Source organism: Euprymna scolopes, chromosome 1 (assembly GCF_053919585.1).
Source record: "Euprymna scolopes isolate OS-2025 chromosome 1, ASM5391958v1, whole genome shotgun sequence".
Taxonomy (NCBI): domain Eukaryota; kingdom Metazoa; phylum Mollusca; class Cephalopoda; order Sepiida; family Sepiolidae; genus Euprymna; species Euprymna scolopes.
The window spans coordinates 108,809,306-108,953,484 of NC_136482.1; positions in this window are offsets into that span (position 1 = coordinate 108,809,306).

Here is a 144,179-nt window from a genome sequence, read left to right on the forward strand (position 1 = left end):
ACGTCCTATCAGAACTGCGCAGATGGTCTCAGCAGAGTGCTACGTAGGTGGATGAATCTACTCAAAGTCGTAAAAAAATCGGTGCTTGAAGGTTGCGTAATGGTAGGAAGACGACTGGACGAGGACCAGATAGCTAACATCCACATCAAAGGTAAAATCCGGGTGTAAAGCGGACCTTATAATTCGCCAGGTCGGTTAAACCGCACATATCCAAAGAGATTGCTAAGTTAGTTGCGAAAGCCTGTGAAACCTGTCGATCGATAAATCCGATACCTGTTCACAGAGAAAATGGGAAACTCGTTGAGTGAAAATGGAATTGTAGAGCGATTCCATACGACCGTTAAGACAATCGCGGATAGAAATAATTGTAAAATATTAGAGGCGGTCTACTGGCACAACGTTATTTCGAAATATGATGTTTCATGTTCCACTGCGCAGAATGACGCACAATATCGATAGCATGTCGAATAAAGGACGTTGAGTCTAAACCGCTACGTGAACCAGAGGTGACTAGAGAAAGTATTAAAAAGAAGACGCCGTTTGAATTAAAGCTGACGACGCAGGTGCACGACAAAAATACAAAACAGTTTACATTAGTGAAATGATCAGCTAGCAGTCTGTGAAAATTGATGCGGTATCTCGTCACATTAAAGACTTCCGACCAGCAATACAGACGTAATTATCATCGAATAACAAAGCCATTCTGAGGATAGTGAATGTGTTGCATTAGTTTTTCTACAAGGAAACGGGTACAGATTTTCATGCTACCCACCTCAGCATGATGTGACACAAGGTCGGGGAAGTGGGAATGTTAAGCAAGCTGCCCTAAACAAGAGCCACTCTTGTGTAGAAAAATTGCCTGGGCATCCCCTTCGGCATTCTCCGATTTGAACACTATTTCTTTTTAATGCATTTGTTATGGCGGAATATTAAATAATTTTTATCTTTTTGTAAACAGATGTCAGAAATTATGCCTAAGCCTAAAAAAAGGAGGTCTGTCAGTAATTGGAACACCTATCAAATAAAGAACATAACATAAGAATTAAGTGGTTATGGTTCCTTCTAATGTACATCTCACATATAAATGAAGCGAATGATGAGGAAGCTGGCGAGCCTACAATTAACGACGTTGCTTGTCCACTTGGATTCCATGTCTGAGAGAATCAAAGTTAAATTGATGCTGTATACATACCGACAAAATGAAAACAGCCGATTGCCTTCTCTTTCATTTGAATTAGTTATTCAGAAATTTAGTACTTTCTCTGGTACCAGTCGATATTAGTAACTCTGCTAGCGCGTGGTATCAGAGTATATAATTTTTCTTATATTTCTAATTTGGCAATTTAATTAGATTGCCTTTGAATTTACATTTATTTCTAGTTGTGTTTATTTTATTAAATATATATCGTGTTTTTGAGGTGACATGATAAGGTGCTAACGGTTAAAGAGAGAATTCGAGCAGAAATTTTGGAAACAACCTGATTCCCGGGCGGAGCATACTTTCAATCGATATAAATCGACGGGACTTACATCTAAGGTATGATATATATATATATATATATATATATATATATATATATATATATATATACATATATATATATATATATATATATATATATAGTAAGTTATAAAATGTATATGGCGATTAAGCTACACTGAATATTTCGCGTTTCATCCACTCCAGGACTCTTCAGGCTTTGTAGCTTAATCGCCATACACATTTTATAACTTACTAACTAGCTCTACCTACGTCTTGAGCACTTTGGAAGTAAATACTTAAAGTTTACGCATAAATCTATACTTTCGTATATTAATTTTATGTGAGTAAATTAAGTAGTTATATATATATATATGTGTGTGTGTGTGTGTGTGTGTGTGTGTGTGTGTATTATATAAAATATGATTACACACGTAAACATTTCTTTATCCGACGTATCAGCGTTGCTGAATCTCGAGATTTCAGAAAAGAAATACATGACCTTATATACAACCTCTGACACAATTCTCGCTAGTGTCTCGCCTTTGGTGTGTGTGTGTGTGTGTGTGTGTGTGTGTGTGTGTGTTTATATAATTGATTTTTGTTTAAGATTTGATAACGTCTTAAATAAAATGCTACATAAATAGCACTGTGAAAATCATATATATATATATATATATATATATATATATATATATAAGAAGCATATGTTTCAACGTACGCCAGATATATATGAATTTTAATGAATTACTTTGCATCAAGATTCACTTCGTTCTTCACGGGAACAATGGTGGAATTAAGCCATCGCTACAAACGTAAATACTCAAATGGCGACCTCCGTGTTTTCAATATATTGTATTTCTTTGAGTGCTTTATTCTAGAAATTCATATAAGTAATTGTATATAGCGACATCTTAACATCTTTCGACTTTGTTGCATCTAAAAACAGATATGAACGGCATCTATAAAGTTAGTCTTCTACGAGCCCCTAACGTCATGTAAATATATAAGGAATATGCAACTGACAAGTTCGTGTATGCGGAGCGAGAATCAAATCCATTTAATCTATTTTTTGCTTAAGGTATATTATTTAAATGCTAGTCGGCTGCACGTTAGTTTGCATAGACTCTTTCAGTGTTTCTCTTTCGGTTTCTCTAACTTTACATGTAAATATATATATATATATATATATATATATATATATATATATATATATATATATATATATATATATATATGGGGGTGTACGTATCTGTGTAAGGTTTTAATGGATTAAATTTTCAGATAAAATAGAATATTTAGTGCATAGAGAATGTGTTATTTAAAGGTAACTGGTTCTGCCTTGTTATATCAGCTGAAGTTCGCTTTGACATAATTCTTTAAACATTTTGTCTATTCCAAAGCATTAAACCTGTCCTTAGCGGGATGAGTACAACATTAAATATTATTTCCATCCTTCAGGACAGGGAGTTTACTACTAGTCGCATAAGAGCTCCTATCGGGGAAATTTGACAGGTTTGTTCTGGACCATATTTGTCTTTTTCCGGTGTAACCTCTTGAGGGAGAAGGGGTTGTTTATTCTTCTCGGATGAACAGGCGTCAGGTCTAACCTTACGTCAGTGAGAAGCGAGAAACTAAAGATTCTGTAAAGATTCTTATCGATTTAGTTTTTCGGTTTCTACCTAATAACAACCTTCTGTGGTTATCCAATGTTGAAATAACACACATATTACAAGTTTTATTTATTAGTATAGGGTAAGTTTCTATTATTACCCATAGCAGAGTTGTGGGTCCTAACTCTGCCCATAATTAACCAATGTGTAACTCATTTTATTCTTATGTATTGAGTTACTGATGTAAAAGTCAAAACTATTCAAGGATAAAAGTTAATGGAGTTTGAGTTTTGAGCTGAATAATAGAATAGGAGAACTAAAAGTATTTACTTACTGAAGAGGAAAACTCACCACATTGTTATTATTGAATTTGAAAATGGGAAACAATTACGCGATCTGTTACTTTGAAGCAAACTGTGTTTATGTAAGTTCTTTTAAGTTTTAAATAAGTTGATTTAAAATGTTTTACGAACGCGGAAATATACATTTATAGATTAAAAAAAACCTTTTTTCCACTTTTCTATGCGAATAGAAGTAGCTCGGACGTAAAAACTTAGGACTCGAGAGGAACATAATCCGGTTTCGATTCTAGCTGATGGCACTCAATTCCTGTTTTTTTTTTACTTTAAATATCACTAATATATACTAGGTACAATATAATGATCGATAAACAACTAAATATATAATATGAAATACGAACTTAGCATAAATTATAATATGATATTTAAGCATATTTTACAATTAGGCAACGTCATGCTGCCTTTTAATTACTACATGATAGAAATACTTGCTGAATAATTAAATTGAAGTTATATAGAAAAGTGTACAACATGCAAATCCTCTTAACGAATATTGGCGTAGATGATCCTCAAAGACTGAATGTGTTTTAGATATCATTCAATAAGGAGTGAAAGAGTACTAGCATCTGCATTTTCAAGATATTTCAGTAATACTTTATCTTAGGATGTAACTCTACAGGAAAAGAACAGTGTCGAATCGGGATGTTTTCCGAACGGAAAAATAATACAAGCATGCGTGTAGCAATATTAACTACATCCAGTGAAATTGTAGCACATGTATATTTATACGTTTCGCATAGTAACTTGTATTAAGTAAATATGATCAACAATGGACGATTGACAAAAGAAATCAGATATTACTAAAAAAAAACGCAAAAATGAATATTAAAATAATAAAATAATAAAAAATCTGAATGGACAATGTTATATGATAAAATCGTTTAAAATATGTTTTTAACAACACTGATTAAAATGTGTCAATTTAAATATACACAATATAAGGATATCTTTTTTTTAATAATTTACAGTAAATGCATATCATTAATAATTAGCACATATTAAAAAGGCATAGAAATAAGAGGATGAATGGGTATTTCTCAAAAAATCCAATGCAAGTTTGATCGGCTTTGATTAGTCTTCGTTATTAAATGAGTTATTGGTAATTTGCCGGTGAGATATTTCACACGCAATAGATAAAGATAATTTCAAATAATCTATCATGAAAAGAAGCATTTTATATACAAAACAATTTGCGAATAAACATGTGTTAACTCGATGAAAGGAATACTTATGATATCTGAAAAAAAAACATGCAATTTTCATAAACGATTCGTCATATAATGACTGTTAATAACAAGACAAGATGAAAGGCGGCTTATTCCATTTTCGTGCGGTGGTATTTATAGCATACCGTTGAGATATTCAGTGAAATCAGGTGTATTTTTTCTAGCAATTTTGTTCTTAAAACATTCGGGTAAATGGCATTGTTATGGTAATTTGAAATGGTAACAATTTGGAGAATTCATTTTTATTGAATAATATTTTACAAAGATTACAGAAAAAATTACAAAAAAAATACATCATCTGTTTTTTAACCTATGAGAGACAATTTGAAAATTGGAGTCAATTTCTGAGATATTTTTACTTGATTTGCTTTTACACACACACGCGCGCACACGCACACATATATATGCATACATATGGATATATAAGTGTTTATCATTAAATATATGTATATATATATATGTGTGTGAGAACATATGACTCATGTATATATATATATATATATATATATATATATACATATATATATACTAGCAAAAGTACCCTGGTTGACTGGGTTCAAAAACAGCCTACAGAAAATGGACTCTGATTTATGAAAGTATGATAGGTTATGAAAAGGAAGGGTTGTAAAGAGATAGCTTCGAATTTGGGGGTATCAAAACCAAAGCAAAATATGATGAAAGTAAAAATAAAATAGATAAACCCCATAATTTATTATACCATACCTGTTCACACTGAAACACTTATCACAATATTCTGTGGATCTATATTAAAAAACCTTGTTAAACTTTGTGACATATTTCCATTCTATGGAAGTAAGGTGCGAACGAACATCCCATAATTTTATTATAACAGATTTCTTCAAACTGAAACATAATTATCAAAGTATACTTACGCAGATAGATATTAAAAGTCTTTATTAAAGTTTGTGCCTATTTTCATTCTATGGAGAGCAGGCGCGAACGCAGACCCCGCAATTTTATTAAAGTTAAAACATACTTATCAAAGTATTATTATGTACATCTATACCAAAAACACTTGTAAAAGTTTTTTTTTTTTTAATTTTTTTTTTTATTTCCATACTTTGTGGATCAGGGTCGAACGAAGACCACACAATTTTAATGAACAACCGCTCTGCCAGATCAAACATACCCATTTCTGTGTCTCGATACATCTTCTATCATTATATATAATCAGTTTTTTTTTAAATAGTCAACCATATAGGAGCCTATTCGTGACTAGACACACACACAGACATTCAGCTTTATATTATATATATATATATATATATATATATATATATATATATATATATATATATATATATACACACACATTAACACACACCCACCCACCCACAGACACACACATCTACATATATATGCAGAGGCGTTCGGGTTTCACTCCCAAGAGAATATTCAATCAAAATGAAGTGATATATATATATATATATATATATATATATATATATATATATACGAGGGGCGTGCAATAAGTAATACCCCTGACCCACATCTAGCTGTCTGATCCAGCTGAAATTTTGAATGTGCAATGATTTATATCTGTCCGGGTTATGTGGTAAATTACAGCTCTGAACTACTTGTAGTTTCTGTATTACAGGTGTTTCAATTGAGACAGGTGTGAAATGGAGCCTGTTGAATGTGGAGCAGTGATCCGGTTTTTGTATTTGAAGGGACGCACACTACAGGAGACTTTTGATGAAATGAAAGAAACTTATGGTTATAATGCCCCATCATATGACCTTGTAAAACACTGGTATCGTGAATTCAAACATAACCGGAAATCTGTGAAAACAGCTCCTAGACCTGGTCGTCCCGCTTCAGCCATTGATGAGGCTTCTGTCCGTCAAGTTGAGGCTGCCGTTTTGGAAGATCGGCGCATTACTATTCGCCAAATAGGCCGAGATGTAAAAATTAGTGCAGGGTCTGTGGAAACTATCATTCATGACCTTTTGTATATGCATAAGGTCTCTGCCAGATGGATTCCCAGTTTGCTCACACCATTCCAGAAGCTAGAACGCGTCGAGTGCTCGAGGATCAGTTTGGAGATGTGCCAAGAAGATGAGTCAAAGTTTTTCAAAAGACTGATTACACAGTATGAAATCTGGGTTCATCACTATGAAACCAAATCCCAGTCAATGCAGTGGAAACACTTGGACTCACCACCTCCAAAGAAGGCCAGGGTGCAGCCCTCCGATGGCAAGATCATGCTCACAGTCTTCTGGGACCAGGACGGAGTAGTGATGGCAGATTTCCTGGCAAAGGGTACCACAATTACAGGTACATATTATACATAACTTTTGAGGAAATTAAGGGAAGCTATCAAAATCAAGAGGCGGGGCAACATCAGCAAAGGTACCCTCCTCCTGCAGGACAACGTTCCGGTCCACAACTCGCATGTCGCCAGATCAGAAGTACGGGCGTGTGGTTATGAAATCCTTCTCCAGCCTTCATACTCTTCTGGCCCTGCACTCTCTGACTTTCGCCTCTTCCCAGCCTTGAAGTTGTTTTTGAAAGGAAAGCGTTTCCCAGATGATGCAGTCTTGATTTATGAAGTCACGTCGTGGTTGGAGAACCAATCTGGGGTGTTCTACAAAAACGGTCTCCAGAGCTGCATCAAACGATGGAAGAAATGCATAACTCTGGGTGGTTCCTATGTAGAGAAAGACTAATAACTCTATGCTATGGGAAGTGGGTCAGGGCTATTACTTATTGCACGCCTCTCGTGTATATATATATATATATATATATATATATATATTAAGTAACCCCCTCTTCTTACCCCTAGATATCTCCCTCCCCTCCATGTATCCCTATGTCCTTCGCCACACCAGAGATGAACTTCCCAGACCCCCACAGCCACCTAATTTTCTTGAACTCCAAAACTAAAACACTCCCGACCTACCAAGAACCCCCCTCCCACCTTTCCCCTTTTCCCTTATTCTTTTTCCGCTTTTCTCGCACCCCTCCGCTGACATCATTCACCCTTTCATTCCACCATAAACAAACATTTCTGTAAAAGTCAGAGGAGGCTACATGCCGGCCAAAAAACGGTCGCGTAGCTGAAACAATAATGTAACTAAACAAAAAAATACCGTAATAAAAAATAAAACGCATATTTGCTCTAGAACAGTATTAAGCACTTTCTTCAGGTTTTTATTAAATACCATTTCTACTAAACTATATATATATATATATATTTCTACTAAACTATGTATATATATATATATATATGTATGTATGTATGTATGTATGTATATCGTTTTTAAGATGAGAATTGGTTATTCGTATTATTATTCATCGGAGTACTGTTCTCATCTTGAGTGTGATTTTCACACCATGTAACGTCCGATCTTCACGTGTATCTTGTCGAACCCGGGAATGTTTCTGTCGACCTCATGAATTTGTACGGAATTTCAAGCGGAACCTCTTATATACTTTACTGGGTAGAAGTCCTTAGTAATTCGCAAATGTAATTCTGGTAAAAATCTTAGGAGTGTTAAACCTAGTTTTATTTCTAGTTGTAAATATCACTATTTTTGGACTAATTATTTCTATATATTAATGTATATCTATCTCTTTATGGATATTAATGTTTTCCTTATTATGAGGAATTAGTGCTAACCAAATGCCTCAATTTTGCCACAAACATAAAGCGGATTCCATACTTAGATATGAGCGTTCCAATAGAGAAGGCGGCTTTGAATCAACTCAAAGCATAAGGATATGAACTTAAGTGGAAAGTGAGACAAGCACTAGAATTCAAAGCCTCCAAAACCGAACCTCTCAAAGGTAGAAGTATTAGCTATCAAGTCCCTGCGCGGTGACAATGATATCATAATTCTACCAGCAGACAAAGGCAATGCTACAGTGGTAATGGATAGAGCAGAATATTCAAAGAAATTAGCAGATTTAATAGAATCTGGTTGCTACTCTAAAGTGAAAAAGAATCCGACTCTGAAAATGAAAAGGAAGCTGTCACAGATCCTCAGTAAGAACAAGAACCTTATACCACCTGCAAAATACAGACAGCTAGTACAACATTATAGCAATCTACCACCTCTATACGGCCTTCCTAAGATTACAATGACGGTATTCCGTTAAGTTTATGTCATCTGTATACCGAAAGCCAACTTTCATTGGACAGTATCTAAACTTCAACTCTCACTATCAATGTAATGAAAAGAAATGAATCCTCCCTTGCCTACAACACCGGGCAAAAGCAATATGTAGTAAAATCAGTGCATATCAATATGAGATGGACAGTTTTAGAGAAACGCTCCACCGAAACAACTATCTAGAGAGCATGATATCAGCTCCAAGAAATCTGGACCAAACACAAAAGGACACCACTTAGAAACTCACAACAGTTTGTATACCATATATACAGGGCTTGTATAGACATCTTCAACGAATATGTAATCCACGTGACATTAGAACAGTATTCAGGAGTGATGCAACTGTTGTAAAAGTCATATTCTTCTAAAGTTTGAAGTTCCATGTTGTTCGGTTTGAAGACCCACAAAAGTCCACAAGTGAAGTCTCAGCCGCTTCTACGATAACAGGTTTAATATGACGCTGCAGCCCGGATGTTGCAGTAAGTTGACAATCACTTTTTAAAAAATCATTGAAAATAAATTGCAACAAAATGTACATTACATGAAATAAATCAAAGGTAATGTTTTGATTCAATTTAAATTAAATTTTTATAACTTACTTTGTCAAATTTATAAAAGTGCACTTTGAAGATAAATAAATTTCAAATTGAATCTTGTAGGTTTATTTTTAAAACCTATAAAAACATATTGTTTAACAATTTTCATGCCTTGGATAAAATGTTTTTCTAACTTGTATCTTATCTTTTTAAGATTATGCTTTAAAACTCTCCTCTCTATTTCAGTTTGTATTTGTCTTCACACCACAACTCATTTTTGCAACCACCTCTTTGTATTATTACAGGTCTGAATATTCTCTCTGTTTCAGTTTGTATTTCTCCTCACACCAGAACTCATTTTTGCAACCCCCTCTTTGTATTGTTACAGGTCTGAATATTCTCTCTGTTTCAGTTTGTATTTCTCCTCACACGACAACTCATTTTCTGCAAGCTTCTCTTTGCAATACAGGTCTGAATAATGAGAAAATCCTAATTTTTTTAAACAAAAACTTTAAAATAATTTTTTAGATTAATTTTTTAAAACTTCTTTCAGAATAGAAAATCCTCAAAATTTAATAAGAAACACATTTCATATAGGTTTCATCAACAAATATTAAGTACATAACGAGAAAAATACAGATGAACATTTAAAAACGAGTATATAACTGGTTACGGCCAATAGTAGTCTTCGCCAGCGAAAGTCTTTGTTATTGTTATTCTATTATTATTATTATTATTATTATTATTATTGTTGTTGTTGTTGTTATTATTATTGTTGTGGTTATTATTATTTAAAACATTTTGTGTCCTGCTCTTTCACGCGAGGACAAATTCCAATTAAATAATATATATGTAAAGGGACTAGTTGTTAAAACTACAAAAGAAAAAGATATTCGAGTAAAATATATCAAAATGTTATGACTAAAAATAGTGCTGCATTAAGAATTGATTAAATAATGTGAAATCTAATTATGTAAAAATTCTTAATGCTGCAAAATTAAAAGCTATAAATTTATGATATTTTTACTAGTAAACTTTTCCTTTTTCTTTTCCAGTTTTAACAACTAGTTATTTTACTTTTCTAAGTTTAATCTTTATGATATTACTTTTTATACTCGAATTTTTCTACGTAATCCATGATTTTACCAGGCTTCGCTTTGTAATAATATTTCTTGTGTTCAAAACCATCTTATATTACCGGCAGGTATTTGTACCATTCACTGATGGTTGCGTAAGCATGAAACACTAGTGCATGTAGGTCTAAATTAATATTTATTATATAAATATATATTTACACATAATGATATAAAAAACGTATATACAGTGTATGCAGGCCCAAGTAATTACTTATTATATCAATAAATATGTATATATAATAAAAAAGTTTCTCACTCCCTTTCTTTATATATATATATATATATATATATATATATATATATATATATATATATATATATATAATGAGTTAAGGGCATGATACATTCACTGCCTGATATAAAAATTAGTGATTGAGTTTGCACTACAAAACAAATACTGCCAAGAATTATAAATGTCAACTAAATTAAAGAAATAAAGAAGATCAACATCATGTATTTTGGAATATAGTTTTTTGTTATTTATTCACTATATATCTCTGTAGTTGCATTGAGCTTCTTAAATAAGGATTGCGTATATTATAAGAAAATATATTCTTACAGAAATATATATATGTATTTCTGCATATATATATATATATATATATATATATATTGCCGGTAGGAATTTTTACCCTACACCGATGGTTGCATAAGCATTAAACACTAGTGTATGCAAGTCTTAATTAATAATTATTATTTAATTATCATTCAACCACGGTAGTGGTTGAATATATGCTTAAGTCCGAAATTGAATTAATCGAGACACATTCAACCCCCCACCACTAATTCCGTTCGCAACCAAATTTCAAAGAGGTTATATAGTTGGATAGAACACCGCATTAGCTACATTTTGAAACATAAATTCGAAAATTGGTTCAGTAGAAAAAAAGTTACAACAAAATATGTGGGTTCACAAACAGGAGAGTAAGTACATAAGTGACTAACGCTTTTTTTTATTTTGCATAACTTTTTTTTTGTATATAAATATTTTTTAAAAACCGAACTTTTTTTAATAACTATTTTTTTAAAATCTCCTTATGATTTTATAGCAAAAAAATGGTGAATTTATCGATTAAAATTAAAAACCGATGAAAATCGAACTATTAATATCGTATTAATTCGCCAGTTCCAAGTTATTATTATAACTACTACTCTTAGAACTGCTGCTGCTGCTGTGAGATCGTGTCTTGTCCATATTATCATCAGCAGCAGTGAACCTGCTTGTCTAGTTTCGGAAGTAAATAAGTCGAATAATACTTAAAACTTAAAAGACTAAAAGAAGAAAATAATAGTGAAAGTGGCAGAGACAATCAGAAGCCAGAAAAAAAATGGATAAAATAAAAGGTTTAGTTTGTATTTTATTTTATTAGAAGAAATGAAAGAAAAAACAACACAACTTTATTTAAACTTACTAGGAAATACTGAAAAATAGTTTAAAGATTTTTAAAGGTAAATTTAAAAAAAGGATAAAAGCAGACTTCACTTAAAATTTCGATGACAATGAAACTTGGATAACATAAAAGGTTTAGTTTTTTATTTTATTTTATTAGAAGAAATGAAAGAAAAAACAACACAACTTTATTTAAACTGACTCGGAAATACTGAAAATAGTTTAAAGATTGTTGAATTTTTATTTTATTATTCATTTATCTCATTCGTTCAGGGAATGAAAGAGAAATATTTTTTTAGAAAAACAGACAACATTGTCGATTATTCCTGTATTTTTCTTTGCGTGTATTTATATATATAATATTAACAACGAACTTGGAATAATAATGATAATAAATATATATTTATTTACAAAAAAAAAGAAAAAAATCGTCTGAAGGAGATTTTTTTTAAAGGTAAATTAAAAAAAAGGATAAAAACAGACGTCACTTTAAATGTCGATGACAATGGATATTGAGTTAAATCCAGGGCCTGAGAATAGTAATAATGGAAGTAATTAGGAGGTGGGTAATCAATTAAATGAAGATAGAAATGAAAAAAAATGAACTTCAAAATAATACAAGAAAAAGAAAATGGAAAATGAAAAAACAAAAAATGCAAAAAGACAAATAAAATTTAAAGAACTAAATAAAGAAGAATATTTAAAAAGAAAACGAGAATATAAAAAAAATATAGAGAAAAAAATAGAGAAGAAATAAATGTTAAAAATCGAGAAAATCAAAAAAATTATAGAAATAAAAATAAAAAAGAATTTAAAATTCGAAATAAAGAAAATCAAAAAAAATTAAGAGAGAAAAATAAAGAAAAATACAATAATAAAAATAAAGATTATCAAAGAAATTTTAGATTAAAAAATAAGAATAATGTCTTTTTTAGAAAGAAAAAGAAAATTTATCAAACTAATTATAAAAATAAACACAAATTAATGGAAGAACCAAAAATGAAAAATATGATAAGAAAAGTTTGATAAAAATTTATAAGAAGAAAATTTATTCTTGGAGAAACAAACTAAACAAATTTTCTAGCTTTTTTCATAAAAAAGCTATTGTCATTCATAAATTAACAAAATCCTATTTATTTTACAATAATAAAATGACAAATAATATAAGAAATTATAGAAAAAATTATAAAATTGGATTGAATAAAATAACTGGAATGTATTCTAATGCTTTGGGAATTAGAAAATTGATGCTCAAAAATATAAAAAATACTGCAAACACTGTTTATAATTTTGTCAAAAAAGTTGATAAAAAAGGACTATTATCTACTTATTGGGGAGAAGAATTTTATCATGCATTCAATAATGAACATTATTTGTTTCCAAGAAATTCAGTTGAATATGTGCCAATAAGAGTTTTGGCAAAGCATAATTATGAATCTCTTGATTGTCAAACTGAAGATTGTGAGTGCAAAAAGTCAGAAATTTCTGAACCAAATATGCCAAATAATAACAATGAACATATTATTGTAGAAGAAAATGAAAATAAAGTGAATGATGAAGAAAATGAAGAAGATGAAGAAATAAAACTTGAATTGGTTCGACCTTGTGATTTTAGTAATGGCTGTCCCTATGAAAAAAACACGACTCATTGAAACTAGAAAAATACATCAAATTATTAAACAAATTTCACCGGATTTGACATTTTTGGAAATTCGCAAAATTATTAAAAAAATGGAAGATTGTTCTGGCATACATAATGACAATTTATATTGCATTGGTCAATCGGATTGCACTAATAGACTTGAACTCCTTAGAAGAATGGCACCACATACTCCAAGACTCAGAACTTTAGTCATTCATGAGTATAGATAAAGAGCTGTTTGCATTTGGCTGGATCTCTATGATAGTTGTCTCTTAGAAGGAAATTGGCCAATGTTTGAAAAATTATTAGACTCTGAATTTTATAATCTTAAAACTTCAAAATTAATAGAAAGATTGCAACAAAGAGAGAATCAAGAACATCATTCAGAAAATAATGTTGTGAATAAATTTGTCATATTAATTAAAAATTTTTACAAAGACATGAAAAAAATGAAAATTAATTCATGTGACATTTGCAAACAAAGAGAATATGATGAATTTTTGAAAGTTTGGACTGACTGGGAAAAAGAAGTTAATGAAATAATTAAAGAAAATTATATATTACCATGCAAAACTTGCAATAATTGTAGAGGGTTTTTGAAGAAAAATAAAATCCCTACATTAGCATCAATTAATGGATTAGGAGTGGATGAAATTCCAGAAGTGTTGGAAAAATTGAACATTTATGAAGAAATCTTAATTCAAAGAGCGAAATGTTTTATTAATGTGATAAAACTTGTTCCTCAAAGATACAAAGTACCAAGTTCAGATATGGTTTCTGCTATTAAAGGAATTGCAACTCATTTGCCAATTCCAATGGAAAATACAATCAACCATGTGATGAACACTTTACCATCAAAAGAAGAAAATTCTTTACAAATTATAGTTAATTAAATTCCTACAGCTCAAAAGAAAATTTGGAAATCATTGGTCAAATTGGATAATGTGTTTGATGCACTGGATTGGCTCAAAGCAAACAATCCATTCTATAAAAACATTGAAATTGACAGAACATCAGATCTCAATAATGTTGTTTTATGCACGGGGCAAGGTAGTTCAACTAAATTTGATGATTGCATTTTGAGTCATTTATCAAAAAAAGATGCTGATACATATTATGAACATCATACTGTTCAAAAAATGTATCCGACTTTACCAAATGAAAAAGACATTGAAATTTATAAAATGAAAAAAGTTGAAGGAAATTTGTTGAAAGATGATAAACCAAATTTGGATTACATGTGCTTTCCTAAAATCTTGTGCAAAGGAAGATTTGGCATGAATTACAACAGGCCATATGGAAAAGTGCCAAATTATATGTACACTAGAAACAGATTAAGGCACTGTGATCCAAGATTTAGGAAAAATATTCAGTATTTATTTCATTCTGTTGACAAAGCTGACAAAAGAGCATTGGATTCGGGAATTTTTGCGATTATGAAATCTCTCAAATGCAATCAAATGACATTGGCTCAATTTAATCAACAGGTTCATAATAATGATAAAAGATTAGAAGGCAATCTTTCAATGATGATGGCCAATGTGAGAGGATCCAAACAATTTTGGAACAGAAAAGCATCCGATTTGCACACAATGGGTGAAAAATTTGGCCCTTCTACCTTCTTTATCACTTTATCATGTGCTGAATATTTTTGGCCAGATTTAAGGGAATTTTTGGAAAAATTGAACAGTGGTGTAAGTAATGTTGAAACTATGAGAACAAGTACATTGTGCGTGAATGATGTTGTTGCAGTCAGTGAACATTTTTATCACAGATTGCAAGCTGTAATGAATAAAGTAATTTTGGCAAAAGACAATCCAGTTTTGGAAAAAGTTACACATTATTTTTGGAGGATTGATTATAAACAAAGAGGAGCTCCCCATGTTCACATGAAAATATGGGTGGAAGGAGCACCTATATATACTGAAGATCCTCTATCATTTAATGATATTAAAAGATTTATCAATCAACACATAACTTGCAGAATGCCTTGTTCAGTTTCTAGTCCAACACTTCACAACTTGGGTAAAAGATTTCAAGTTCATTCTTGTAGAAAAACATGCTGGAGGATATATGGAAAAGACAAAAATATTATGAAAAAGTGTCAATTTGGATTTCCTAAATCGGAAGGAAACTTTAATTTTTTTACTGTTGGTGAATGTATAAAATCAAGAAAAACTGGAAAAGGAATTAAAAAAAGTTGTATCAATTAGAGAGAAGTGTGGATGAAAAACTTGTAAATGACTATAATCCTTTATTGTTATTAATTTGGCAATCAAATATTGATGTACAATATATTGGAGAAGATAGCATGATATTGACAAGATATGTGACAAGTTATCAAACTAAAGCTGAAAAGAATGAAGCTGAAGGTGTTTGGGATAATTTGGATGAAAAGGGATCAAAATATGGAAGATTCAAATCAGCAAGACTTTAACTAATTGGTAAAAAAAACATTGGAGCTTATGAATGTGCTGATAGATTATTGGGTCACCACTTATTTGGTGCATCTGATCAAGTCATTTGGATTGGAGCTGATATTCCTAGCAAAAGAGGACATAGATTGAAGTCAAAAGAATATTTAGAAAAACTTCCTGAATCGTCTACAAACATATTTCATAAAAATATGGTAGAAAACTATTATCCAAATCGACCATCATCTTTGGAAAAAGTTTCTTTGTATGAAGTTGCAAGCAATTATGAAAAAATATCTGTTAAACCTTCTGACAATGAAGAAGCTAAGAAAATGAAAATGATAAATGACAAAGGTTACTTTAAGCAAGTCAAGGAAAAAGTCGTCAAGGCCCCATATGTTCCTTTAAATAAAGAAACCAAAGAAAGATATTTTCACAATTTGCTTATGCTTTTCAAACCTTGGAGAAAGGAAGAAGATGATTTATTAAATGGTTTCACAACATATGAAGAAGCTTTTAAATATTTTTCTTCTGAATTACCTGAAATGATTAACTATGAAAATATAAAGAAAACAGTCATACAATCTATAGAGTTGGCAAAGCAATTAGAAATTAAAGTTGAAAAAGAAGGCTCTGAAGAAATACAAAAAATAATTATTGATGAAGAGCAAGAATTTGATAATAATGATTTAATAGTTAATGATTTTGTTGAGAAAAAAGTCACAGAAGAATCAGTAGCTGAAAAAGAAGCTCAACTGAATTCTGATCAAAAAAGAATTCATGATAATGTTATTAGTATAATTAAAAAACAAGAACTTCATTGCAATAAAAAAAAACCTATTCCTAGATGCAGTTGTGAAGACTGTAAACAACTACTCAAATTCATTTCTGGTGTTGGTGGAACAGGAAAATGCTTTTTGATTGACACCATTTCTGACAAAATTACTTTAATGGTTAATGTCAAAGATACCATGCCAGTTATAATTTGTGGACCAACTGGTATGAGTGCTTTTCAAATAAAAGGCAACACATTGCATAGCACTCTCATGATCAGTGTTCAACATGGAAAATTTCCTGTTTACAAAGAATTGAAAAAAGATGATGTCAAATTTTTGAGAAGAATTCTGGAAAATGCTAGAATAATAATAATTGATGAAATTAGCATGGTCAGTCATTTAATACTGGCTTTCATTCACAAAAGATTGGATGAAATCTTTGGGAATTCAAATAAAATGACATATCCATTTGGAAACATGAACATTTTATTGTTTGGAGACTTATTGCAACTGCCACCAGTCAATGAAAAGCCAATTTTTGCAAGAGTTACAGCATTTGATGCCAAAAAAACAGAAATTGGTATTTGTGGACACTCATTATGGAAATATTTTGAATATGATGAGCTCATTATTAATATGAGACAAAAAGATGACAAAGACAATTATAGTGAAATCTTGGGGAGAATTAGAATTGGTTCACCCTCTGACTCAGATATAAGCACTCTTAAACAAAGATGCTTATTTTCTGGTAGAAAAGCAAAAGTTGAAGAAATTGCAGATAAGCTTATTGAATGGTCTTCCAATTCTGAATTGAAATTTGTTTGCATACTTCCTATGAATGAAGCTGTAGATGAATTGAATAATGAAATGCTAAAAATACAGCATTAAAACTATTGAAATTGCAGCTGTTGATTCTGGAATGAGACAAAAGAATGTAAAAAAGAATAAAAAAGTTTCAATTAAAAATAATAAACCAAAGAAAACATCAAAAACAGCTGGATTAGAAACTATTTTGAAAGTTGGTATTGGTGCCCAAGTGATGTTGAAGAGAAACATTGATGTAGAAAAAGGTTATTACAATGGTGTTATTGGTAAAGTAACTGATATTATTAGTAAAGGCACTAATGTTGAATCCATTGTGGTTCAATTTGATCATAAAAATGAATCTTTTACTGTTAAAAAAATTCAAGCTAATTATGAAATTTCACCTGGGATATTTATTACCAGAAATCAATTCCCATTGTCACACTCTTATGCCATTACCATTCACAAATCTCAAGGAATGAGTGTGGATGGCATTATTGCTGATTTGGGAACTCAAGTTTTTGCTGGTGGAATGGCTTATGTGGCTCTTTCAAGAGCTAGAAAATTGTGCAATGTTTATTTGTCTGACTTTGATCCAAGATCATTAATTATGTGTGACAAGTCTGCTTGGGAAGAATACAAAAGATTGAGGACTAGTTCTGGAAGGCCAGAATTGACTCCATTGCCACCTTGTAGAAAACAACCACCGTGTATGGCAAATGCTACTTATATGCCAAAGAAAAGAACCAAGCGATTGCAAATGGGACAAATAGAAGAACCAACTACTAAAGAGAAGAAAACTCAAAATAATTTGACAAATTTGGTTCCTAAAATTCCTTTGATCAATAGAAGCAATGATTGTTTTGTTAATTCAATTGTGCAATCAGTTAATCAGTTGACTGATTTCCATGATTATTTGAATAGCTTGAGCATTGATAATGAATTTTCAAAAGAAATGAAAAATATTCTTTATCATAATAAAAATTCTGTTGCAAATTTGGAAAGAATTATTGGTGGAAGATTCAATGATGGAAATCAACATTGTGCTCATGTATTTGGGAAAGAAATGTATCTTAATTTTGAAAGGGACTTTCAACAAAAATTTATCTTTGCCAAATTTGATACTGCCAGATGCATTAGATTGCATCAACAAAATTGCAACTATTTTACAAATGAAATTTGCAACTGCAACATAAGTCCTGGTTGTGGGAGACAAGTGCAACTTCCAATTGATGGAAAAGAAGAATTGCTATTGCAACCAAAAAATGGTCCTCAGCAATTCAAATTTTTAATTAATCGAATTATGAAAAGTTCTCTTCTGAAAAATTGTGATACATGTTCTCTCAATTCAGAACATGAAGTTACTTCAAGAATTGAATTCCCACCTGAATTCAAATATCTTATTATTCAAATCAATAGATTTTTAATCAATCTAAATATTAATATTGAAGAAAGAATCAATTGTGACGTAATGAACTTCAGTTCAAAGAAGCAGCAAATCTTTGGCAATAATTTTTCTCTGAAAGCTGCTGTCATTCATAGAGGACCAACTGCTAGAGCAGGACATTGCACTGCTTTGATCAAAAATGAAAATGACATTTGGGAAGAAATCAGTGACAATACAATCACAAAAAGACATACAAAATATCCTGCCAAATTGCCTGACATTATACTTTTGTTCATGGAAAAAATGTGAAAAATTCTATGTTTGGACTAAAACAATAGGCTTGAACTTAATTTATACGCTCGGACGCAACGTATACTATTATTATTATTATTATTATTATTATTATTATTATTATTATTATTATTAACCAGTGGTGTCTGAAGGACTTTCCTATAAAGTTTTGGTCCTTACAGACACTTCACGAAGGCCTGTAAATAGGCCCATTGCGATTATTCACTGTAGGTTATTTATTTGAACTGGATATCAATTATACTCTACAACTTTTGCTGCCTGCTTGAGATATGTAGCAGTATATGTAGCCAACAAATAATGTTCAGCCTATCAACCACTGACCTGATTGAATGTGTTGTTGAGCTTAGGTGTGCTAATCAAAGTCCTTTGTAACCTTTACACACAGATACATTATGGTCTGGTGTTTCATACTCTTCACCACATTTCGGGCACGTGGGTAATGATGCCAGATCTAGGATTTTCTTGTGTTTCTCGAGATTACAGTGCCCTGTAAGGATCTGATTTACCAGATCTTTTTATTGTCTGGAGAGACTTAGGATACGTTTACATAGTCAGGTAGATACCCAACCAACGTTATCCTTTGTCTTTTTACAGTCTATCCTTTTGTTCCACGCCTCCTTTAGATGTTTCGTAGACCACTCTCTGATGCTAGAAAGACAGATAGAATACGGGACTTGAGCAAAGGGTTCAGGGCTCTCTATTAGAAGTTCTGATCCCTCCTTTGTCATTTTATCCACTTCCTCATTGAACTGTATCCCTTCATGACCAGGGTCCAGGATAGATATGCGGTTTTCTTTTCCTAGATGGTTTAGATTTTCAATGCAGCACAGTACGGTTTGGGATCTTACCGTACTATTCTCCAATGTTTTAATAGCTGCCTGGCTATCTGAAAGGATAGCAATTTCCTGTTGCTGAACCTCTTCCATGATCAGAACCTCAGATTCAAAAGCCTTAAACATGCGCTATCTCTCCTTCTTCTTCGGTTTTTGTCATGATGTTTACCGAATGTTAGAGCTGACTTGTCAGACTTAGGTCTGAGATCCTGCTCTTCGGTGAAGGCGGTGGTGGTGTTTGGTACCACATCCAATGGTGCCAGCTCATGACTGGTGTTTGGTGTTGTATCCGATGATACCTGCATGGTGAAGACTTCTGCCTGGAAGACCGTCCTCAGTTTACCAAGATAAGATTTTTGACAGGTGAGGTGGTTTGAGTATTCTATATAAACACTCGCACCAATCCTATCATTCATTTTAGATCCATCAGTATAGCATTTGATTACGTTGCTTTCCAGCTATTTTTCGTAATCTCTTGCGCCTGTTCTGTCATAAACCATACATGTGAAATGCTTTTCAAATGATCTGGTTTAGTCATAAGGTCACCCGGCACATGCAAGAGTGGTAGTTCCTTCCTAGCCTCATTACACAAATCCATGTGACTCTTTGTTTTTCCAGTAGTCCCAACAGATCTTGACCACCACAGACCCATGAGATCTATTCTATAGGATCCCCGTATCGCTTCTGCCTTCAGGAATTCTTTAATCGGAGGGATATTCAACAGCATCTCCAATGCTCCAATAGGTATGCTCGGATATGCTGAAGAAGTCATTAAACAAGCAAGTCTTTGTACCTTCTGGAGTTTCTTCCTCAAGTACAGTTCTTCTGTCCCGCGGATCCAGGAAACACATGCATACGACAAAATGGGACATACCATAGCAATGTATATCCACCTCATTACATGCGAGTTAACTGCCCAGGTTTTTCCCACAATTTGTTTGCATTGCATAAGGGCTGCAGTCGCCTTGGAGGAAATCTTTTCTATGTGGCTTTTCCTGGTTAACTTACTGTCCAGGATTACGCCTAACAGGCTTGCCTCCTGCGAAAGTTTCAATTCCTGTCCACTCAGAAAAAGGTCACCATGTTGGCAATTCCTTTTATATGTAAACAAGACCATTTCTGTTTTACCGCTACTGAATTCTAATTCATTTCGATTAGACCATTTATTAGGAATATTTAATGCCATTTTGGCAATGCATCTGACCAATGATGCTTTTGAACCCGCGACCAGCACTGCGGTGTCATCAGCAGCAGCATGGGCATAAATATTCCTATTTTTAATCTCCTTTAAAAGAGGATTCAGCATACAGTTCCATAGTAAAGGTGATAAAATCCCACTTTGGGGGTTTCATTTAACTACTTCCTTTTTAACAGTTGCCCTCAGTAGTTCTACTTGAACTGTTCTGTGCCTCACCATATACTCAATCGATCGGATGAGTACTGGTGGCACATTGAGTTCTCGTAGTGACTTGAACATACTACTGAAGGGTATGTTGTCAAAAGCTCCAAAAATATCTAAAAAGACACCGAGTGCCATCTTCTTTTTTGTTAGTTTACGCTCTATACAGATCACGAATTCATGAACCGCAGTCTCGGTAGAGACCCTGGCTCGGAACTACTGTGATTGAATGATAAATATTGCATAAATGTGTGTTTGAGAGCTAATTTTTTTTGACAATCATTAATAAATATTATAAATTTATATATTAATACAATAGCAATGCCTGGAAAAATCATGGATTATATGGAAAAATGCGCGCATGAAAAGTAATATTCTTAAGATTTTATTAAACCTGGAAAAGAAAAGGACAAGAAATTTAACCTGGAAAAGTAAAGAACAAGATATTCTAGTAAATTAAAAAATAAGAATTTTTTAGACTTAAAATATTGCAGCTAAAAATAAAATTTGAATATTGATAAATATTTTATTTATTATTTGCATATGTTGTTGTTTATTGTTGAGTTAGAAAGGGTGTCAGTCGCTGGATTGAACTTATTTGTCCCCTATTATTTGCATATATTTATGTAGTGAAAATTGTTTGAATAAAATTAATTCATTAGTTAGTTAGTTAGTAGATGGAATTAATAAGTTTATAATTTACATAAAAATGAATTAAATGATCCTAATTATGATATAATAAAATTATTCATTTTTATGTAAATTATAAAATTATTAATTCCATCTACTAACTAACTAATGAATTAATTTTATTCAAACAATTTTCACTACATTTTCACTATATGCAAATAATAGGGGGCAAATAAGTTCAATCCAGCGACTGACACCCTTTCTAACTCAACAATAAACAACAACATATGCAAATAATAAATAAAATATTTATCAATATTCAAATTTTATTTTTAGCTGCAATATTTTAAGTCTAAAAAAATTCTTATTTTTTACTTTACTAGAATATCTTGTTCTTTAATTTTCCAGGTTAAATTTCTTGTCCTTTACCTTTCCAGGTTTAATAAAATCTTAAGAATATTACTTTTCATGCGCGCATTTTTCCATATAATATATATATATGTACACATAATTAAATAAAATAAAACGTATATATATATATATATATATATATATATATATATATATATATATATTGCCGACGGGAATTATTAGTCTACACTGACGATTGCGTAAGCATGAAACACGAGTGCATAAGGTCTAAACAGTAAATTCTTATGTAAATATATATGTACATATAAATGCATAAAAAAACTGTATATAAACGACTGTAATTGTTACCTACACTGATAATTGCGTAAGCATTAAGCACTAGTATGTGTAGGTCAAAATTAACAATTCTCATACAGATATGTATGTATATATAATAAATATAAAAACTATATATATATATATATCTTATCGGCAGGCATTGTTACCCTACATTGATGATTGCGTAAGGATGAAACACTAGTTCATATATCCATGAACAGAACAGTTAGGCTTGAAACACAATAAAACTTCCGAATCTTCATCGAAAGATCAGTTGGGTTTGGAACACAAGAAGCTCCTCTGGCTGAATGTCTATCGGAAGACCAGTTCTGATTTAAAACAAGAAGCTCCTATGAGTGAATATTCATCGGAAGACCAATCAGAAATTCAAACAGAAGAAACTCCACTCGGCTGAATGCTCACAGGAAGACTAGTCGATGCTTGAAAAAAAAGAAGCTCCTCTAGCTGAAGGTTCATCGGATAACCAGTTGGGGCTTGAAACATAAGAAATTTCTCCGGCTGAATGTTCATAGAAAGACCAGTTGTGGCTTGAAACACTAGAAGCTCCTCCGGCTGAATGTTAATCGGAAGACCAGGAGCAACTCTGGCTGAATATTCATAGGAAGACCAGTCGGAACTTTAAACACAAGAGCTCCTATCGGAAGACCAGCTGGAACTTTAAACACAAGAGAGCTTTCTATCGGAAGACCAGCCAGGGCTTTAAACACAAGAAGCTACTGTTCATCGGAAGACCAGTTGGGGTTAAAAACAAGAAACTCCTAAGGCGGAATATTCATCGCAACACAATTTGGGGCTTGAAACACAAGAAGCTCCTCTGGCTGAATGTTCATCGGAAGACCAGTCGAGGCTTGAAATACAAGAACCTCCTCCGGCTGAATGTTAAACGGAAAGCCAGTTGGGGCTTGAAACACATGAAGCTCCTAATGCTTAATTTTGAGGAATTTGCTATGGTAACCAACAACCAATTACAAGAAAGCGTCTTTAAGAAGAAATCGTATCTATAAAACGTGAATGGTGGCAGTAGCTAGGGTAACAAAAAAAAAACAAAAAAAAACGTCGCTTTGTTTCTTTAAATTTTCTGAGATTTATTTAACATAGTTACTTTATTATAACTTTTGTTTTAATGAGCGGAAATTGATGTTTTTTTTTTTCAAAATATAGCTAAGAAGGTGAACGATGAACTGTAAGAATTGTTTGAAATTAGGCCGCATAATGAGTGAGCGGTGAAGCTTTAAAGCGGTTCTAAATGAGCAAAACTAACAGCTAACTATATATTCAAGCACTACCGTGTTTGAATGATACAAGAAAGTGTTATATGTGTCCTTGTATATAGATCTATTAAAAAAGCAGGAAGGTTATATATGTCCTTGACATTATCCAAACAAAAGATTTAATTCTAATCAAAGGAGAGCACTCGCCTTCTACTGTAGTTTTTTTTTCTATAGATTATTTCCATGTTGGACCATTGTTTAGTTTGGTCCAGTGTTAAACGTTTATTAAATAAAGGCTAATCAAAAATTTCTTCTAATGTAATTATTCATTTCAGGTCCCTGTAAATGAAATATGCAATCAGTCTAGCTATATATATATTTTTCGATTATCTCCCCTGAACCGTGGCTTTTTATAAGGTTGATACATCTTTTTAACCACACACTTATATGTTCAGTACAAATTAGGACGGCTCAATCAGCGTTAGCCGGATCAACATATAACTCATGGGGCTTATCTCCAAAACAATTTTTCTTCTTTGGGTGCATCCGTCCCTACCTCACTGTAGACGTTTCATATTACTATTATAGTATCAAAACTTCCTAAACTTTAAATAGCCTTGCGCCTCCCACTTCCCATCAACAAGACCCCTCTAGGCTTGAATCAGTTATTATCGAGAATCACCCCTGATATACTTAGACCAAATTTTATACCTCCTTTTCTAAAGCTTTTAATTGTACTTTAGTAACTTCTTTTGCATATTTCCATCTCTACCGCATCGAAGACGTTTTGACATTTCCTTGGATGCTCCCTTTCCTACAGCATCGGGGACGTTCCAACATTTCTTCACACTAGACATCTTAAACGATACTTCTTCGCTGAATATCTCTGTCTCTCCCTTAGGGGAGACGTTTCGTATGTCTTACTGGATTTCTTCAACAATACTGTCTCTACTTTACAGCGGACGCTTCGTATTTCTTAATACGGAATTTGTCAACAGTACTGTCTTAACCTTAAAGGAGATGCTTTGTATTGCGTCATAAGGGATTTCTGCAACAATACCTCTCTACTTTTCAGGAGACGTTCCGTATTGTTTCATACTGGATTTCGTCAACGATACTTCTTCTCTGAATATGTCTGTACAGAACGCACACCAACAATTTATAGCATCGACGGCCTCTGAAGTTTTCACACTCACAAGCCTCGCATTTTCCAGCAACGAACACCTTTTCAAACCTGACATAATGAATATGCAGAGTCCCCCAAGACCTTGCCTATTATAGGAAACATCACCTTTTTGATCTGTTAATCAACCCTTTCAACCTTCCTAGATAATTACATTGCACGCCTGCCGATGTCGTAATAACCACAACTCCTTCTCCAAAGGGTTTAATACTCGAGCGTTTTCCATATCCTTAAGTACTAGCTAAATACTGCCTAGCCCCATCGAACTCGTTGATTCTTTTCTGATATTGGCTGATCAAAATCGCACAGGTCCCAACTCACTCACTAAGATCAGTGACTGGTTTGTACTTCGTGATTATCACTTAACTAGTTTACCACGATTTTAATTCTCAGTGCTTCTGTCATTTCGTTCAAGTTCTATTAGGTACTAGCATTATTAGGTCAATCACCGTCATGATATGGACTTTTTTTTTGATGTGTCACCATTTCGTTCTAAGATTAAACAGTCACCTATAATTCCCCACATTGTCTTATTAATAACAATCTAAAGTGTCAAAACTTTGCTCCAAAATATACATCTATTTACAACTTTTCACCCAACGGCAAGCAGAATGTATGCTATACTATAATGACAGCTGGGGTTTCCAACAACGTGGCTCTGTTAGGGCTTTCGCTTTACCCCAAGCCATACAGTATCCAACGTCATATCAGCTTCTGCTGATCTTTTTTACTGCCCTTAGATTTCTCGTGCGTATAACATCTCACAGGTGGTCTACTAACACTTACCTACTGGCGATACACCGAATACCAGAATGATCGGCAGCGAGTACATTCAGAATTTGATTAGCCCCCAATCACCATCGCCAGCCGTACGATCGAACCGGAGCTTTGCTCGAACATACCTATATCGGCTAATGAAAGTGGACGCCCAAACTCAAAACTCTCAACTCACCGACCACTGTTCAGTTCGTATGCCCTATTGTTAGAATGTAACTCCATCTATTTACTCAGAGTTCTAATTTATCAAGAACTCCCAAAATTTCTCATTAAAGAAATATTAAATATTGGGGAACCGGTTAATCCCAGATCGTAATTAATTCTACATTAAAAATCGTCAAAAACTCGAAAACCGGAGCTCCAACACAGCAGCATTTGCTATAATTCACAATTTTAGATCCCGAGCAATACCGAATAATAATTCTGGATACTGATCGCCGCCCTGTTTAATTGGCACGGTCAAAGAGATTCTGACCCGTGCGAGTTACTTGGTGCACGCGGGTGATTCCTTTTCCTCTTTCAATATCAGCTAACCGCATTTGGCACTTTTTCCCTTCTATTTTTCTACTTTATAAGCGTACACATTAATTTGTTAAACAATATTACATCAAACGCCCATCGATATAGGCGGTTTAATTTTCGAATAATCGGCTAATTGATGTATTTTTTGTTTCTTCAATTAGCTGGCTTTTCGCTTCGATTTACATTTGTTATCGTGTAAACCCATTCGTAACAAAGCATCAAATTAAACGCCCATCGATACTGGCGGTTTCTTTTCCGAATAATCGGCTAATTGATGTATTTCTTTTTCTATCTTTTATTAACAAGCCCTTTTTGCTTTTGGATTTTTATCGTAATAAATTATTTGTTACACAACATAAAATCAAACTCCCATCGATGCTGGCGGTGTTTTTTCGCTAAGTGTCAGTTTAATTGCTTTTAAATTGATTTGTGATAGAACAAGTAGTATAAAATCGATTTTTCATTTTTATTTTTTTATTTCCAATTTTATTCATAGAAATATTAGTTTTAATTTCGCTAAAATTTTCAGTTTATCGCCAAGAGCGGAACCACAGAAAAATTCGTCTATAATATATATATATATATATATATATATATATATATATATATATATATATATATATATATATATATATATACTAGCAAAAGTACCCGTTGTTGACTGGGTTCAAAAACAGCCTGCAGAAAATGGACTCTGATTTATGAAAGTATGATAGGTTATGAAAAACGAAGGGTTGTAAAGAGATAGCTTCGAATTTGCGGGTATCAAAACCAAAGCAAAATATGATGAAAGTAAAAATAAAATAGATAAACTCCATAATTTATTATACCATAACTGTTCACATTGAAACGCTTATCACAATATTCTGTGGATCTACATTAAAAAACCTTGTTAAACTTTGTGACATATTTCCATTCTATGGAGGTCAGGTGCGAACGAACACCCCATTTTATTATACTATATTACTTCAAACTGAAACATAATTATCAAAGTATACTTACGCAGATAGATATGAAAAGTCTTTATTAAAGTTTGTGCCTATTTCCATTCCCTGGAGGTTAGGCGACAACGCAGACCCAACAATTTTATTATACCATCCAGATTTAAGTTAAAACATACTTATCAAAGTATTCTTATGTACATCTGTATCAAAAACACTTGTAAACGTTCTTTTTTATTTTTAATTTGTTCATTTCCATACTTTGTGGACGAGGTGCGAACGTTGACCCCACAATTTTAATGAATCACCTTCTGCCAGATCAAACATACCCATTCCTGTGTCTCGATACATCTTCTATCATTATATGCAATCAGTTTTTTTTTTTAATAGTAAACCATATCGGAGCCTATTCGTTACCAGACACACACGGTATTTATTTGCTCCCCCACCGAGCAAATAAGGCACAAGGCCGATTTTTAATGTGAGGAGTGAAGGGGAAATGGGGACCAACTCCCCTGGGAGTAGGGGAGCTTGATAGTGACAATTGGTATGAAGGGTTGACCAAGGTCTTATATGTGGCGTTTCCCCCACATATGGTCTTTGCTTGCAGTATCTGCCGGAATTGATACTACACTTTGAGATATTAAATCCTTTATTCATGTTAAAAATACATTGAAAATCAACAATGAACAAAAAACTTAGGCACATGGCCAACTCAAAAGGGGGGGGGGTGTCGTTGGTCATCCTTGTCACTCCAGAACTAAACAAAATCAAAAGTTTCTCCCAGCTAGTATCTTTCGCCATAATACCACATTCACCCTTTCATACTAGGGGACATCCGACTTAACTCCCAATTTTTAAAACATTTTTTTATTGACGCGTAAAAACAAAAAAAGATAACAATAAAAATGGTATAATAATTCATTCGTGTCGAGGGCGGGGGGAAAGGGGGGATTAGTAGGACCCTCCCAACCCCGTCTAGTTGATAGACTGCCCGTTCCACTAGGTTTGTAAAAAGAACCTGGCTTCTGCGGGTCAGTCTCTAAGTGAGAATGCCCTCTAGATGGAGGTGAATGGAAAAAAGAAAATGTTGTGGGTAAGGAATGGGGGTTAGTTTGTATTCCTTTCTCTCCAAGATGAGTGAAATTTAGAGGAGGGGGTGAAAACAAAAATTGCAAGAAAGAGGGGTGGGAATCTTGGAGGCTTCCTAATCAGGGAGGGATGGAACACACACACTCAGCTAGCTGAGAGGCTATTTGTTAAATTTTACTTTACGGAACTGCGCGTTCTACACCTAGGCGGGGAACATGTATTCAAATTTGGCTCCTCTTCGTACACACAGACTTGCTACATGTATCCATCTTCTATCAAATGCTGCGCGATGCAGCCTTCTTCTATCACATCTGATCTTCACCCGTAGTTAGTGTTTAAAGAATCAGATCCTGATCAGAAAAAGACAACACTCCCCGGCAACCTTGCAGACGCGACGTCCAAATCACCATTCTCGCCACGGCCAGGATTGTAACATAGACCAATTGTCTTTCCCGGTCCCACGGTGGCCTCACATTGTCCACGACATTGGATACAGTAATTGGGCGAGGATGCTCAGGATCGATACGAGCCGTCACCTCACTGACATATGACCAGTACCTGCTGGGTTTGCAGCAATCGAAGAAAGCATGATCAGTCGTTTCTACGGCCGTTGTCCCACAACGGGGACAATCAGTCGACTCCAAAAACCTAGAACTGGATTGTACGTTGTTGAGTGGAAGTGCATTTCGGGCCAGTCGCCAGGTAAGAGAGAACTCCTAATGATTCAGATGACTCGAACCTAGCGCCCAGCTCCACGCGGAGCGGATCTCACTCTGCTGCCAACCCAAACGCGCGCATAGCGGGTCGTCAGCAGCCCCCTTCACTAGATCCCTGTGGAGTTCCCTACGGGTAGCAGTCACAAGGTCTCTGGACCTTGTTAGTCGTTTTAGCGCGGCTCGGCACTCTTTCATGTAGGCAGATTCTCCCCGCAGCCTGCGACGGCTCTCGATAGAAGGGTCAAGAACAAGGTCGGGGAAGGCGGCAGTAACCACGGGGTGCCACGGTTGGTCATCTTGCATATAGTGGCTCAGGAAGGCCAGCCTCTCAGCGTCTCGATGAACCTTCGTCCGGCATTCCCAAGCCTCCCTCACACGGACGTTGAATACAGACCTGTCTGCTCACCCAGTGTCTTCTTCTGTCCCAAAGAAGTGAGGACAAGAGTTCGACAAGAGCTGTTAGGTGTTGTGCAGGCAGGGGAAGTATGGCCAGTCGGTAAAGGATGAGAGGAAAGACGTAAGTGGCGCACGCCTCAGCTCTACCCTTTAAGGAAAGTTTCCTAGGAAGCCACGAATTGACTGCAGCCTCCACCTTTGACCGTACCTCCAGCCAATTTTTCTCAAGCTGGAGACCCGGTCCGAACCACACGCCGAGGATCCGAACCGGGCCATCTGTCCAGCTGAAGGGCGCCGGGAGGTTGGCGTTGCCACTCCATGCGCCCAACCGCCGTTCTACCGACTTGCTGCGGTTTTTCTGGGTCCCTGTAATGCAATTTTCGGCCGTCTTAGTTGGTTGGGTTACAGTAAGACAGTAATAAGACACCACAACCGGCACTACACTATCTGCATCATTAAAATGATTATGAAGTAATAGATCAAATAATGTATCGTTATATTCGCAAGGAAAGCGATAAAACAATATTTTAATGGTTAGTTGGCCTTTTGGCTAAGATCAAAGTTCCTAACATATTACTGATTTTGGATGTTTAAATATTGACAAAATAATGCGTGTATGTAAGAATATACAACAATACAAGAATACAACTGTACATTACAGAATATAAATTTATTAGACGCTGTTTATAAAATAATTAAGTAAATAATTAAGACTTAAATGTATTAATGCGATTAGCAGTTCACTATAGATACGGTGTTTTCAAAGTTTATGTTGTATCATAGAATTTTAAAAAAACACGTTAGGTTTGGAGGATAATATAGTTAAGAGAGATCCGAAACATTTCACATTTTAGTTGTAAAAATCTACAATTTTGCAATCTCATAATTTTGCATATTAAGACATTTTTGGTTATGCCAACAGTCAAAAATCTGTGATGCTGGGATAATTCGGCAGAATACATCAACGGAGATAAAGATATAAAATATCTTATTTCTATATGCTGTGCTTTTATGTTTTGGTGCGTTTTTTTTAAACACTATCGATCCTATTCGAGTTGAATTCCATAATATGCAAAAACATCAACAAGAGCCGTTGAATTGCATAAATATTAAACGCTCATTAATAAATTTCGTAACAACATTTACAGCTGAAAAAGAGAGAAACGTTGCAGAAATACGAAGAAGAATTTGATAAATGGATAGATTTAGATGCTTTAGGCGAATAAACGTTTTTAAGATCGTTTAGAAATTTCAAATGCGGAAATGTCATCTTATTAAAGAGCAAGTTGCATTAGATTGCGATTTAAGTTGGGAGCAGCTCTTTTGAAGATAAACATTAAAGCAAACTAACGAACGCCACCTAAGGGTTTGCAACAATCTTAGAAGTTCTAATAATTGTGGAACCATCTTAATCTTTCTTAGAGGTTAATCATGGTGCTACATATGTAGATGTATTTTCTGGAAATCACGTATCTCGGTAGTCTTATATAGAAGGAACTTTGTCTCTATGTGTGTAAGTTCTATTCTTTATAGACTCCACAACGTGGTGGGTGGATTTTTATGAAAGTTCACAAAAATGTACTGTATGTATATGGCAGGGTTCTTAAATAGTTTTTTTTTATCGGAATGTTTTCGATAAGTATCGATAATCGAAAACATCAGATGTAAAAAGAGACAGGCGATTTTGACACAAGTTACAACCTTGTATATTCCAACATCACAGGTGGATTTGAGAAGTTTTATTATTAGACAAGAAGAAACGCCCGGCACATAAAATCACCAATATGTTCTTTTATATGACTGGGGTGCGTTCAGAATGAATGTTTCTCTGACAGTGAAACTTGACGTTTTTATTTTAAACATAAACTCAAACCATTACAACGACATAAGCAGAAAGGCCAGGCATACCACATTTACAGTAAGTTATTTGATATGACAGCGGCGCATTCGAAATGAATTATTCTGTTTGGACCACAATTGAAATATTATACTTAAGGTTTTGCATTTTAAACAATAATTCTAGCAGTTATATATATAAAATAATTTTATATAATAAACAGTAGCCTCTCTACAGTGCAATGTAGACTACAATATATTTTGAACTAATACATCGCAGGGTTGCATGTAAAAGTTACTAGAGCAGATATCAATTAATTTGATTTAAAATAGGTGTTTGCACGAGTCTCGATGACAATAAAAATAAGATAACAATAAAAAGTTCTTTGATACACTTTTAATCCGGGTAACGTCGAATCTGTCTGCAAGTATGTTAGAACTAATTATAAGGTCCTTATGTTAGTTTTAAAGTAATCTTAGAATTTACAGTCGGTTTCATATTTTAACAAATAAATATGTGAACAAATTAGATAAAAATATGCAGACATAAATTTTCTGCTGTATATAACAAAAAAATATGCCAAGCAGAAAAATAGTGCCCCCAAAAACACACGCATATATATATATATATATATATATATATATATATATATATATATATATATATATATATATGCGTGTATATGTGTGAGTCACCGTAAAATAAAAATATTACTCCTTGAGGAAGGACAAATAACGTTTTTAATGATTTAGTCCTCTAGTACAACAACTACTTACATATAATAAAAAATTGAGAACAAAATAAGTCTATACCCTTATAGCTTCTTGTGAAAATTCAACATAGGCGCTTTGTTGGCATGTTTTCAGCACCCCCACACCCAAACATATATATATATATATATATATATATATATATATATATATATATATATATATATATAGATATATATATACTAGCAAAAGTACGCGTCATTGACTGAGTTCAAAAAAAGCCTACAAAAAATAGACTCTAATTTATGAAAGTATGATAGGTTATGAATGAAAAGGAAGGGTTGTAAAGAGAAAATGACTGCAGAAATTCCCCTAGACATGAAAATAACGATAACACAAGGACAGGCTCGCAACGTCTCAACCCCTCTCCCACAGAAGAGACGTTGCGAGCCTGTCCTTCTTTTATCATTATTTTCATGGCAGGTGCTCGTCTGAACTCCAATCTCTGGTCCCCCCTCGCCAATCTTTCACGAAAAACACCCGTCTAGCTGAATCCACTGTGAAAAATTTCCCCCACTCTATATCTGTGCCTAAATCAAAACGCGGATGTCATGAGCAAAGCTTCTTTCTTAGAACTGCACGCCTGTGGAACTCGGTTCCGTCTGCCTGCTTCCCTCCGGACTACAACTTGTATGTCTTCAAGTCTAATGTTAACAAATTCCTAATGAACTGCCCCCTTAAGTAAACACTTCATAAAATCTCCTCACTAACGTGATGTACTTGCAATAACCCTTATCCCTGAGTGGCTTCCGGGCCTTGATAAGTGGTGATTACTGTGTAAAAAAAAAAAAAAAAAAGATAGCTTCGAATTTGGGGGTATCAAAACCGAAGACAAATATGATGAAAGTAAAAATATAATAGATAAACTCCATAATTTATTATACTATACCTGTTCACACTGAAACACTTATCACAATATTCTGTTGATCTATATTAAAAAAACTTTGTTAAACTTTGTGACATATTTTCATTCTATGGAGGTCAGGTGCGAACGAGCACATCATTTTATTATACCATATTTCTTCAAACTGAAAAATAATTATCAAAGTATGTTATTATACCATCCAGATTAAAGTTAAAACATACTCATCAAGTATTCTCATGTACATCTATCAAAAAAACTTGTAAACTTTTTTTATTTTTTTATTTTTTTCCATATTTTGTGGACGAGGCGCGAACGCAGACCCCACAATTTTAGTGAATCGCCGTTCTGCCAGATCAAACATACACATTCCTGTGTCTCGATACATCTTCTATCATTATATGTAATCCGTTTTTTTAAAAATAGTAAACAATATAGGAGCCCATTCGTGACCATACATACACACACCCACATTCAGCTTTATATATATATATATATATATATATATATATATATATATATATATATATATATATATATAAATATATATATATATATATATATATATATATATATATATATATATACGAGAGGAAATTGATAATAGAAAAATATATACTGCTGCATATAGATTCATTGATCAATTCCAAATAAGAGAAGTAGGAGTTGATTATGTATATATATGTGTGTGTGTGTGTGTTTGTGTGTGTGTGTGGTGTGTGTGTAAATATATATATATATATATACATGTATACATGTATATATATGTGTATATATGATTCATTGTTGGCGTTTTTTAGCGTTATTAACAACTCTGAAATGCTGTTATTTTTTTCCTGCTACCTTAACTGTTTTTTGTAAAATCTATAAGCTCTTTTTGTTAATCATATATATATATATGAGTCGCCCATTATTTATTTGTGAAACGTATTAATTTATTTTTTATTATTATTAAATATTATTACATGCATAGCAGGTATACCTTCGGAGATGCATGTTTCTAAGTTTAAGTTGTGATCAGCAGAGGTTAGGGTCGAACTAATGAAACAAGCAACCGCAGTCTGATAATATATACTGATTACAGCTTTAAGCTACAATCACGCATGTCCATAAGTATACATTTTATGTACGTAAATAATGCTAAGGGGTCAAAATTGGAGTCAAATTTAAGAAAAATTACCTTTGCAGTCTCTAACAAATTACACATAGTTTTTGATCTGAATATTTATAATTTTACATAAAGTGTATTCAGACATAAAGAAAGCTTCTTAATTGGGTTTTAGCCGAACATTTGGTTGCCAAAGGGTCAAAGTTCAAAAGATTTGACCTTTGTGGTCTCTACCAAATTACACAGCCAATTTTGTGTCTAAACATATGAAATTTTACATAAAGTCTATTCAGACATGAAGCAAGATTTTCATCAGTTTCAGGTGAATTAGGCTGCCAGGAGGTCAAAGTTGGAAGAATTGACTTTTGTAGACTCTACCAAACTCCTCCGCTAATTTTGGGCGTAAACACTAAAAATCTAGATGTAGGTTTCTTTGACATAAGTCAAACTTATATATGTATATATATATATATATATATATATATATATAAGCTTCTTATCAACCATATATATATATATATATATGTACATATATATATATGTACATATATATATGTACATATATATATATATATATATATATATATATATATGTGTGTGTACATATAACGTTATGAACGGTACATAGGGCTCAAGCAAAGCCGAACTGAAGTGCTAGTATATGAATAAATATTTTTTATAAAGCGAATAGCTGGATTCCGGAAAATAAGAATTAACAGAGCGTAGACAATCAAAAGGGACGGAATTTGGATGATCGGATATTGGAAAGGAGTAATTACAGTATTTGTAAAATGTGTAAAATTGATCCCGATGCATTAGTAGCGGTGCTAGGACTGAGTATTTAGAGAGAAAATTAATGAATTCTTCCACTAAAGATGTTGCGATTATGATGTTGTTGCTTGTCGTATGCAATGTCTTATTTATTGTCACGACTGATGTTGTCTAACATTGTGTTCGAAAGCTACATAAGATAGTGGCTATTAGCCCACATGTATTGGATTTTCATGTGACATCTTTTATTGCAAACCTACGATACATATGTCCAGGGGAATTTCTGCAGTCATTTTCTTCTTCTTCTTCTTCTTCTTCTTCTTATTATTATTATTATTATTATTATTATTATTGTGGTAATAGTAATAGTGGTGGTGGTGGAGGAGAAAAGTTGGGAGGGGATCTTTGACCTCGGTGGGGAACCCTCCTAGAGATGATGTCTCGATAAAACTATCGGTGGTTGTGTAACCTAAAATTCACTAACCCCATTTATGGGAGAATGTCAAATCAAAATATTGAGAATAACGACGTGAATGAAGCTGAAACAACTTGCGGTGGTCTCACGTCCGGTAGGTGTCCTACTGGTCAACAGGGTGGGTCCTGTTTTAATTATACACCTGTTCGAAATTCTGAGGATGTGGCTGGATAGAGGGGAAGTTAGAATTACCAGAGAGGGTCCCAAGACACGAACGGAGTTGGAACAGGAAATGTCAAAAAAACATGGATGGATGAAGAAAAAAATGTAAGTACCGAATCTGGTGGATATATCCAAAAAGTGAAGAGATAATGGAAATCGAGAGGAGGGGGAGGAGGAGCTAGAATTGTCGCGAGTTTGTGTATCCCAGTTAAAAAAAAATTAAAAATAACAACATACTTTCAGTGATTGCAAGAGAAGAGATTGAATGGATGGTTAGGAATGAAATGAATAACGAAAGTAAAATTGATGAAACTAGCTCTGATGAAAGCACCGAGGGGTGGAAGTGCAGGAGGGAAATGTAAGCGATGATGGGAGGCGGACAACTGAGAAGGAACGGAATCCTATGGTTAGGGGAAGTGATGAGAAGGGGTTTGAAGGATCTAAGGCAGATGAGACTATTGACTCTGAGACAATGAGTGAAAGGAGTAGATGTATGGAGAAGTGGTGATGAATTTCTAACTTAGATTTCTGTAGAAAAAGAAGTATTTCACAAGGTAAGAGAGGTTCTTAATAGAGATTCCAAGTATGAAGAGTAGTGATAGGTGGAAGTTGAAAAACGAGGCAAAAATAGTTCCAGGAGTAATTCACAACATCATAAGAAAGAACATATCGATTACGGAACTTAACAGGCTTCTGTAGGCAGCGTCATACGTTATTGCGAATCGTTTTAGCTTAATACAGAAGAAAAAGAGAGAAATGAAGGATAGAAGGCCACACTGGTATAGGCGGATTGAGGAAAGTATTAAACGGGTGCGGAAAGACATTAGTAAAATCGAAGAAATAAGAAAAGGAGTTAAACTAGGACAGAAAGCTAAGCACGAACTTGAAAGGAAATATAGATTACTGGAAAAGGGAACCATGGACGTTCTAACAATGATGAAAGAGAAGGTCCACACTGGTTGTACGAAAATTCTGAACTGTGTTGGAAAATGTGTTGCGTTTCGGTAGAACAACCTTTTCCGGAACAATCAGTCTCAACTGTATAAAGAATTAAATGGTAGTAAATAGAGGGGAAATAACAACACTCCAAATGCAAAAGATGCACTGAAGTTCTGGAGTGGGATTTGGTCTGTCGAAGGGCGATATAATAAGAAAGCCAGCTGGTTGGGAGAGATCAGATAAAGGCTATCATAAATGCAACAGATGAAGAACGTTGAGATAACCATCGATGGCGTTAAGGCTGGCATATGAAAGATGAAAAACTGGAAGGCACCTGGTCCAGATGGAGTTATAGGCTTCTGGTTTAAACAGTTTCCATGCCTTTATCCACCTATACCTGCTGCCCCGCTTAGGGATGTAGAGTCGGAAGATGTCCCTGATTGGCTTGTGAAGGGAAGAACAACACTGATTAGGAAAGATCCTGCAAAAGGAACAGATGCCAATAATTATAGACCAATTACATGTCTGCCATTGATGTGGAAACTGTTGACTGGAATATTTGCGGAGGAAATTTATGAACATTTGGAGAGTAATGATGTTTTTCCTAACGAACAAAATGGGTGTCGGAAAGGCTCGAGAGGTACCAAAGGTAGCAACTACTAATTGATAAAGCATTAATGCAGGACGCGGAGAACTAGAGGAATCTGAGCGTAGCATGGATCGATTACAGAAAGGCTTATGACATGGTTCCTCATTCATGGATACGTGAAACACTATTGATGATGAAGGTTGCTGAGAATGTGGTAGGGCTTTTGGAGACAAGTATGGCTCAATGGAAAACGGTGCTGACAGCAAACAGAGAGATGTGGCAGGGTGGCAATAAACGTGGGATATTTCAAGGAGATTCGTATCCCCTTTTTGTAATGATAATGATGCCACTGAGCATCCTCTTTAAGAGAGAAAAACTGGGGTATTACTTTAGATCTGGGGACGGACGCCTCATCAATCTACTGTTCATGGATGATTTGAAAATATTCGGTAGAAATGAAAAGGAAATGGATAGCCTGGTAGAACTTGTGGAGACATACTCAGAAGACGTTGGTATGGCGTTTGAGATTAGTAAATATGCGGTGCTGGTGATGAAAAGAGGAGTAAAGATTCATTCGAATGGAATAGTTCTGCCAAATGGAGAAATCATGAAAGAAATAGAAGTTACAGGATATAAGTATTTGGGATTGCTGGAGGGTGTAGGCATGATGAACAGCGAAATGAACGAGAGAGTCAGGAAGGAGTATCCTAGAAGAGTGAAACTAATTGCAAAGTCGAAACTGTATGGAGTAAACCTAATGAAAGCAGTGAATGCATGGGCTATCAGTGTTTTGAAATACAGTGCGTGAACTTTAAGAATGATCTGACAAGGATTTGCATTCCATGAATACCAAAACAAGAAAAGTTTTAGCAATGTTTGGTATATTTCACATTCGAAGTAGCGTAGCAAGGTTGTATCAAAAGAGGAAAGATGGTGGGAGAGGATTGAAAAGTGTAAAAGATCGTGTTAGAACCGAGGAGATGTCGTTGAAGGAGCATGTGGTTAGAAGTGGGGAGTGGATGCTTAAGGTTGTGGCCAATGAAGTGGAGGTATGTGAGACCAAGGCTGATTATGTGAAACGTATGGATAGAGAAAGAGCAGAAGAACAGGCTAGGAAGAAAATGCATGGAAGGTTCTTCCAGAATATAGCAGAAGGGACTGATGAAAGATCGTCGCAGTGGCTTAGAGCTAGTTATCTGGCTAAGAGTACTGAAGCTTTTGTTTGTGCAGCACAAGAGCAGGCATTAGGAATACGATTGTTCAAAAAAGGGGTTCTAGGAGAGGAAGTTGCTGCAGAATGCCGGATTTGTGGTAAGACCTCAGAGTCAGTTGTGCACCTTGCAACGAGTGTAGTAGACTGGCCCAGATAGAGTACCGCAAAAAACACGATCGCATGGGACTCCAGATATATTGGGAGGTGCGTAAGAGGGTAGGAGTGAAGTTTGCTGGAAAATGGGTTGCGGAGGTGCCTGATGAAGTGAAAACAAGTGAGGATGGCAAGGTAGAAGTATTGTTGGATAAAAGTGTCATAACGATCAAGCAATTAGTACGTAATCGTTCGGATTTGGTCGTCATTGACAAGGTCTTAAAAAAACTGGCAGATTGTAGACTTCCAGTACCATAGGACAGGAATGTGAGAGAGAAGGAGAATGAAAAGTGGAACAATTATACTCCATTGGCATTGGAGATAAGGCGTTACAACAGAAATAATAATCTCGGTCGTAGTTGGTACACTAGGAGTAGTGTCAAGTCGTCTGGACGGACAATTGAAAAAACTACAAATCCCCGATATTTTAGGCGGCTTTCAGACCTCTGCAACTATAGATACCACGAACATCCTTAGGAAAACCCTTGATCTTTGAAGCTCCTGGTTTGAAGCCGGGATTAAGAGAAATCCTCTGGAAATTAATCCCATCCCTTTCCATAGAGACGTTGATAAACGAAATCAGAATTATTATTATTATTATTATTATTATTATTATTATTATTATTATTATTAATATTATTATTATTATTATTATTATTATTATTATTATTATTATATACATATATATATAAATATATAAATATATATACATATATTATAGATTCATAGATAGATAAATTGAATTGATATTTAAATCTATATGATCCAGTATATACTATTGTCGATATCTTTCCATTTATTCTTATGTCACCAATCGTACATTTTCTTTCGTGTAATTCAGAACAAAGGAAAATAACCACACAAACTCAACCAAACAAGTGCATTTTCTTAATGAAAGAACTGATCAGTAGGATTAATTAAACATGAAAAAAGAACAAGCATTGGGTGTGGTCAGTTTGGAACTGTGGTTCAAACGAGACTCTTCGTTTTATTTTCCGTATTTTTTGTCTAAAACGTACTCTTAATAGTAGAAAAAATAAACTAGTCAAAACAGCTTGATTGTATTGCACAACCGATTGTTAACATTTTTTTCTTTTGGTATTTTTATATCTAAATATTCGCGTGACATCAAAACTTACTGCATTCGTTTTTGATTGCGCTGTAGTATAGCACAAGTTAGTATTGTGCGGGTGTGGCTGTTTTGATCGCTACGATTACCTGTTAGCTGTCTTGTTCCATTTTTTACTGAACTGCATTATGACGATAACACAGTCAAACAAATAACAAACAAAACTCGATATCTAACTGAAAATGAGCCGGATCTTTTCCGACTAGCGAATAGAAGTATATAATCACATGCTTTGTTAGAATTGTCTTATTTGCATAATAATAGCACAGCCAGAACGAAAATGAACATCAATAGATCTTTACCCTATATGTGAGTAAACCGCTTTTCTACCTGGTGAACAGAAGTATGTATAGTGCCAGATATCTTTTTTCGATTTGTCTTAAACTACTTTCTATGTTGACATAACTACAGCAAAACGAATCATAATTAACACGATTAGATTTCTACATAAAATCACACCGGATATGTTTTCATTCTTTTGTTTCATTTTACTTAAGCCACAGTTCTTAAAATCAATGATCCCCTTCTTGAGGCTAACACTTGATCTGTATTCGAATATCCTATTTAAGTTTTCTTTTGCTTCTCAACCACTGAGTTAGAAAAGAAGTTTTAAACATACTTTCCCTCTGTTTTTTTTTTGACCATTTTAATAGTATGGTATGTCTTACTTGTGGTTTCCTCGTCTTACTAGATTCCAAGAAAAGAATTCACATAGTTTCATTGGATATCCGGATTCGTGCTGAATCTTAATGTAACATTACTTGGAGAAGGTGCATTATTCCTCGTGAAAGCCATTGTGCGTTAGCCATATCGTATAGATGTTATTTGGGCCGTGAATATTATATGATTTTAAATATTTTGTCAGGGAAAAGTATGTTTATGCGAAGTGGTCTTCCAACCACTTGTACATGTCGACGTTAGAAACGCATGGATAGTGTCTTGTAGGTATTCACGTTTCCATCTATTGTAGCGAAGTAAGTTAAAAGTCAGATATATTTTTCGACTCGTCGTGCAGTATGTTATTACAGAACTACAATGCCACAACAACGATAACGTAAACGAAATTAACTGATGTCTAAATTGTATTATTGACAGGAGAAATAAACTTTACGTATTTTAAATCGCAGTAATACTCTATTTAGTAAGGCCGTGATTTGTTGAATTGTGTTATGTTTATTGTATATGTAGAGATTTTTCTCTCCACAACTTTTGTGATGAAATCCCTGTACTTTTTAGTTATTATTATATCATTTACAAAAAATTTTAGTCAACATACCTTAACTAATATAGTCATTTGTGTTTACATTGGAATTTTATGATTCTGTATATATATATATATATATATATATATATATATATATATATATATATACTTGTGTACATTGCGTACTTTTACACTATTTTACATATAACACAAGAAGGATTATTTGAAAACTGCAAAAAATAAAACGGAAAATTGTCAAACAAGAAAATGCTGTGCTGTTTAACAATATACGCTTAAAGGAGAATATGCTGCCTAAATATACACATATATATAATTATTTTTTACTATAATAATTAAATACCTACAGACACTACTGTTTCATCCTTTCGGGAATCCTCAGTGCAGGGTGTCACGATTACTACCAGTCGAACGATTCGAACCCCGTATCACGAGACATCTCTGGCTCGATTAGCGGAGACCTAATCCATTCGGCTACCATTAACCGCTCGAAATAACGTTGAATTTTAAACATCTTAATTTTAAGTGTTCATTTACGCCAGGCAGACAGTGATCTAATCGTTATACGATGATCTACGCATAAGAGCTAAATTGACCGACTTTTAATTCAACTGAAAGTGCTCAACGATAAGAAACGAAGTTCTTAAAGGGGTTGTCATAATTATTTTTACTATAATAATTAATATATATTTACTATAATAATTAATATATATATATATATATATATATATATATATATATATATATATATATATATATATATATATATATATATATATATATATATATATATATATATATATATATATATATATATATATATATATATATATATATATATAGTAGTTGCTCAGTTGGTAGATTGCTTGCCTAGCATGCAAGAGGCTCGGGTTTCGAATCCTGAGTTCGGATGTGTCTAACTTATGAGCCCAAATGAGGGCGAAACTCGAGTCTTGAACTTCCGGTTCGTTGAATGTTATGGCTCTTGTGAGCTGCGACGTTGTTTGGCTGTGGAATTTATTATATATATATATGTATATGTATATATATATATATACTTAAACACATAATTTATATATCATTAACTATCCATATTTGGTACGTGCGTGTGCTATAGGCCATGGAATGAGGCTGAGGAGTTGCATGTTTTGGTTTAAATTCTAGCCATTGACATCCAAGCTATTATTTTTTTTACTTTTAGAAATCGCTACGATATATTAGGTACAATATAATAATTAATGAGAGAGTTGAATCTATAACAATAAATACGAAATCTTCATAAATTAAAATATACATATGCGTGTATGTTTGTGTATGAAATAAGTTTTCTTCTATTGAAAAAAAACAATATTTTTCAAAGTTCTAAACTGTAGCATACGTATACACACATAAACACACACGCACGAATATGAATATATATATATATAATTATAATTAGCTGTTTTTGAGAAAATGAAATCCAGCAGAGTGCCCAATTATAAGGAAAATACGAATATATATATATATATATATATATATATATATATATATATATATATTCGCATAAGTCTGAGGAATTCTAGTGTGGATAAGACGCGGAATATTCTGTGTAGCTTAATCGCCATATATATTTTATAAATTACTACATAGCTCAACATACTTATTGAGTACTGTTTAAGTGAATGCTTAAAGTTTACGCATAAATTTATACTTTCGTATATTAATGTATGTGAGTAAACGAAGTAGTTATATATATATATATATATATATATATACATATATATATATATATATATATATATATATATATATATATATATATATATATATATATAAACTATCTATACACATAAAAGTTGAGATTTTTGGTTCATTTGTATTGGTTTTAATATCATACTTTTTTATCGAAAAAATATTGAACCAAACTTTTTCATATACTCTGTCATGGATATGTAGGCTACTTTATAAAAGTTAACTAATTTGCTTATTCCTCATGCAAACAAACATTAATTAATGTTTTATTAATTGTTTTGGTTTCTTTGTAGACGATTCGTTTCATATAACTAATACTCTCATTTCGATTTATGCATATTTTCTAAATTTTACATAATTTTTTTTTTATTACATTTTCACCCCAAACAAGGCACATTGCCACTTTTGTGTAGGGGGCTACTATCAGGGGAAACATCTACTGGGGTACTATGTAGGGATTAGGGCAGCGAGATGTTGGTTCACGTTGCACTTGAACTTATGCATGTCAGTACAGTTGGGGAAGCAGTGACCTGGAATGGAATTCCAAAGTCTAGCAGTTCTGGGGAAGAAACTACTGGAGTAGAAAGATCTTTTACATCTAGGGATCTCTATAGTGTGGGGGTGGGATTTTGCAGCTTGTCGGGTCTGTCGAGGGTGTTCAAGTCGTGGGGGCACAAGTGCTTGCAGTTCTTCAGAGCATTCACCATTATAATACTTATAGAACAGGCAGAGGGATGCAACGTTTCGACGATGGGACAGAGGCTGAAGCTTAGATTCCAGTTTAGGGCCTATCAGATTTGCGACTCTCTTTTGAACCCTGTCAAGGAGCGAGAGACAAGTAGCCGATGCACCGGCCCAAATATGACAGCAATACTCCATACAAGGGCGAATAGTGGCCTTATAGAGGTACAGGATACTTTCGGGTGTTAAAAGTTTTCTAGCACGGTAGAGAGAGCCCACCTTCCTTGCAGCGGCCCTGGCAATGCCCTCGATGTAATTGTTCCAACTCATGTTTCCTGTGAACGTTAGGCCAAGGAGCTTGAGAGACGTACTCTCAGATAAAGAGTCGTTGGCCATTGCTATAGGTGGTAGAGAAGGTTTCTTGTAATTATTGAATGAAACCAGTTTTGTCTTGGTGGCATTGAACGTTACCGTCCATTTTTGTTCCCATTCCACTACTGATTGGAGGTCATCCTCTAGTGTTTCTGCCATTACTTTAGATATATGTTCGTTTGTTTTCCTGTCGTGCCTGCTATAGAGTGTGGTGTCATCAGCATATATACCCATCTCAGAGGCAATCTTGTCGGGGAGGTCATTTATGAATATCAGGAATAGTAGAGGTCCAAGGATAGATCCTTGGGGCACTCCCGCATTTATATCATATTGTTTAGATGTACGACCGTCGAGGACAACCTGGATTTTTCTCTTATCTAAGAAGGATTTTACGTCGCATTTAGACTAAAAATGGTCTAGCGCATGCATATACACACATGTAAAGTTCAGTGTGTGTCGCACTGGCATTGATATTAAAAGTCTGCTTTTGTAACGTCATAGCGTTCGCATTTAGGGGCACGGTCCAAGCATTACGTTATAAAGTATAGGTATAGGTAAATAGGTATAGGGATACATTAGGAAAGAGAAGGAAAGGCAGTGTAGAAGAAGAGAAGCGATAATTAGAAAAAAGAAGAGAAGAAAAAGAAATGGATTCGTTGAAGTTTGCATATGACATTCAACTAACATGAGAGACTACCTTTTCTTTCTCTCTTCCTTTAAAAAAAATGGGACTTTTCAAAAATGGTGTCATGCAAGTCTGAATTACAAAAGGTTTGTTCTGATAGCCTATACTAATAGAAAATAGCTGTCTTGATTTGGTGAAATGACAAAATAAATACCCATTTTCCCTTATTAAGAAAAGTTGTATCGATATAATATTTTCCTTGGCCGTGAAAACTTTCATAGACAGATTCATAGAGCTATGCATGTGCCGCGTTGACTTTTCAAAGGCGTTTGACAAGGAGCAACACAGGGATTTGTTTGACATTGTAACTCGGCTTAAAATCGACTAAATAGACCGTAGTGACCTCAGAAACCTCTATCGGTAGGAGATAGGGGCCATCAAGGCTGACAATGATCGCCGCGGCTACGGAACAGCCCAAAGAGAAATAAGACAGGAGTGTGTTATCTGGCTTGACCTCTTCAACGTTGAAAGCGAGATTTTACGCACACTTGAAAATCATGAAGGTGTTAGAGTAGGCAGTCGTAACATCAACAATTTAAGATATGTATGCGAATGGCACCATCGTTATCGCAGACTCCAGTGATAAATTGCAATGAATACTGACAACAGCGAATGAGAAGAAAATTCTGCAACTTAATGTTAAGAAGACAGAATATGTGCATATCTCCAATACAACTAAAGTACCAGAATGCAATATAAAATGTAAACGTGAGATACTAAAACACCTCTCTGCAAAAACTGTAAAAAACTTACGTCGTCAACTTTATCTGACCAGAATAATTATGCGATTGAGATCCGCTTGTGAATTTAATATTCCGCTGAAACTTCAAATAAACGAAGGGACCGGCTCGACCCGCATAGAGTTAATACCGTTTCCATAGATAGCTAGAATTCTACTGAACTTTAATAAATAGTTTAAGTCCATTTTTCACTTTTATATCTTGATTTAATTCAAATAAACCGTTAGTTTAATCATCATCTTTTGAACTAAAATCAATAAATACAAGTATATTCATACCCTATAAACCAATATTAGTTTTATTAATTATTACACAATAATGACAGAAGTAAATAGTATATTTTCTATAAAAATAAGTTGACCATATATGACAACAGACAAGTAGTCAGATATCTAATAGATAAGGTTCGAACTGATTTAAATATTTCACTAAAATTCTCTTGTTGGTGCGTTGATTGGTAACAGGATTGTTATAATATGTTCATAGTTGAAATGCTGATTGAATAATGTTTTAATTTCATTGCCCAGCTGCTTTTAAAGAAAGATCCATTCTGGCAAAAGTAAAGACTTTTCAGGATGTTATTAAGATTTCAGGAGTATTTTCTGACGAAATACGTTTACTTAAGAGAATTTATTTTACATAAATTAGTAACTAGATGATGACGATATTTTCAATGTATACTAATTATTTTAATGTAATCTGGCTTGACCACTTCAACGTGGAAAGCGAGATTTTACGCAAACTTGAAAATCATGAAGGTATTAGAGTAGGCAGTCGTAACATCAACAATTTAAGATATGTATGCGAATGGCACCATCGTTATCGCAGACACAGTCTTTTTTAATATTTCCATGAAGTCAGTATTTTACCCATTATGGACCGCTTACAAAGTGCATTGGAACATTTATCTAAATACAGTTTGTTTTCTTTAGAAATGTATGTATAAGTAGAGGACTTGTTAGGGTATTACCTTTATAAATGCGCACATCAACTGTAACGTTAGCGATCGCTCGACTGAAGTATATTGAGTGTGTTGTAAGACGACTGAAGCAAAAAAAACTAATCGTTTTCTTTAAGAATTTCTTTTGTATACACATGCAAACCCCCCTACAGATACACTGTAACATTCATATATGTGGTCATAACAGAAACTACTTTGCTGTATAAATTGTTCAATTAATCTAGAGAAGATGATATTCCAAACCTTCAATTATTTAGTTAATAGTCGGCAGCTCATAATTGACCTACTGTATATTTGGAGGTAAACTCTATCTGCAATATATCTTCATAAATATTGACTGCTACTTAATAGTGCTCGATATTTTTTATCAAAAAGGAGCTTGATATTTATCTATCTACACATCTATCTATCTTTCTGTCTGTCTGCCTGTCTGTCTGTCTCTCTCTCTCTCTCTCTCTATACATATATATATATATATACATATATATATGTCTGTGTGTGTTTGTATATAAGTTTGTGGTGGAACTAAATTGTGATACTTTCTAATAGACGAATCCAATCTCCATAAATACCGAAAAACTAAGCCATAAGGTGTTAGTCGATATCCGGTGGACAAAGCTAGGTCCTTCGTCGGCTATGACGAATACTCCACTTATTGCGTGCTGTGTCATACATATTTTATTTTATTTTGGTCTTCTGTTTTACTTTTTAACACTTTAACAGAGTTATAATAGTTGCGACGTCGGGTTTCAAACTGACATAGGTCGCTTGAATTTAAAATACCACACAACATTTTTTTAAATCACGCCAGAAAGCTCGATTAAATCGAGCAAGTGTATAAAAAACAGTGATGAAAAGAAAAAAAAGAAAGACACGAAAACCAAATTAGTGCGTGGACATAAATGTTTGAATTGCAAAATCGTTCAAAGTAAGAATATTTTCATATTTTTCTTTCTGTTCTCACGAAATCTGAGCGCACACGTATATACTAAAGACTGACAAATCGTTCGTAGTTTTTCGTGCTTCATTAAACATCGAATATTTTAACTTATCCAAAAAAAAGTAAATACGGTTTTTGGCTTTTATCGTCATGGTCAAACTTATCATTTTCTGTTTTACAGAAAAAAAAACATTTACCTTGTAAAAATATTAAATATTTTCGTTAAAGTATATATATATATATATGTGTGTGTGTGTGTATGTGTGTGCGTATATATATATATATATATATATATATATATATATATATATATATATATATATATATATATAGTCTATGAAAAAATATTTTTTTTTTGGAAGGAATATTCTTTCTAAAGAATTTAAACCGTATGTTCCACGTTCGCTTGCAAAATGCTTGAATGAAACAAAATGTTGGTCTACCTTTTCCCTTGTTGTTCAAAAATACTTAAAACTGGTTAATCTGAATACGGTATTTTTTAATATTTCCATGAAGTCAGTATTTTACCGATCATGCAAAAATGGACCGCTTACAATGTGCATTGGAACAATTATTAAAAATGCAAATTAAACTACAACAATGGACAGAGGAGAGATAACAACAACATCCACAACAATTGATTGAACACCAGAAAGGTTCAGATGAAATGCAACAACAACAACTAATAAGGTTAGAGGCTCAGCAATATGAACATGAAAGGGCTGTTTAGCAAGTGATAAAAACTAATACGTTCACCAATAATACTACCGCATGTTCACAACATTCAACGTGGAATGCGCTTGACAATTTGTGCTACGAACCTGAGGAAGATAAATCGTTTGAAGCTTATTCTTGTCGGTATGAAGATTGTTTTAATATCGACTCCAAACAGTGGTCGGACCAGAAAAATGTTCGTTTACAATTACGGAAAATGAACATGGCGAGCAAAAAAAGTTTGTGATATAATTTTCGACTAAAAATGTCGGAATTAACTTTCGCCGAGACGGTAGATATTCTTATAGAACTATTTAGCTCGAAAGTCTCTTTATTCCATAAGCGTTGGTCATGTTTGACTTTACAGAAACATGACGAAGATCATTTCGCAATGTACGCAGCTATAGTAAATATACATTGCGACGAATGCAAACTTGCAGACATCAATGCAGACAACTTTAAATGTTTAGTATTTGCGCAAATGTTAACTTCTGGTTAAGAAGTGTAAATTAGGAGGCGTGTCCGAACAAAATTAGAAAATTAACAAAAGCTTACCCTACAAAATAAAATAGAAATTATTTAAAAAACATCTCATGGATATCGAAGCTTTAGTGGCACACATGAAAAACAGACAAACAATTTTTTATAACACGTAAAAAATAAAGTGATTAGAGGTCAATAAAGTTCACTTAGGATCCTACTTGTAATAATCTATCAGACAAGGAGCGATAGTCCTAGGGGGTTTCCATTTATGTTGTTAATCTGATGAACTTCTTATTTATAAAAGACGCTATGTAAAACGATCATTTTCTTATTTATGAGTTCTCAACATTTTGGGTCTATTTAATATTTTTATGTGTTTACATGCCAAATATTTTTGGCAGATATGGGCAGTCTTTAACCCAATGTAAATGTCCACATTCCTTACCAGAGGAAGGTTTTGTTTCTGAAAATTCTTTGTAGATGTGTGTGGATATGTGTGGCCATTTTTTCTAACATGTGTTTTATTTGTTATGTACTGTTTAAATTATCTGACTATTTTTTTAATATGCGCGATACCAGATTTGATTTTTTAAGTGATTTCTATTTTCTGACACTCTTGTTAATTTTTCTCAAGTTTAAATTGGTTTGTTTTTTAGTGTCGTAAGAACATGCTTTCTGATTTTTGCGTCGCTGCTTGAAGTAAGTCTTTGTACAAACAGTAGACATTTGAAGTTGTCCACGCTAATAATTTAAATTCGTCGCAAGGTTTATTAAGCAAGGGCGCATAAGTTGCAAAATCATCTCTAGTTATCGTAATAGCACACGAACTTTTTTCTGGTCGGACCACAGTTTACGATATATAACAAATAATTTCGCGTATCTTCTATAACATCTCGTGGACGTGTTTTATTCAGGTGCATAGCAGAAGTTGTCAATCGCATTCCATGTTGAATCTTGTAAAAATACGGTATTATTATCAGCGCACGCATTGCTTTTAACGACTTGAGAAAGTAATTCTTCCATATGCCGAGATTTTCATGTTGCTAGAGCTGTAATTTTTATAATTATTCGTGTTGTTGCTCTTTTTCTTGCTTATCAGGTTGTTGAACTTGTTGTTTCTCAATTGTTGTTTTGATCGTTTTTGTTGTTCGAATAATTATTCGTGATGTTGAATTTTTGTTTTACTAATTGTTCTTTGTGTTGTATTTGTCATTTCGCCAATTGTTCCGCGGATGCCTGAGTAAGCTTCATCTTGTGAATGATTGGTAAAAATAAAAAAACGTACAGATTTCTAATGTTTAGTCTTGATAAAGTTTTAATATTTACGAATTAATAAACGGTGAAAAACGGTAATTCGTTTCCTACTCATATTTACCCAACACAAAACACTATTGTAATGAGCTGTACTTATAGTTTTAATATACCGCGTTTATTTGCAATGCCTTGAGAATAATACCTTTTCCACAAAACAATTGTCGTTTATTTTTTTAATGGCGACCAAAGTAATACAAAAAAGGAATGTTTAGGGGTAAAGAGTTATGATTATTTAACCGAGAAGAAATCTTTTTTTTTTCTGTCGTAACAATTAAATATCTCGTTTACTGTAGACAAACAAAAAAGACAAACAAAAAAGACACTACAAAGAAAAGGAACATTCTTTTCCAACTTTTTCTTTTATTGGAACACTTTCATGATGATTTTGGTTCGTTGAGGGCTTGTTTTTTTATCTCAGTGCTTTATATATCTTAGTGAGATTTTGTGAAACTTTCCTCATTGTTCAACAGCGCTGCTGTTTTTCGAGTTGATGTTATAGTTGGAAAAAATCCCTGTTTAAATTTCAAGTTGAGTTCGTCGGTGTTATTACAAATACTCGTAAGCACGTACTTTCAATAGTCGTCGCCAGTGTTCAACCCGGTTTTAAGGTTTACAAAGAAAAGCAACAGGGAATATAGTAACAAAAATGTATTATAAAAAATATACAAAAGACGAACAATCTTAGTTAGTTCACTGAATATAAACCCCCGGCTTACGGCTTTGTCTTCCGGTATTTGCTGCGTATGGATGAGTTTATCCGTAGGCAACGCAGGTAGTCCGCTACAGTGGATTATTTACATTTTATGTACGAAAAACCATTGAAATATACGTTTGTGTATATATAATACAAAACTAAGTAGTTTTATATTTTTCGAATTTTAAAGCATGTTTTCTGAATTCTGTGAAAAAGTTTTAATTCAAACCTGACCTATATATATATATATATATATATATATATATATATATATATATATATATGCGGATGTCTGTGTCTCTGTATGTAGTCATATATATTTTGTATAATTCAAAGTAATACGTAAATATCCACATGTAATTATGGACTTTCTTTATATTCTGATTTTCTGACAGTTTTAATTCCCTGCAGATTTAGGTGTACATATGAGATGAACTATAATCTAACGCCGTTGGCATATGATCGAATTTATGTGTGCTTTATTAAACTATCTAATATTATTTATTGTTATTCTTTGTTTTAACTTTTTTTCTGGTTTTTCTTTTACTCTTTTTATTATTCTGGATTATTATTGTACATTTCCGTGCTCGACATTTCTGGCTAGATGGTCAATAATACCAGGAAAGTGTTAAATCAAGCGTGATATATGTTAAAAGGTTTTACAAATATTGTAATTCAAAGAGAAACGGTAAAAGTACGCGTTTATTCCAAGACCCGAAAAAGACTAGTTATGGTGAAGAAGTGATTGCCTGCTATATGCATATTGTTTGTCCTTTATCCATAATTTTGTGTTATCTCTCTCTCTCTATCTATCTATCTCTCTCTTTCTCTCTCTCTCTCTCTCTCTCTCTCTCTCTCTCTATATATATATATATATATATATATATATATATATATATATAATCCTCCCTATCTTGGGATGAGCATATTGGGAAGTGATATACAAACTGCTAATAGCGTATTAATTAGCGTATCATTACCGATGTTCTTGGTGTAAACAAATCGAGCTTAGGCATTTGAATGATGTCAAAACATTTTAAATTCACTACTCACACAGCAGCATCTGAATAGCGTAATGGAGAGAAGCCTTGATTGTCATTGAGGTAGTTACCTCTCTAGCCGCACTGATGAGATGTAATACAGTGAAACAGTACTGTATGCGGATAAATGTATATATATGTATGTGTGCGTGTGTGTGCGTGTGTGTGCGTGTGTGTGTATGTGTGTGTGTGTGTGTGTGTGTGCGTAAAATAGATAGTATGGCTTCGGATTTAATAGAGTAATGAAAGAGACGGATCAAGACACTGCGCATATATATATATATGTGTGGATTCAGGAAGTTTATTTGTTAATAGGGACGGAATTATTACTGGATTGTGGCGACGAGCATACTGCTGAGCATTTGCCATAATATTTAATAAATAGTATTTGTTAATGCCAAATGGTCTAATAAATATAAATATAAACTAGTTTCGTATTTCAAAGAGAAATAAGTTAAATATATACGTTTCAAAACGCTCAAAAGCCTGTCATGCCAAAATAAAAAACTCCTGTTGATATTTTTATGCCAAGACTTTCTGGTTTTAATGTAATAAAACTTCTCAAATCTGATATTAGGCTGTATATTTATATTACATATATATATATATATATATATATATATATATATATATTATGTGATATTAGGTTGTATATTTATATTACATATATATATATATATATATATATATTATGTGATATTAGGTTGTATATTTATATTATATATATATATATATATATATATATGAAACATTTCATTGGGGTTCTCCCTCGTAGTATGATTATAATATGTTCAAGTAAACAATAATAATTATGTTCAGCCCTACAGGTATGTTTTGATCTTACGTTTTATAATTACTGTCAGTACAAGTATCCGAACCCAGTAAAAATTTATCGTTGATTCGTAAACCAAAATTTAACTATTAGACTACCAGGAATTAACATAAAAGATAAAAGGGTAAAGTTCTATTAACACCGATTACACGGGCATAACCAGTAAACATTCAGATAGTATTGTCCAACTGTTTTCGCGTGATATTTCTCATCGGTCTTATGAATTGTTTTATTTGTTTTCTCATTTACTTCCAATTTCGCTGCTTCATGTATTATTTATTTTTCGGGGTCTTTTACTGTAATATTCGTTTCTTAGGTATAGTCATTTTGCATGGTCATTAATGTCATTGACGTCTGTTTTTTCTGTCTGGTCTTTTATTGTCCATTTTATTCATGGTTCAGAATATCTAATACGGGGATATTTTACAGATATTTACCTCTTTTGTCATGTCTCTACTCAATAACTTGGTTTCTATGAATCTTCTTGTGTTTCTCATGCATTTCTTTAGAAAATTTCATTTCATCTTTAGATTATTATTATTATTATTATTATTATTATTATTATTATTATGATGTTCGTTAATTTAACAGTCTTACACCGGTTAATAATTCACTCAAGAGCGAGTTTTTGCACTAAAGCTAGTGAGAATATTCAAATAGTCAACGTGTGATGTTTTCTGTGAAAAGCAAAACCGACTTCTTGAATACATTGATGTTATATTAGATTCTTAAGGAGTTCAACTCATTCTCAAGATCATCTCTAATTGGGCCAAGCGCACTATTGATGATCGATAAGATGGACATTTTCTTTGTTTAACAAGCTAGCAAACTCCATCCTTAGTTTCTGATAGTTCCATAGTTTCTCATGCTTCCTCCCTACTAGGCTGATGTCGCTTGGTCAAGCCACATCAATAATTTGGCATTGATTGTTTTTTTTTGTTTTTTTGCAACTAGCAGGGCCCGTTAAGCTGCGTTTCCCGGTGGAAACATAACAGATCCAGAACAGAATCGTTAAAGGACCACCCTCGAAAACAAATTACAAGCTACGGTTGTTGTTGGTTGCCATTGTCGTCCCTGGAAAATAGCCGACACTGGCAGCCGTGGTCCAAATTAAATAATCTGGATTCCACTGGCGGGCATTGTTTTCCAGTGGTAGCTAGTGGAAGCCACTTTCTGTGATTGTCAGCACTGTTGACTACTGGCGATTAGTGTTGATTTGAGGGAATAACCTGCAGGTACTGGATGTTTCTAAAGAAGCATTATGTAAAAGTTTAGACTGAGGGCAAACAGAGGTGGATAATTGCCTTCTACCGATGACAATATCTTTTAAGTTGGTGATCGTTTTCTTCTCAGTATATATTTTATTTGCCAAAATATCTGTAATTACTGATTTCAATGCTTCTCTAATAAAATTTGTTGTAGGATGTTATGCTTTTGATCTGAAAATACCACGCAAAAACAATATATATATATATATATATATATGTATACATTTCTTCAAATATTTAAGTATATCTGTTCATGGGCCAACACTAAAAAATCATTGTCTGCAGCATATATTAAAAAGTTAATTTATTTTCCCTCAAAATAACTCAAAATATAGCCATTAAAACTAAATCCCTGGCAAAAAAGTGAGTACACCCCTTACGAAAAGTTGTCAATATTAACATACAACATGTCATTCTCAATATCCAAAACTGCCTTTACTCTTCTGAGCATAGAGTTTATCAAAGCTTCACATGTAGTCACTGTTTTCTATTACGACATCGCGGCACTGGCGATATTTGAGATTTTGCGCATCTCCACCCTCTGCTTGAGGATGCCCCAAAGATGTTCTATTGGGTTCAAGTCTGGAGACATTCTTGGCCAGTCCATCACCTTTACCCTCAGCCTCTTCAGTAAAGCAGTGGTTTTCTCGGATGTGTGTTTTGGGGCTCTCTCATGTTGGAACGCTGCTTTGCAACCCAGTTTCTGGAGGTCGGGGATCATGGTCTACTGCTGTATTTAAAAGTGCATGTTAGATTTCATGTTTCCCTCAATGAAATGTAACTCTCCAATACCTGTAGCATGCATGCAGTCCCAAACCTTGACGATGTTTCAACAAAAAAAAGTCGATTTCTGCTTTGTCTTAATCTCAATGTGCTGGGTTCCGACGGAGTCTACAATGTGTTGGGTTCAGACTGTGTAAACGTGTACTAACTCATACACCTAAATAATGTAACCGTTACCAAAGTTCCACCGTAACAAGTCTTGTTTCATTATTAAGGCTATCATTGAGTAGCCTCCGGGCTTAATAAGCGGTGTGAATCACAGAAAAATATAATTTAATAGTTCATTGTCTTTATCTTGTATATAATAAAGGAGATATAATGTTTTCCTCTGAACGAAATTACCTTAGGTTGATTACAACAGATGACACATAAAATATCAATATGTTTACGTTATTACCCATTACGTTACCTTCCTATAGACCAAAATTACATACACATTATTTCGTAATATTAAGAAATTACATTTAGTCCGAGGAGCACCATGACTATCATTGTCCTAACCTAAAGAGGAAGTAGCTAAATTTTTACCCTCACTTTACCGACTACGCTTACGATATCATTCTACACTAAGTTATTTTATACATTTTTCTTACTTTTCTAGGGTGGTGACCATCATTAACTGACTACAGATTTTCTACACAAACAGGCACTCTTACTCCTTACATCCGACGCAAATAATGATTTCTCACTTTAAAATATTCGACGCCGCTAATTGCATGAGAAGTATTCATGCTACAAGTCCAACATTCGGTTATTCCACCAAATAAACGAGCAGTTCTCAACAAGCCGCCATTTTCGGTACGTGCTCAATAATCTTACGTTTTATTTATTATTTACGGATTTGTTCCGCTTAGAAACTCTGACCTTATTTATTTGTGAAAATATTAGACTCACAAAACATAAATCATTGACGATACATCATGACCAGCAACGTGATACAACGATATAGAGAGATAGAGAGAGTGGAAGTGAGGAAGACAGAGAGAAATAGCCGTTTTAATGTTTAACGGAGCTGAAGTCAATTTTTCGATTTTAAAACAAACATAATTTTTTGGATAAATCTCTGTGTGGCGTACCGCTGCGTTGTTTTTTCTAAAAAAATAAAATTGAATAAACTTTATTTTTACAATAATGTTTATACATTAAGCTAGCGTTAAAAATTTAAAAAAAAATTCTTAAACGAAACTGACTTTGCTTTGATAAAATTTTGTTTGGCAGACCGCTGCATTATTTTTCTAAATATTAAAATTGAATAAATTTTTACAATAATATATATACATTTGTCTAGCGATTAAATATAATATATACGAAAAAAAAACACGTTTCTATACGTGCACATAAATCTTAAGCTTTAATCATTAGTTACGGATTTGTTCAGCTTGATTTTCTATTATTTATTTGTGAAAATATTACACTTACAAAACACAAATCATTGACGATACATCATCAAATATATGCAAAGGGGATGATGTTTCGTTTTACAAAAAAAACAAACAAAAAAAAAATTCATCTCCGTTGCATAATTTTGATTCTTTTAAAATAATAAACGTGTTTTTATATATATTTATATTATTAGTCAGTAGATAAATGTATACACATTCTTGTAACAATAAACTTTATTCAATTTAATTATTTAGAAAAACTAAGTAAATGGTACGCCACACGGAGACTTATCAAAAAAATTAGTTTTGTTTTACAATCGAAAACATCGATTTAAGCTCCATCGTTGGATTATAAAAATACTAACCGTGGTTTTTCATATATAATTATATGTTTATTCGATAGATAAAAATGCAAAAACAAGTTTGTTTTCTTTTCTGTAGAAAGTTGTTTTATGACAGAATGAAGTTTGTCGCGTATACTTATTTGTCGTAGTTTTCTTTTACGTATTTATTTATTTACATTTCGTTAGTTACTGAGTTCAGTTAAAGTGATACACAGTAATAAAAAGGATTCATATTTTTTTTCGTAAGACATACAACGATCTAGTAATTCGCTTTTACTAAAATACTATTATGGACACAGAAGATAAAACAATTGTTTCCTTTTGTTTTTTTATTAAAAATGTTACACTATCTTTATATGATTTATATATATTGATATATATTTAAACATATAATTTAAGCACGTTATTATTGTACGTGTGAGATGGGATTTTTTTGTTTTGTTTGTGTATGCAAAGTTATTTGTGTATTTTCTTAAGACCTGCTCAAGCGTAGTATAAACACAACCAATCTCCCCATGTTAAGAACGGTTTCCGAAATAAACACCCCAACCTTCCAGTGGTAAGAACGACTTCCGAGGTTGGGGATGTTTATCCCGAAAGCCGTTCTTAATATGGGGATGATTGGGGTTGTTTAGATTATGTTGGCACAATGATATTCTTTATTTTTCTTATTAAAATCATTCCTTTACTTTTTTTATTCTTACTATCTATAACGTCTGTTTGCTCGCGTTTTATTTATTTTTTTTTTTTTGCTCAATCGGTATAATCCGGCGGTATCACAGAAAAACCCGACTAAAACTAAGTACCAATGTTTGACAATAAGTACATGTTCTTTTTTTTTTTAGAGTAAAAGCATTGAAGAATATAAAGTACAATTTTGGGTATTTCTGTATTTTTGGTACCGTGCTGAAGTAATACTGTTTTTATTAACAAAACCATCTTAACCTTCCAGAGGGGAGGGTGTTTATTTATAAAATTAGCTTGAAACTTGAATTTAACCTGAAAACACTATTTACAATTACCAGAAATGCATAACCACTTTAGAGGATGCGTACTTATTGTTAGATTTATTAAACATGGGTATGTCTACGGCTTCACAAACATCACTAGATATGAACGATTTTTGTATCGCATTTACATTATTTTTGTATGCTCTAAATAATTTGTGAAACTTATTAGCTGTTTATTTAGAGGTCCTTTTTTTAAATGGTAAAAAGTTAGGATGATAATATTAAATTACACTTACATAGTGTTACATACAGGATTGGGGTAAAGCTGTGGCGAGCAGTGGCGGTACATATTATGATTACACTTATTAAACAAATTTAAAAAACATGATTAGTCTATTTTGGCATGTAGAGTATGTAATTTAATATTTGGCCAACAACAAAATAACAGCCGTATTTGAAATTTTTACGCTGAGGTGGGCGTATTCTACCACCGAGCAACGCCGGTTAACGAGTCCTACTAGTTATATATACTTTTCCTTGCAACGCCAATGTGCGGGTTCTGTTTGTCTAATACAATATTTGCATATATTTAAGATATTTTCTTCAGCAGTAGTCAATACGTATCTATGCATAAATAGCCGTGTTTCATTTCCGCGAAAATCACCAGGTAAAATACGTGGATGTACTGCAAACAGCTTTTATATAAAACTTGTGTTAGCTTTAGTTAACTACAAAATTGCCATATTTTTTATTGCACAAACACAAACTCCTCTCAAAGTCTTGATGATCCTTTCTTTTAGAGGGGCCATATCACTTTTCATAGGGAAAGAAAACTTTAATCGTTCTATGTGGTTTACTTACCATATGTAGAGAGAAAGAACATATAAGAGGTTAACGATATAGAACTATGATCATTTCCATATGTTGCAAGAAATCCATAAATGGCAACTAAAATGTGTGTACGATCGTTTCAGAGACGATGTGCACTTTATTAATATACAATGCCTCATAAGCACAAACATAGGTATTGACACCAAGGTAAAATTTAAATATAGGCATCATAACACTTTTCGTTCAAATTATTTGAACAATTAACCATGTAGTAATGTCCTTTACATTTTCTTTATTCTATTTTGATTCCGGAAAATGTAACCCCTTTGCTATTGAACTGATTAAATAGTAGCTGTAACGTCTGGTCGTAATTTCAATGATTTTTCTGCCAATATAAGGGTAAGAGGATGCATTACTTTTCCATTGTGTAATCGCGTCCATGTTTCAAAACATTATCTCTATCTCTCTCTTTCGTTAGTCATGCACATGCACGAACACACACACACACACACACACACACACATATATATATATATATATATATGTGTGTGTGTGTGTGTGTGCGATTATTTTTTTTTTTACACAGTGATCACCACTTATCAAGGCCCGGAAGCCACTCAGGGATAAGGGTTATTGCAAGTACATTACGTTAGTGTGGAGATTTGATGAAATGTTTAATTGAGGGGGCGGTTCATTAGGAATTTGTTAACATTGGACTTGAAAAAACCCAAGTTGTAGTCCGGAGGGAAGCAAGCAGACGGAACAGAGTTCCACAGGCGTGCAGTTCTAAGAAAGAAGCCTTGTTCATGGAATCCGCGTTTTGATTTAGGCACAGATACAGAGTGGGGGAAATTTTTCACATTGGATTCAGGTAGACGGGTGTTTTTCGTGAAAGATTGGTGAGGGGGGAACCAAAGATTTGAGTTCAGACGAGCACCTGCCATGGAAATAACGATAAAACAAGGATAAGCTCGCAACGTCTCTTCTGTGAGAGAGAGGTAGCAGGGTAGAGAAAAGGGCATCCCCCACTAAGCCACGAAGTCTATTTTGTACTCTGTCAAGGCAGGATAGGCTGTTTTTCGCAGCTCCTGCCCAGATATGGCAACAGTATTCCATCCATTACATTCGATTAAGACAATATATATTAATATATTTGCCTGGAGCTTTGGCACGTTATCTGTAATCAAAGTTGACACCACTAACCCAATTAATTGACGTGGACTTAATTTTCTTCCCACTTTTAAAAGCAAAGTTCCGTAATTAAATTGCTTAACTTCCAAGACCTGCGAAATATTTGTCTGTCGTTATGAAACGCTATGCAGATACATACGAGGTCTTTGGAAAATCGATAACAGAAACATCGGGATTTGGTTCTGTGTTGATATAGTTCCAGAAAAGTTTGCCTCCCGACTTATAAACCGTTGAAAGATATATATATAAACATTTTTTATTGTAAGCATCTAACACGTTCACTGAGTGTGATAGTGTATTATTTTAGGTCATTGCTACAAACGAAAAAGATAGCCATTATGTTTATGACTAGATCTCAAGTAAAATAAGCCTAAGCCTTGTGTTTCTATATACATCGACTGAACCTTGAGAAAAAAAATACACAAAACAAATGTAGAAGCTGTGAAGCTAAGAAGAAAGATTTGAGAGCCATTATCAGAAGAAAAAGCCTCTTTAAAAGCCAACATGAAGAAAGCGGTCGTTAGAATACGAAATTCGGTCTTTTATATTCAAAGTAGCAGACTGGAACATTAAACATTGAAGTAAATAAATATGATCTCCACAAACAAAAGAAAATCCAGGGAGGACCTGACCACAATAGAAATTAGACTAGCCATAGAGCACACTTTCTTAAGCAACACCCATAATACGGACCACTTACTCGCGTATAGAACATAATCCCGGGCGTATATTACTAATTTATATTATGTTATTTACGCATTTATGAGAGAATAGTATCTTTAAAATTTATTTCATCGTTACGGCCATCTTCGTTCTAACGGCCGTACTTTTATTTTTCTCAATAAATTTAAAAGATTATAAGAGGTAAATGGTCTATAATTTCAGAAAGTTTGCTGTATAAATATTTAATTCAAATACAATTGCTATACAAAAGATTGTCGTAGTATTCGATCTATAGATTTTTTTAATGAAAAATAACCACTTATCAAGGATGCGAGGCGCTCAATGATAATGTTTAATACTTTGACCACAGAACAACGTAGTTGTCAGGAAAAGGAATCTGTAGCAAATGTGTTATACGTATGATGAGTTTTTGGAAATAGACTCTGTACGTGGAAATCTTGTTTGGTGTTTAGCACAAAGAAAGTTCTTCTGCAATAAAAGTAGATAGACGATTATTCTCAGTTAATGTCTAAACGAGGAGTAGCCATATATTTGAGTTTATTCGAACACAGTACATGACAATACGGATAGATTAAAAACAGAAAAGCGACTTGCTATTTTTTAGAAAAGCGTTGTAAGGCATAATCTCTCACTAGATTGTTTAGTTACACCATCATGTTTAGCTTCAATATGGGATCATTTATAATCATTGCATGCGACGGAAACTGTCAAAATAACAAATCCACTCATAATTTTACATACAGTTGTGAGAGTATATTTTGATTTGATCAGGAATATTCTGTTCATTTCAAATACATATTATCCTAAAAATCATATCTTCCTTCCTTAAAACGTAACCCAACATGAGCATATAAATGATAAACCTATAAATTTAATGAGATTGGCAGCGTTGTTAAAATAAACTAAGATCACTTACTTTGAGTTAATTTCGATTATTCTAAAACATGTTATGTAATATTAATTTAAAGAATCAAAATTTTTATACGAGTTTTACAAAGTTTGTTTTTCAGAGAATCCTCAAGTATTTAGATCTAGCAAGAGTAACCCATATAACAATTATATAGCATTATACTTGCATCTGGTGCCAGGTATTGTGGGTCGTAGAAGAATGCTCCAAACATATTACCAGCAAGAGTGTTGCTATTTTTGTATTAAAGGGTCACGATATATACACGACCCAAAAGACACTCGAGGATAAGAATTATAAGAATTAATTACTTTGAAAGATGAACGGTAAAAAACGCCCTAATAATTAGTAACGATTGTTGAAACTGGGCAAAAGTTGATTATTTCATCGACGGCGGGACGAGAATTTGTTTACATTGGATTTGAAAATGGCGATGATGTAGTCAGCTGAGAAGCAATCACACCATAGTGTGTTTTACAGATTAATAATTCAAGAAAAAAATTTGCTCATAGAAAATCTGTTTAGATTTTTATGTACGAAGGGAAAAGAAAATGAACTTAGGGGACAGTTTGTTGTGATTTTTACAAGGAATATATGTTTCCCATTTTAGATATGGCGTGAAAAGCAATCATAAGAATGGTGAAAATAGGAACTTCCGCTACGGGAGATCCAGTCATTCAAATTAGAGCCAAGAAACGATTAAAGTGTTTGCACTTCAGATTTGAAGTTAAAAAATCTACAATATATAGGTCGCCAATGTTCATATTTCTTGACAAAATAGATCTATCACTAGGGCTGTAACAACAGCATATTCTTTTCATTATTTTGACTTTTGAGTATATATCTCTTAACATCTGATATATTTTTATATAGACGGGCGTAGTCATCGGTTTATCAAGTGTGTCGGATACATACCATAGAGTCAAAAAAATTAAAAGAATATTCTGGTGTCACAGCCCTATTTATCACTAATAGAAACCCCCAGCTCATATTATTTATACGAAAGGCATTCTAATAGTAATGCCTCCTATTTTTCTGTCAGAATTAATCAAAGTGGAGTGCAAATTGTATTGTCATGATGACTGAAATTATGCATTCATGATCAAAAATTGTTGTCTTTGCGTTGCAAATATTGATCGTATGAGACTCTGATGAAGTAACCCCTGTCATGAACCGGTATCAGAAGCAGAGATGCATTATTCGATTCATGACTGGAGTGAATCAAGAATGATGGTGACTATGCAGACAAATAAAAGCTGTACAGCAATAGGTCGCTTGTTTTAATGGTATTACTCCCGTCTTCAGACCTTTTTGACCTTTTGTATCTAAAACGATAGAAGTTTTACTTTGGAACGACCAGCTTAGGACAAAGATGCTTTAAATGAAATAGTTATTTACAAACTATTCTATAAAATAAACAGTAGATTCTCTACAGTGCAACGTAGACTACAATATATTGTAGATTAAGTCACTGTAAAGCTTCAACTGCTGAAGGGGTCAGTAATTAGGGCAGGCAATCAATCGATTTAATTAAAAAAAAGGAGCAATTGTATCTATTTCGATGACAATAAATGTATGGGAGGGTGGCGCATTGGTTGATTCTCATTCAATTGCGACGATGTCGGATCTTTCTGCTAATATAATGAATGTACGAAAAACTACAAGGGTATGCAGATTGGTGTTGTCAGAAAAAAAATGCTACCTAATCAACCGTTTTCACTACCACTTAATCTTATATAAACATGTTTAATTCGATGTTTAATTATCTATGTCTACACTTCTGTGTTCGTAACTTATATAATTTGTAAATGATAATGTCATACATAAGAAGGGCCATTCATGAAGCAACATAAGAAAACACGATTATTCATTTGTGTGTAAAACATTTTCAGATGGGAATAAATATGAGAGTGTGCATGCAGAGACATTGGAGGGGAGATATGATTTTTAGAATAATATATATTTGCAAATGGAGTATTTAACTATTATTACTCAAAGAGAGTTTACTATTTACTATATGTGTAATCAAATATCTTTTACAAAACTAGCTCATTTTTTTTGCTACTATTCGTAAGCCATTCACAAGAAAATCGAATCTCTCTACCACAATTGATTAGTCTCGGAAATGGATACATTTGTTTTAAGTAGCTGGTCGTTGCGTTCACAGTAATCAAGTAATACCCACGAGTAAACCGCTTTAATAAACAGTTGTTTGTGGCAATAGTTGGTAATATGTTAAATCTTTAGACTTTTGGTGTATCTTTCGATGTCCTATCTAAGTTCGTATTTATGGTATATGCAAGCCAGTCATACTCTTGTGAGGAGAAACCCGGATGTATTAATCTTCTTTGCATCAACAACAAAGAACCACTTTCCTTTCTATACCATCCGTCGAGCGAACTTTCTACGAACAGAACTTCTTTACAATATGCTGCTTCTCTATATATTACAACGTGATCGTTTTTAAAACCAATGTGAACAGATTCCCAATAAGAACCTTTCTCATATATACGTGAAGGTGATTTAAAAAATATATATATATATATCTTATTAACCCTCATCATCGTGTAGAAACCGGCTTTGATAAGTGATGATTCTATTTAAGTAAAGAAAAATCGATAATAAGTTAACATTAGAGAGAAAGGTTTGATATGCAATATCACGATTGGGGAATCGTCGACATGAAATATTATATGTCAGGGTCACCTGAAGCAGGCTGTTTGTCTACGAGAGCACAGGTTATATTAAAAGCGGTCACACATTTCCTGATTAATATTTATATCATTATTCTTTATATTTTCCGATGTTAGCGTGTTTACTTCCCTTGAGTATTCGCCGAACGCGTTGATATAAACAAATTATACAGGTTTCGTTCGCCTCCATTTTCGAGGTGTTTTAGTCAGAATGAAATTCGATAAGAACGACAAAGATGAGAAATAAAAAAAATAGAAATATAAGACTAAATAACGCACGATATAAAACACGAAATAGAAAGCGAATGAATACTGATCAAAACAATCTCCTTTTCGAGATAGCTTTATTCTGTTGCAATATTTTTCTGACACGTGAAAAGTATTCGAATATATTTTTTTCTTCTGGTGTATTGAAGCCTTATGTAAACGTTGATCTTTACAGAGTTTAAAATATTTTTTAAATAGATAATTAACATTCTGTTTGAGTATAAATAAGATTTAACAATAACAAATGCATATATATATATATATATATATATATATATATATATATATATATATATATATATATATATATATATATATATAAGATGAAATAAAATGAAAGTCTGGTGAAAAAAACTAAAAAGATCCGATAATACGAAGAAACATAAATATAATAGTCAACACAGATGGTTACTTAGTATAAAAATATAATAAAAAAAACTACAGTGACTTGCGCATTGGCATATACAGAAAAAACTTTGATAACATAATCAACTCGTTTCAGTACCACTGAATATTATATTAGTACAGTGTGGAAGGATACATTCATCGCCCTTAAGAAAACAACAATACAGGTTTATATTAAAAAAGAAATATTAGAAAATTAATTCAGATAAATTGATTGTGTTATAAGAATGACATATATTCAATGTATCCGCCTCCAGCCTCAATCACCGCCTCGATACGGGTCCGAAACTACGAGAAGTGCGGACAGGAGCTCGGCAAATATTCATCGAATAAGTATCTTTCGATTCGTACGCAGGCGTCGAGTCCTGCGTCCACACTCAGGTAATGCGAGTGGCCACCTGATTGCACCAGAGGATCACCACACTTTTCAATACATCCAGGTAGACTTTTGTGTTGACTTTCAAGCCGACTTCGAAGATGTGAGGTGGCATGATGTAGCTCTCACTCGATACCAGACCAAATGGTCTACAACAAAAAACTTGTTTACATCTAACGGAAATGGAATCATTTCGTTTTTTCTAGAGCAATAATTTTATCGTTCTCCCTCTGTGTTTGATCGTATGTTTTTATACATATATGTCTCAATTAGTTTACATTATTCAATTTGAAACTGATAAGTTCTTTAATCATCCCTTTTATTTTATACACAGGTGGGGGTCCCTAGTGTTGTCCGGCGTTGCCCTGGTTTTTAGAGGCGTGTGTGCTTGTGGGGGATAAAATGAAAGCGAAGTCATAACCCTGTTTAAATATTATAAAAACAAAACAATGTTAAAACTATTTAAAAAATATCATGTAAAAAAAAAACAATTTGAAAAATGAACGTGATGCAATATGAACGGTCCAGCGGTGCTCGTGTGTTTGAAAAATTCGAAAAAATTTGAAAGGGGTGGGGTTCGAACTCGAATCATTGAGGCGAAAGCGCCAAAACACAAAAAACGTGATTAATTAACTAAAAAGTGAATTAGGTCAAATATCAATTCCGCAGTGCAGTTTGTTTTGGTTTAGTTTCAGTAGTCACATCACATTCGAATTCTAAATGAATTTATTTGTTTTATTTTTAATTTTAGTGTAATGCAAGTGAATTCACGATATCGTTGCGTTGTAATGTTTGTGTAAAAATAAATGTTGAATTGAAAGTACTAACAAATAAAGATCATAGTTAGATTTCACGGTTAGAGTCGTTAAAACCGGAAGTAAAATCCCGTTAGTATCGTAGATTGAGTCTTACACTAACGAAAAAAAAGCAAAAAGAAAATAATAATAGTAATCGAGATTTCACGTTTTTTTTTAATTTCTATTTTAGTATAGAAAAAAGAGAAAGCATAAATCAGGGGAAAAAGATTTAAAAAAAAGGAACGGCATAAGTAACCTTGTACGATTCCAAACCGGTGTGTTTCCTCGTAGTGTTCCTTGTGAACGCATCTGCTGCGGTGTAAATGGGGAGAGGGAAAGGAGGAATGTAATACAGAGAAAAGATGTTGCAACTTCCATTGAATCTAAGCGATTTTGACAGTAGACTTTCACCGGAAAAAAATATAGGAATGTGCCATTGTCGAGGAACTGTAGAGGTAATAGGCCTATAGCAAACCTCAGATAATGTGCTACAGTATGTACACATTACATTTGCATGTAATGTCATGATTTTTTAATCCTATTAAGGTCAAAGTTGGAGGGGAAAATGAGTTCGTTTTATTTATATAGAGAGAAGATAGATAGATAGATAGATAGAATAGAGAAGAGAAGAGAAGAAAAGATAAGAAGATAAGAAGATAAAAACGATCATTTATGCACAAACGTATATCTGCTTATTCCTTTGTATTTTAAAAATTTGTGAGACAAAAATAAATAATACTAGGCAATTTATTACTTTTCGAATTGTGCCTAGATTTCTTCAACTGATTATTGATACTTTTGCACTGTTTAATCAGCAAATGATATATGTCTCTCTCTATGAGCTCAGGTGTTTGTGCTAAGTGTTTTGTAAAAAAAAATGAGCTATTATGACAAAACTGATTATATTTTCTGGCATTATAAGCTGATTTTTGTCAGCATATATCATCCAAAATATAGTTTTAAAAGAAAAATGTTTTGCCACGAACATGTATTAATTACATGATAGTGGCATCGATTACAGTAACCTGAATGGTGGCCATTAATATAGGTAAGTAAACATAAATTGCATGTTGCTTCACTATTGTTCAACTTTTAGGGTTTTAATTTCTGTTTCTTTGAACTCTTGAAATGTTCAGCGCCAAGCAGATCTCTCTCTAGATTTCAATAGTAGTCAGTCATCATAACTGCGTTCCAGCGACCATGATACATGGCCTCGAACTCCTTCAGACCCTGATGGCACCAATTATTCTTGCTCGTCACTCATTGAACCCAGGTTTTCAGTGAACCAGTCCATATGTGAAAAAGGTTGTACATCTTAACGCTCATGTAGCGGCCCAATTTTCTGTAAGCAGTCAACATGTTGTTCTGCGTGGTTTCTAATAATAATAATAATAATAATAATAATAATAATAATAATAAAAATAATAATAATAATAATAATAATAATAATAATAGGTTTCTTCACTACCAGAACAAATGCCTTTCACGCTTCTAGATGCATTTCGTTCATTGAGTTTTCGAACTATGCATCACATGTAAGTGAAGCAGCTATCATCATTGTCAAGTATCTTGGTGAACTGTTTAATTAAGTTGAGTTTGATGGGAAGCGATGGGAAGAGTATTCTATCTCTGCCAACCAGAGGGTCATTGATGACGTTCAATTCGTTGCAAGGCCCCAATTTCCCATGCATAGAACAGTCCTTCTTCATGTAAGCGGTGCACCAATTTCTGAGAGATTTCATTGTTTTATGACTTCAAACTGATCCCTTTTCGACGTAATCACCCAGAACTATCGGACTGGAATACATTTTTCCATAACAATAATCAAATATAATTAAACTATAAAGAAGAAAATATTAATATAAATATTAATGTTAATATAATATAATCTTATTTTGATAAAAATGTTCAATAATCGTGAAATTTGAAATAAGAAATAATAAGGCATTAGAAAAGATGGTGAAATGTCGGTAGAAATCAGAGAAGAGAAAGGGGGTACACATGGGAACGTAAGATACAGATAGGGAGAAGTTACAACAAGAACAGCAAGTAGTCCAAACTGCACAGCGTTAATCAAATAAAGTCAGTGAGCAAGAACCTAGAGCTTATCGAAGATTTTTCTCGAAAACCATGCAGTTTATACAAAGTTTTTCTCATACAGATTAGAAACGCAAAGCAGAGCGACCAATTGCCGAAATCTTGACATCATTTCGAATAAATCTAGATGAAGTTCTAAAAAAGGGCATTATCTCCCGTGCGTTGTTTCTGCCCGATACATGTAACATCATATAATGATGAACTGCATATACTTTGATATAAGTAAAATGTACTTACATTATCTTATTATTTTTACATAATTACCGATAAAGCGAGGCAAATATCTAATCAAAAAGGAAAAAATCGTCGGAAGTTCGTACATTAATAAATATATTAATAAAAGTGAGTGTCACAAACACAAACATTTGGGTCTCTCTTCCTTTTTCCCTGTCTCTCCCTCTCGCTCACTCTCTCTCTCTCACTCGCTCATTATATCTCTCTTTTCTTTTATTTTATTTCCTTTCTCTTCTCACTACTCCGCATTCTTCTCTCTCTCTCTCCATTTTTCTCTCACACTCTCTCTGCACGTAATTTAATAAATAACTACATACGTTTTGGTACAAAATATAAATTTTTACATCATCTTATCTAATTATCACCACGACAGAAACTAGAGGAAGATTTAAGAGGAAGGTCACAAACTATCAGAATGTTTGTACATTAATAAATGTGGAGTTTTCAAAACGCCAACTATTGGTAGTGTTTCTCTCGTTTCTCCTCTTTTTCCTGTCTCCCCCTCCCCTTGAAACGTATCATTGAATAATATATTTTAAATGCAAAAATATTTCTGTCTTATGATTTTCAAGCACCATGTATCCGGCCACAGATGTCCGTATAACGAAAATTTCTCAAAACGAGAATTTCTTCGATCATCTCATAATCTTTACAGCATCAGAATAAAGCGAGTTAAAAATCTAACAAAAAATTCACAATGTACTTGGAAGTTCTGTAACAGAGCGCCGAAGTGAGTATGGCAGCTATATGAAAATTTCAAGCCGTGTGCATCGTGATGTCACCGTAAGGAAAATAAAATAAAAACTATAAAAAGAACGTGTGCACAGACCGGCGGTTATGTTCAAGATCAACTTTTATTCGGGAAAGTACTCGGAAATATATGCCGTTGTTACAACGGAAAAAATGAATCCAATTATTCTTTGTCTTGGTCTCGTTTGCGACGTACTCTGCTACAACGTGTTGGATCTAACGTGTGTAAACGTGTACAACGTTACAGTTCATGCATTAATGCGCCCCGTTCTGGACTTGAACTGCAGTTAGCCGCAGACAGATCTATTCTCCAAATATAGTAAAACAAATTAAATATTTATAAAGGTTTTCGTGCATTTACTTAGATAACATTGCATGCTCTAAATGAATTGCTGTTTACAAAATGATACGAGACAAAAAACAGTGATGATGAAGAAAACAATGTTCGAAGCAAAGCATCGTAGAATATCACATACGTTATGGCGCCGCATCATTTTTGTGAAAACGGATAAACTGAATCAAATGCGCACTTCTTGGTGCCACCGTTTATCAAGGCCCGGGTGGTAACACTAAAAGAAGGGTTAATAAATGTTGGTTGTACCGTGAAACAACACTTGATGATAAGTAATGGTGAAAATCGGGTATGGTTTAATTATATAAGAGGACGGCTCAACAAGAAATTATTCACATTAGACTTGAAAACGACAATGTAATAGCCGGCTGGGAAGCAGCCCCAGGGAATTATCCTTCACAGACGAACAATTCAAAGCTAGATACTCTGAGCATTGAATCTTCGTTTAGTTTTAGGTTCAGTAAAGGAGTGAGATAAATTGTTGATGGTTGTTCTAACTAGACAAGTATTTGTTGCAAATGTTTTATAAGGGCGTGGCCAAAAGTTGACGTCCAGTATACCACCTATTTTGATAGTTACGATAGAGCAGAGATAGACTCGTAAAGTGTCTTATGGGAGAAAGAAAAATAAGAAAGTCAAAAAGGTACTCACTCACTAAGTTTCGAAAACAGTTTTTTTACCCAGTAATGTCAGACAAGTGAACTCTTAGGAACTCCTCCCTAGATGTAATAGACAGTACTCTATATTCGAACGTGTTTGTACAGGCTCTTGTCTAGTTAGAGTATTAGGTCGTGAGTGTGATAATTTCTTGAGTTGTAGAACGGTTACACCATTTAGTACTACTTTTTATTTGTTTTATTGTTCTATTTGTCCGGTTTGTGTTATTGCTCCTAAAGTCGATTAGCTAAATCCAGGTAATGCATTGCCTTATTTATCGGTATTACCGTTCCTTCTTATGACAGGAAGATGTGGTACAAGGTCTGAATGTCGGAAGATTAAAGCCATCACAGAAGAACTAGAAGCAGTCTAGTATTTTAAAATGCCTTTCATGGCAAATTACATAGAACGTTTTAAATCATGGGTGTTATCGATAAATTCTTTCTGCAGGGAAATAATGTGCCTTTCCCTGAAATCAAAACTGGCAGTAATAAATGCTTTCCACAAAGAGATTCTGCTACTTCGCTGAATCGAATTTGGCATCTAGAATATTATTAGGGGATTAAAAACGGATTTCCATAATGTTTTCTCGTAAATGCAGGGAAAATGCCCGAAAATAAAAGCAAAGTCCCAAAGCAAATACAAAATAACGTTTGTTTTTAAGAAAAACCGCTATTAAATTTCGCTGTTTTGGGACGCATTAATAAAGATCATAATTGTAGAAGATAGGCGTTAATGCGAAAACAGACTGTTGGGAATGTGCTGGTTTCACGGCAAAGGACCAAAAGATTACAAACAACACAACTAGTTTATCATTATTTTAATAGACATCGCACCAGAAAAGAAGTGAGACCACTTGATATAAGAAGCTCACGAGAACGAAATATCATTGTTGCAAAGACACGAGATGCCAATTAGCCTTAGTCTTGAAAAAAAATCAAAAGCTATCAGTACGAGGAAAACAATAAGCATTAAGAGAGGATCATAAATTGGCAGTTCTTGGAGAGAGGCTACTGGAAGTTGTATGACAACGAAGTATAAAAATAACGAATTGATGGAGACTATTAGAGAAACGAGTCAAACGAGCCGTTACAAATATAGCAGTGAATAGACCAAACAATTTTGAGGAACAGATTTCATAATATAGTATTTATAAAAATTTATAATTTATAAGTAACATCAGGCGTGTGTGATAGAAACTGTAAAGACGAGACGGGTGAGACCAATAAAATTACGGATACGTTTCTGCATCTTGTCAGTAACTCTCAAACGGGACAGAGATGTATCAGCTCAAATACGATAACAGTACTCCATACATTTTAGAAGAAGTAGAACAGCGCAGGCTAAAATATAGTGATTGTACGATTCCATTTTTTTCCTATTCCGATACAAGTACCGCTTCCGATTTCTAAACATAAAATTTAGAGATTTGACGCTTTTTTAAAAAATGTTCAAATTACTGTACCTCCTTCTATGTAATATCTGTAATAATTTTGCAAAACGTTAAACGTACAGGTGGGAGAGGGGTATAGTACAATAGTATATCTTCTTAAATAATTTTGACAGGTGTTTTCGTTGTAATTGTTTGAAAATTATGAGACATTTTTTTTAACAAGCCTCATTTGCATTTGTTTGTCGTTAATGCTATTTTAAATTTTCGTAAATAATTAAGAAACCGACGATTAGTAGGCAAAATAAGAAAAAAGGGGACAGAATAGTTAACAAAGCACGTCCAATGCAAAAAAAATGAGTTTCTACATAATATAGTACCATTTAGAAATGTATTCTTAACATAAGGAAGGATTTCTGCTAACTATTCTGTACATTCCCTCTTTAAAAAAAATGTTCATATTTTTCTCACAATTAATCGATGATTAGATTGCTTTGCATTACTGTAAAAGAAACAAATTCCGGATGATAATAATATTTATTATTATTATTATTATTATTATTATTATTATTATTATTATTATTATTATTAGTTATAATAATAATAATGATAAGAAGAAAAAGAACAAATCGATTAACACCTTTAGTTAAATAACTTTCATAAAATGGGGTCCAAATCTTTAGATGATTACGTGACGAAAAGAAAAAAACAGTAATTTTAGAAGTACGAGTGGGAAAACATTTTTGCACAAAAAAATTACGCAAAATGATAATTATGTCTGGCCCATTATAATTTATTAATCTTTTCTTATCGCTCAAAAAATCGAAAATAAACAAAACACTTTTAGATCGATTGTTAACATTTATTTATGTGTTTCTACCAGTGTTTGATTCTGTGAGGTTTCAATGGGTTTTCTACAGGGTATACTGGGCAGCCATTTTTACACTTCTGACTCAAAAATGTCAACACTAAGTTTGTATTTAGCCAATACCACACGTTAAAATAAGTTTAAACATAAACTCATCCAGGTATGTAGAATAATCTTACCTTTTGTAACATTTATTTGTTAAAACTTTTTTTTTATTTCTTTTCTTCTTTGTTCTCTTAATAACAGTAAAAATGTTTTAATACCATTCTTCTTTTTGGATAGTATAAGTTCAAATTTAGATATACTTTCCTATTTACGTAAGTAAATATTCGAAATGGTTTCTCTTTATCTATTTTATCCAAGATTTTGATAAACTTACTGTAAAATTTCGTCTATATTTTTAATTGGTGTCTAAAGTACTATAAAAATTATTTCAGATGAAGCCGATGAGAGACACCGCAATTGTTCAGCTGGCGCCAATGAAATTTGAAAACCCCGTCGAGGGCGTGTTACACTTTTTAATAATCAAGTGAACTGTCTGAAATGGGGGCCTATATACATTTAGCTAATAGATGCGAAAATTATAGAAATTTATCTCCCCATATATAAAGAATAAATAAAACAAATTCAACTCTGTGAATCAATGTTAAATCTGTAAACAGAGAATTATAACCATTCGGTTGCCTTTAGTCTTATAATATAAACTCACAACTTCTAATAAAAAAAATGGTGCCGTGTTATTTTTATTGTCAAGAAGGAAATAAAAAGAATCGGTTAGGGATCGGAAATTTAGTTATATTTTTTATGATTTCGATACCGATTCAAATATCTAAAAAAAATTCCAATTTTTCGATTCTCGATTCTGATTACAATTAATCGTCCAAACACAACTAAAATACATTAACTCCAAAATTTAATTAGAAACAGAAGCCAATAAGTTTTAAATTCAGTTTCAATATCTCCTATACAGTGGAGCCATACAGGAAAATCTCACGAAAGAAAAGAGACAGGCCCCTGATTGAAAAACAAGAATTGATTCTTAATATTTGCTGATCATTTCGACTGGAGTAAATGAAAATCTAATATCGTATATACAATATTTGTGTGCTTATATACGTTTATTTTATTTCATACCGAGCTTTTAAGAAGTACTTATTTCCGAATCCGGCAATTTTACTGAACGTTTTATCCTTCAGGTTGTTTATATGTTCCAATATTTATTTATAGTCTTCGGTCTTGTTTAGTTATTTTGTAGAGAAAAACTGTTGTCTTGTTTTTTGCTTTAAAAAAACATGATTATTTCTTGCAAATGGAAAGAAAAAAGTAATAACATCAATGTTTAGTGAATTTTATATCAGAACACTGGTATTTAAAGACAACATGAACTGAAGTGATCGTTAGTTGAACGATGATTAATATTGTCAAAGTATTGACAATTATGATTGAAATGAACAACATTTGATTTTTTATGAGAACAGTTTATGACACGTATTACTAAAGAAGACAGTTTCACAAAAATTAAACGGTAAGCAATTTTATTCAGAAAAATAGCGTGAGATTAAAATTGACAGTGAAGGAAAGAGGCGTCATTTGTTAAATATACATCGTCCTGAATAGAATTAGCACCGTTAATTTTGTATTTGATACCATGTTGGGTAGCTTTTTAATATCTAGAATATATTCCATAGTAAGGGAAGAATACAAATTTAAATCGTGAGGAAAATGACAATTCTACATGATAAGCGTATAATATATTGAACAGATTCAAGAGAACTCATATACAAACCCAGTTTTACTAAGGCATATTAATATATGTCTCATTAATGTAAATTTCTATGTTAGTTATTTTTAGTGTATCAAAAATGTATAAACTGAAAGCAGTATTAAAAAATATATTATGTAAAACTGCGATATATAATTCGTCGAAAGAGTTTTTAAATTCTTCAGAAGTTGTAATGGAAATACCCACAGCTGATTTATGGTTAACTACGATTTGTATTAAACAATTACCGTAGTCAGATATTAGCAATCATGAAAAAAAATTCATAGCTGTTCAAAAATTGTAACGTAAAATATGTGGCCGACATCTCCAGAAATCTCACATCATCTGAAAAATTGCACTACATTTTAGAGAAAATCGTAACTTACTTGGCTAGCATGTGTGCATGTTTCAAAGGGTCGTGTAACAACAAAAAAGAAACGAAGGCTAAAATGGCGACAGCCAATTGACTTAATGGTTGACGGTACGTGAGCGACACAGACCGTCGCCATTTATATGCAAATGAGACAGAGGAATAAAAAGGACATGAAGCAAACAGAGGAACGAGTTGGAAGAAGGTGTGCTGCGTACGTAGTCGTGTGCAATTTAGCTTCAAAGGATGTCGAGTTTGTGAGCTGGAAGTTTTAAAAGCAGAGTGTTAACTTTTGAAGTTGGAAGTTTTGACAAAAGATTGTCGAATCTTAAAGTTAAAAGGTTTGACTACAGCGTGTCAAGTTTTGGGGTGGGAAGCTTTGACATCAGTGTCTTGAGTTTACCCTAAAAACTCAAACAACTAAAACAACTCGCGACGTTTGGCCCAGTGGTTTGATGCCGGAGAAGCTCCACAACACTTCCCAAAGCAGAAATTGAACCAAAAAGTTATGGTGACTGTTTTGTGGTTTGCGTTCGGTCTCATCCAGCACAGCTACTCGAGTCCTAGCGAAACGATTACGGCGAAGTACTGCAGACAAATTAACGAAACGCACCAAAAGCCCCAACGTATATGCATGAGATTAGTCAATATGGAGGGACCAATACTCCTCTATGTAACGCTCGTCCGCATGTTGCTCAACTGACCTTGCAGAAGCTGAATGAATAAGGCTACGACACTTTGCCTCATTCGCAATATTCACGAGACATCTTGTTCACCGATTATCACTTTTTCAAGCATCTCGACAACTTCCTACGCGAAAAATCCTTCAAAAGCCGAGATGATGCCTTATCGAGTTTTAATGACTTCATCGCTTTCAGATCTCCGGATTTTTATACTAATGGGATAATAAATTGTTTCTCGTTGGCAAAAATGCGTCGATTCTCGTGGTTCTTATTAATTAATTTTCTTATGAAAGGAGTTGTGGTCTTTTGAAGTTGAACGGTCAAAAAGGACATTATTTTTCCACCAACCTAATAGGCTATTTTAAAGTCGCACCACACTCAATATTAAGTAGTATAAGTTCGAAAACGGTAACACAATAGACTACGTTTTAACTAAGTATAATGGTTTGGATGATGTTTTATAATCAAATATACACAGACATACACAGACACACATATGCGTGTAACGTAGTACATACGTACACTGTTACGATCGCAATTACGTTTTAACTATAGGAAAAAAAGGTTTTAAACACTTCATGAGTCATTCTGAAATGTTAAAAATGTAACTTCTTATGAAAAGTTTTGTTAAGTTTCCTAAATTGTTTTCTGATAATCAGAATTAGTAATGTAAGAACTGTGTCCTTGCTACAAAAACACCGTCAGATGGTTACAAATCATGATCTAACACCGATAGTCTGTGTTAGAATTTACACACCATATAATTGGAGATTTTTTAATTCCTGGAAATATTTAAGCTTAAAGAACCTAAATGTACTAATTTAATAGGGTGTATTTCTCAATACTGAATAATTGCACTGTTACATTTGTTCCCTTTAAATTACCAAAGTATGGCTCAACTTGGTTAGTACTAAAACGGCTGACTATTTGGGAATAGCAATTGTTTCATCTCCTGTTAGCTTATCTCAGCATTGTTTCCAGTCGTTCTGAACTGGACACTAGAATTTAACCGTACCGGATCAAGATAGATGTGTTTATGGATTGCACATTCTCTGCTGTAAATTACAGATGTACCCATCCTTACAGATGATATCTATAGTCTCTGGAGGCATAACGGAGGTTCGTTTTTTTTTTTATTTGCGAGATTCTATTGGCCAGTAATAATAGTATAAACTATTTGCCTCCAATGCACGTAGGAAAAACACAAATTATTTTGTAATGGTCGCTAGCAACGAAAAACACATGGTAACTGTCTGTTTCGATAATGCAAATTACTTTGCAAAGGTTAAAAAAAAATAAGTGGAGAGTAAATGAAATCTGGGTAGATTGGTTGCCAATATGACTACAGGGAATACAATAGGGTTTTCTCAAAGAGAAATCTTTGATGATGTCTTGTATGAACACGCCCAATTAGTAATAAGCATCTTATAAAGTATCACTAATTTAAACGGATTACTTCATGCAAAAACCCTATAATAGCACAATATGAACTCTCTATATAGGTTGATATTTTATAAGAATGTGGTTATAGTTATATATTTGTTTCAAAATTGAGAATCAAACTTACTAGTTCATAGAAAGACATAAATTTGATTACCAAAGATAGATAAATAAGTATGCCGTCTCACACACATAGCAAATATACACCATAGTATAGACTGTGGTATGAACAACAAGGTCTTAAAATGTAGGATTTTACACTGGGATATTTCTACAACGCAATCATATCACAGTTAATATTCGTCCATCAAAAGAAGAATCCACAGACAGTTACCAATTACAGAATAGTGACATCTTCATAAACATTATAAGAAGAAAAAGAAGACAGCGTAAACCCAAGAAACTATGTTAGACTACATTAGTTTACTCTTTTTGAAAGAGTTCATTGATATAATTGATAAATATAATTGTTGAATATAAATGTTTAGACCGTGTACTGCTTAAAAAAATTGGCAAAATGTCTATAAATTGTCCATCTCCTTAAATATCGCACCTTCAGTCAGATACAAGGCCACACTCTTTTACTGGGAAACTCTAAGATTCAAGGCTACTTAGCTCTTCATCAATTTTCTTCTTTAGTCCGTTTTTCTGAAGTTTCTGCTTTTTTTTAATGGATTTTAATACTCCTATAATATTCATCTCATTTAAATATAACTTGGTTCTAGTCTTATTAAATAACTACTCTGGGTGCCCGGCGTTGGCCGGGTGTTTGGAGGTGTGTGTTGAGCAAAAAACAGTTGCAGTAGGCAGGCAGGTTTGAACCCGTGAGGCAAAATCGGAAAAGAAAGTGAAAGAAAATCTGATGTCTTACCCCTACTCGATGACGCGACCGGAGGTTCGGAACGTTAAACTTAGGAAAGGTCAATTCAACCGATACGGTGACTTGGAAAAATAGCTGGCAAAAAGTCGACCCCTCCTTGTAGAAAACTAACCGGTTGAGAGTGAGGAAATTAATGTTTTTTGGGCTAATTTTTCGATATTTGTCGTCCAATAATCGAACTTCACAATTATACCGATATCGTAAAAATCCGTCGCCTCTGTCGAAAGTTTTAGGCATACATACAAACAAACATACATACATATATACATTTAAACAGAGAGGGCAGATTTCATTTGTAGTCAAAAACGAATATAATAGTAATATCACACTTGTAATTTGGCTGAATGTTCAAAGGTTAATCGACATTGAGTACTTATCAGTCATTGAATGAATTTGATTTCTGCTGTGGAATTAACAATAGACGATCACAGAGCCAAATCTTATCGTGACCGGTGTAAACGTAGGTGGAACCATGTCAGATATTGTTTGAAGCTATAACAGGAAGTAATCAAATAAAAAGAGACTGAATAAATCATGTTATAACCAGAAGAACTATGAGAATATTAAATCGAATAGAAAGATAAAGAAAAGATATCTTGGAATAAGAGAAGTTTGCCTCATGTTGGCTTCGATATACGAATTGAAACTTTATATATATATATATATATATATATATATATATATATATATATATATATATATATATATATTTAAATAAGGGGTTAGTCACCAACGATGTGTATTTTTTAACATTATTTTATTATTCCGTGTCTTGGTTTTTCATTGAGAATTATGTTCGGATCATTGTAATAATGTTTTTAAATCATTGAAATCGTCTTTACGCGTTTCAGACGTTCTGTGAAGCGTCCTCGTCAGAAATTATTTTCAAATGTGTTTGAGATGTAAAATGGCATTTTCGTAGTTCATTTGAAGTGTTTCACAGGGGTGAATGGGTGTAAGTGTCTACTATTCATTGGATTGTTCAATTTTTATTACTCTTTTTATTGGGCTTGTCGTGGCCGCTGACCTCGGCTGTGGTCACTCCTGTGTTGTGTTTCTCTCTCTGGCTCTCTCTTTCTGCTTGTGTTTTTTTCTTTTCCTTTAGGGTAGTGTGTGTGTATGTGTTTTCTTTGGTTTGAGAATGTGTGTACTGTTTTATAGTATTGTGAGGTTATTTGCTTCCCTAGGAAGGTGACTGTGATTCAAGGTCGTTACGAAATGTGTATGTGTGATGAGGGGGGAGGGGGAGAACCAGCTCTTCTGAAATAAGTGTAGAGGTGCTTTCATTCTATTTTGATATTTATTTTTTGGATTCTTGGATTTTAGTATTGTGATTTTTCGTTTCAGTCTTTTCGGGTATTCTTTATATTATGTTTGTTTAGAAAGAGGGGTGTATTTAAAAAGATGTATAGGGGATTTTTTAATGTTTCTATTTATTTGTCTTCCCAAGTGGGTATGTCCAGACCCAGGAGCGGTTCCTAGTGTGGGGAAGATCTTGTTCCCCAGAGGGGAGGGGCCAATTAGAGAGGTATAGGTATGGGAGGGGGGTTATAGAAGGGATGATAGTTGTCTCAGTCATGAGGGGTTTCTCCTCCACTGACTCAGGAGAGAGCGAGGTGTTCGAACAGATATTATACTATGGTTCTAGGTGTTTCCTAGTGTTGTTGGTTTCCAGGTTAAGTAGGGTTGGTATTTTTCAGTGTGTTGTATTAGAGATAGGGGTCTAATGTATGTGTGTGGTTGTATGCGCGCGTGTGTGTTTTAATGTGTCGGTTCTGATTTATGTGTGGGTGTGTATATGTATATGCATATGTATATGGATGTGCATGTGAATATGCCTTGCATTTCATGTTTTTGTGTGTTGATATTAGGCTCTGTTCAGTTCAGGAGTGAATCTTGTGATGAAGTATTTTTCCTGTGTAAGTAAATAAAAATAATTGTCTGTTTGGAAGATTGACATTATTTTGAAGCTGTTTCCACTGCATGTGTGTACGTGTTCTGAAACATAGAGGTGTCTGTTATCTGCAATTTTGATGTTGCTCTTATATAAGGCCACTCTATTGCTGAAATTATTGGTGGCGCCTATGTAGGATTTGTTGAATGCTGTGCATCTTAGTGCATATACTACAAAATGCAATTTAGATCCTTTTTTATTTTGAATGTTTGTGCTGGGTTTTTGAATGTGTATGTGTTACCTTCTATTATTATGTCACATACTCCACATCGCGGTTTGTTGCATTTTGTAACTCCTTTTGTAGTATGTGGAACGAGTTTTGAGGAAGTTAGGATGTGTTTTAAGTTTTTGGGTTGGCGTTTGCTTTTTATTATTTTTGTTGTTTTAAGTATGTTGTTTAGCTTGTCGTTCTGATTGAGGAGGATAAGGTTTTTTGTTATCTGTGTGAATAGTTCTGGGTTGTTTGTGTTGTGTGTAGAGACGTATGCTAGAATTTGTTCTTTGTTGTGTTCTTTTGGGGTTCTTAGTTGGTCTATTAGAATTTTTCAGCCAGTTCAATACCTTTCTGTATTAGTGGTAGTGGATATCCTCTTTTCCACAGTGTTATTTGTAGTTCATTCAGTCTAGTTGAACGGAGGTTTCTGTCTGTTACTATGGTGGAGACTCTATGTGCTAGGGAGTAGGGTATTGATTTTAGACAGTTTTTAGGGTAGTGGCTTTTGAAGTGGAGGTATTGTTGAGTGTCTGTGGGTTTGTGGTAGATGTCTGTGATTATGTTGTTGTTTTTTATTGTTACTAGGATGTCTAAGAAAGGTAGTTCTGTGGGGCTTTCTTCTATTGTGAAGTATATTTTTGGGTGTAGATTTTGTAGCAAAGTGTGGAGTTCTTTGATATCCCCCCATGTGGTCCACCAGAGGATAAAGCAGTCGTCTAGGTATCTTTTCCAAGATTTTATGAAGAGTGTTTTTATATTGTGCCCGTACTTTTGCTCTATCCTTTCATAAAGGGTCTCTTCTAGGAAGGCGAGTGTAAGGGTGGCATATGTCGGTGCCATTTTGGTACCCATTGCTGTGCCTAGTATTTGGATGTAGTTGTCTTTATTGAATTGGAAGGAGTTGTTATTGAGGATTATGTCGATGCTATCAATCACGAATTGTTTATTGAATCTGGGGTGTAAAGTCTGTGTATGTTTGTCAATCCAATATGCGATAGCGTTTTTTCCAAGTTCTGTGGGATATTCCTATATAGGCTGCTATATATATACAAGTTAGAAAATCATTTCATCCAACGCATGAAAATTGTAAAGCAAAATGTTTTTACTATAGGCTTTAAAAATAAAGGTACAAGATCAAATTTTTTTCCTTAACTCTGAGTTACGTCTGGATTACTCTCTGCATGAGTATCTAAAATATTTGGTGTACCAAAAACATTTTTTTCATGAAACTAGTTAAAACAATGTTGTAATAAAAAAATTTTATTTAGAAAAAGGAACTGTCATTTAATATATATATATATATATATATATATATATATAACGAGTTGCTAACTTCGAGGTCTCATAACATATGCATCTGGGTTTTTGTTTACATGTTATAGCAATTAGTAGTATCAATAATATTATAATGAACGAAGATATCAGCGTCTCTCTCGCTCTCGCTCTCTCTCTATCTATCTATCTATCTCTCTATCTCAATAAACATATCTAAGGAAAAATAAACAATGAAAGAAAAATACTGTTCAATTTTTTGTCCCCACCGACCGAAAGATGTGTGTTATAGTTTTTTTTTTTTTTATTACGGAATAACTTAAAATCAATTATTTCTTAACAACTTTTGTAAGATAAACCCTAAATTTTATAGAATTAAAAACAATATATCTGTGAAAACACAGTAATCGGATAGAATCTAGAGCATTCGTAAATGTGTATTCCGAAATCAAATATCTATTCCAGAATAAAATCCCAACCAATCAAATTTGCCGGAAAGCGTGACACGCAAAAGAACACACACGCTATTGTATTATTATTATTATTAGTAGTAGTATTATTATTATTATTATTATTATTATTATTATTATTATTATTATTATTATTATTATTATTAATGATAATAATAATAATAATAATAATAATAATAATAATAATAATAATAATAATAATAATAATGGCAAATCAATTAAAAATTTTAGTTAAATCACTCTCCTAAAATGATATTGTACTTTTTTTTATTATTACGCAGCAGAAAGAAAAGAAAAACAATTATTTTATAATTTTGAGAAGGGGGGAGTTTCGCACATAAATTTAACGTAAAATGATAATTGTTTGCAGGCTATTCTAACTGTGTCTAATCGTTCAAAAATGTTCGTTGTAGAACATTTCTGCATGATTGTTGGTATTTATTTCATGTGTTTCGACCAGAGTGTGTTTAATTTTCGATTTTGGGTGATTATCAAATGTCCTTATAAAGGGCTTATGAATACCATTTTTTTATTCTAACTCCACAGATTGAATACTAAGTTTTCCTCTTAACTAAAACATGAGATGAAATACGTTTAAACACTAACGATCTTATCAAAGTATGTAGAACAGTCTTGCGTTTAGTGGTAATTATCTGTTACATATTTGGTTTCCATTTCTTTTTTTTTCTGTTTAACAAATGTCCAATCCTCATTCTTCTTTGGGACGGAACAATTAAAGTAAAAATGGAGACTATTTCCTTTGTCATTTGGAAAACTTCTAAAGATGTTCCCTTTTATGTATTTGATCCCAAATTTTAATACAATCATCGCTAGATATTTATTTATATATTTTACGTGTGTCAAAAACGAGGAAGTAATATAGATATTATTTGTTCAGAGGAAGTTGATAAAAGACAACGGCAGTGTTCAGACGGCTCGAACAGAATAGAAAAACCTAGTCAAAAGAATTTTATGTTTTTAAATAATAAAGTGTGAACTCCCCCAGACATTTAGTCCATCCGTCGAAAAATGTTAATGGTGTGGTGTATACAGTAATGTAACAATGAAATAAATAAATTAGACTCTGCGAATCAATGCACAATATAGGCACGAGATTTATAAGTCATGCCGTTGCCCTTAGTCTTACGTATAGATAAACAATAAATACTTAATTCTGTGTTCGCTTGATTTTTATTGTCAAGAAACAAGTGGAAAAAGCGTTTGGGAATCGAAAATTAGCCTCAGTTTTTTTCCGATTCCGATACTGATTTCAGTACCCGAATAAGTTGCTATATTCGTTGATTCCTTTTCAGATTCTGATTAATCCCCAACATTATATATATATATATATATATATATATATATATATATATATATATATATATATAAGGGAAAGTATCCGTCTGTCTCTATGTGTGTGTCCCTCTATGTATATTTCCCTACACAATAACTCTGTCAATTCTCAAACTACAGACTCGAAATTTGATATACAAAGTATTGAGATTTGTGAAAATCTTTGTAATCCGTTGTCGGCAAGAAATTTTGCTATAATGGGGTCAAAGTTCAACGAGTTGACCTATGAGAACTCTACAAAACTCCTCCAACAATTTTGGGTCTAAACACTTGAAATTTTAGATATAGGTTCCTTGGACATGGATCTAAACTAATAACTTGATTTGAGGCCTAAACAATAAATGTTAAGGGGTAATAATAGGTGTCAATGTTTTTAAAAAATTTGACCTCTGCGGTCTCTACCAAATTACTCAGACAATTTCTGGTGAAAACATTTGAAATTGTACATATAGGGTATTCAGAGATAGGGCAAGTTTTTTAATCGGTTTGGGTCGATAATTTGAGCTACCAATATATAAATGTATGTATGTATGTTTGCATGTCTGCCTAAAACGTTCGACACAGGAGACGGATTTGCACAAGATCAGTATCGTTTGAAGCTCAACCCTTAAGACGAAAAATACTGAAAAATTGGTTAAAAACATAATTTTGTCACTTTCAACTGGGCACTTTTCAACAAGGAGGGGTCGCTTTTTTCACCGAATTTTTAGGAAGTCATCCCCTCTTTTCGATTGTCTCGCCTTAATTGTAACATACGTACCTTCCGGTTTGGCGGTGGTCGTAACAGCAAAGACGTAAAGTTTTTTCTCATTCTTTTCCTCCTTTGGTACGGGTTCGAGCCTGCCTTCCCACTACCACTTTCTTTGTTGCTCAACACACACACACGCCACACACACATATATATATATATGTATGTATGTATATGTATGTATAAAAAAGAATAGACATGTATTCTGCTGATAAGATAAAAATTATTATAAACTTGACTATCCTACATATAAAGGACTTTTGTATAAATAATTAATTAATCTTATAAAATAGTCCCTCTTAAGACTTTAGATTCTATTAATTCTGAAGCTAAACATTTACTGACTGCTATGAATATTCATAACTTCACTGAAATAATTTCTCCGGTACCACTAGATTCACCCTCAATTATCATAAACCTAATTTCTATGACAACCCCTCCATCAGATTGATCTGCCCATCTAACTGACTTAGGTGCTGTAAGCAAAAATATCTTAGATAGAATCATCCCTTCTATTAAAGAAAAAGTAAGTTTCTCTCTTTTGCTAAATTCAGATTCCGTAATTAATTGGTGTGTCTCCCTTAAAAATAAACACTTCCTTAACTTCATAACCTTTGACATCCAAAATTATTTTAAATAAATTTCTCCAATCCTTTTAAATAAGACTCTTATCTTTGCTAAAAGAAATTCTGACTTAACTAATTTAGAAATTAAATTAATTCTCCTAGCGAGAAAGTCCATTATACAATTTAACAATAAGCTTTGGACTAGAAAGGACACCCCTGATAATTTTGACATCTTGATACGTGCTTCTGACTCTGCAGAAGATACCGATTTAGTGGGACTCTTCTTACTGAAAGAACTTAAGTACCACTTTAAACATATCCAAGGGAGCCTTTATAGAGACGATGGCCTTTTTACTACAACAGCCAGGCCAAGAGAGTACAACGAAACAATTAAAAAATTACATAACTTCTTTAATAACTGGCCTTTCTATAATTATCGAACCAAACAAAAACTTCCAATTTTCTAGATGTTACACTTTATCTTAACACCGAAACTCAAGCCCTATCGTAAACCCAACCTTATCCTTTATACGTCCATAAATCTTTTAACCACCCGAAGTCAATTATAAAGCTATAGTACCATCCATCTCTAGAAGAATTTCTGCTCTTTCTACTTATAAGAAACAAATTTAATCAAAATGCTACTTTCTTCAATAATGCCTTAAGAAATTCAGGACACAAGGAAAGATTAAATACAACCACTATGCTCCTCCTGCTGGTCGCCTTAAATCTGTAATCACACACAATATGACTCGCAAGAAACCAGTTCAAATAACAAGATCTACCGCTATCAATAACAATGAATCAGTCTACATATATAATCCAAAACAAAATACTAATCGTAATACCTCTAACCCACCCAGTCGCATCAGGAGAAAGAAAAATATTTGGTCTAATCCTCCATTTAGTGTAAATGTCAGAACTAATATACCTAAGGAATTCTTCAACATTCTACAAAACTCAATCAGGATTTCTTATTCAACAATGCCTAATTTAGCACAAAAAATCTTAACATCTAATAACAAAAAAAAATAAATCAGCCCCAGAAATCATTTTGCCCATTAAACCCAAAACTAACTGTAATTGTAATAACAAACATCTTTGCTCATTCAATAATGATTGCATCCATAAAGATGTTATTACACAAAACTACTGAGTCTCCAATCAATCCTCCCATAACAGACACTAATATTTCGTCTCCAAGTTATCCTTCTTCCCATCCTCTATCTGATATAGTTACTAATCCAATATACGACTCGAGTAGCCCCTCCATCTACAATCGTACAACTAGCAATAATGATAACGATAATAATAATAATAATAATAATAATAATAATAATAATAATAATGAGAATAATAATATTTCTCCTAACAACCATCCTAATACTAACAACACTCATTATCCCCTCCAAAACAGTCCTCGTACAATCATTGCCCCACCCTTTGTTGGACACAATGGACAAAATTCAAATTATTTAACTAATACGGATCAACAAATTAATATTAATATCAGACCTTGAGCTATTAATAAAGTACATACATATATCGGCGCTGCTTCAACATTGATTAAGAAAAGAATATCAACCCACATTTTTTCTTTTAACAGCCATAATTCTAATAAAAACCAAGGAACTTCTCTAACCACTTTAATTAAAAAACTTAATTCTAATAATACCCCTTTCTCAATCAAATGGACTATCATAAACAAGTCTTATACTCCAGGCTCTAAGTCATGTCGCTTCTGCACAACCGAAGCTATAACTATAATTACTTCCCCTCAAAGTAACTATATAATGAATTTTAAAAAGGAACTAATCTCTTTCTGTAAACATAAGTCCAAATTTAATTATGTTAATTTTGAAATTACATAGTTATTAATTTAACCGTTCATATATATATATACATATGATTTTTCTTTAATATTATTGTTTTTTTCTACATATTTTCTAATAATCCTTTATTTTAATTCTTTATTTCTTCTTTGCTTGGCCGTTTTTTTTTTAATCTGCAAGTTCCGTTTTAGTCTTTAAATATTCCCATCTATCTAATATATACATCTACCTACACATGACTATCCTGTACCTATATATCTATATTTACTTGTATTTTACTATATGCATTTACTTACATACTTACCTGCTTCGTCCGAGATTTGCAGATACCGGCCATCCTCTCCACTTAGATTTTTTTAATTTTTTTATTTTATATTTTATTTTTTATATTTTATTGATTTTTTATTTATTTATTTAGTAAGTTAGTTATTCCATTTAGTGTCTTTTAATAACTCTTGCTTACATTTTCTTAAGTAATAACCTGTACATTTCAGTTGACCTCTGTTATTGCCCTATATTTCTCGCGCCTTTTAACGTCATTTTGTTTGGATCATTTTCACATTTGCTTTTCTATTTTATATTTAATTTTATCACCATTTAATCTTTTTTCTCTCCTCTTCTTCACTGATTTTTCTTAATTACACTTTGTCTCAGCAGCTGTGTTAAACGCATATCTTATTTTTCTTTTATTAATATTATTGGAATTTCCTTCCCTTTTCCTTGAACATATTTGTGAATTATTCCACGGATTTCGGCCTTTTGGATTATTTTGCACCATCTTCCAATTACGCGATTCCCTTGGATTTTACTTGTGTGAATGGAAATTTAATTAACTTTCTTGGATTTACATTTTTGCATTTTACCGTCATTTGATACTTTACCTTTCACGTGAAATCACCTTTTTCTTCACTAGATTTCCTCTGCTTCACGTTTTGTTATCACGTAAGATCTTTGACTTACTTGCAGTTTCATCAAATACTTTTGTATGCAAAATCCGATCCCGTATTTTGCTAATTCCTACCCTCTGATGAGAAGGTAAGTATTTCTTCGAAACTCCGCGAATTAAGGACTATCCACTTATTAAGTGTTTCCTTTTCAGATTAAATATGTTTTAACTCTTTTTCAAAGTGTTTTAACATGTTTTATTAACTATGTGCTCTTTTATATATATATATATATATATATATATATATATATATATATAAATGTAACTTTGTGTATGCGAGTTCCTTCCTCATAAGTTTCAAAACGGGCTGAGCTTCTCCTGTGCAAATTTTAGTTGATTGTATGTCTGGCAGTGTTCTTAGATATGTATTATACAGCAATTCATCCTAGTAGTATCGAAAATCGAAAAAATCGTTTCTAAAAATGTATTTCCTTCGTATAAAAAATAAATTTTACAAAGTTATATTTACGTTACACTGATCAAGAGAGATAATTCCCAGCAAAGAAAGAAAGATTCAATTCTTAGCAAACATTTTTTTCTTAAAAATGTAGAAGCATTGCCATTTTTAGAAATAGCTCAGCGGTAAAGCATTCGACTACAGATCGAATGGTTCCATTGTTCAAGCCCGGTGGGTAACTCACAATTTTATTTTAATTTTTTTCTGATTAAGAAGGTCAATTTATGATAAATGAAGAGGATCTATTGAAAATCGCCGCAAATCATTTATTCGTTTGCATATTTTAAAAGTAAACCTTAGACAGAATTTTCCCGGTCATTCATTGTCAAAATCAAATATTAGTTGACGTGATATTGTAAACAAACGCAGAGGAAATTTCATGAACGACATAATCATCAGTATTTTTAAAAAAATGGTGTATTACTTTTATTATTATTATTTCTTATTTTTATTGCTATATTGTCTACCGGGCAAATTATTCCTCGTAATATATAATATTAAATGGATACTTTATTCATTCTGCATTATTTAAAATATTATATTTGAGGGTCTTGTTCGACCCGGCAACGCCGAGCGTGCAGGTAGTATGTATATATATATATATATATATATATATATATATATATATATATATATATATATATATATATATATATATAATGGTGTAATAAATTCCAACGAAAGAAAGATGTATATTTAAATAAGGGATTAGTCACCAACAATGTGTATTTTTTAACATTATTTTATTATTCCGTGTCTTGGTTTTTCATTTAGAATTATGTTTGGATCATCGTAATAATGTTTTTAAGTCATTGAAATCGTTTACGATCGTTTCAGACGGTCTGTGATGCGTCCTCGTCAGAAATTATTTTCAAATGTGTAAAAATGGCGGTTTTCGTAGTTAGTTTGAAGTTTTTCCAAGGGGTGGAGGCTTGTAAGTGTTTATTATACATTGGTATGCTGAATTTTTATTGCTTTTTTATTTGGTTTGTCCAGGAAGATTTTGACCTCTCTATAGTCAGTCGCTATCTCTTTCTGCTAATGTGTTTTTCTTTTTCTTTAGGGTGGGGTAGGGTGTGTGTGTGTGTGCGTGTGTGTGTGTGTGCGTGTGTGTTTATGTGTGTGTGTGCGCGTGTGTGTGCGTGTGTGTGTGTGTTTGCTTTTATTGGTTTGAGAATGTGTATATTGTTTTATAGTATGTTGGGGTTATTTGCTTCCTTAGGAAGGCGGCTGTGGTCCGAGGTCGTTACTAATGTGTATGTGTGGGGAGGGGGGGACTGGCTCTTCTGAAGTAAGGGTAGGGGTGCTTTCATTCTATTTTGATATTTATTTTTTGGATTCTTGGATTTTAGTATTGTGATTTTTCGTTTTAGTCTTATATTATGTTTGTTTGGAAAGAGGGGTGTATTTAAAATAGGGGATTTTTTAATGTTTCTATTTATTTGTCTCCCCTTGTGGGTATGGCCAGACCCAGGATCGGTTCTTATATTAGTGTCTGTGTGTGTGTATGTATGTATGATGAAAATAATGGAAATAGTATTCCGATTAAATAGAGAAACAAAAAGGAACACACCGTGTTATGTGTTTATCAACGTTTCGTCAGGAAATAAAGCGGAAACGTTGATGAACATATAACACAGTTTGTTCCTTTTTATTTCTATATAAAATATATATAGCTAGTATATGTATATATATATATATATATATATATATATATATATATATATATATACAGTGATGATCATATTTATTGGCACGGTAAAATAAAAGTTAAATTTTGTCTAATAAATTCTAAAAAAGGGATTAAATTAAAGAAAATAACAAAGTATATTAGATATTTTTAACTGGCCTTTTCGATGCAGCAATCGGATTTTAGAAAAAATAAATAACAAAGGAACAACAAACATAATTGCAAATAATAGCTAATTTGAAAGGTTAAAATAGATCGAATTGCTTTTTTTATTCTTTTAAAAAGAACGAAGGAAATATTCATATCATCCTTATAATATTGAAATATTTTAAACATTGCACAGGAGTTTATAAATGTGCGATAATATTTTAACTATGAAACAGATAAAAGTGAAATAGCAAAAATATAAAATATTTCTCTATTTCTTAAACACATGAACCTATTTGAAAATTACAGAGGAAAATTACATTTCGTCAGGCTTCTATTGTCTGTTAATTTAAGGGTATGGTACCAATTATTCCAATACTGACACACACATACCTACATGTACTGTTATATTTATATAGATTATGAAAATAAAGAAAAATATAAGCCTGGCAAATTCTCACGAGGATGAAACGCGAACTATTCTGTGTAGCGTAATTGTCATAAATATTTTCATAACTTACTACCTATGCATTGAGCACTCTTCACGTAAATACTGAAAATAAACGTATAAAATTATACCTTCGTATATTGATTAATGTGATTAAATGAAGTAGTCATGTATATATATATATATATATATATATATATAAGGTGGAACGACATAAGGTGGAACGATATAACTGTTGCCATAAAAAAGACGACATGATTCCATTTCCGTTTGTGAAAACCGCTTTTATTTTTCGTTGTGGACCATCTACTAGCTAGCCAGTTGTGTACAAATCCCAAGAGCAAGAGAAGCCATCTATCATGTCTGAAAGTGATACAATATTCAACGAGCTGTACAATTTATGCTCGCTACACAGTCAACAGCGCCATTCCCAGCATCCGCAAAATGCATATCTGGACGGTTCAACGCTTTAGGGCACAGCTCAATGAAGTTTCCAGCCACGGTTGTTGTCTTTGTTATGGTTTCAAACGAGGGCCACATCATGCCACCTCACATCTTCGAAGTCCACACAACTATTTACCACGATGTGCTGAAGAGTGTGGTGATTCTCAGGTGCAATCAGATGGTCGTTAGCAGACTCTAGGCGTGGCAGCAGGACTCGGCGTCAGCCCCCAAGTCTAGAGAGATCCATGCTTGGCTTAAGAAGGAGTGCTCCGATTTTGTACCCTTCTCCCGCTGTCCCCTCCTCCTCCGATCTGAACCCGTTGGTTTACTTCGTTTAGTCATACGTTGTGAACATCACCAAAATGACCTCCCACAACATCAAAGCCAGCTTTATCGCCGCCATCAGTCGGGTATTCGCCGAGCTCTTGCCGGCGCTTGTGGAAAAGGCATAGCTCCAAGTTCCAGACCCGTATCTAGGCGGTGATTTAGGCTAAAGGTGGTTACATTAAATAGGTGTCAGATTTACTACATAATCGATTTTCCTATTAAAAAAAAAACTTGATAGATGGAACTTAAACTAGAATGTTCCAGGCAGTTTTAAACTAGAAAACACACCAAATCCTTAGCCGTTTGTATAGTTGGTTGCCTAGGATTTCTTCGATAAGAAGAGAAAGCAAGAACACCATATGCTGGGAATTGCTACAGAAGAAAAGATATAGTTTTCAGTGACATGATACACGGAACCGCTAAAGTAGGAAAACCTACCAAGATGTACACAAAATTATGAAGATATTACTAAGGCTATGGAAGGTAGAAACATGTGAAAGGAAACAATCAATTTGGTCCAGACAACACGACCGATACAATGATATATATATATATATATATATATATATATATATATATATATATATATATATATACACGAGGGTAAATCAAAAAGTTTCAAGACAAGTGATATGAATTCAATCTAAATGAAAATAGAGCAACAAAACAAGGTTTAATTGCACTACTGATTACTTAACAACAAATTTGACAAGTTACAGCATTCTAAATCTTTTACTCTTTTTTTTCAGATAATATTTTATAATATTAACTTTTTGACGGTCCTAAATGAGCCAATTTGAAGTTCGGCAAACATTAAATTTCTAACAAAACTGGAATGGAAACCGACGGAAATCATTAAAGCTCTACAAAATGTTTATGGAGACTCGTCACCTTCTAGAGCTGTTGTTTATCGTTGGATCAAACGATTCAAGGATGGTAGGAATGATCTTCAAGATGACCAAAGAGAAGGTAGGCCTTCAACATCAAAAAATGGTAAAAACATCGAGCTTGTCAGGAATCTTGTTGAAGAAGATCGGAGAATAACAGTGAATGAGATTGCTAAGGAGCTTGACATTTCATTTGGGTCAACCTTTTCAATTCTGAAAGAAGATCTTGGTCTGAGTAAGCTTTCTGCTCGTTGGGTGCCTAAAGCGTTGCAGCAGAATCAGTTGAATCTGAGATCAGATCTTTCATTGGCCCTTCTGACTAAAATTGAAGCAAATGAGGCAAACTTTTTTGAACGGGTCATAACCGGTGATGAAACATGGATTTACCTGTACGATCCTGAAAGCAAAGTTCAGTCTAAACAATGGTTACCAAGAGGATCAGCAGGCCCTATCAAGTTCAAAGCAGAAAGGTCAGCTTAAAAAATAATGGCAACTGTTTTTTGGGATAAAGATGGAATCGTTTTATTAGATTTTCTTGAAGAACAGAAAACTATCACCGCAAGCTATTACGAAGGAGTTTTGAGAAAGCTGAAGACTTCACTGGCTAAGAAACGACGAGGAAAGCTCCATCGTAAAATTCTGTTCCATCATGACAACGCTCCAGCACACACGGCCAAGACTGTAAGAACAATTTTACGCGAGTTTCGCTGGGAAATCCTTTCACACCCTCCCTATAGTCCTGATTTAGCGCCTAGTGATTTCTTCCTATTTCCCAAACTGAAGGAACATTTGAAAGGAATAAGATTTCAATCCATAAATGAAGCAAAGAAAGAGGTTGTGACAAATTCATATAGCTTAAATCGCCTCGATTAGAAATTAAATTGTTGCTACATATTTTAATTTTAGATGTTTATATATGTACTAGCGGGACCTGTGGAAATTCCACATCGGCATCTTTCATATGTAATAAATTGCTGGGCATTCTGTGCGCGTACACCATCATTCTAGCCTTTCTGTAAAAACTGTAAACATATTTATCTAAGCAAGTCTATATATAAATACAGTAGCGTGTAGAACAATAAAAAAAGAGATGAGTTATTTATTTTCCCTATTTAATAAGCTTGACTGTTAAAAAGCAATATAAAGTAGTGATTTCAAAAATAAAAAAATAAATGAGTTGAGAGCCATCATTTAAATCGAAAACATAACAAAAAAAAATGACAAAATTATTTATTACAAGAAATGGAAGGACACAACATATATTAAACGACCGATGCAGTTTTGTGTTTAATTTAAACTAATATTTAGATTAAGTATTTTAAAATGCGGTTACCTTTTTACATAGTAACGTTGTTATAGTAGTAAAAAATAGCTTAACGTATTTTTAGTTTATCAATTCCTTTTTTTTATTTAGTTGCAAAAGAATATTGGAAAAATTTCAAACAAGAGGAAAATATATAAATTGACCTTAGACTTATCTCATGTTTAACGGTATTTGCTTAAATGAAAAACATTGCAAAAATACCCAATATGTCTACGTATTTCTTCAAGTCGTCCTGGAATTATTCTTGCCACTGGAATCAAGCTGTGCCGATTCAAGCGAGTTTTTTTTTTTTTTTTAGATTGGGAAACATACTGTGTACTTCGGTTCCTGTTGTAATTTCTCTAACATCATATTCTCATCCTGCTTTCATAATACGCGTTTTAAGATAGCAAGACCTACACGTTGCTCTTCAGAAACCTTACAACCTTCTCTGGGGCTCTTTCGCTTGTTATTCCAAGTTATGTACATCCATTTCAAGTATATTCAAGTTGTCTTTTAGAGAATCCTTAAACCTTTTATCATTTGATTAATTTGTGATCTTTTAACCCTATCTATCTCGCCATAAAACAATTATTTAGGAAGTTTTTTGTCCCCCATCCTAACTAAGTGTCCAGCGCGTCTGATTTTGAATGATTTCTATTTTTATATAAGTACTATTAAATCGTTCAACAACTGCAATGTCAGGCGTTAGAGTCTTCCACTTAAAATTAATTATTTTCCGAATAGAACTTTGGTGAAACATTTCTAATGACCTGAGATGCTTTGTATATGTTGTTCAAGCCTCTGACCTATATATCAGCGTAGTGATAACGCATGCTTCGTAAACGCTGTCCTTAGTTTTTGATATGCTTCCCTGATCTGACCACACACGTTTCTCCAGTTTGTAAAAAGCAGAACTGTTTTTGACTATTCTGTGATGTATCTCCGCATTAAGAGTACAGTCCTTACTCAGTACTACCAAGATATACAAAATAGTCCCTGACATTTAACTTCTTATCATCAACTAAGATTTTTGGTTCAATATATGGCATTCCTATAGGAAGGGATTACATAACGCATGGTTTATTGAGGTTGATGCTAAGTTCAAAAGCTTTACAAGCCTCTTATCCACAATTATCGGTGTGCTGTTTTTTTTTTCTGAATGTAAAACAAGGTCTGAATTAACTGCATATAAAAGTTCAAGAAAAAGTTTTCGGCTTTGTCTTGAAACGACAAAGTTAAACACGTTATTTGATGTGTGGAATCGAAATTTTACTCCAATATCATAATTGTTAAAAGCATTCACCACCATCACAGTGCAATATATGGAAAATACTGTAGGTGTAAGTATATCAGCTTAATTTACAACGTTTTCAACTTAAATTGGATCAGACATAGATCCATTAAAGTTCACTCGGGCTTTCATATTATGGTCTAACTGCTAAAGCAATTACGCAGAATTAGTAGGATGTCCTAAATCCCTAAGAATCCTCCAGATTTCCTTGCTATTAGTTGTACTTAAAGTTTTTGTCAGATTGACACAATATTGATACAAAGGCACTTGCTGCTCCATAATTTTTTTCCGTTAGCTGTCGCGCAGAGAATATCATGCCTATTGTGCCGGGACCAGATCTAAACCCATATTGATTCTCTGGGATCATAGAATGGAAATCCATTTCAGCAACCGATTTAACAACATCTTTGCTAAAACCTTTCCCACTGCTTCAAACAAGCTAATGCTTCTATAACCACCACCTTCAGCTTTTGCCCACTTTCCTTTATCACTATGGCATTAATCCAATCTGAAAGCGAGCATTACCATGCCAAACAGTTAGAATGAGTGTATTAACTGCGTTGATAAGACTATCACCTCCAATTAGCAATAATTCAACAAATATCCCAAAAACATCCAGGTGCTTTTTTCCTTATTATTTTCTGTTAATTTTTATTGGTCTCATTAATGCTGAGATCTGTCATCATCTCATCAACGACCTCCTTTTACGAGAGGCTATCAATAACTATATCATTTATACAGCATTTATTTTAGCTGATCCATTAGAACACAACATATCTCGTGAGATTTGTTCTTCGTTTCCAAAAGCTTGATAATTGTAGAATCATTTTCATCAAACCGGTCCATTATGTTTTGTTTTCTTCCAAGAATTTCAGCTCCTTTGCTATATACTTGGTATTTGAATCGTTCCCAAGTCCCGTCAAATGAGATATTAAGATAGGAGGTCATACGTGTTTCACACGCTTTCTTTATTTTGAAACTTGGAGACATCGGTGCATTTACAGTACACATATCCCGCTTTCACATAATGGCCTATTCAAGAATACGACCGTGTTTTCATCTAGGATGTATCCAAGTTACCTTGTAAATGGGTTTTTGTTGGTAGAAGATGCTACATACTGCAAGATTATGTTCAGTAAACAACTTCAAAAGAGTTCCATTATAATTTGCCTTACAAAGGCCATATTTTCCGAAGATACCCCAGATGTTGTAATCACTTCCAAACTGTGCATTAAAATTTCCAAGCAAAAAGATTGCATCTGCTTTTGATATCCCTTGGATACAATTCCCTAGATATTAATGAAACCTTATTTTAATATCTTGTCTCTTACCCCCCCCCCCAAAAAAAAGCATTTACTGAGAAGCATGACACGTAAATATCACAAGGTAAAAATGCCCTCAGTAAGATGTCCCGATCACTAAATCCACAAGGTTGTTCTTACTGAGGTATGTTCTTTGTCCTGATAGCAAAAGAAACTCCCACTTTCCGTTTTTTTCCCTTGGGTTTGCCTTTCCAGTAAAACGTATACCCTGAACTTTTTCGGTAAGTTGTTCTTCATCACTAAAACGGGTTTCCACGTTGTATCTTGCTAATTCGCTTGTAACAGTAGCTGTTCTTCGTTCTGGATTAAGCGACTACGTTTCAGACAATAATATTTAATTTATATTGCCTTCTCTTTTGCATCTCCTGCAGAAATGAAATATCAACCGCAGGTAAAAGGAACAGACGATTTTTAGGTCACCTTTTCTAAACCTCTCCCATGATGTGGGTGAGTAGTGCTGTCCTGTAAAAGTTTCTGCCCCCCCCCCAAAAAAAACAAACAACAATGTAAAGATAAGCTTCAACAGCCAGTGTGCAGATTTGTGACTATATACTTCCAACTTGTAAGGTTTGTATGCGTCGCCTAAACAAAAGCCCGACTTGTCGAAAAATACTTTCAAACACAGAGATCAGGCAACCACTTGCTACCAGATGTTTGACAGACGCATCATGGATTTAGAAATAGAAATGTAATTTTACTTATTTAATAGGCATTTTTTCATGCTGATGTAATGCTGTGACTGGGTGACTTTCCTACACGATTGGTATGGTTACCAGATAACCGCCATGCGCATGTTTTATATATATATATATATATATATATATATATATATATATATATATATATATATACTCTTCAGAATAGTTTTTATTTAACGATCAGTTGTTATGTAAACGTGAGATTGTAAGGTTTACAAAATATTACTGGCAGTAATATTCTATAAGTTATTCCATCTAAACAAGAATTGCTCGATATGCAAGATAGAGCAAATAAATTAAATTGTAATACAATGAAATTCAAAAAACTCTCATTGAAATGAATTTCATATCAAAGAATTTTTATTATTCTCAGCAAGACAAAGAATGCTTTAGAAAGTTAATCTCCTTAACCTATAGAGTTTCGATGTCTACAATCTCATCAGAGGAGAGAAAATATTAGCAAATATTCATAAGGTATGCACCCTATTTGCTAAAGTCAGTGAGACATGGAAAGTCAAAGTCAAAATAATAAATTTATCAGAAGTCCTGTAATAGGAGGAATTGCAGATAAAGGATATGAAAGTTTTTTTAGATCCAGCTTGCTTGGTAAAATCCATGTTATGCGTTCTTTACATCCGTTTGGTAATAAGGTCCAAGTTATATATTGGGTAATCCGCATAGCTGTGTAGATATCCGAATCGGGCAAGTGCCTGTATAAAATTTGTTTGTGGGTCCAGCGATAATAATTCAAAGTCTGGTGGAATTCTTTTCATTAGAAGTCGATATTATTTTTAGTGGGGCGAGGTGTTAATATAAGGGAGAGTAGGTAGTGGTGAGTGGTAGGAAGTGGGGTGAAGCATATGTGCATATTCATCTCTATGTACACATGAACAAACATATACAAACACACACATACGTACAATATACATATATGATGATTGAAACGTCTTGTCAGACGAGTGCCACTCCCTCAGACATTTAAAATCCATGAGCCCAAATGTCTGAGGGAGTATCCATACAAATATGATGTTACAGAGTCTTAGCTTTGTACGACAGCTAAGTCTCTCTCTCGGTTCAAAATGTTGAGATCCAGCAACAAGCAAGAGCAAGATAGCCAGCAGCAAATTAAACTGCAGACCAGCTTAATGCGGGTGCTAGTCTTCCGCTTTATGGTTTTTTTAAATCAGAGATTTGCTTCTCCTAGAAAGGTTGCCTTCACCACGGCTTACGGGAGCCCTCTCTACCCCAATACACATATAACATATATAAATACATACATACACACATACACATACACACAAATATATATATACATATACACATACATATATAAACATATTTATCTATATACATATACATACATATACACACATAAGCATACATACATATATATAAATAGATATCTCTTCAAATAGAATTCAAAGAATCATAAAGTTTAACCGGTCGCTTAATTGAGGTCAGGTCGTGTACTAGATATAGAGACTTGGTTCGGGAAGGACAGAGTGAGAACAAGAAGAGTATAGAGATAAGAATAAAAATAAAACAAAAATAAAATAAAAAATAAAAAAATAAAATGATAGGCCAAATACGTAAATGGAATAATTCGTTTTTTTTCAGGATTTATACTAGTTTCATCTCAAATTTCTTTGTCAGTTTAAATCGTATTTGTTCCGTCAACTCAAGTTATATATACTCGCCCCACTAAATATAGACTTCTAATGAAAAGAATTCCACCAGATTTTGAATTATGATCTCTGGACCCACAAACAAATTTTATACAAGCACTTGCCCGATTCGGATATCTACACAGCTATGCGGATTACCCAATATATAACTTGGATTTTATCAAGCAAGCTGGATCTAAAAAAACTTTCATATCCTTTTTCTACAAATCCTCCTGCTACAGGACTTCTGATGAATTTATTATTTTGAATTTGACTTTCCATGTCTCACTGACTTTAGCAAATAGGGTGCATACCTTATAAATATTTGCTAATATTTTCTCTCCTCTGTAGACATCGAAACCCTATAGGTTAAGGAGATTAACTTTCTAAAGCATTCTTTGTCTTGCTTTGAGAATAATAAAATTTATTTGATATGAAATTAATTACAATGAGATTTTTTTGGAAATTCATTGAATTACAATTTAATATATATATATATATATATATATATATAATTGCTTATGAAATTTAAAATAGAAGCCGAGAGACCTAGAGTCTCGACGTTTCGCCCGTTTTATTCTGGCTTTCTCAAATAATTTTCTGCACACACATTATTGCTATGCGACTACCCACCCCTACAAATATAAACATCACTGATACAAAATGCATAACATCTATGGATAGTATTGTTTGGGTTTTTTTTTTCATTTTCGTTTTTGTATCTAATTAAGTATGCGCCAACGATGCAATTTTCTAGTTTTTTTTTATAAACTTTGTTTAAGAACGGGTTGTTTCCTTCCTTATACTTTTTATAAAATATTTTCGATATCTGTCCACGGTTTCCATTGTTTACTTTTCGTTTTCTGCATTTACTGCTTAAAATTAAGTTGACGCTCATATATTTTATCCAGGTATTTGATTATAACGAAATATTAAAGATCTGACAGCAATTAGTAAGTTTAATTTTGGAGCAAATATTCAGACAATCCTCTTAAACTCACAGGATGGAGTTTCCATTCCTAGATGCGTTCTTATTATGGGGATGTTGAGGATAATTATTCCGAAACCGTTCTTAACATGAAGCGGTTGGGGTGTCCATTACGAAAGCCGTTCTTACCATGAGGAAGTTAAGGGTTGGCCACAACAACATCATTTCCAACAACGACGACAACAAAAACAATGACAACAGCAACAACAACAACCGTACTGTATTGTTTTTACGAGGGATTATAGAGTATTTTAAAAAATATTTTAAGATAATTTTTAATCTTAGATCCAGCTACACACTTTACTTAATAATGATGACTTTTATGCTTCAAACTATGCAGATTAAGAGTTTTTTGCGATATAAATCCTTGTATCAACACCAACCGTATTTTTATTTTTTACAAGAAAGTTGGCATGCTGATTACAACGATGATGATGATGATGATGATGATGATGGTGGTGGTGGTGGTGGTGGTGGTGGTGGTGGTGGTGGTGGTGGTGGTGGTGGTGGTGGTGATGATGCATCACACAGATTATTTAAAAAGAAATGAATAAAAAATATACCCAACGAAGATAAAATACACTCGGCTTGCACTGTAAACGTCTCGAATTTAGTTGTAATAAAAGTTTTGTTTACAACACTCACCCTCTTGCAGATGACGACGATGATGATGATGCACATCACAGATTTTTTTTAAATGAATAAACAAACGAATCCAAGGAATTTAAAAGTGAAGCTGCGTTTAAAAGGATTTAATGCCTCAAATGTCAGTATATCAAACATATTGCCATCCCTACTCTATGTCTCTGAAACATAAACTCTGTACCAGTCACATGTGAAACAGTTCGAGGAGTTTCATCAGTGCTGCCTTAAACACATTTTTGGTTTAAAGTGGGACAGTCTCTGATACATATGTCTTAAATACCGTCCAAACCACTAGTATAGCAACCATTAAGAACCAGATGCGTTGAGCGGGTCATCTTATCCGGCTTGATGACTATCGACTCCAAAACAATTGTTTTATGGTGAGCCCCGTCTTGGCAAAAGACTCCAGCCCAAGTCCAAAAAAGAAAAACTTAGTGATGGCATCAAGGAGAGTTTGGTAAACTGTCATGTTCCTGTTTATAGTTGGAAGACGTTAGTTTCTGATCGTAAGCAGTAGAGGGCACTGATATACAGAGGCGCAGAGCACTTTGAAGCCGCCAAGATATACAAAGCGATGCTAAAGAGAGCATGTAGGAAACACCAAACCTCCCCACTCAATTATGAGGATATCCGGATCTGTGATGTGTGTCTCATTAATCACACCAAAGCGGACGATGATATAAGTTCCGTTGCTGTTCGTCTCATCCAAACCAATGACCGTCGCCAGTGTCATATTTGTTTGAATATGTACAAGTGACTGGCAGGACTGACGAGTAATCTTCAGGCACATGGTTGTTCAGTGATTGAGGGATTGGCACTCGTCTGAGAAGACGCCACAATCATATATATATATATATATATATATATATATATATATATATATATATGATTGTGGCGTCTTCTCATATATATATAAATGTTTTTTGTGGTACAAAATTTTATTTCACCCCTCCGTAGCCTCGTAGGAGATGTTCTTTTCTCTTCCTTGCAACTTCTATCTCACAGAAGAGATGTTGCGAGTTTGTCTCTGATGTATCATTGTTTTTATGGAAGGTGTTCAACTGAGCTTCAATCTATGGTCCCCCCTCGCCAAACTTTCACAAGAAACACTCGTCTAGCTGTAAACACTATCAATAATTCCCCCCACTCTTTATCTGTGCCTAAAGCTAAGCGTAGATTCTATGAACAAAGCTTCTTTCTTAGAACTGCACGCCTGTGGAATTGTCTTCCGTTTTCCTGCTTTCCGGCTGACTACAATATGGTTGTCTTCAAGTCTAACGTAAATAAGTTCTTGATGAGCCGTTCCATATAAGTTATCAAATTTACCAAATTTTCATTACTAATGATTACTATATTGTCCAATTTCTACTGTACACTCTTTAACCCTTATCCTTGAGTGGCCTCTTGGCCTTGATAATGTGGTGATGCCTATGTAAAAAAAAAATTTCACACGCAGAATGTAATAAAGATGATTGAAAAAGTGGCATTCGAAAAGTGAGAGGTTTAGAGAGTGTGGCGAGTGGGGAAGTTTGTTTAACTTTTGCAGGGTTGGATTAGCTACGTGCAGTCGGACATTATTGTGGAGGAGAATTGGATCTGTTTTCTAGACTAATACTGTGTGTTTTTCTCAATGTTTGCCATGCATCTAGTCCATTTGTTGGCAGTAGTTCTCCATAAACGTTTCTTCTTCATTAAAAAAAACTGTAATGAATGAGATCTGTCGAAGACCGACAATGAGTCAGCATGAACTTCTTTTGTTGCAACTTCTGGCTTCAGGAAGTGTCGTGGAGCTTCGTCAGCGTCTAACCACTCAGCTGAGTGTCTCTGATTGACTTAAAGAACCCACTTTTATCGCAGGTTTTAATCTGGTATAGAAACTGATCGTTCTTGTTGCGTAGAAGAAGGGAAGACGACACTTCATAACGGTATTTCTTTTTATTGTCGTTCAATTCGCGAAGCATCCGTTTATCAAGCCTGTTGTCTTTTTAACTTACGTTACGTCTAATACAGAAGAAAATTCCCCAAACGTTGTGCGTGGACTGGCTCATACTAAGTATCTTAATCGATCGTTGTCAACATTCAATGACCGACCACTACGCTCACAATCTTCAAAACTCCGGTCGCAACCAAGGAGCTTCTTAATCCACCATTCTGTTGTATGCTCAGTGGCGGTGCCTTGACAAAACCCTTTGTTGATATCGCGAATCGTTTCAGCAGCATTTCGGCCTAGCTTGAATGGAAATCAGTAAATGTTGCGATTTTTTTTATTTCTTTCTTGTATTCAAAATGATATATAAAGTAAAGGTACTATAATGGAATCTTGTGTGAAAATGCATAATTGAAATTTATTTTCATTATTATGCATGTTTAATCATTTAACTACTTTGTAAATAGTGCAATCCGCCACGGTTAGCATGCGTGCCATAGGTTGATTATCCTTGATTTAGCGTATATCGAGTCGATAAGAATCACAAATGATAAAAATGTTTAGATCAGAGATGTTTGCTCGCAACAGAATTTAACTCATGCATTTCAAATAATAGCACGTAATTACATACCCGGAAACACACGTATGTAACTCCGCTTCTTCACTGTTCCACTCAATTCATTTATTTATCCGTGTGGGCCGATCTTTCTGATGTACACACATCTATGACTCTTGCATTTCTGCGGTTTCACCTCATCGATCCAATCATCTTTTCGACAACGGTAGCCCGGAAGAGAAGAAGGTTGCAATTTCTCTATGTCATGACAGCACTATTTTCTCATTTTTGGACATGGGCATTCGGAAAAGTCAAAGAAAATATACTTACTTACAACATAAAGGATCGCAAACACAGTTTCGTATTTAAAAATGAAGACTAATGTAGAAAGTTTAAGTCCATAAATAATATAAACGTAACGGTAAATGAGATACATAAAAATAATGAATGCAAATACTACATGATTTCCATCGTTTAATTTTCTTGATATTTCTTAGGTAAGAAGATGAAGCGAAAATATATGTTCTGTAACAGTGGTTTGCCACAGTGAAATTTGGTTAAACACCAATAAAACGACACCAGAATGAGATAATAAAATAAACATGTACTTTTTTATTATTTGAAAATGCTCTTTACAATATATATATATATGTGTGTGTGTGTGTGTGTGGGTGGGTGTGCATGTGTGGGTGTGCATGTGTGTGTGTTTATAGGTGTATAGGTGTATAGGTGTGTGTGTGTGTGTGTGTGTGTGAAATTAATCATTGAGAACTTTAACAGAATTCTCAAGAATAAGGGTGTAAGATTTATATTTTAGACATTTTGTTCGTGACAAACAAACAAAAATTATATCCCATTGACTAAAGAATGAATGTTTATGCCAAATTTATGTTAAAAAATTGTACAATTAGGACTAATTTCTATGTTAATTCTAATCCCAATAAATCTCTAATTGCGTATTGAGTAAACATCATAATTGTTTGTTTGTTTCATTTCATTAGTACAAAGATCTGAACCGATCTTATTTAGATCGGCTAATTAGTCTAAGAAAAATTCTAAATTAAAATGTAGAATTTTGGTAACTAATCCCTAATTTATTATTAAACGGATACTATGATACTTACTTATCTAAAACTTATATATATATATATATATATATATATATATATATATATATATATATATATATACAGGGTGTCCCAGAAGTCGCGCACCATGTAGATTTATATAAAAACAAATATGAATATCAATGAATATCAATTTTATTAATCATTTCTGTGTTTTAAGAATACGATGTACTGATGATTTGCTAATCGAAAGCTCCTGGCTTATTCTCCTTACTGATTTCACGGGGCTTCTAGCAACATTCGCCAAAACAATAGTTGATGTTTCCTCATCAGTTACACTCTTTCGTCAACCGCTTCTCTCGCGGTCAGCAACTAAACCTGTTTCTTGGAAACGTTTGATCAATCGGCAGACAGTGGTATGGCTCAATGGTTTTTCTCGCTCGGGATGAGTGCGGTTGAATTCTTTAGCTACCGAGCGGTATGTAGCTCCATCTCTTCCAAACATAAAAATCAATTTAACTCTTTCTTGCATTGTTAATTTCTCGCCCATATCGAATAAAATCTGAAACAAAAATATATAAATATAAATATATGGTGCGCGACTTCTGGGCCGAATAAAATCTGAAACAAAAAATAAAAATATAAATATATGGTGCGCTACTTCTGGGACACCCTGTATATATAGATAGATACACACACACACACACACACATATATATATATATATATATATATATATATATATATATATATATATTGTACAGTCGAAATGCATAGACATTTGAATATCCGTCTAATATGCAAAACTAATTTTACTGTGTTATTTCTGTCAATAATTGCAATAGATTCACCGGTATTAATGGTAAATAATTGAATTAATATAAATATAAATTATTTATATATATATATATATATATATATATATATATATATATATGCCCTCTTTAAAATTATTTCTTAAAACACATAGAATATGCAAACTAACGTGAAATTTAATACAGAGTATATATATATATATTTATTTATTTTTTTTTTTTTACTATAATAATTAAATACCTACAGACACTAGTGTTTCATCCTTTCGGGATTCTTCAGTGCAGGGTGTCACGATTACTACCAGTTGACCGACTTTTAATTCAACTGAAAGTGCTCAACGATAAGAAACGAATTTCTTAAAGGGGCTGTCATAATTATTTTTTTTTTTACTATAATAATTAAATACCTACACTGCGTGTTGGTGTACTGAGAGAAATATAATCAAACATATTTCATAGACCACATTTTGTACTCAACAAAAACGACATAAAAAACAAGAGAGAAACCATGGTTTCCAAATCAAAAAATGCCCACTAGCTTGCAAATACACCGAACCCTTCAAATCGACATTAAAGCATTTGGTAAGAAAAAAAACAAAATTAAAAAGAAACTGACTGACGCCCCCTAAGAAATATAAAATCAATACTTACCTAGCTGAAACCCAGACAATGACAGGATTCTTTTTCGAAATAATATAAAAAGGTATCTACAATGGCAGACCAAAAAATACAAAGTTACATTTGGAACCTGAAGTAAAACGTATACTAGAAGTAAAATGGTTTGTCAAAATATCAGAGCAAAAACTGATAATATAAATATATCTACATAATAACTAATAAACCCAATGAAAATGGAACGAGGAAGTGTCAATAAAAAATATTAACAACATGAATTACAACGTTAGAATTAGATATAGACTGAAGTAATAAATCAATAAATCAATAAAAAGGGTTGTTACAAGCTGTTTCGCAGATATCAATAATAGGGATAGATTGGTTTCATCAAATTGGACATCTATAACTGGAAAAAGATTGAATAACGATGTACAAGGAAGAGAATAATATATAAAATTAACACGCATTGCCTCTAGTATTACAAAGCATCATCGTAACTTATAGATTGGAAATGGAAAAATAAATAGAATGCTGAAAAACAAAACTGTTTTAATGTTTCTATGTGTACTAGGGTCAAATAGAAATCTATAAATGGTAGGGCAATATTGTCTTTAAACATCTGAGAATAGTGGAAAACAAGAAAGACTTAATGGGACCCAATGGCACCAAACTCGACAGATTAATAATCAAAGTACTCAGAACAACTTGATTCCCAACTGAAATGCAAAAGAAAACGACATGAAAACGTAGACGTAACAAAGAATCTAAATAATATTTGAAATATTCAATAAGAGAAACAAACGGTAAACTACACCCAATATGAAAACATTAACAGAAAGAATATAACTAATTCTAACTGACCTTTCACCAAAATCACACAAACCAATATGCGGGAATCAGTTCTCAAACTAACAGCAAATCCTTTCACAAAATCAATAAACATATTCCAAGATTCTTAAAAGAAATAATATAAAAGTCAGTTACTCTTGAAACTATTAAATACTACAAACAGTAAATAATTACGTAATAACTAGTTCTGATTTAAAGTAGCTATCAGTATTTACAGCTGTTACTGTCGCTTTCCGACGTTCGCTCTGTATCATGACCAGTATCTCCCTCTATTGGATTTTCCCGAAATTAAATTGTATGTCTCTTACTGGTAGTGATTTCTGTTTTGAGGCGATTATTTGCGTTTATTGGTTGGCACTGAGTTCCTCTGCAGTTATCGTTTATTGTAAGTAATTGTAAATTAAATGGCGTGCCGTCAATTGTCGTGTATTGACATCCAATAATGGATATGATCATGCAGTAAAGGCCATTGTTAATCACTGGCGATTATGACGGTGATTGGCAGCAACCGGTGATAATTGCTCATTTCAGAAGTTATTGTCACTTCTTAACAGTGGCAGACACTGGCAGGCATTTGAGTGCAAATCGCCTTATCTTACTTGATAAGCACTGTCATCTAATGGTGGGCACCGTCATCCATGTCGATCATTGCTCTTTTAATGTGGTTACTGTCACTTCAAGGAAAAGGCAGACACTGTGGTTTTGTGGCGGTTACTGCTTTTTCCAAATGGTTACTGCTGTTTTGAAGCGGTTCGTTACAATTATTATTAACGTTTACCCGCGGTCACTTATGGATTCTGACTGCTTTATCAACTGTTCCTCAATTGCTGTTCAAAGGCCGTGTCTTGTTCCAAGCCTGAGAAATACCAGCAACACTTTATTCTTCATCTTATACAATCCTCGTTTCCTGTGTCGGTGGAATATTCAGTCTGTGGAGACTTCAATGTTCATAATGTGGAATAGTTAACTCACTCAAACAAGACCGATGATGAGGGTAGGTTCTGTCATGATGTCTCCATTGATTATGACCTAACTCTTCTTGTTCATGAACCCACCCGTGTGCCCGATACTGATGGCCAGTATGCAAGCCTCTTAGACCTTTTTCTCACAACTTGCCCCGAACTGTATTTAGCTTCCATTCTGTCTCCACTTGGATCTTCCGACCACTTTGTTATATTAGTTAAGATAAAAATGATATGTTATGTCCTCAGATGTAGCTCTCTATCGTACAGAATATCGATACTGTATGGCTGACAGGGATAGTTTCCGTACATTTATATAAGATCTACCTCTGCATTCCATGTTTAAAAAGGATGTGCCCTCTATAGTATCAGACCTGACGGAATAGTTAATTGTAGGTATAGACACTTTCATACCCTCGAAAAAGTTCCAGCAAAAACCTAATAGCCAGTCGTGGTTCTCTCCAGAATGTGCACCTGCCATTGCGCACAGAAATCACTTTTTCCATTGCTTTCAACGCAATAGACGGACTAAGACTAAAGCCGCGTTCAGTACTGCTAGAAACTACTGTAAAAATGTAATAAAGACCGCAAGAGAGCTGTATGCACAGTCAGTTCAGTACAAAGTATTTTAACAAATAGCAAACATAATCCTGGACAGAAGCGCGTGCTCTATCCCAACTATCATCAATGAACCTGAGGTAATCTCGTCAGCATCAGACAAAGCCAAACTCTTTGCCAAGAACTTTTCTACCCTTTGCAACCAAGGCCGCCAGCCCCCGATATTTCCTCCTGTAACAGAAAACACATTATGTGATGTAAAAATACCTGTACCTGATGTTGCCAAGGTAATCAGAAACCTTGATTCCAGTAAAGTAACCGGCCTTGACGGTATTCAAAAAACTTCAACCAGAACGAGCGCCCATACTTACAAAACTGTTTATACGTTGTCTTAAGGAGAATTGATTCCCATCACCCTGGAAAATCTCATCAGTATGCCGCGTATTTAAGAATTCAGGTGATCGCTTATCTCTCTCGCTATTAAGACTCCTGTGCGTCATGAGTAAGTTGCTGGAATTTGTGTTAAATAGAGAAGTAATCAACCATATCAGCAAAAGTAACCTTCTTAGTGACACGCAATATGGTTTCCGTTCTGCTAGATCTACAGCAGATGTGCTTACAGTTATATCTTATAGGATTAGCGAATCTCTCGACGGAGACCATTTTTCTATGGTAATTGCTCTTGACATATCTAAGGCCTTTGATAGAGTATGGCATAAATGTTTGCTTCACAAAATCTCCAGCTGCGGTATAGCTGGAAATGTCTTCTCAATTATTGAATCATTTCTTTCTGATAGGTTCGTAATAGTAGTGGTTGATGGGCAGAAATATGAAGCTCACAGTATTAATGCTGGAGTCCTTCAGGAGTCCATCCTGGGCCCAACTCTCTTCCAGATCTACATTAATGATCTTCAAAATTACATCCTTACATAATTTGTAGACATTTATGCTGATTACACTACTACCTATGGTAGCACATCTAATACAGTAAACGACCAAGTTCTCTCCGATTCTCTCTCCTCTGATCTTGAGCAAGTGATACAATGGGGAAAGAGGTGGCTTGTTACTTTTAATGCATCTAAAACCAAGCTTTTATCTTTACATCGTCAATGCTCTGATTCCCATCTGGCATCACTTGAAATGAATGGCTCTCGTCTTCGGGAGGTCTCATGTTTTGACAAGCTTCTGGGTTAGACCTTTACTCCTGATCTGAAATGGAACACATACATTAAATCTGTTGCCAAGGTCGCTGGGAAAATGGTGAGATTCTTCTATCGATCCAGTAAATATCTCATTGCTGATGCAATTCTCTATCTATATAAGAGCCAGGTACGTCCAAGGATGGAGTACTGTTGCCACATCTGGGCAGGAGCTGCTACAAAGGACTTATCCTGCTTAATAGAGTCCAAAATAGATTTTGTATCTTCGTAATGAGTGTCCTTTTCTCTTCTCCGCAACCTCTTTTTCACAAAGCAGATATTGCGAGTTTGTCTCTACTGTATCGGTATTTTCATGGCAAATGTTCGACTGAGCTCAAATCTATGGTCCCCCCTCGCCAATCTTTCACAAGAAACACCTGTCTAGCAGAAAGCACTATCACTAATTTCCCCCACTCTTTATCCGTGCCTAAATCTAAAAGTAGATTCCATGAACAAAGCTTTTTTTCTTAGAACTGCACGCGTATGGAATTGTCTTCCGTTTTCCTGCTTTCCAGCTGACTACAATTGTTACAGAGAGAGAGAGAGAGAGAGAGAGAGGTGAGTAAACGCGGAGTGTAGACACGTTTACCAGAACCGAAGGTCAGCTGACCAGATTACGTATATGTGACGTGGTCAGGTTGGCTAGATCTGTGAGATTTGATTTGGGCTTTGAAGAAGACAGACGCCTTTCCGTTGTCTCCCCCTCTTAACTGGGGAGGGGGGAGACGAACGCTGACGTGTGTAGAAGAAGAACCCCCACACAGGCTAATTTCACTTCCACCTTCTGCAGGACCTCTGGGGAAAGTGAAATAAAAACTATAAAACCCATTCATTGTCTTGGAGTGATAAATCTTCGTCAAACTGGTATCAAGTCTCCCTCCAGGATGAGAAATTTCCAGATGGTCCAACATCGAAGAAGCAGAGGTAGGTTCTGAAAATACATGTCACACACACGATTCCCTTTATGGATAACCTCGATGATAGTATATGTAACAAACGTTCAATTTGGCGCCCCTCTATGATAACGATATGCAACAAATATTCAATTTGGTGCCGTAACTGACCAGACCACCTAGCAAGGGTGGGTTTAAAAGAAAAAAAAAGAAGAATAAAAAAGAACTTCGATTACCACGGGGAAAAAGGAAGAAAAAAAGACAAGAAACACACAATAAAATGCCTGGAAAAAAAGAAAGAACAGTAGAAAAAAAATACAAATCAACATACACACAACGTAGGGTCCATTAAAACACTAGGCGAATTAGAAAAATAATTAAGAAAAAAAACGAAAAAAAGAAAAGCAATACACACGTACAACCTTTTCACGAAGAAAGAAAAGGAAGACATACAGACACACAGATGTAAAACTTTATATATAGAAAATAGTTTTAAAAAATGTTTATCGTATTAGGAATTAGCTCGTTATGAACGAAGAAAAATATCACTTAATGTACAAATTAGAAGGGAAAAACAAAGAATTGCCTTATTCTGTTTAAAGCAAAGGACCGATGAGACGGTAAGAAAATGTAATGGGAACACGCACGACTGACATTGTTTGGAAATGTGTCAATCATAACAGCCAGTGAGTAAACCAGGAAGACAAAAAAAGGAAATAGAACATACGACTTTAGTAAGTGTGCGTCAGGAATGAGCCTTTCAGCTTACCAAAAGATAAACACGTCAATCACAAATATGTGTTATGAATATTTCGTTGCATTTTTAAACTGTGAACTAAGTGTAACTTTTAATGAAAAACAATATGTACTTTTAATGAAAACCTGGATAGGTTCTGAAAATGTGATCTTTTTTTCCTTTTTCACTAATTGTACGATTTTTTTTCTTAGGAATTTTTTCTGACATGGACAATTTTAGTTCCATCGAGTGTTAGAATTGTCTGAGACTTTATAAGTGAGTCGTTTTATTTTATTTTAGAAACGACTATGTATTTTAATTGTAAATGTATAGGTATTTTTTGTAAACGACTGTGATTTTTCTTTAATTTTGAATTCTATGGAATGGTAAAAGATGATGCACTATGCAGCCGACCTAGTTGATGACGTGGTCAAATGGGTTTCCACGAATCTGTGTTTTGTTATTTGGAATTTTGTTGTTAGTGAGATGGGACTTTGTTACTGCTTATAGGATATTTTTGTATTTTTTAATTTATTATTTTTATGTAATTGATGTGTTATCAAACGGTATTGGCAGAATTTTCTTGTTCTTTGACATGTCTTTTTTTTTGCAGAATGGGGAGGTGGAATCTTTGCTTGTGGGGTCTATTGAAAGAATGATTAATAAAAGAAAGAACGTGTTGTTAATTAATTAATTAATATTCTTAATAGTAATAATAAAATAGGGAAAAAGAGAAAGAAATAAGATTTAAACAGTGTAATAAATAATTTAAAAAAAAAGTTTCGGAAGAGTCAAAGGTTCAGTCGGTATTAATTTTAATTTTCGAAATGTAGAATAAATGTTCTATTCGACATGAGTGACGTTTTGACCACATAAGTAAGGTAGAAAAAAAGGATAAATATAGGGTTAAATAAACTATATGAAGAAATGAAAGAAAAAAAGTGGGGCGTGAATGGAATTTAATTTCTGTGGCAAGCATGTTAGAATTTTGGAGAGGTGTTGAATTACATGGGTAGTTATTAATTTCATTATTCTCGAGAAATGATTCGAATTTTATTTTTTTTAACGTGATTTCTATTGATTTCGAGTAGAATCAACATGGAGCAACTTTGAGTACTTCATGTGTGGAAATCCGATGTTTTCCGTGAAGCTATGTGTCTTCAGGGCAGGTTGCGCTTACCGACTTTGGAAAAAAAAAGTTTTTTCTTACATAGCAGTAAACGGAATGTATTCTGTCCAGCGTGAGCGGATCTAGTTATAATCAACTTCAGGGAGCAAATGAAATGCCCTCTGACATGGCGTAAGGGGCAGAGGGTGTGCAATAACTGACGTGGGCATTATGTGACGAATCGCTCAAGAGAAGATGAATGAAATATGTATACAAGTACTGAGGAAAATAGAAGGCTACCCACCATAAGGAATGTTAAGAGGTTTTGTTTCCCACAAAATACTAGTAATAAGAGTAGGCTTATGATGAATAGGATAAGGCTTGGGATGGAAATTTTTTTTTGTATGTGCTACCTATGGGAAGAAAAGCTGATCTGTAAAGCCAAGGACGATGATAATCCGTTTTGAAGAGGCAGATGGACCTCGATTTTATAATTCGGTTGATTGCCGAGAATTTATCGATCACGCGTAGTGTCGACGGGAGTAAAGGATGCTCCTGAAATTTTGATTTAAATTATGAAGAGACCATGGGGTCACAGGGAGTTGTTGACCTTCGAGGGCGCAAGGATTAGCGCCACATGGTATTATTTGTTGATATTATTTTACTTAGTATATTGAATAAAGGTATGATAGTTTTCTTTGCCAGTGGGGTGAGCATATATATCCCATTCTTAGTAAATGTGGGAAGTAGAAAATGTATGCCTTCGCCATAATTTTGATAAAAAGGGGGGAAGGAATGTTACAGAGAGAGAGAGAGAGAGAGAGGTGAGTAAACGCGGAGTGTAGACACGTTTACCAGAACCGAAGGTCAGCTGACCAGATTACGTATATGTGACGTGGTCAGGTTGGCTAGATCTGTGAGATTTGATTTGGGCTTTGAAGAAGACAGACGCCTTTCCGTTGTCTCCCCCTCTTAACTGGGGAGGGGGGAGACGAACGCTGACGTGTGTAGAAGAAGAACCCCCACACAGGCTAATTTCACTTCCACCTTCTGCAGGACCTCTGGGGAAAGTGAAATAAAAACTATAAAACCCATTCATTGTCTTGGAGTGATAAATCTTCGTCAAACTGGTATCAAGTCTCCCTCCAGGATGAGAAATTTCCAGATGGTCCAACATCGAAGAAGCAGAGGTAGGTTCTGAAAATACATGTCACACACACGATTCCCTTTATGGATAACCTCGATGATAGTATATGTAACAAACGTTCAATTTGGCGCCCCTCTATGATAACGATATGCAACAAATATTCAATTTGGTGCCGTAACTGACCAGACCACCTAGCAAGGGTGGGTTTAAAAGAAAAAAAAAGAAGAATAAAAAAGAACTTCGATTACCACGGGGAAAAAGGAAGAAAAAAAGACAAGAAACACACAATAAAATGCCTGGAAAAAAAGAAAGAACAGTAGAAAAAAATACAAATCAACATACACACAACGTAGGGTCCATTAAAACACTAGGCGAATTAGAAAAATAATTAAGAAAAAAAACGAAAAAAAGAAAAGCAATACACACGTACAACCTTTTCACGAAGAAAGAAAAGGAAGACATACAGACACACAGATGTAAAACTTTATATATAGAAAATAGTTTTAAAAAATGTTTATCGTATTAGGAATTAGCTCGTTATGAACGAAGAAAAATATCACTTAATGTACAAATTAGAAGGGAAAAACAAAGAATTGCCTTATTCTGTTTAAAGCAAAGGACCGATGAGACGGTAAGAAAATGTAATGGGAACACGCACGACTGACATTGTTTGGAAATGTGTCAATCATAACAGCCAGTGAGTAAACCAGGAAGACAAAAAAAGGAAATAGAACATACGACTTTAGTAAGTGTGCGTCAGGAATGAGCCTTTCAGCTTACCAAAAGATAAACACGTCAATCACAAATATGTGTTATGAATATTTCGTTGCATTTTTAAACTGTGAACTAAGTGTAACTTTTAATGAAAAACAATATGTACTTTTAATGAAAACCTGGATAGGTTCTGAAAATGTGATCTTTTTTTCCTTTTTCACTAATTGTACGATTTTTTTTCTTAGGAATTTTTTCTGACATGGACAATTTTAGTTCCATCGAGTGTTAGAATTGTCTGAGACTTTATAAGTGAGTCGTTTTATTTTATTTTAGAAACGACTATGTATTTTAATTGTAAATGTATAGGTATTTTTTGTAAACGACTGTGATTTTTCTTTAATTTTGAATTCTATGGAATGGTAAAAGATGATGCACTATGCAGCCGACCTAGTTGATGACGTGGTCAAATGGGTTTCCACGAATCTGTGTTTTGTTATTTGGAATTTTGTTGTTAGTGAGATGGGACTTTGTTACTGCTTATAGGATATTTTTGTATTTTTTAATTTATTATTTTTATGTAATTGATGTGTTATCAAACGGTATTGGCAGAATTTTCTTGTTCTTTGACATGTCTTTTTTTTTGCAGAATGGGGAGGTGGAATCTTTGCTTGTGGGGTCTATTGAAAGAATGATTAATAAAAGAAAGAACGTGTTGTTAATTAATTAATTAATATTCTTAATAGTAATAATAAAATAGGGAAAAAGAGAAAGAAATAAGATTTAAACAGTGTAATAAATAATTTAAAAAAAAAGTTTCGGAAGAGTCAAAGGTTCAGTCGGTATTAATTTTAATTTTCGAAATGTAGAATAAATGTTCTATTCGACATGAGTGACGTTTTGACCACATAAGTAAGGTAGAAAAAAAGGATAAATATAGGGTTAAATAAACTATATGAAGAAATGAAAGAAAAAAAGTGGGGCGTGAATGGAATTTAATTTCTGTGGCAAGCATGTTAGAATTTTGGAGAGGTGTTGAATTACATGGGTAGTTATTAATTTCATTATTCTCGAGAAATGATTCGAATTTTATTTTTTTTAACGTGATTTCTATTGATTTCGAGTAGAATCAACATGGAGCAACTTTGAGTACTTCATGTGTGGAAATCCGATGTTTTCCGTGAAGCTATGTGTCTTCAGGGCAGGTTGCGCTTACCGACTTTGGAAAAAAAAAGTTTTTTCTTACATAGCAGTAAACGGAATGTATTCTGTCCAGCGTGAGCGGATCTAGTTATAATCAACTTCAGGGAGCAAATGAAATGCCCTCTGACATGGCGTAAGGGGCAGAGGGTGTGCAATAACTGACGTGGGCATTATGTGACGAATCGCTCAAGAGAAGATGAATGAAATATGTATACAAGTACTGAGGAAAATAGAAGGCTACCCACCATAAGGAATGTTAAGAGGTTTTGTTTCCCACAAAATACTAGTAATAAGAGTAGGCTTATGATGAATAGGATAAGGCTTGGGATGGAAATTTTTTTTTGTATGTGCTACCTATGGGAAGAAAAGCTGATCTGTAAAGCCAAGGACGATGATAATCCGTTTTGAAGAGGCAGATGGACCTCGATTTTATAATTCGGTTGATTGCCGAGAATTTATCGATCACGCGTAGTGTCGACGGGAGTAAAGGATGCTCCTGAAATTTTGATTTAAATTATGAAGAGACCATGGGGTCACAGGGAGTTGTTGACCTTCGAGGGCGCAAGGATTAGCGCCACATGGTATTATTTGTTGATATTATTTTACTTAGTATATTGAATAAAGGTATGATAGTTTTCTTTGCCAGTGGGGTGAGCATATATATCCCATTCTTAGTAAATGTGGGAAGTAGAAAATGTATGCCTTCGCCATAATTTTGATAAAAAGGGGGGAAGGAATGTTACAGAGAGAGAGAGAGAGAGAGAGGTGAGTAAACGCGGAGTGTAGACACGTTTACCAGAACCGAAGGTCAGCTGACCAGATTACGTATATGTGACGTGGTCAGGTTGGCTAGATCTGTGAGATTTGATTTGGGCTTTGAAGAAGACAGACGCCTTTCCGTTGTCTCCCCCTCTTAACTGGGGAGGGGGGAGACGAACGCTGACGTGTGTAGAAGAAGAACCCCCACACCGGCTAATTTCACTTCCACCTTCTGCAGGACCTCTGGGGAAAGTGAAATAAAAACTATAAAACCCATTCATCGTCTTGGAGTGATAAATCTTCGTCAAACAGGTATCAAGTCTCCCTCCAGGATGAGAAATTTCCAGATGGTCCAACATCGAAGAAGCAGAGGTAGGTTCTGAAAATACATGTCACACACACGATTCCCTTTATGATAATCAAACACACAACCATTTATATTAGAGACAATCATACGCACACGGAATAGTTTTGATGTTATACACCCAAGCGTAAATGGTGCCTCTCAATAAAGAACCCTATGTAACACAATATGGTTGTCTTCACATCTAACACAAACAAGATTTTGCTGAGCTGTTCCGTAAAAGTTACCAAATTTTCCGAATTTCCATTACTAACGATTACTTTGTTGTCCAATTGTCTACTGTACACTCGTTAACCCTTATCCTCGAGTGGTATATTGGCCTTGATAAGTGGCAATGCCTTTGCAAAAAAAACATTTCGGATTTCATGGGGAACGACCTCACACACATAAACACATAGGGATAATGTTGCTGATAGATAGATAGATAGATAGATAGATAGATAGGTGAAGACTGATGGGGGGATGGGGAAGAAATGAGTTTGAGAAATAATAAGTATTCATGTGTGTGGAAAAAGATCTAAATGAAAAATATATTTCTTAGAGAGAGTAAATAAGAGTAGTTATGGGGGTGGCGGTGCACATATTTATTTTTATGAATTATTAAGAATACATCGGTGAGGACAAAGAAAGAAAGCAGATCTGAATTTAGCAATTTTTGTTAATGTACTTTCATTAATTAGATCATTTTTTTTTCAAATTTTTGGCCAATATAAATACCTTAGAGATGAAATCATATCAAAATACGACAATTTAAGAATTTTCCGAAAATGAAGACAAAACGTCAAAAAAAAAAAAAGAGAAAAGAATGATAAAGAAAATGTTCGTTCGTGAATTTGATTGATTTCGACTCCAACTTTCAAAATGGCCGTCTGTATTTCAATTCACCCTCGTCAGGGATTTCTACTCAAGGGATTTCCAATTTCTATTTAATATGAAACCTTGTGTAGTGGGAAGAATAAACATTTATTTGGAACGGTGAAAATTTAATTTTCTATTTCCACGTCGCAGATGGACTTTTCTATATTTTTATTTTATTATAATCTCTTTTATTTATTTTTCGTGAAAATATGTTTAAATACGTCCGTGTATACGTGAAAGAGTTTCCTCGTTGTCGTGTTGCTGCGCTTCAGATTAAAGTAGAATGAACCATACTTAACGCCCCGGGTTGAATGAACGCAGATCATTTTCTCTACATTCAAGCATCACTCAAAGTCACATCTTAGGTTTGAAATAGCATTTTCCTATAGCTTAATGTGATAAAGATTTAACTCGGAATATATTATACCTGCTTCTTGAGTAACATTGGATATGTTAATTTGCAATTTTATTTATTTATTTATTTTTGTGTTGCTTTAGAGTAAACAGGAAGTAATTTTAGCGACGAAGAGATCAGATGGTTTTATGCAGAAACAGCATCTGCACTGATAGAACATGTCAAACTATAGTAAGTAAAAAATAGGATGTTCTTAATCATTTTAGATGAAGAATAGTTATTTATATCATTTGGATTTTTATGACAACTGTTCTCATCTCGAGTGTCCATTTCACAGATTTCGGTCGATGTAACATCCGACCTTCTTCACGTGTATCTTTTCTAACCCGGAAAGGTTTCCTCAGGTACCCGTGGCGTAGTGGATTAGAGTACTTGGAAAAATTCAATTAACGACTTTAATCCTGAAGATTGAAAATTCAGTCTTCAGTATTAGTGACCAAAAAATACAATTGACAATTACTCATGCTCTCTATCCAGTCTTGCGGAAGTGAACAAAAGGTTTCGTTCGAAATTCCGTGCAGAGCCTCGAGTTCGAAAGAAACATACTCGAGTTCGATAAGATACACCTGAAGAAGGTCGGAGTTTACATCGACCGAAACGTTATTTACGCATATATGTGTGTGTTTGTAAAATGACACTCAAAGGGATAACAGTAGTCCGAAGAACGCAAACAATACAAAATTAGAAGTTATTAAGCAAAATTATTTCGCATTGAACTAATGCTATTATATGTCTATTTTTGATGGTTAATTAGAAAATAAGGCCATTTATTTTAAAAACAATATCTAATGTAATACACCATATAATTATTTCGTTAATATTCTTAAAATTTGAGAAAAAATATTTTGTTAAAAATTCTAAAGACTCAAGTGAAATTAGAATTCTGATATCGAAAGCGTGAAATTTTTATCTTTTCGAATGGTATTATATATATTAATATTTCAAAACGTATTAATGCGATCTTCGCCTAGTTTCTGTGTTTCAACTAATCACATGTCTGTACGTGCATAAGAACTAAAAATAAAAAACTTTTTTAATCGAATTTCTAAAACTCACTATGTCTGTCTGTCTGTCTGTCTCTCTCCATTTTTTCAAAATGCATCTTCTCCATGACTCAACATGACAGAGCGGCGTGAGGCAGGTAAAGAGTTGCAGTTTTTGTGGACTGTTTTTTTTTTCATCGTTTTTAGCCAGTGAAAAAAGCTGCTAAGGGGTCAAAATTGAAAAGAATCAGAATTTGGCAGACGTGAGTCAATGTGACGTGCTTTATTCGTTAAAGTCGGTTCCTTTTAAACTACTTCTTATCTGTTTGAGGATATGTGAAACGGTAATGACCAAGTATGGAACGGTAAATGCTTGGTTTCATTTGGAGCTTATAGTACGCATATGTTTTATCTATATTTGAACTTAGTTATATTTGTTTAGTACAATATAATAATCAATAGAAAAATCGCTGTGTAATAATAAATACAAATCATGCATATATTAAAATATCAAATTTCAGCGTATTTTACGCCCGGGAAATATCGGGTGCCCTGCTAGTACTTTAAAAATGTTCTTATAAGTACGAGGGTCGTTCCAAAAGTAACTAAAAAATAAGACGTTGAAATGTTGCGAAGACGAGAGTGATACGATCAAAACGAACGAATTTGGGGGATTCAGAATTAATTTTTCTATATAGTCACTCTTATTTTCGATGCACTTTTGCCAGCAATGAGCGATGTCTTGATCGTAAAACTCTGGAGCGCGCTTTGTCACTCAGATCTTTATTGACACTCTGAAATCGACGAACACATCGCATAACTCTTGCTGATGTCAGCTGCATTGACATCGTAAACGATTAACAGTCGCCGGTAATTATTAATTGCTCCAAGTTTTTTTCCCCCATAGAGGAATACGATGACGCCTCTCTGCTTCCGATACACGTTTATGACAGATGTTACTTTAATAGAGTCAATATATGAAACAGGGAGATAACAGTTTAGGTCATGCATGAATAAGTTCCGTCATTATAAAAATGCAATTTGCAATCCTTTCTGATTCTGATCTATTCGGGCGGTATAAATATCGCAAGGGTTACTTTTGGAACTTTCTTTCTATTTTACGTAATGTTTGGAATAAGAGTTTCACTCATACCTCCTTGTTTAAATTTGAAACGTAACTTTCTTTGGCCTGTCCCAATTATGTTTAAAATACCATTTTCTTATGCCTGTAATGCTGCCATTTTTTAATCAATTTAACCCCAAACAAGGCACAGTGCAATCTGAAAGTAGGGGCTACTATCAGATGACATAAGTTACAGGGATATTATGAATGGAGATGAGCAGTAAGATGTCTGTTCTCATTACACTTGAACTTCTGCATGTCAGTACAGTTGGTAAAGCAGAATACCGAAAGGGAGATCCAATGCCTGGCAGTTCTGGCATAAGAAACTATTGAAGTAGAGTGTTTTCTTACACCTAGGGATCTCTACTGTGTAGGGTTTGGATTTGACTGCTTGTCGGGTTTGTCGGCGATATTTACGTCAAGGGGGTACAAGTGATTGTAGTTTATCAGAGCAGTCACCATTAAAATATTTGTAGAACAGGCAGAGCGATGCAGCATTTCGTCCATGGGACAGAGGCTGAAGCTTAGATGACAGTTCTGGACCTATATAGGGTACGAGACTCCTCTTGAACCCTATCCAGGAGTAAAAGACTAATACCAGATACAACAGCCAAAATGTGACAACAGTACTCCATATATGGGGGAATGCTGGCCTTATAGAGGTACAGGTTATTTTCCGGCGTAAGTTGCTTTCTAGCACTGTAGAGAGAGAGATCACATTCTTCGCAGCAGCATTGGTAATGCTCTCAATATATCTGTTCTAATTCATGTTCTCTGTGAACGTTAGGCCGAGGAGCTTAACGTAAATACTTTCAGGCAGTGTGTTTTTGGCCATTGCTATTTGTGATAGCAAAAGCTTCTTGTAATTATTGAAGCAAACAAGCTTAGTTTTGGCAGCATTGAATGTGTCCATCCATTTTTGTCCCCATTCTACTACAGATTGGAGGTATTTCTTTAATATTTCTGCCATTTCCGTAGATATGTGTTCATTCGTTTTCCATCGTGCTCGTTATAGAGCGTGGTGTCATCAGCAAATATCCCTATCTCAGAGACAATTTTATCAAGGAGGTCATTTATGAACATTAGGAATAAAAAAGGTCTTAGGATAGACCCCTGAGATACTCTCGCATTTAAGTCATATTTTTTAGATTTACGACCGTCGCGGACAATCTGGATCTTTCTCCTGCTTAAGAAGGATTTAATAAGGTTATGTATTCTTCCAGTGATACCATATGATCTGATTTTTCTTAGATAATTCTTGTCCCATACTCTGTCAAAAGCTTTAAACATATAGAGGGCTACAGCTCTACCCTCACCTGCTTTGTCCAATGAACGCTATATACGTTCAGCGATTACAGTTAGAATATATATTATGGAACGGGCTTGCCTAAATCCATATCGATGGTCGGTCAAAAGTTAAGCAGCTGTAAGGTGATGGACTAGAGCTTGATTAATTATAGACTCACATATTTGGGCGAATAGAGGGAGGAGACTAATACGGCGGTAATTTAATGGGTCAATTCTTTCGCCAGAATTCTTGAAAACTGGTACAACAGAAGCAGTTTTCTAGTAGTTAGTAAAGCAAGATTCGTTAAGGCATTTGGTATAAAGTTTGAAGAGAATTTGAGCAAATTCAGCGGATGAGATCGGGTCCACATGCTTTTGAGGTGTCTAGCTTTTTATGATACCATGCGACTGAGAAGGGGTGATTTTCTGATCATCTAGTGGAGCTTCTGTCAGCAAGGGAAAGTCAGGAAGGGAGTGGTTAGCTGGGTCCAATATGCAAACAACCTTATGATTGCTTGGTAGTGGGAGGATTGTTGACAGCCCATTATTTACTACACTGTTTTAGATTTTCCAAAATCCACCAGTTCCTAATGTCAGTGCTTCGATGCGTTTTCTGGTGGTTTCAGTATATTCTCGCTTAGCTGTCGCTATTTCCCTCTTACAATTCCTTCTAGCTTCTATAAACTTATATCTGTTTAAACTGGACTTATGTCGTTTAAATATGCGGTATGCATGCTGCCTTTGAGCAATGACAGCTGACAGGTAGACGTAAACCATTGGCGAGAGTGGGACTTGCTATAGAATTTCCGCGTGGGAGCATGTACTTCATTTGCAGTTTTGAACCATTCCGTGGTCTCATTTGCGCACTGTTCAGCTGGAAGAGAAAAGATTTCCCCATGGGGCATCTCAGTCAGCCTTTTTATAATACCTCGTTATTTTGAACAGTGGCACTTTGGTTTTGTGTCGAGAAATTAGGACAATTCCTTCCATTATCAGAACGTAATCAGCATTCCCGGATAGGTATTCGTTAATCAATTATCGGAACTGTGGTCAGAAATAAATCTAGAAGTGAGGCATGTTCATCTCGCTGGTCTATGAAATGTGTCGGAAATGTAACCGTTTGAGATAGTCAATGAGGTATAGAAACGCTATGTGTTGTGCTACCAGCTGCGTCTGTGTAAGTACGGAATCTATGCCAGCTACTGTGGTGGGCACTGACTTCATCAAATACATATACTTGTGCGTTAGTATCGAAAAAGAGTGCTGTATCTATGCTGTCAGAGACTTTGTTTATTAGGGTAAAGTCCTGTGTCGAGAGAAAGTATAAGTAGCTAATAAAAAGTTGCATGTTAAGTATGAAGCATATAAAGGACTGGTCGTCTGATTCTAGTTTGTTTCTCTAGTCAAGTGTGTGTGTTTCGAATATAGACTCCAAGTCCGTACATATGTTTGTTTGAGTCCTTTAGGCAGAGTTGATGATACCCAGGCATGTTAAAGAGGGAATGGAGGAGTGTAGGTTAGTTTCACTTAGTGCTAAGATATCCAGGGTGTTTACTAGGAAAATGATTTAACATCATCTAAATGGCGGATATTAGTAAATGCAAGCTTCAAAGAAGGAGGCAGGTTGGTTTTGCTTGAGTTTGCGCCTGGTTTAAACGGAATTTTTGCCAGAACTATCATTTCATTTTATTAAATTTAAAAGTTTCAGTCAGTGTGAGTAAAAGGTGCTGGAAAAGTAGTTGTGTAGAATAGCAGACATGCAATGCAAGTAGATCATCAGCTGACTCCTCATCTACAAGATTTATGCCTCAGGAGGGTTCACCGGAGATGAGTGCAGGTCCCTTTCTATGCGCGACATGGTACTACAATCATCCCGCTATTATACAATTGTTGAGGGAGCAGCCGCTCCAAGTGCTACCAAAGCGTTAGGTCTCCTGTACTACGAGGGTCGTGTAATAAATAATGCCCCTGACCCACTTCCAGTTGTCTGATCTAGCTGTCATTTTGCATATGCAATGAGTCATATCGCTACGGGTTATGTGGCAAATTACAACTCGGAACTAATTGTGGTTTCTGTTTTACAGGTGTTTGAACTGAGACAGGTGTGAAATGCAGCCTGTTGAATGTCGAGCAGTGATCCGGTTTTTGTATTTTTAAGAACGCACACCACAGGAGACTTTTGATGAAATGAAAGAAACTTATGGTGATAATGCCCTATCATATGACCTTGTAAAACGCTGGCATCGTGAATTCAAACATGACCGGAAGTCTGTGGAAACAGCACCTAGACCTGGTCGACCCCTCCCTTCTGCCATTGATGTGGCATATGTCCGTCAAGTTGAGGCTGCCATTTTGGAAGATCGGCGCATTACTATTCGCCAAATAGCCCAAAATGTCAAGATTAGTACAGGGTCTGTGGAAACTATCATTCATGACCATTTTCATATGCATAAGGTGTCTGCCAGATGGATTTCCAGGTTGCTCACACCATTCCCGAAGCGAGAACACGTCGAGTGCTCGGGGATGAATTTGGAGATGTGCCAAGAAGATGAGTCAAAGATTTTCAAAAGACTGATTACACAGGATGAAACCTGGGTTCATCACTATGATCCAGAGACTAAAGCCCAGTCAATGCAGTGGAAGCACTTGGACTCACCACCTCCAAAGAAAGCAAGGGTGCAGCCCTCCGCTGGCAAGGTAATGCTCACAGCCTTCTGGGACCAGGACGGAGTAGTGATGACAGATTTCCTGGCAAAGGGTACCACAATTTCAGTAGCCTAATGCTTCACTTTTGAGGAAATTAAGAGAAGCTATCAAAATCAAGAGACGGGATAAGATCAGCAAAGCTACCCTCCTTCTGCAAGATCAGCAAAGCTATCCTTCTCCGATCTACAAGTCGCATGTAGCCAGATCAGAAGCACGCGTTATGAAATCCTCGCCCATCCTCTCTACTCTCCTGACCTTGCACCCTCTGACTTTCACCTCTTCCCAGCCATAAAGTTGTTTTTGGAAGGAAAGCGTTTCCCAGATGATGCAGTCTTGATTTCTGAAGTCACGTCGTGGTTGGAGGACCAACCTGGGGTGTTCTACAAAAATGGTCTTAAGAGCCGCATCAAACGATGGGAGAAATGCATAACTCTGGGTATTCCTATGTAGAGAAAGGCTAATAACTGTGCCAAGTTTCGTTGCTCTACTGCTATGGGAAGTGGGTCAGGGGCATTACTTATTGCACGGTCCTCGTATTACTCGGAAACAACAGCCAGAAACTGTAAATTCGGTACACTTAAACCATCAGACAAAAATCATGCCAATCCAACTGCATTGGCATTTAGTTGCTTTGTACTATTCAATAAACATTCAATGAAGGGAAATACAGTCTTTCACGAAACAAACGTGCTCTTGTATGTTTTCAACAATCGCTCTCTCGCTGGGCTTGTGTGTTATCGCTAGTGAGCAATCCGGAAGCATTCTAAATAATTAAAAGTCTTTGTTTATATATGTGCGGTCTTCATTTTTTGATCATTGTTTTTTTTTTTTTCATATGATCGTTTCTTGAATCGGTGTATACTCTTCTGGCTGTGATCGGCTGTTTAACTAAAGAGGAACAAAACTCAGGTATGGAAACACAGGGAGACCTGTTTTACTGGAGATATAATTTTGTCCACGAGTTGAATTAGCAATATTTTTTATAAAGATAGCCTAAAATTAATTTCTTCTCACTTTATATATATATATATATATATATATATATATATATATATATATATATATATATACATACATACATATATATATACTAGCATAGGTACTCGGCGTTGCCCGGTGTTTTGAGGTGTATGTTAAGCAAAAAGAAAAAAGGTCAATTTTTTAACTTTGACCCCTATTATGACCCCTTAAACTTTATAGTTTAGGGCTAAAATCAAGTTATTACGTGAGATCCATGTCCAAGGAATCTATATCTAACATTTCAAGTGTTTAGACCCAAAATTGTAGGAGGAGTTTGGTAGAGATCTCAAAGGTCAAATCGTTGAACTTTTACGGTTTAATCGCAAAATCTCTAGCCGAAAACCGATCACGTCTATTTTTCCAAATCTCAGTGCTCTGTATATCAAATTTCGACTGACAGAGTTAGTGCGTAGGGAAATGTACACACACAGACACACACAGACAGACAGACACTTTCACCTTTATATATATATATATATATGTATATATATATATATATATATATATATATATATATATATATTACTTAGCCTTAAATAAATATATATATACATATATATATATTACTTAGCCTTAATAAATGGTTGATGAACTAATTGGTTTCGAGGAAATTTCTCTTAATTCTTAACATTGTCGGCCGATTCCTCAACGCGAACTGCTCGAAATTCTCTTCCAATGTTCGAATACAGGATTATTTATTCTGTAATCATCTATATCTCCCATTAGGATTTTACCCTTGTCCAATAATTGAGTATACTAGGAGATTATTTCTGTTTCCAAGCTAGTTTTTTTCTGGCATATAATTAATGAAAAACTCGTCATTCATACTAGTTAACTTAATTACTTACTGGCGTATGATGCTAATATTAGCAGTCTTATCACGCTTAAATTTGGTAGAATACGTTCGCCAGTCTGTCATTCTTGAATATTTGACTTTTTAAACGTCTAGATTGAATGGACTAAATAAATCTATTTTGAAATTTGATTCGTTCTCGTTTCTTTTTTTTATTATCCACCGGAAAGAAAGACTGTCCCCTAAGTGCGTTAAAAATACAGTAAAATTTGGAGGCGGCAGTATAATGGTATGGGGCATGATATCTTCAAAAGGAACCGGCCCCCTTGTGATAAGTCATGGAAAAGTTAATGCCCGAATGTACAGAGAATTGATTAGAGAATATGTGTTACCTAATCTTTCTAATTCTGATATCTTTATGCAAGACAACGCACCGTGCCATAAAGCAAAAATAGTTTTAGAAGAGCTAAATAGATCCAATATTTGCGTTATGGATTGGCCAGCTCAGAGCCCAGACCTGAGTCCAATTGAAAATGTTTGGAAAATTAATGGTGATAAGATCACAGAAAAAACCCCAAAAAAATTTGATGATTTATGGGAATGTATAAAAACATCCTGGAATAATATTTCACCTATAACATGTGAACGATTGGTTCTGTCTTGCAGCAAAAGATGCCATAGTGTGATTGAAAACAAGGGGCTTTTCACTAAATACTGAAAGCATTCTTGATTTTTTCATATTGAATTTCCCTCGTTCCTTAACTTTTGGACGCCTTTAATTTAATTAAATGTATTTATATGTAAAAAAAAAAAATAATATGTATTAAAATAAAAAAATTAAGAACATTTTTTTCCTTTAACTACCATTATTAAACATTGGAAAATTCACCAAAATCTTTTTTTTCTTTTTCATAGATAAAGTAAAAAGCCATTAAAAAAATGATCGATCGTTCCTTAACTTTTGGACGCTACTGTATATATATATATATATATATATATATATATATATATATATATATATATATATATATATATATATATATATATATATATGCATGAATGAATGCATGTGTGTTTCTGTATTGGTAATTCGTATGCATATACTTTTCAGATTCATTAAAATATAAGAGTTCGATTGGCTAAGATGACTCTTTACTCGTAATTTACGACTTCGGACTAATATTTGGGCGTATCTAAAGAAGAACTATGTAAGCAGATGAGCAGTTATATGATTGTTCACATTACATTTAAAAGTTTGCGCGTTGCTGCAGTGTGGGAATCAACAAACCGAGGGGGGAGTAAAAGTTTAACAGTTTGAGAGAAGAAACTATCATAATAAAAAGGCATTCTGGTATTTATCGACGGTGAAGGGGTAAGATTTTGCTTCTTATTGAGCCGTTAGGAAGTATTTACCTCTAGAGAGCATAATTACTACGATGTCATCATGGCACATTCCATTAAAGTGCTTGTAAAACAAACACAAGAATACAACATTGTGGCGATGAGACATCAGATGAAATGATAATTTGATATCACAAACAATAAAAATGTAATCTGATGTAAGAAAATAATTGAAATCTTCCAATTTCGGAATTAACTGTTCCTAAATCGAATTATCTGCATTACATAAAATACTGTCACCCTCTCTTGTTATGTCTTCTAATACGCTTCTGTTTTCCCCTTTATCTGTATTCTTAACTAGCATTTCAGCCCGGCGTTGCTCGGGTGTTTGAAGGTGTATGTTGAGCAAAAAAAAAAAACAAAGCGGTCATTGTTTTTTTAACTTTGAACCCTATTATGACCCTTAACATTTATTTTGGGGGGGCTCAAATCAACTTATGTTAGATTCATGTCTACTGAACCTATATCTAAAATTTCAAGTGTTTAGACCAAAAATTGTCGGAGGAGTTTGGTAGAGTTCTCAAATGTAAAATCGTTGGACTTTGACCCCTTAACAGCCAAATTTCTGGCCGAAAATGGATTGCAAAGTGTTTTACCAAAACTCAGTGCCGTGTATATCAAATTTCAAGTATGTAGACTGAAAATTGACAGAATTATTACGTAGGGAAATGTACACACACAGACACACAGACACGTTCACTTTTATAGATATACTAGCAATTCAGCCCGGCTTTGCTCGGGCTCTATGTACTGTTCATAATGTTATGTACATATGTATATATTAAAAAGTGTGAATATGTAAAGTAATGCCTTTCTGTATAATAGTCTTCCTTAACTACCATAGAGAAAAGACAGATATACATTTTCACTTTTATAGATAGATAGATAGATAGATCGGATGCTATATATAGCAATGATTTAAAAAGGATAAAAAAAGACTCATACGCCACCACCGAGAATCGAAACCAAAACGTTCAGCTCTCGGTTATTTTTTGCCTCTTCCGTCAATGAGTTGGCTATGAAAACATGTTCACTGCAAGGCTAAAAATTAAAACATAAACCAATAGCTACTAGGTTATGCGTTCGTAATGCCGGCGATCGATTTTCACCTGAAAATTTTCATTTTTTTTTTTAATTTTCACACTTTTGCACAAATTTTTTCGGGCTAAAAACTAAATATAAAGTTTTGCATGGATTCAAATAACTTATATATGAAGTTTCATGTCTGTAGACCAAAAACTCTATGTGGAGTTTGGTAGGCAAAATTTATTAAACAAAAATATATACGTATACATAAATATATATGGAAACAATTTTGTATTTACTATAAATTTTTTACGCAAATATTATGCAAGTATAAATCATGTAGAATATCTGCATGAATAAAATTACACGTAATAGTTAACTAAAGATGATTATCCCATTAGAAAACCGATTAAACTAATAAGGAATTAATTAAAATTAATGCGTAAAAGAATATGCCAATTAGTTAGATCGTTTGCTAGTGAATGAAATTCCACAAACCATATATAAGAAAATTGTATTTTCTTTTTAAATAAATGGAAAATAGGGGGTTTTAATATGTATATCAATACACACAAAAGAAAAACGAATTTATAGAAGTATAGAAGATAGATAACTAACCGCGTCTGATAAGTAATGATATGTTTATGAAAAAATTACAAATTCTCTGGTTATAAAAGCAATCGCTTTTATTTGAGAAATGTGCGTCTGTCGTGAACCGTTGAGAAGGAAAGAGGTAGAAAGAGGGAGAGAGAGAGTGAATGGGGTGAAAGACGGCAGCCAGAATTTGGTTGACGCATCTGGCTTTCGAGTCATCACTGAGATTTTTTGTTCAACTGATCTGTTTTTAATAAATTCATATGGTGCTCTTTTCATTGTTTCTTATTGCATTCCTTTGTCTTATGTTTATATTTTCTTGTACGTTATCAGTCAAAGATAAGTTTGTATTTTGTTACGCAACGCTATTTTGAGTAATCTGTCCTTGCACAAGAGGTTTTTTTTATTTAGGTGTTGCCGTTCTGATTATTCAACTTATCTACTCTTAGTAACCTATGTTATAATATTAGGTTGGTGCAAAAATTATGTACTTTTTATATATATATATATATATATATATATATATATATATATCTTGTTATATATTACCCGAATACGATGTTCAGCATGTTAAAAATATACCTAATCTAATAGAAAGTAATCTGAAGAAGTTAATGGGTACATGATATTTTTTATGGACACAGGAATCGCAAAATTGCCTTCTCACTAATGAAACAGCTGTAATGGGAAAAAATCCAGGAAATAAACGAAAGTTATAAAAAGAAAACCTGAGTCTTTGAATTTTCTAACAAGATTTTGCACTATATATATATATATATATATATACATATATATACATATATATATATATATATGTACATGTAAACAAAGTTTTTTTAATTTTGTCTTTTCATAATATTTTTTTGTATTCCTGCACGTCACCAATTGAAAACGAATAAATAAATGTTATAAGCGTTTATACTTTTCGTATTCTTTTTTATACATTTCCATTCATATATATATATATATATATATATATATATATATGTATATATATAGTTGAACTTCAGAAAACGACATAATTTTTGCACTAAAATAACATCAAATCTTTACAACTTTAATTAATATATGTTTGCCATTCGTATAATTTAATTAAATGCGATCTAATTGAAATTATTTTTACGAAAAAAGGAATGCTCTATTCCCATGAACATTAGTTTGTGTCAATAAATCACTAATCCAAAAAAAAAATAATATGTTAAACAAGAAAATACTCCCTCCTCAATGCGAGAAAACTAAATACCGTGAATAAATATTTGAAGATATGAAGAAACTGAAGCCTAAAAAGATTTACCAAACGGATGTTGCTTTATAATTCAAAGAGAGTTGATATGCCATAAATTTCAACAAACGAAACCACAATAAGTTAGAGAATACGTTAGGAAAGCAGCCATGCAATTCACACAATTTGTTGTTATTATAGATACCAAATTCTCGGATGTGATAATTTGTCAGCGTGTTTCACAGAAATTCTGTTGAAAGCAATCGATTTGCTGCGTAATTATTGAACCAGTTTAATCGACACGTTCACAGAGAGAATGAAATTAAGTGCGGGGGTGATCGCTGTTGCATAAATGGTTAGCATAGCCTTATTTGATAAATTGCACGCGTGTAGATATAGTAGACGTTCATTTATGCATGTGCATTTTCTTCGTTGTCATTCAGTATATTTCCAAATGATTTAATGCTGTCTTCTATTTCTGTACAAATTCCCTGTTGATATCTTTCTTCGTATTATTATTATTCAAATTTTTCACACTAGGAATATATGTAGGATATATATGCACATATATGTGTGTGCGCATATGTGTGTTGGTGTAGAGAGACACAAAGAAAGAAAGGGAGAGATACAGGGAGAAAAAATACAAAATCATTGCAAAACCTTGTGAATTTTGCAACCATCTTATAACGTCATGTATGAATTCAATCTTCTCGTAGGGTCTGAATTAATGTACACATTTTTTCATATCGATAAGTTTTAATATATTTTTATAATAAGTCAAACTTTTATTAATTTTTAGATGTTTATGTGTTTATGTTTTCTCGTGTGATTTCTGACAGTTTCCAATTTATTTTAACATTACCTATCCTTTTTAACCTGAGAAAAAATTGTATACTGGTCCTGAAAAACTAATGTAAGTCTCTAGTGATTTACTTAGTATATTCATGCCATCTAATGAAGCACGTGTAAGACGCAGCATAAACTATAATGAATGCAAATAAATTGAATGCTTCTTCGATTTTGAAATGTTTAGTAAGGTTATATCTTTACTATTAGCTTAAACGAACTTTGCGTGTCGGTGTGTCTATAAATTCGTTCCCTATGGACTTGAAAACGCCTAAGTCGATGTGTATGGAATTTCACACATAAGGTATTTTGCGTACCTGGCAGTGTTCTAAGATTTTTTTTTATCGGAATGTTTTTGATTCATATCAAAAATATGATAATGAAAGACGGGAAGGTGATTTTGACGAAAGTTAACATCTTACAAAGCCTTACATCAAAAGTGCATTTGAGAAGCTTTATTAGCACACAAACCGAACGTCTTGACATATAAAATCAACAGTAAGTTCTTTGATGTGACAGGGGCACGTTCGAAATGAAGGTGTCTTTGTAGAGCACATTTGAAGCATGGTAGTTACTTTTCTTTTAAATATATAGTATATATAAAACACATTCATAAAATCGATAGTAAGTTCTCTACAGTTCAATGTAAACTACAATGTCTAGTGCCTTAAGTCACTGCATATGTATCATGTGAAGGTTCTTTGGGGTTCACTGCGATGGGTCATCCTCTGGAGAAGTGAATTCATCGATTTGATTTTAAATGGTCGATTTCACCGATTTCGATAAAAATAAAAATGTAGAGAGTGTTAAACATTCGTTGACCCTCATTTAATCACCCTGCTAGTATGTATATATATATATATATATATATATATATATATATATATAAAATAGTATAGTTTAGTTTTCTAGATGTAAATTCGCTGAAACTCTTGTGTTTATCAAAAAGTGCTCGATAGATCAATAGTACGTGTTTATATTATATTTAGTTTTACACGCACTTTTACTACATATGTACATACATGTTTCTTTCGTGCATTTATCCCGAGATTATTCGTAAGACTGTAAACGTCTTTCTTCAAACCAATTTCAAGATCTGTCCGTTTTTTATATATTTTTCATATGAAAATGTTTTTTCCTTATTTCACTAATAAAAGACCACGAAACAGACTAGTACTAACTAGTGTGAACAAATAAATTAAGGTAATGTATGAATAGTCATATTGTTACTTTGAAAAATCACTACGAAAAATGCCAGCAAATATTATGCACTTGATCATGTAATATACACTTGCTTATAAAAAAAAATTACAAAATACCAAAAATGCTAAATTAAGTGTAATAGGTTTACATGCTAAAATGGTGTTTAAAATGTGAATTGGTGAAACTGTATCTGTATTCAAAAATATTTTAGCAATATATATATATATATATATATATATATATATATATATATATATATATATATATAAAATGAAAATTACAATTGAATTTACCAAAATGATCCAAGATGGTAAAATTAAAGTAAATTATAAATATTAAAGAATTAATATTTATAAAATTATCTCAGCCAGATATAAAAGCTCGATAAAACCAAATAGGAAATAGATCTTATAATATGAGAAAGCAGTTAATGAAATATGTTAAAAACACTTTGAAATGAGTTAAAAACATATTTAATCTGAAAAGGAAACACTAGATAAATGGATAGTCCTTAATCCGCGGAGTTTCGAAGAAATACTCTCCTTCTAATCAGAGGGTAGGAATTAGCAAAATGCGGGATCGGATTTTGCATGCAGAAGTATTTGATGAAACAACAAATAAGTCAAAGATCTTACTTGAAAACAAAATAAGTTAAGCAGAGGAAAGTAAGATCTTTGACTTATTTGTTGTTTCATCAAATACTTCCTAATTGTTTGCTCATATATATATATATATATATATATATATATATATATATATATATGTGTGTGTGTGTGTGTGTATGTGTGTTTGTTTTGCATATATTAATACCACAAAATATAAAATAAAAACATCATACCGTGTATTTTCTTATGTGTTACAATTTTTTCATGACCACTTGGACAAATTTAAACATTAGATTTTTAAACATGTTCTACAATTAGCTACTCTTCATACACCAAAATACATTTGTCATATATATATATATATATATATATATATATATATATATATATATATATATATATATACATTCATAATCCTTTTTTTTTAGTAAAATGCAGTTTGAAATTACCTCGTACATCCTCATTTTATTTAATTTATTTATTTTTTCGATTCCCCTCGGATTGAGTAAGTATCCTACTTTCGTAATTTTGTTTAATTTTTAGATGGTATATCTAACAAATTTTAAAGTTTTATTCATTTAATCGTTTAAAATTCTAAACTACACCTTTTATGTTTTAGTGTCTTTTTATATGCCCAGTTATTCACTTTTCAGTTTGATTTAGTTTCGTATGAATTTTTATTTCCATGTTACTATATATTTTTGTTTTACTTTTTCCACTTCACCAGCTATTATTTAAAAACAAAAAAAAAACTATAAATTAAAAGGTTTAGTTAAATAATTCTAGTTAACATTGATATTGGTTATGTAATTAATTTAAATGTTTAATCTACCATTTTCAGCCTAATCTAATCACAAACATGATATCTTTTTGATTTATTTTTACAATTCCCGTATCATTCAGAATATCGGGACGGTGTAAGGGATATAACTTTATTTTATCCACATTTATCGATTCATGATTTTATCGAAATCCCTCTATATTTTTAATTCACTATTTTAATTTTTGTCTTCATTAATCACTTATGCTTCCTTCTAAACTTGTAGTTCTCGCATTATTCTCTTTATAGCTATCTGAGTTAAATTTCTCATATATGTTATTTCAAAATTATGTTCTGATTAATTTATTTTAATCCGTCATAATATATTGAACCTAATATATTGCAATTACTTAATATTTGATTTCCTTTTCAAATATTTCAGGTGTTAATCTATTACGAATAATTATTATGAAATTTAAATTTAAATCTATTAGTTTTATTTAGTTTGTTTTTTCTATATATTATATATATTTACGATCTAAAACTATCCTAAATATATTCGTTCTACATTAAAACTTCTCTTATTACATATTCCAAGTACAATGTATTCCTTTATTATAATCATAAATATTTTATTCTTATTTTTATACATGTTATTTTTACCCGGTTTAAGGCGTGATGATAGTAATTTATTTCGATGTATTATATCTGACTTTTTATTTAAAATGTCTTCTTTAGAATTCATTATGGGGTATATGAATCAAGAATCCATGGATTACATGTTTTATGTACTACGCTTATCGTTTCTAGCTATATCTGTTATTGACAATTGTCATTCAAATTGTATTTTATTATCAGTTCCCAAACCCAAAACCTATATTCAGTCGTGTTTCTTTTCTTAGTTAAATAGTTATTCTTATCGTATCCTTATTTCTATCCTCATCATCATTCCAATTAAGTTATTTTTCTGGTCCTAGGTTTTATAATGCTAACATAATTCTGCGCCTGTCCTTAAAATTACACCAGTTTCCCATAGGTATACTTTGTTTTACTATTATCTACTATCTAGCTATTATTGAGGTGAAGATAAATATAAAGAAAAATTATTTTTTAAACTTTGAAATATACGATATGATGTTTTCATTTTATATTTTCTTGCCTTTAGTTTGGCAAAAATATTATATGCCTGCTGGATTAGGAAAACCGCTAATCCTGAAACTAAATTAATAGTGTCCAAAAATATATATATATTTATTTTTACAGGGTGGTCACCAATTATCAAGGCCCGGAAGCCACTCAGGGATACGGGTTATTGTGAGTACAGTACGTTAGTGTGGAGATTTAATAAAGTGTATACTTAAGGGGACGGTTCATCAGGAATTTGTTTTCGTTGGACTTGAAGACATCCAGGTTGTAGTCAGGTGGGAAGCAAGCAGACGGAACAGAGTTCCACAGTCGTGCAGATCTAAGAAAGGAGCTTTCTTCATGGAATCTACGTTTTGATTTAGGCATAGATAAAGAGTGGGGAAAGTTTTTGACAGTGTATTCAGCTAGACGAGTGTTTTTCGTAAAAGATTGGCGAGGAGAAACCAGAGATTGGAGTTCAGACGAGCACCTGCCATGGAAATAACAATAAAACAAAGATAGGCTTGCAACGTCTCTTCTGGAAGAGGGAAGAGGAAATGGCATCCCCCACTAAGCCATGTCTATTTTGTACTCTATCAAGGCAGGATAGGCTGTTTTTAGCAGTTCCTGCCCAGATATGGCAGCAGTATTCCATCCTTTGACGTTCTTGGCTTTTATATAGATAGAGAATTGCATCAGTAGTGAGATATCTTCTGGAGCGGTAGAAGGATCCCACCATCTTTCCAGCGACCTTGGCAACAGACTTGATGTACGTGTCCCATTTCAGATCAGGAGTAAAGATAGGAGTTTGGTTTTAGATGCATGAATTATTAAATTATGTACATTGATTTTATTTGTATACAAACATAACCGAGTTTTTAATATGTAAAAAATGCTGGTGAAAAGTATCAATAATATATATGATGATTGAAACGTCTTGTCAGACGAGTGCCACTCCCTCGGACATTTAAAATTTATGAGCCCAAATACCTAAGGGAGTATCTATACAAAGATGATGTTACAGAGTCTTAGCTTTGTACGACAGCTAAGTCTCTCTCTCGGTTCAAAATGGTGAGATCCAGCAACAAGCAAGAGCAAGATAGCCAGCAATAAATTAAACTGCAGACAAGCTTAATGCGGGTACTGGTCTTCCACTTTATGGTTTTTTAAATCAGAGATTTGCTTCTCCTAGAAAGGTTCCCTTCACCACGGCTTACGGGAGCCCTCTCCACCCCAATACACATATGCACACACACAAATATACACGGTGCTAGTTGGCCGTTGACCCAGAAAAAGAGTTCATTCACCCTTTAAAAGGTCCTGTTTTTAATTCTTCAGGGATACTAGCCGCTCTCCTTACCAAACAAGTCTGGTGGGGGAACAAGTTTAGTCGCCGGTGACGCGACTATGAGGCAGGTAGTACTGGGTTACATGGTACCAGTAGCATATGACATGACCTGACATAAATATACACATGTATGTGTGTATGTATATATATATATGCACACATATGTATGTGTGTATATATATACACACACATAGGTATGTGTGTATATATACATATATATATACACAGATACACATATATATAAACATACATATATATACACATATGTATACATATATACATATATATATACATATATATATACATATATACATATATATACATATATATACATATATATATACGTATATACATATATATACATATATGCATATATATACATATATAAACACATATATATACATATATATATACATATATATCCACATATTTATACATATATATACATATACAAATACATTAATACATATATACATATATATATACATATGTATACATATATATATACATATATACATATTAATATATTCATATATACATATATATATATACATATATACATCTATACATATGTTATCATATACACATATATACATATGTATACATAGATATATACACATATATATATATACATATATATACACATATATATATACATATATATACACATATATACACATATATATACATATATATGTACATATATACATATATATACATACATATAAATATATATACATATATATACATATATATACTTATATATACATATATATTATATATACATATATATATCCATGTATATACATATATACTTACATATACATATATACATATATATATACATATATACAAATATATATACATATATACATATATATACACATATATATGCATATATATACATATAAGTACACATATATATACATATATATATATACATATGTATACACATATATACATACATATTTATATACACATATATACATATATATGCACATATATACATATATATACATATATATATACATATATATGTACAGTTATACATATATATACATATATATATATATACATATATACATATGTATATACATTTATACATATATATACATATATACGTATATATTTATATATACATATATACATATATATACATATATATACATATATACATGTATATATACATATATACATGTATATATATACATATATATACATATATATAAACATATATATACTTATTTATATAAATATATATGCATACATATATATATACATATGCATATACATTTATATTGAAACATATACATATATATATTTATATATACATCTATATACATATACATATATATACATATGCATATCTATATATTTATATATACATATATATATACATATATATATATACATATATATATACAATATACATATATATATACTTATACGTATACATATATATATAAACCTATATTTGTATACATATATATATACATATATTTATATGCAGGTATATGCATTTGTATATATACATATATATACACATATGTAGATACATATATATATACATATATATGTACATATATATACATATATTTACATATATATACATATATAGATATATATACACATGTATCTATATACATATATATAAACATCTACATATACATATATATGCATATATACATATATAAATATATATATATATATATATATATATATACAAACTAGCAGAATTACCCGACGGTGCCTGTAATTGAATGATGATCAAGGTATGTTTCATATTTTCATATTTTTATTGTCATGGAAATCGAGAAAATACCCTTATTAGCAATTAAATCGGATGATTTCTGCTCTAATTGCGGACTCCTCCTGCGGTGATAAGTTCCCAATATGTTGTAGTCGACATTGCGTTGTAGGAAAGTTAATGTTGATTTTATAACACATTTTCTATATTATGGCTGCTTAAATGCTTGTTTTAAATACAAAATTCAAGCATCATGCTGCAATTGTGCTCACAATAGAAACATTCCTTTACAACGCATTATATCATACTGTTGATTTTTATGCCTGGTTTTGCGGTGATAAAGGCTTGAATTAAAAGTTAAAATGAAAAAGTTTTGTATCATTGTGAAACTATACTCTATGTAGAAAAGTTCATTCTGAATGCGACCCTTTCATATCAATATAATAACTGTTTCAACCATCATCTTCCATTTTCATTAATTTCGTTGGATTTCGTCTATTCTTTAGTAAAATAAGATAAAACATTTTGCATATAAATCTTAAAATTGGTATTGAGAAGAGCACTTGCGGCCTTACGACGTAGTATGATACTATAAAGAATGTATGCACATAATGTTGCCAAAAATATCTGCACAAATAAACATTCTATATATATAAACCCTGTGTATTGCTTTAATCAATGTCATTTCAGTTTAATTTTGAAATAGCTATGAAATGAGAATTCTCTGAATTGGGGGAATAATTTTAAACTGACTTTGTGTCTGAGTAACTCTGATCTCCTTGGGATGTAATATATTAGCACATTATTTAAAGGTATTTTTCTGTATACCCGTACCACCCCCAGGCAGCGGCGTTTAAAATATAAATAAATGACGTATTTTGGAGTAGAAGTAAAAAAAAAATCATCAAATTATGAGTTCGTTTGTATTTGTTTATATGCGCAGTATGAAAATTGCTAAGCAATTTATCGTAAAGAATGCTTTAAAAAAATTTGAATTACATCATCATAGAAAAGTTCTGTCAATGAAGAATTTATGGAAAAAATATTAGAAAATAAATGACAATTTTGTATGCGCATTTTCTAAAATAAAATCGTTTATTTTTGCTTCAAACTTATGTTTACCTATTATTCTAAAGAAAAAAAAACTTACACATCGTTTTCTAACGCAAAGAAACAGATCACCACAAAAACCAGAGAAAAAAAATTTCTTAGAAATTAAAGTAATTGAAAATGATTTTTTTAAATCCGGTTTTAAACGCAAAATAATAAAATAAAATAATAAATCATCTTTAAAGAATATTTCTAAATTAAAACAGATCTAGCATTTAATAACGTCGAACTTATTGAAATGCCCAGGGTTTAATAAAAAGAAACTACCTCTTGATATCAAATAATTAAACTATGACAGTTATTCTTTTTTGACGTATTAGCTTAAAAGAAAATAACTCTAATTTTTTAAACGCAACTGTGTTTAAAATTGAATTAGATCAAATATAAATCGAATTAAAAAGAAACTAAATAAAGACATTTCAAATAATATTTCTAACAAGAACAATTGAAACGATTATATTAAAGTAAATAATTAATAAGATCGAGGTAATTATTAAAACAGATTTTCTTTAATGTAATATGCAAATGAGGTAACTCATTCAGTGCAGATTTCGTTTGTGAAATACTATATAAAGAAACCCCGCATAAAATTGAATGTGTAATCTCTGTAATAGAAATAGCTTATAATGGATGTATGTATTTTTGACCAGGCGAGGTGTTCACACAGATCTTCTTTGCAAGAGATGGCCTAAAATGGATTTATATAGTTATTTGACCATGTGTAGTTGTACACATAGGCACACAGACTAATATATATATATATATATATATATATATATATATATATATATATATATATATATATATATATATATATATTGTATTTCAATTGATAACTGAAAGAAACACACTATGAGAATTGTTTTAAATTGTTTACAAGTATCGGAAATCTAGCATTTATCATGAAAAAAGTTTTTGAAATGAAAACAAGAGTATTTGTTGCATGTAAATAACGGTTAAGAAAAGTAATCGTTATTTTTGTAACTATTTTATTTATTGTCATCGGCTTCTATATAACTTGCTAAGCAAAATTTAAAATATTTTTTTTTAATTTCTACCATTATCTGTAGAAATCATCTTTATATTGCAAAACATGTGTCAGAAAATAAATGATCTACTTAAGTAAATAGTATTAATTTATTTGCTGTTAATCAAGACGAGCATAAGTACTTTATTTAGGACTTTATCTCGAATGTGTGTCTCGTAGAATAATAGGAAAAAAACAAACAAATCCAAAATGGCGATATTAACTGAAAATATGTTAGCAGCGATAAATAAATTTGCAAGAGATTCGTAAAAAATACTCCTTGTCGCTTTATTTCGATAATTACGAGTGAATGATTTAGCCAAGTATTTCTCTTCAAATATTATATTTCTAATATTATTATTTCTTACAGATAAAAGTAAAACTGTATTTTAAAATTAAGTGACTGATTACTACGTGACACTCAAAATTCAGTAATTTGCCGAAAGATTACGTACGACATAAAGGGTGACTCCGCCTCCATTTTCAAAATCTCACACGACAAGTATCAAATAGTAATTTAGACTGAATATAAAAAAGTGTAGTAATACTTTTCAAGTTATATTCTTGTTTCAATACGGAATAATAAGTAGGTTATGCAATTAACGAAACATTATTATATATGCAGCTTTCGTTTGGTAACATATCGCCCGGTGATATAGGGAAGAACTGCGTTTACTGTGTGTGTGTGTATGTGTGTGTGTGTGTGTGTGGGTGGGTGTATATATATATATATATATTAGATTAGATTAAATATGTCGTATTATGTGAGTTAATTGGACTGCTTTTTACATCTTTAGTGCTATTTTCACAATGTTTAATCAGGAATTTCTACAGTCGAACTCGGAATATGTATGGTGCACTCGGAATTCTGCATAAAATTTCGAACAATAACTTTTTGTTTAATTTGTCAGCTACGATCGGGATGAAATCCTAATTAATTCGTATTTGTATTCTGAGTATTTCCGACAACTGAATTTCACAAAGTACTTTATCCACTCCACAACGGGTCTTTGTGAACAATTCCATTATCAATTTTAAGAGTTTTTAATCTAATCTTGATTTTATATGTATCTCAGTAATACCTAGCATAATCATTTACTACGCATTAATATTGATTACTATATAAATACTTGTGAAAATAACACTCAAAATAAAAACAATAGTCCGAATAATCCCAATAATACTAATAATCAATCCTCATCTGAGAAATTGAGAAACATAAATATGAATACGAATGCTTTTAAATAACGGATGCAAGTGACAGGTAGACGCGCATTTGCCTTTATTATCACAGGACGATTATTTATTATCTTATAAAACAATGTATCTGGAAGAATACTTAGTTTATATAACGGGCATTACTATTTGTTATGATAATTATTTTTCGTCTTCTTCTTCTTCCTCTTCTTCTTATCATTATTATTATTATCATTATCATTATTATTATTTTCATTTTTATTAGTATTGTCATTATTATTATCATTATTATTATTATTGATAAGGTTATTTTACACTCATATATATATGTACTTTTCAATCGAAATATGCATACATATAATATATATATATGTGTGTGTGTGTGCGTGCGTGCGCGTGTGTTTGTGTGTTTAAGTACGAGAATTAAATAAAATATGTCGAAAAACAGTTTAGCAAAAGTTAACAACATATTTATTTTTCGGAAAGAAACACAAATAAAATGGAATTTCGAAAAAAAATACTTTGCTTCTAATAAAAGGAGAAAAAGTAAGAAAAATGCAGAAGAAGATTTTGCTTGTAAAAACGAAAATAGTTGAGTGGGAAAAATGAAAAATAATTTCACGTAAATGGATGTTCAATCAATGACAAGTAGAAAAATGATTCGCAAGATATATTTATATATATATATATATATATATATATATATATATATATATATATAAATTTCATATAATATATATCTATATAATTATAAAACTCAAATGACCTTGTAACGATGTATGTAACCACCTTTCCGGTTCCCTAACTCCGGTTGCGCATGCGCGCATAAACATTAACCCATAACAACGTAAACTAATAAACACAAACCGCTTCTTTTGCAGATTTTAACCTGCGCACTGAAATATTAACGTACTTATTTCGAAATTATTTTTAACATGGGAAGAATGGGGTTTAAATAATTTAAACGTAATACAGAAATGAACGATGTAAACAAAAAAGAGCAGACAGTATTAACAATTGTTTATTTGGTTAATTTAAACGCAAAAAAAGAACAATTGGGACGCTGAAATATTAACCTTATTATTTCGAAATTATTATTTAACATGGGAAGAATGGGGTTTTTAATAAACAAAAAACAAAAGAACAATTAAGACGCTGAAATATTAACGTTATTATTTCGAAATTATTATTTAACATGGGCAGAGTGGAGTTTAAAATAAACAAAAAAAAATTGGGACGCTGAAATATTAACGTTATTATTTCGAAATTATTATTTAACATGGGATGAGTGGGGTTTTATATAAACAAAAAACAAAAATAAATTGGGACGCTGAAATATTAACGTCATTATTTCGAAATTATTATTTAACATGGGAAGAGTGGGGTTTTAAATAAACAAAAAACAAAATAATTGGGACGCTGAAATATTAACGTTATTATTTCGAAATTATTATTCAATATGGAAAGAGTGGGGTTTAAAATAACTTAAACGTGATACAGAAATGAACGATGTAAAAAAAAAAGCAGATATATCAATATTTGAGTTTAACTATAAGTATTAAGGTATCTGCTGGGTGCACATTTACGACCAACCGCTTATAATTCAGTAAATGTCAATTTTTTTCTCAAAACTAATCAATTATAATAAACAGAAGGACTCATAGAGATCTATCTATATTCTTTTTTATTTTAATATACTTTCATAGAAATGTTTCTGTTATGTCAAAAAATATTTTCTTTATGTCACAAGTGTCATACATCAATTCCATAGTTAATACAACATATTGACTCAACGGGTCACGAGTAGTCTAGTATATATATATATATAAATTACATATAATATATAAAGTTCATATAATATATATATATATAAATTTATATAATATGTATATATACTCCTCTAAATGTGTGTGTGTTTTTTGTGCATTAATATTCATATTAAAAACCCGTTTTTTCTATTTATTTAAAAATGAAATACAACTTTGTTATACATGGATCATGGACTCATCTGCAAAAAGATCTAATTCATTTGCATATTCTTTTAAACATTTATTTTAATTAATTTCCTATTAGTTTTTAGGTTTTTATATGTGACGAGCATGTTTAGTTAACTTGTAATTATATCCATGCAGATATTCTACATTTTTAATTACATTTTCTTCGATTCTGAAGTTCGGTGTCATTTGATTTTAATAAAATATCATACTACGTAATTGACGCCTAAAATCAAATTTATTATCTACTACAAGAAGTTTAGAACACAAAACCTTGTGGTTAGAAATAACTCCTCACCGGCTATAAAAACATTGGAACAAACCAATGTAGTGTATAAATTTAAATGCTCTATGCGAAAATCTAACTCCGAAAATAATACTTACATTGGGCATACAACGACAACATTGTCCTGGCGAATAACCATGCATCTAAATAATGTTAGTTCTATATATAAACATTCAATAAAAGAATATAACTGCCTCCCTCTAATCTTAGAAGGTCCTCGTTGACAATATAAAAATTATACAACATGAAAATAATATTAAAAAAATTAAATTTCCTTGAATCGTCATATATTAGAACCCATCAACCCTCTATAAATGATATCGCATTCGAGAAAGCAGTGATGTTCTAAAATGTCTTACGTAGTTCGTATTAGACGGACTTTGTTAAAAGTGTCCACGAATTTGCTGATTTTAATACTTGAATTTTAATCGACCTATATTTTCAATCGACTTTTCACCGACTCTATATATTTTAACTTATCGCTATTTACTGTATATTTTAGTTTTCACTTTTAATTCTCATTTTTTCTCCTTTAGACTTTACTTCAACACTTGATGATGATTCGTGGACTAATCGAAGGCGCTCGTGGCGGAAACAACTATGGAACTTTTAATCATATTTTTGAGTTTGATAGAAAAAAGATAATAAAGAAAATCAAAAGATTTTTAAAAAATCATAAAGCCAAGTGTCTCCGCAGCATTTAATAATATTTGCTGGAATGAAGAAATATATATATATATATATATATATATATATATATATATATATATATATATATATATGCATGTATGTATGTGTGTATGTATGATGGGAGCAACTCGTTCTCGAGTATTGCCATTACTTAATATATCTCTGGACCAAATGACGCAAACATGAGCGCAACTAGCAGCACACGTCAGACGGTCACTTCTATGAACGTTCAATAGTTCAGCACATTCACTGATGACCGGGTCCAAGATGTGGTGCCCCGAACACCTACCAGTTCAAACCCTGAAAGTTCCAGAGCCATTATTGCCATTGACGCCCATATTTGCATCAGTCCACATTGAATGCCTATTTGCAATTTTAGGCTAAAGCAAACCTTTTTGTTATCGAGATACGCACTGATTGAAAAATGTGTATTCCATTGCATATCAAGTAATGCCTGTGATTGAAACGTTTTAAATTGAGGAAAGACTTAGCACTGAGACAATCCCACTCTCTTAACAACTACCACATTGAACCAAACAGAAGAGCAAGTTAACATCATTGGAAGGACAGTCGTCGTAAATCAGAGCCCGTGGAGTTGATTTGTCTGGGAGAAGCACAATATGATGCTAAGACATCTGTGTGCTTTAAACACACGTCCACGCAAGACCTTGGGCATTATATATATATATATATATATATATATATATATATATATATATATATATATACATACATACATATAGATATAGATATAGATATATATATATACATACATATATATAAATACATACATATACATATAAATGCATTCCTACATATATAGAGAGAAATACATGCATACATATATATATATATAAATACATACATATGTATATATAGATACATACATATATATGAAGATGGATAGATACATACATGCATATATATAGATAGAAAAATACATACATATATATATAGATATATGCATGCATATATATATATAGATATATATACATATATATATATAGATATATACGTAGATATATATATAGATATATACATATATATAGATATATACATATATGTAATATACATACATAGTTATATAGATATATACATACATATATATAGATATATACATATATATAGATATATACATACATATATATAGATATATACATACATATAGATATATACATACGCATATATATATAGATATATACATACATATGTATATATATACATACATGTGGATAGATATATACATACATAAATATGGATATATATACATACATATAGATAGATATATACATATATATATAGATACATGCAAACATATATAGATACATACATATATATATATAGATACACATATATATATATGTATATAGAGATAGATACATACATATACATATATATATATATATATAGAGAGAGAGAGAGAGAGATACATATGTAGTATTGGCAATCTCAGCTTAATTGCTATTTAAGTAGTTTTAGAAATAGAAAGTTATGTAAGTATATTTCATTTCCCATCAGCGAGTTGGCAGGGTTACAAAAGTTTAGGTTTGACAGGTATCAACTTAGAGAGAATGCACCGGAAATTAGGGGTTACACGGGAATTATGGTCGTAGACTTCCGGTCGACGACCACATTGGCTGAGAGTGGTTTTGTGCAGTAGATAATCCAAACGGGAGATTTCGGGTGTCCGACAACCAGGGTTACGTTGAAATAAAAAAATTTAAGATTCAAATCCATCTTGTTGTTTATCGATGCATCCGTTTACAGTTACCACTTCCCAATGAGATGGCAGTCCAGCGTCCGAGAAGATATCATCCACTGGCCAAGGCAATCAGGTATGGACGCATTATGTTATTTGCACATACATGTCTCGAAACCTTCCAAAGCAATAAACTGGGTAAGAATAAGAACACACACACACACACACACACACACACATATATATATATATATATATATATATATATATATATATATATAACAGTGAACTGCCCGTAACATACGTAAGAGCATACACACACCTATATATATAAGAACACAAACACTTAAAAGTCCCCTTAGTAAAAGTACCCGAAAAAGTAAAAAGAAAATGAAGTAGAAGTAAACAAAATAGTAAAGTGAACAAATAAATAAATAGAAGGAGGCAAAAGCTTTCATTTTTAACACTGATGCCGAAATTTTGACTAGGTCGCATCATCGATGTGAGAATAAACGAGAGATCACGACGTGAATGGGTCCTTAAAGAAAGAAAAACAAGAGAAAAGCAAAGCTAGACGACGATTTATAAGAAAAAAAACAGATAAACAAATAGCGAGAAAAGTTTTGGATCGGGTGATATGCCGCTTAGAAAAAAAAAGCAAAAACACACAAGCAGACGTTATTCAGTTGATAGAGAAAAGGGAAAAAAAGAAAGAAACGCAATCGTTTAAAATGAAAAAAAAAGAGAGAAAAAAGCAAAAAAAAGAAAAAATCCACGTTCGTATGTCGAAAGTTTTCGTAGAAAAAAAAACGAATGTTTTTTGTTTTGTGATATTATTGTTGATTTCACGTGTTTTATACATTGACTTTAAATGTGTAACTGACTGTTGACTTTAAAAATAATTGATTTTTGTCGCAGAATTGATGGCTTGTTGAACACTGAAGGCGGTAATGCGTGGCCATGGATATGTTTTTCTTTGTTTTGAAAGTATGTATGGTTTTTTTAAACAGTGTTTTTGCAATTATATTTTTTGTTTTTTGAAAAGAGAAAAAGACGGGGAGAATTTCCCCCTCCTCTTTTTATTTTTTCGAGTGATTTTTTTCTGTGTTTTTTTTTTTATATTATTATTATTTTACTTTTGTGGTTTTGCCGCGTGCTCCTGTGGGAGGTACGTTCCTTTGAAAGATAGTGATTGTTATGAAAAAAAAAACAATTGAATAATTACTTCAAAATATTTTTTTTGAAAAATTGTAGCTGCGTGAATCTCGAAATTTGAGATTGCCTCAGTCTAAAAGGATTTCTCTAAATCCCTTACACGGGAAGAAAATAATTGTTGTCATTGAAGAGACTGCTTTGTCTAACTTGGGAGTGTGCACGAACGTTGTTGTTTGCGTGAAATGGACAGATTTTTTTTTTTATTCGATGATCGATTATTATTATATGTAGGCCGCGAGAATTTGTTTCGGTCATGTTAAAGAGACAAGGAGTTCTTATGGTTCAATTAGTTAAAAATTGTTTTTAAATGATGTTTTTGAAAAAAAAAAAGGTTGCTTACAGCCGAAAGGACGTATCGGGG